Source organism: Chiloscyllium plagiosum, unplaced genomic scaffold, assembly GCF_037043375.1.
Source record: "Chiloscyllium plagiosum isolate Xiang-an unplaced genomic scaffold, Cpla_swu_hap1 HiC_scaffold_26, whole genome shotgun sequence".
Lineage (NCBI taxonomy): Eukaryota > Metazoa > Chordata > Chondrichthyes > Orectolobiformes > Hemiscylliidae > Chiloscyllium > Chiloscyllium plagiosum.
The window spans coordinates 53,804,295-53,948,473 of record NW_028270164.1 but is presented as its reverse complement, the minus strand read 5'-3'; the positions used below and the strand labels follow the sequence as shown (position 1 = coordinate 53,948,473).

At 52.6% G+C, this 144,179-nt stretch overlaps 1 protein-coding gene across 5 annotated transcripts; it reads left to right on the top strand.

Moving 5' to 3' along the window:
- The first annotated feature begins 26,200 nt into the window (after positions 1-26,200).
- LOC148145183 (patatin-like phospholipase domain-containing protein 2) lies at positions 26,201-107,918 on the top strand. 5 transcript variants are annotated; one of them, XM_087973747.1, is made up of 9 exons: positions 26,201-26,482; positions 42,258-42,490; positions 44,093-44,158; positions 50,397-50,603; positions 53,934-53,994; positions 62,232-62,408; positions 72,117-72,213; positions 75,527-75,613; positions 104,945-107,916. In XM_087973747.1, exons 1-8 carry the CDS (start codon positions 26,221-26,223, stop codon positions 75,567-75,569), a joined length of 1,146 nt encoding a protein of 381 aa, XP_087829873.1. In that variant the 5' UTR covers positions 26,201-26,220; the 3' UTR covers positions 75,570-75,613; positions 104,945-107,916. The 5 variants fall into 5 exon arrangements, with proteins under 5 accessions (XP_087829873.1, XP_087829874.1, XP_087829875.1 ...); XM_087973748.1 differs by lacking the exon at positions 104,945-107,916 and adding an exon at positions 82,424-83,289; XM_087973749.1 differs by lacking the exon at positions 44,093-44,158 and having other exon boundaries at positions 104,945-107,918.
- Positions 107,919-144,179: the final 36,261 nt, after the last annotated feature.

Genomic DNA, 144,179 nt, shown 5'->3' with positions numbered 1-144,179 from the left:
GGGTGGAAGTGGATGGTGTTGAGGGTTGGAGCGAAAGGTGTTGGGGGTGGGAGCGGATGGTGTTGGGGGTGGGAGCGGACGGTGTTGGAGTTGGGAGTGGACGGTGTTAGGGGTGGAAGTGGACGGTGTTGGGCATGGGAGCGGACGGTGTTGGGGGTGGGAGTGGATGGTGTTGGGGGTGGGAGTGGACGGTGTTGGGGGTGGGAGTGGACGGTGTTGGAGTTGGGAGTGGACGGTGTTAGGGGTGGAAGTGGACGGTGTTGGGGTGGGAGTGGATGGTGTTGGTGTGGGAGTGGATGGTGTTGGAGGTGGGAGTGGACGGTGTTGGGGGGGGGAGTGGACGGGGTTGGGGTGGGAGTGGACGCTGTTGGAGGTGGGAGTGGACGGTGTTGGGGATGGGAGTGGACGGGGTTGGAGGTGGGAGTGGACGGGGTTGGGGGTGGGAGTGGACGGGGTTGGGGGTGGGAGTGGACGGGGTTGGGGTGGGAGCAGATGGGGTTTTGGGTGGGAGTGGACGGTGTTGGAGGTGGGAGTGGACGGTGTTGGGGGTGGGAGTGGACGGGGTTGGGGGTGAGAGTGGATGGTGTTGGAGGTGGGAATGGACGGTGTTGGAAATGGACAGTGTTGGGGGTGGAAGTGGACGGTGTTGGGGGTGGAAGTGGATGGTGTTGGGGGTGGAAGGGGACGGTGTTGGGGGTGGAAGGGGATGGTGTTGGGGGTGGAAGTGGATGGTGTTGAGGGTTGGAGCGGACGGTGTTGGAGGGGGAAGTGGACGGTGTTGGGCATGGGAGTGGACGGTGTTGGGGGTGGGAGTGGATGGTGTTGGGGGTGGGAGTGGACGGGGTTGGGGATGGGAGCAGATGGGGTTTTGGGTGGCAGTGGACGGTGTTGGGGTGGGAGCGGACGGTGTTGGGGGTGGAAGTGGACAGTGTTGGGGGTGGGGGTGGACGGTGTTGGAGTTGGGAGTGGACAGTGTTGGAGTTGGGAGTGGACAGTGTTGGGGGTGGGAGTGGACAGTGTTGGGGGTGGGAGCGAATGGTGTTGTGGGTGGGAGTGGATGGTGTTGGGTTTGGGAATGGACGGTGTTGGAGGTGGGAGTGGACGGTGTTGGGGGTGGGAGCGGACGGTGTTGGAGTTGGGAGTGGATGGTGTTAGGGGTGGAAGTGGACGGTGTTGGGGGTGGGAGTGGATGGTGTTGGTGTGGGAGTGGATGGTGTTGGAGGTGGGAGTGGACAGTGTTGGGGGTGGGAGTGGACGGTGTTGGGGGGGGGAGTGGACGGGATTGGGGTGGGAGTGGACGCTGTTGGAGGTGGGAGTGGACGGTGTTGGGGGTGGGAGTGGACGGGGTTGGGGGTGGGAGTGGACGGGGTTGGGGGTGGGAGTGGACGGGGTTGGGGGTGGGAGTGGACGGGGTTGGGGGTGGGAGTGGACGGGGTTGGGGGTGGGAGTGGACGGGGTTGGGGTGGGAGCAGATGGGGTTTTGGGTGGAAGTGGACGGTGTTAGAGGTGGGAGTGGACGGTGTTGGGGGTGGGAGTGGACGATGTTGGGGGTGGGAGTGGACGGTGTTGGGGGTGGGAGTGGACGGGGTTGGGGGTAGGAGTGGATGGTGTTGGAGGTGGGAGTGGACGGTGTTGGGGGTGGGAGTGGATGGTGTTGGGGGTGGGAGTGGATGGTGTTGGAGGTGGAGGTGGACGGTGTTGGGGGTGGGAGTGGACGGTGTTGGGGGTGGAAGTGGACGGGGTTGGGATGGGAGTGGACGGTGTTGGAGTTGGGAGTGAACGGTGTTAGGCGTGGAAGTGGACGGTGTTGGGATGGGAGTGGACGGTGTTGGTGTGGGCGTGGATGGTGTTGGGTTTGGGAATGGACGGTGTTGGAGGTGGGAGTGGACCGTGTTGGGAGTGGAAGTGGACGGTGTTGGGATGGGAGTGGACGGTGTTGGTGTGGGCGTGGATGGTGTTGGGTTTGGGAATGGACGGTGTTGGAGGTGGGAGTGGACCGTGTTGGGAGTGGGAGTGGACGGTGTTGGGGGTGGGAGTGGACAGTGTTTGGGGTGGGAGTGGACGGGGTTGGGGTGGGAGCAGATGGGGTTTTGGGTGGAAATGGACGGTGTTGGGGTGGGAGCGGACGGTGTTGGGGGTGGGAGTGGACGGTGTTGGGGGTGGGAGCGGACGGTGTTGGAGTTGGGAGTGGACGGTGTTAGGGGTGGAAGTGGACGGTGTTGTGGGTGGGAGTGGACGGTGTTGGGGTTGGGAGTGGACGGTGTTAGGGGTGGAAGTGGACGGTGTTGGAGTTGGGATTGGACAGTGTTAGGGGTGGAAGTGGACGGTGTTGGGGTTGAGAGCGGACGGTGTTGGGGGTGGGAGCGGATGGTGTTGGGGGTGCAAGTGGACGGTGTTGGGCGTGGAAGTGGACGGTGTTGGGGGTGAGAGCGGACAGTGTTGGGGGTGGGAGCGGACGGCGCTAGGTGGTGGGAGAGGACGGTGTTGGGGTTGGGAGTGGACGGTGTTAGGGGTGGAAGTGGACGGTGTTAGGGGTGGGAGTGGACGGTGTTGGAGTTGGGAGTGGACGGTGTTAGGGGTGGAAGTGGACGGTGTTGGGGGTGGAAGGGGATGGTGTTGGGCGTGGAAGTTATCGGTGTTGGGGGTGTAAGTGGACGTTGTTGGGGGTGGTAGTGGATGGTGTTGGGGTGGGAGCGGACGGTGTTGGGGGTGGGAGTGGACGGTTTTGGGGGTGGAGCGGACGTTGTTGGGGGTGGGAATGGACGGTGTTGGAAATGGACAGTGTTGGGGGTGGAAGTGGACGGTGTTGGGGGTGGAAGTGGATGGTGTTGGGGGTGGAAGGGGACGGTGTTGGGGGTGGAAGGGGACGGTGTTGGGGGTGGAAGTGGATGGTGTTGAGGGTTGGAGCGAAAGGTGTTGGGGGTGGGAGCGGATGGTGTTGGAGGTGGGAGTGGACGGTGTTGGGGGGGGGAGTGGACGGGGTTGGGGTGGGAGTGGACGCTGTTGGAGGTGGGAGTGGACGGTGTTGGGGGTGGGAGTGGACGGTGTTGGGGGTGGGAGTGGACGGGGTTGGGGGTGGGAGTGGACGGGGTTGGGGTGGGGGCAGATGGGGTTTTGGGTGGAAGTGGACGGTGTTGGAGGTGGGAGTTGACGGTGTTGGGGGTGGGAGTGGACGATGTTGGGGGTGGGAGTGGACGGTGTTGGGGGTGGGAGTGGACGGGGTTGGGGGTGAGAGTGGATGGTGTTGGAGGTGGGAATGGACGGTGTTGGAAATGGACAGTGTTGGGGGTGGAAGTGGACGGTGTTGGGGGTGGAAGTGGATGGTGTTGGGGGTGGAAGGGGACGGTGTTGGGGGTGGAAGGGGACAGTGTTGGGGGTGGGGGTGGACGGTGTTGGAGTTGGGAGTGGACAGTGTTGGAGTTGGGAGTGGACAGTGTTGGGGGTGGGAGTGGACAGTGTTGGGGGTGGGAGTGGACAGTGTTGGGGGTGGGAGCGAATGGTGTTGTGGGTGGGAGTGGATGGTGTTGGGTTTGGGAATGGACGGTGTTGGAGGTGGGAGTGGACGGTGTTGGGGGTGGGAGCGGACGGTGTTGGAGTTGGGAGTGGATGGTGTTAGGGGTGGAAGTGGACGGTGTTGGGGGTGGGAGTGGATGGTGTTGGTGTGGGAGTGGATGGTGTTGGAGGTGGGAGTGGACAGTGTTGGGGGTGGGAGTGGACGGTGTTGGGGGGGGGAGTGGACGGGATTGGGGTGGGAGTGGACGCTGTTGGAGGTGGGAGTGGACGGTGTTGGGGGTGGGAGTGGACGGTGTTGGGGGTGGGAGTGGACGGGGTTGGGGGTGGGAGTGGACGGGGTTGGGGGTGGGAGTGGACGGGGTTGGGGGTGGGAGTGGACGGGGTTGGGGGTGGGAGTGGACGGTGTTGGGGGTGGGAGTGGACGGGGTTGGGGGTGGGAGTGGACGGGGTTGGGGTGGGAGCAGATGGGGTTTTGGGTGGAAGTGGACGGTGTTAGAGGTGGGAGTGGACGGTGTTGGGGGTGGGAGTGGACGATGTTGGGGGTGGGAGTGGACGGTGTTGGGGGTGGGAGTGGACGGGGTTGGGGGTGGGAGTGGATGGTGTTGGAGGTGGGAGTGGACGGTGTTGGGGGTGGGAGTGGATGGTGTTGGGGGTGGGAGTGGATGGTGTTGGAGGTGGAGGTGGACGGTGTTGGGGGTGGGAGTGGACGGTGTTGGGGGTGGGAGTGGACGGTGTTGGAGGTGGGAGTGGATGGTGTTGGGGGTCGGAGTGGACGGGGTTGGGGTGGGAGTAGATGGGGTTTTGGGTGGAACCGGACTGTGTTGGGGTGGGAGTGGACGGTGTTGGGGGTGGAAGTGGACGGTGTTGGGGGTGGGAGTGGACGCTGTTGGAGTTGGGATTGGACAGTGTTGGGGGTGGAAGTGTACGGTGTTGGGGGTGAGAGCGGACGGGGTTGGGGGTGGGAGTGGACGGTGTTGGGGGTGGGAGTGGACGGGGTTGGGGTGGAAGTGGACGATGTTGGAGGTGGGAGTGGACGGTGTTGGAGGTGGGAGTGGACGGTGTTGGGGGTGGAAGTGGACGGTGTTGGGGGTGGAAGTGGACGGTGTTGGGATGGGAGTGGACGGTGTTGGAGTTGGGAGTGAACGGTGTTAGGTGTGGAAGTGGACGGTGTTGGGATGGGAGTGGACGGTGTTGGTGTGGGCGTGGATGGTGTTGGGTTTGGGAATGGACGGTGTTGGAGGTGGGAGTGGACCGTGTTGGGAGTGGGAGTGGACGGTGTTGGGGGTGGGAGTGGACAGTGTTGGGGGTGGGAGTGGACGGGGTTGGGGTGGGAGCAGATGGGGTTTTGGGTGGAAGTGGACGGTGTTGGGATGGAAGTGGACGGTGTTGGTGTGGGCGTGGATGGTGTTGGGTTTGGGAATGGACGGTGTTGGAGGTGGGAGTGGACGGTGTTGGGGGTGGGAGCGGACGGTGTTGGGGGTGGGAGTGGACGGTGTTGGGGGTGGGAGCGGACGGTGTTGTAGTTGGGAGTGGACGGTGTTGGGGTTGGGAGTGGACGGTGTTAGGGGTGGAAGTGGACGGTGTTAGGGGTGGGAGTGGACGGTGTTGGGGTTGGGAGTGGACGGTGTTAGGGGTGGAAGTGGACGGTGTTGGAGTTGGGATTGGACAGTGTTAGGGGTGGAAGTGGACGGTGTTGGGGTTGAGAGCGGACGGTGTTGGGGGTGGGAGCGGATGGTGTTGGTGGTGCAAGTGGACGGTGTTGGGCGTGGAAGTGGACGGTGTTGGGGGTGAGAGCGGACAGTGTTGGGGGTGGGAGCGGACGGCGCTAGGTGGTGGGAGAGGACGGTGTTGGGGTTGGGAGTGGACGGTGTTAGGGGTGGAAGTGGACGGTGTTGGGGGTGGAAGTTATCGGTGTTGGGGGTGTAAGTGGACGGTGTTGGGGGTGGTAGTGGATGGTGTTGGGGTGGGAGCGGACGGTGTTGGGGGTGGTAGTGGACGGTGTTGGGGGTGGTAGTGGATGGGGTTGGGGTGGAGTGGACGTTGTTGGGGGTGGGAATGGACGGTGTTGGAAATGGACAGTGTTGGGGGTGGAAGTGGACGGTGTTGGGGGTGGAAGTGGATGGTGTTGGGGGTGGAAGGGGACGGTGTTGGGGGTGGAAGGGGACGGTGTTGGGGGTGGAAGTGGATGGTGTTGAGGGTTGGAGCGAAAGGTGTTGGGGGTGGGAGCGGATGGTGTTGGGGGTGGGAGTGGATGGTGTTGGGGGTGGGAGCGGACGGTGTTGGAGGGGGAAGTGGACGGTGTTGGGCATGGGAGCGGACGGTGTTGGGGGTGGGAGTGGATGGTGTTGGGGGTGGGAGTGGACGGTGTTGGAGTTGGGAGTGGACGGTGTTAGGGGTGGAAGTGGACGGTGTTGGGGGTGGGAGTGTATGGTGTTGGTGTGGGAGTGGATGGTGTTGGGGGTGGGAGTGGACGGTGTTGGGGGGGAGTGGACGGGGTTGGGGTGGGAGTGGACGCTGTTGGAGGTGGGAGTGGACGGTGTTGGGGGTGGGAGTGGACGGTGTTGGGGGTGGGAGTGGACGGGGTTGGGGGTGGGAGTGGACGGGGTTGGGGGTGGGAGTGGACGGGGTTGGGGGTGGGAGTGGACGGGGTTGGGGGTGGGAGCAGATGGGGTTTTGGGTGGAAGTGGACGGTGTTGGAGGTGGGAGTGGACGGTGTTGGGGGTGGGAGTGGACGATGTTGGGGGTGGGAGTGGACGGTGTTGGGGGTGGGAGTGGACGGGGTTGGGGGTGAGAGTGGATGGTGTTGGAGGTGGGAATGGACGGTGTTGGAAATGGACAGTGTTGGGGGTGGAAGTGGACGGTGTTGGGGGTGGAAGTGGATGGTGTTGGGGGTGGAAGGGGACGGTGTTGGGGGTGGAAGGGGACGGTGTTGGGGGTGGAAGTGGATGGTGTTGGGGGTGGGAGTGGACGGGGTTGGGGTGGGAGCAGATGGGGTTTTGGGTGGCAGTGGACGGTGTTGGGGTGGGAGCGGACGGTGTTGGGGGTGGAAGTGGACAGTGTTGGGGGTGGGGGTGGACGGTGTTGGAGTTGGGAGTGGACAGTGTTGGAGTTGGGAGTGGACAGTGTTGGGGGTGGGTGTGGACAGTGTTGGGGGTGGGAGTGGACAGTGTTGGGGGTGGGAGTGGACAGTGTTGGGGGTGGGAGCGAATGGTGTTGTGGGTGGGAGTGGATGGTGTTGGGTTTGGGAATGGACGGTGTTGGAGGTGGGAGTGGACGGTGTTGGGGGTGGGAGCGGACGGTGTTGGAGTTGGGAGTGGATGGTGTTAGGGGTGGAAGTGGACGGTGTTGGGGGTGGGAGTGGATGGTGTTGGTGTGGGAGTGGATGGTGTTGGAGGTGGGAGTGGACGGTGTTGGGGGTGGGAGTGGACGGTGTTGGGGGGGGCAGTGGACGGTGTTGGGGGGGGCAGTGGACGGGATTGGGGTGGGAGTGGACGCTGTTGGAGGTGGGAGTGGACGGTGTTGGGGGTGGGAGTGGACGGTGTTGGGGGTGGGAGTGGACGGGGTTGGGGGTGGGAGTGGACGGTGTTGGGGGTGGGAGTGGACGGGGTTGGGGGTGGGAGTGGACGGGGTTGGGGTGGGAGCAGATGGGGTTTTGGGTGGAAGTGGACGGTGTTAGAGGTGGGAGTGGACGGTGTTGGGGGTGGGAGTGGACGATGTTGGGGGTGGGAGTGGACGATGTTGGGGGTGGGAGTGGACGGGGTTGGGGGTGGGAGTGGATGGTGTTGGAGGTGGGAGTGGACGGTATTGGGGGTGGGAGTGGATGGTGTTGGGGGTGGGAGTGGATGGTGTTGGAGGTGGAGGTGGACGGTGTTGGGGGTGGGAGTGGACGGTGTTGGGGGTGGGAGTGGACGGTGTTGGAGGTGGGAGTGGATGGTGTTGGGGGTCGGAGTGGACGGGGTTGGGGTGGGAGTAGATGGGGTTTTGGGTGGAAGTGGACTGTGTTGGGGTGGGAGCGGACGGTGTTGGGGGTGGAAGTGGACGGTGTTGGGGGTGGGAGTGGACGGTGTTGGAGTTGGGATTGGACAGTGTTGGGGGTGGAAGTGTACGGTGTTGGGGGTGAGAGCGGACGGGGTTGGGGGATGGGAGTGGACGGTGTTGGGGGTGGGAGTGGACGGGGTTGGGGTGGAAGTGGACGGTGTTGGAGGTGGGAGTGGACGGTGTTGGGGGTGAGAATGGACGATGTTGGGGGTGGGAGTGGACGGTGTTGGAGTTGGGATTGGACAGTGTTGGGGGTGGAAGTGGACGGTGTTGTGGTTGAGAGCGGACGGTGTTGGGGGTGGGAGCGGACGGTGTTGGGGGTGGAAGTGGACGGTGTTGGGGGTGGAAGTGGACGGTGTTGGGCGTGAGGCCGGACGGTGTTGGGGGTGGGAGCGGACGGTGTTGGGGGTGGGAGCGGACGGTGTTGGAGTTGGGAATGGACGGTGTTAGGGGTGGAAGTGGACGGTGTTGGGGGTGGAAGGGGACGGTGTTGGGCGTGGAAGTTATCGGTGTTGGGGGTGTAAGTGGACGGTGTTGGGGGTGGGAGTGGACGGTGTTGGGGGTGGTAGTGGATGGGGTTGGGGGTGGGAATGGACGGTGTTGGAAATGGACAGTGTTGGGGGTGGAAGTGGACGGTGTTGGGGGTGGAAGTGGATGGTGTTGGGGGTGGAAGGGGACGTTGTTGGGGGTGGAAGGGGACGGTGTTGGGGGTGGAAGGGGACGGTGTTGAGGGTTGGAGCGAAAGGTGTTGGGGGTGGGAGTGGATGGTGTTGGGGGTGGGAGTGGACGGGGTTGGGGTGGGAGCAGACGGTGTTGGGGGTGGAAGTGGACAGTGTTGGGGGTGGATGTGGACGGTGTTGGGGTGGGAGCAGACGGTGTTGGGGGTGGAAGTGGACAGTGTTGGGGGTGGATGTGGACGGTGTTGGGGTGGGAGTGGACGGTGTTGGAGTTGGGAGTGGACAGTGTTGGGGGTGGGAGTGGACAGTGTTGGGGGTGGGAGTGGACAGTGTTGGGGGTGGGAGTGGACAGTGTTGGGGGTGGGAGCGGATGGTGTTGGGGGTTGGAGCGAATGGTGGTGGGGGTGGGAGCGGACGGTGTTGGAGGTGGGAGTGGACGGTGTTGGGGGTGGGAATGGACGGTGTTGGGGGTGGAAATGGACGGCGCTGGGGGGTGGGAGAGGACGGTGTTGGGGTGGGAGTGGACGGTGTTAGGGGTGGAAGTGGACGGTGTTGGGGGTGGGAGTGGACGGTGTTAGAGTTGGGAGTGGACGGTGTTGGGGGTGGAAGTGGACGGTGTTGGGGGTTGGAAAGGACGGTGTTGGGTTTGGAAGTGGACGGTGTTGGCGGTGGGAGTGTATGGTGTTGGGGGTTGGAGCGAGTGGTTTTGGGGGTGGGAACGGACGGTGTTGGGGTGGGAACGGTCGGTGTTGGGGGTGGGAGTGGACGGTGTTGGGGTGGGAACGGACGGTGTTGGGGGTGGGAGTGGATCGTGTTGGGGGTGGGAATGGACGGTGTTGGGAGTGGACAGTGTTGGGTGTGGAAATGGACAGTGTTGGGGGTGGAAGTGGACGGTGTTGGGGGTGGAAGTGGATGATGTTGGACGTGGAAGTGGACGGTGTTGGGGGTGGGAGTGGATGGTGTTGGAGGTGGGAGTGGACGGTGTTGGGGGTGGAAGTGGACGGTGTTGGGAGTGGAAGTGGATGGTGTTGGACGTGGAAGGGGACGGTGTTGGGGGTGGGAGTGGATGGTGTTGGAGGTGGGAGTGGACGGTGTTGGGTTTGGAAGTGGACGGTGTTGGGGGTGGGAGTGGATGGTGTTGAGGGTTGGAGCGAATGGTGTTGGGGTTGGGAGGGGATGGTGTTGGGGGTGGGAGCGGACAGTGTTGGAGGTGGAAGTCGACGGTGTTGTGCATGGGAGAGGACGGTGTTGGGGGTGGGAGTGGACGGGGTTTTGGGTGGAAGTGGACGGTGTTGGGGTGGGAGCGGACGGTGTTGGGAGTGTAAGTGGACAGTGTTGGGGGTGGGAGCGGATGGTGTTGGGGGTTGGAGCGAATGGTGTTGGGGGTGGAAGTGGATGGTGTTGGGGGTGGAAGTGGACGTTGTTGGCCATGGGAGCGGACGGTGTTGGGGGTGGAAGTGGACGGTGTTGGGGGTGGGAGTGGATGGTGTTGGCCATGCGAGCGGACGGTGTTGGGGGTGGAAGTGGACGGTGTTGGGGGTGGGAGTGGATGGTGTTGGGGTTGGAGCGAATGGTGTTGGAGTTGGAAGTGGACGGTGTTGGAGTTGGGAGTGGACGGTGTAGGGGGTGGGAGTGGACGGTGTTGGGGGTGGGAAACGACGGTGTTGGGTTTGGAAGTGGACGGTGTTGGGGGTGGGAGTGGACGGTGTTGGAGTTGGGAGTGGACGGTGTTGGGGGTGGGAGTAGACGGTGTTGGGGGTGGGAAACGACGGTGTTGGGTTTGGAAGTGGACGGTGTTGGGGGTGGGAGTGGATGGTGTTGGGGTTGGAGCGAATGGTTTTGGGTGTGGGAGTGGACGGTGTTGGGGGTGAGAGCAGACGGTGTTGGGGGTGGAAGTGGATGGTGTTGGGCATGGGAGCGGACGGTGTTGGGGGTGGAAGTGGACGGTGTTGGGGGTGGAAGGGGACGGTGTTGGGTTTGGAATTGGACGGTGTTGGGGGTGGGAGTGGATGGTGTTGGGGGTTGGAGCGAATGGTGTTGTGGATGGGAGGGGACGGTGTTGGGAGTGGGAGGGGACGGTGTTGGGGTGGGAGGGGACGGTGTTGGGGTGGGAGGGGACGGTGTTGGGGTGGGAGCGGACGGTGTTGGAGGTGGGAGTGGACGGTGTTGGGGGTGGGAGTGGACAGTGTTGGGGGTGGGAGTGGACAGGGTTGTGGGTGGGAGTGGACGGTGCTGGTGGGTGGGAGAGGACGGTGTTGGGGTGGGAGTGGACGGTGTTAGGGGTGGAAGTGGACGGTGTTGGGGGTGGGAGTGGACGGTGTTGGAGTTGGGAGTGGACAGTGTTGGGGGTGGAAGTGGACGGTGTTGGGGGTTGGAAAGGACGGTGTTGGGTTTGGAAGTGGACGGTGTTGGCGGTGGGAGTGTATGGTGTTGGGGGTTGGAGCGAATGGTTTTGGGGGTGGGAACGGACGGTGTTGGGGTGGGAACGGACGGTGTTGGGGGTGGGAGTGGACGGTGTTGGGGGTGGGAACGGACGGTGTTGGGGGTGGGAGTGGATCGTGTTGGGGGTGGTAGTGGATGGGGTTGGGGTGGGAGCGGACGTTGTTGTGGGTGGGAATGGACGGTGTTGGGGGTGGAAGTGGATAATGTTGGACGTGGAAGTGGACGGTGTTGGGGGTGGGAGTGGATGGTGTTGGAGGTGGGAGTGGACGGTGTTGGGGGTGGAAGTGGACGGTGTTGGGAGTGGAAGTGGATGGTGTTGGACGTGGAAGGGGACGGTGTTGGGTTTGGAAGTGGACGGTGTTGGGGGTGGGAGCGAATGGTGTTGGGGTTGGGAGGGGATGGTGTTGGGGGTGGGAGTGGACGGGGTTTTGGGTGGAAGTGGACGGTGTTGGGGTGGGAGCGGACGGTGTTGGGAGTGTAAGTGGACAGTGTTGGGGGTGGGAGTGGACAGTGTTGGGGGTGGGAGTGGACAGTGCTGGGGGTGGGAGCGGATGGTGTTGGGGGTTGGAGCGAATGGTGTTGGGGGTGGAAGTGGATGGTGTTGGGGGTGGAAGTGGACGTTGTTGGCCATGGGAGCGGACGGTGTTGGGGGTGGAAGTGGACGGTGTTGGGGGTGGGAGTGGATGGTGTTGGCCATGCGAGCGGACGGTGTTGGGGGTGGAAGTGGACGGTGTTGGGGGTGGGAGTGGATGGTGTTGGGGTTGGAGCGAATGGTGTTGAGGGTGGGAGTGGACGGTGTTGGGGTGGGAGTGGACGGTGTTGGAGGTGGGAGTGGACGGGGTTGGGGTGGGAGCGGACGGTGTTGGAGTTGGAAGTGGACGGTGTTGGAGTTGGGAGTGGACGGTGTAGGGGGTGGGAGTGGACGGTGTTGGGGGTGGGAAACGACGGTGTTGGGTTTGGAAGTGGACGGTGTTGGGGGTGGGAGTGGACGGTGTTGGAGTTGGGAGTGGACGGTGTTGGGGGTGGGAGTGGACGGTGTTGGGGGTGGGAAACGACGGTGTTGGGTTTGGAAGTGGACGGTGTTGGGGGTGGGAGTGGATGGTGTTGGGGTTGGAGCGAATGGTTTTGGGTGTGGGAGTGGACGGTGTTGGGGGTGGAAGTGGATGGTGTTGGGCATGGGAGCGGACGGTGTTGGGTGTGGAAGTGGACGGTGTTGGGGGTGGAAGGGGACGGTGTTGGGTTTGGAATTGGACGGTGTTGGGGGTGGGAGTGGATGGTGTTGGGGGTTGGAGCGAATGGTGTTGTGGATGGGAGGGGACGGTGTTGGGAGTGGGAGTGGACGGTGTTGGGATGGGAGTGGACGGGGTTGGGGTGGGAGTGGACGGGGTTGGGGTGGGAGCAGATGGGGTTTTGGGTGGGAGGTGACAGTGTTGGGGTGGGAGCGGACGGTGTTGGGGATGGAAGTGGACGGTGTTGGGGGTGGAAGTGGACGGTGTTGGGGGTGAGAGCGGACATTGTTGGGGGTGGGGGCGGACGGTGTTGGGGGTGGAAGTGGACGGTGTTGGGGGTGGAAGTGGACGGTGTTGGGGGTGGAAATGGATGGCGCTGGGGGGTGGGAGAGGACGGTGTTGGGGTTGGGAGTGGACGGTGTTGGAGTTGGGAGTGGACGGTGTTGGGTTTGGAAGTGGACGGTGTTGGCGGTGGGAGTGGATGGTGTTGGGGGTTGGAGCGAATGGTTTGGGGTGGGAGTGGACGGTGTTGGGGGTGGGAGCGGACGGTGTTGGGGGTGGGAGCGGACGGTGTTGGGGGTGGGAGCGGACGGTGTTGGGGGTGGGAGCGGACGGTGTTGGGGGTGGAAGTGGACGGTGTTGGGGGTGAGAACGGACGGTGTTGGGGGTCGGAGTGGACGGTGTTGGGGGTGGTAGTGGATGGGGTTGGGGTGGGAGCGGACGGTGTTGGGGGTGGGAGTGGACGGTGTTGGGGGTGGGAGTGGACGGTGTTGGGGGTGGGAGTGGATGGGGTTGGGGGTGGGAGTGGACGGTGTTGGGGGTGGGAGTGGACGGTGTTGGGGGTGGGAGTGGATGGGGTTTTGGGTGGAAGTGGACGGTGTTGGAGGTGGGAATGGACGGTGTTGGGAGTGGACAGTGTTGCGTGTGGAAATGGACAGTGTTGGGGGTGGAAGTGGACGGTGTTGGAGGTGGGAGTGGACGATGTTGGGGGTGGGAGTGGACCGTGTTGGGGGTGGGAGTGGACGGTGTTGGTGGTGGGAGTGGACCGTGTTGTGGGTGGGAGTGGACGGGGTTGGGGGTGGGAGTGGACCGTGTTTGGGGTGGGAGTGGACGGTGTTGGGGGTTGGAGTGGACCGTGTTGGGGGTGGGAGTGGACCGTGTTGGGGGTGGGAGTGGACCGTGTTGGGGGTGTGAGTGGACGGGGTTGGGGGTGGGAGTGGACGGTGTTGGGGGTGGGAGTGGACGGTGTTGGGAGTGGACAGTGTTGGGTGTGGAAATGGACAGTGTTGGGGGTGGAAGTGGACGGTGTTGGGGGTGGAAGTGGATGGTGTTGGACGTGGAAGTGGACGGTGTTGGGGGTGGGAGTGGATGGTGTTGGAGGTGGGAGTGGACGGTGTTGGGGGTGGGAGTGGACGGTGTTGGGAGTGGAAGTGGATGGTGTTGGACGTGGAAGGGGACGGTGTTGGGTTTGGAAGTGGACGGTGTTGGGGGTGGGAGTGGATGGTGTTGAGGGTTGGAGCGAATGGTGTTGGGGTTGGGAGGGGATGGTGTTGGGGGTGGGAGCGGACGGTGTTGGAGGTGGAAGTCGACGGTGTTGTGCATGGGAGCGGACGGTGTTGGGGGTGGGAGTGGACGGGGTTTTGGGTGGAAGTGGACGGTGTTGGGGTGGGAGCGGACGGTGTTGGGAGTGGAAGTGGACAGTGTTGGGGGTGGGAGTGGACAGTGTTGGGGGTGGGAGTGGATGGTGTTAGGGGTGGAAGTGGATGGTGTTGGGGGTGGAAGTGGACGTTGTTGGCCATGGGAGCGGACGGTGTTGGGGGTGGAAGTGGATGGTGTTAGGGGTGGAAGTGGATGGTGTTGGGGGTGGAAGTGGACGTTGTTGGCCATGGGAGCGGACGGTGTTGGGGGTGGAAGTGGACGGTGTTGGGGGTGGGAGTGGATGGTGTTGGCCATGCGAGCGGACGGTGTTGGGGGTGGAAGTGGACGGTGTTGGGGGTGGGAGTGGATGGTGTTGGGGTTGGAGCGAATGGTGTTGAGGGTGGGAGGGGACGGTGTTGGGGTGGGAGTGGACGGTGTTGGGGTGGGAGTGGACGGTGTTGGAGTTGGGAGTGGACGGTGTTGGAGTTGGGAGTGGACGGTGTTGGAGTTCGGAGTGGACGGTGTTGGGGGTGGGAAACGACGGTGTTGGGTTTGGAAGTGGACGGTGTTGGGGGTGGGAGTGGACGGTGTTGGAGTTGGGAGTGGACGGTGTTGGGGGTGGGAGTGGACGGTGTTGGGGGTGGGAAACGACGGTGTTGGGTTTGGAAGTGGACGGTGTTGGGGGTGGGAGTGGATGGTGTTGGGGTTGGAGCGAATGGTTTTGGTTGTGGGAGTGGACGGTGTTGGGGGTGAGAGCAGACGGTGTTGGGGGTGGAAGTGGATGGTGTTGGGATTGGGAGCGGACGGTGTTGGGGGTGGAAGTGGACGGTGTTGGGGGTGGAAGGGGACGGTGTTGGGTTTGGAATTGGACGGTATTGGGGGTGGGAGTGGATGGTGTTGGGGGTTGGAGCGAATGGTGTTGTGGATGGGAGGGGACGGTGTTGGGAGTGGGAGTGGACGGTGTTGGGATGGGAGTGGACGGTGTTGGGATGGGAGGGGACGGTGTTGGGATGGGAGTGGACGGTGTTGGGGTGGGAGCGGACGGTGTTGGAGGTGGGAGTGGACGGTGTTGGAGGTGGGAGTGGACGGTGTTGGGGGTGGGAGTGGACAGGGTTGGGGGTGGGAGTGGACAGGGTTGGGGGTGGGAGTGGACGGGGTTGGGGTGGGAGCAGATGGGGTTTTGGGTGGAAGTGGACGGTGTTGGGGTGGGAGCGGACGGTGTTGGGGGTGGAAGTGGACGGTGTTGGAGTTGGGATTGGACAGTGTTGGGGGTGGAAGTGGACGGTGTTGGGGTGGAAGTGGACGTTGTTGGGGGTGGAAGTGGGCGATGTTGGGGTTGGGAGTGTACGGTGTTGGGGGTGGGAGTGGGTGGTGTTGGGGGTGGGAGTGGACGGCGTTGGGGGTGGAAGTGGACGGTGTTGGGGGTGGAAGTGGACGGTGTTGGGGTTGGGAGCGGATGGTGTTGGGGGTGGGAGTGGACGGTGTTGGGGGTGGGAGTGGGTGGTGTTGGGGGTGGGAGTGGGTGGTGTTGGGGTTGGGAGCGGATGGTGTTTGGGGTGGGAGTGGTCGGTGTTGGGGGTGGAAGTGGACGGTGTTGGGGGTGGAAGTGGACGGTGTTGGGGGTGGGAGTGGACGCTGTTGGGGGTGGGAGTGGGTGGTGTTGGGGGTGGGAGCGGATGGTGTTGGGGGTGGGAGTGAACGGTGTTGGGGGTGGAAGTGGACGGTGTTGGGGTTGGGAGCGGATGGTGTTGGGGTTGGAGCGAATGGTGTTGGGGGTGGGAGGGGACGGTGTTGGGAGTTGGAGGGGACGGTTTTGGGGGTGGAAGTGGACGGTGTTGGGCATGGGAGCGGACGGTGTTGGGGGTGGAAGGGGTCGGTGTTGGGTTTGGAAGTGGACAGTGTTGGGGGTGGGAGTGGGTGGTGTTGGGGGTTGGAGCGAAAGGTGTTGTGGGTGGGAGTGGACAGTGTTGGGGTGGGAGGGGACTTTGTTGGGAGTGGGAGTGGACGGTGTTGGGGTGGGAGTGGACGGTGTTGGGGGTGGGAGTGGACGGTGTTGGTGGTGGGAGTGGACCGTGTTGGGGGTGGGAGTGGACGGGGTTGGGGGTGGGAGTGGACCGTGTTTGGGGTGGGAGTGGACGGTGTTGGGGGTTGGAGTGGACCGTGTTGGGGGTGGGAGTGGACAGTGTTGGGGTGGGAGGGGACTTTGTTGGGAGTGGGAGTGGACGGTGTTGGGGTGGGAGTGGACGGTGTTGGGGGTGGGAGTGGACGGTGTTGGTGGTGGGAGTGGACCGTGTTGGGGGTGGGAGTGGACGGGGTTGGGGGTGGGAGTGGACCGTGTTTGGGGTGGGAGTGGACGGTGTTGGGGGTTGGAGTGGACCGTGTTGGGGGTGGGAGTGGACGGTGTTGGGGGTGGGAGTGGACCGTGTTGGGGGTGGGAGTGGACCGTGTTGGGGGTGGGAGTGGACGGGATTGGGGTGGGAGTGGACGGGGTTGGGGTGGGAGTGGACGGGGTTGGGGTGGGAGCAGATGGGGTTTTGGGTGGGAGGGGACAGTGTTGGGGTGGGAGCGGACGGTGTTGGGGGTGGAAGTGGACGGTGTTGGGGGTGGAAGTGGACGGTGTTGGGGGTGAGAGCGGACGTTGTTGGGGGTGGGGGCGGACGGTGTTGGGGGTGGAAGTGGACGGTGTTGGGGGTGGAAGTGGACGGTGTTGGGGGTGGAAATGGATGGCGCTGGGGGGTGGGAGAGGACGGTGTTGGGGTTGGGAGTGGACGGTGTTGGAGTTGGGAGTGGATGGTGTTGGGGGTGGGAGCGAATGGTTTGGGGTGGGAGTGGACGGTGTTGGGGGTGGGAGCGGACGGTGTTGGGGGTGGGAGCGGACGGTGTTGGGGGTGGGAGCGGACGGTGTTGGGGGTGGAAGTGGACGGTGTTGGGGGTGAGAACGGACGGTGTTGGGGGTCGGAGTGGACGGTGTTGGGGGTGGTAGTGGATGGGGTTGGGGTGGGAGCGGACGGTGTTGGGGGTGGGAGTGGACGGTGTTGGGGGTGGGAGTGGATGGGGTTGGGGGTGGGAGTGGACGGTGTTGGGGGTGGGAGTGGACGGGGTTGGGGTGGGAGCAGATGGGGTTTTGGGTGGAAGTGGACGGTGTTGGAGGTGGGAATGGACGGTGTTGGGAGTGGACAGTGTTGCGTGTGGAAATGGACAGTGTTGGGGGTGGAAGTGGACGGTGTTGGAGGTGGGAGTGGACGGTGTTGGGGGTGGGAGTGGACCGTGTTGGGGGTGGGAGTGGACGGTGTTGGTGGTGGGAGTGGACCGTGTTGTGGGTGGGAGTGGACGGGGTTGGGGGTGGGAGTGGACCGTGTTTGGGGTGGGAGTGGACGGTGTTGGGGGTTGGAGTGGACCGTGTTGGGGGTTGGAGTGGACCGTGTTGGGGGTGGGAGTGGACCGTGTTGGGGGTGGGAGTGGACCGTGTTGGGGGTGGGAGTGGACGGGGTTGGGGGTGGGAGTGGACGGTGTTGGGGGTGGAAGTGGATGGTGTTGGGGGTGGGAATGGACGGTGTTGGTGGTGGGAGTGGACCGTTTTGGGGGTGGGAGTGGACGGGGTTGGGGGTGGGAGTGGACCGTGTTTGGGGTGGGAGTGGACGGTGTTGGGGGTTGGAGTGGACCGTGTTGGGGGTGGGGGTGGACCGTGTTGGGGGTGGGAGTGGACCGTGTTGGGGGTGGGAGTGGACCGTGTTGGGGGTGGGAGTGGACCGTGTTGGGTGTGGGAGTGGACCGTGTTGGGGGTGGGAGTGGACGGGGTTGGGGTGGGAGCAGATGGGGTTTTGGGTGGGAGGGGACAGTGTTGGGGTGGGAGCGGACGGTGTTGGAGTTGGGAGTGGACGGTGTTGGGGGTGGAAGTGGACGGTGTTGGGGGTGGGAAAGGACGGTGTTGGGTTTGGAAGTGGACGGTGTTGGCGGTGGGAGTGGATGGTGTTGGGTGTTGGAGCGAATGGTTTTGGGGTGGGAGTGGACGGTGTTGGGGGTGAGAACGGACGTTGTTGGGGGTGGGAGCGGACGGTGTTGGGGGTGGGATCGGACGGTGTTGGGGGTGGAAGTGGACGGTGTTGGGGGTGTAAGTGGACGGTGTTGGGGGTGGAAATGGATGGCGCTGGGGGGTGGGAGAGGACGGTGTTGGGGTTGGGAGTGGACGGTGTTAGGGTTGGAAGTGGACGGTGTTGGGGCTGGGAGTGGATGGTGTTGGAGTTGGGAGTGGACGGTGTTGGGGGTGGAAGTGGACGGTGTTGGGGGTGGGAAAGGACGGTGCTGGGTTTGGAAGTGGACGATGTTGGCGGTGGGAGTGGATGGTGTTGGGGGTTGGAGCGAATGGTTTTGGGGTGGGAGTGGACGGTGTTGGGGGTGAGAACGGACGGTGTTGGGGGTCGGAGTGGACGGTGTTGGGGGTGGTAGTGAATAGGGTTGGGGGTGGGAGTGGACGGTGTTGGGGGTGGGAGTGGACGGGGTTGGGGGTGGGAGTGGACGGGGTTGGGGTGGGAGCAGATGGGGTTTTGGGTGGAAGTGGACGGTGTTGGGGGTGGGAATGGATGGTGTTGGGAGTGGACAGTGTTGCGTGTGGAAATGGACAGTGTTGGGGGTGGAAGTGGACGGTGTTGGAGGTGGGAGTGGACGGTGTTGGGGGTGGAAGTGGACAGTGTTGGGGGTGGAAGTGGACAGTGTTGGGGGTGGAAGTGGACAGTGTTGGGGGTGGAAGTGGACAGTGTTTGGGGTGGAAGTGGATGGTGTTGGGGGTGCAAGTGGACAGTGTTGGGGGTGGAAGTGGATGGTGTTGGGGGTGGAAGTGGATGGTGTTGGGGGTGGGAGTGGATGGTGTTGAGTGTTGGAGCGAATGGTGTTGGGGGTGGGAGGGGACGGTGTTGGGGGTGGGAGGGGACGGTGTTGGAGGTGGGAGAGGACGGTGTTGGAGGTGGAAGTGGACGGTGTTGGGCATGGGAGCGGACGGTGTTGGGGGTGGGAGTGGATGGTGTTGGGGGTGGGAGTGGACGGTGTTGGGGGTGGGAGTGGACGGGGTTGGGGTGGGAGCAGATGGGGTTTTGGGTGGAAGTGGACGGTGTTGGGGGTGGGAGTGGACGGTGTTGGGGGTGGAAGTGGACAGTATTGGGCACTGGAGCGGACAGTGTTGGGGGTGGAAGTGGATGGTGTTGGGGTTGGCGCGAATGGTGTTGGGGGTGGGAGGGGACAGTGTTGGGAGTGGGAGGGGACGGTGTTGGGGTGGGAGTAGATGGTGTTGGGGTTGGGAATGGGCGGTGTTGGAGGTGGGAGTGGACGGTGTTGGAGGTGGGAGTGGACGGGTTTGGGGTGGGAGCAGATGGGGTTTTGGGTGGAAGTGGACGGTGTTGGGGTGGGAGCGGACGGTGTTGGAGTTGGGAGTGGACGGTGTTGGGGGTGGAAGGGGACGGTGTTGGAGTTGGGAGTGGACGGTGTTGGGGGTGGAAGGGGACGGTATTGGGGGTGGAAGTGGACGGTGTTGGGGGTGGGAGCGGACGGTGTTGGAGTTGGGAGTGGACGGTGTTGGGGGTGGAAGGGGACGGTATTGGGGGTGGAAGTGGACGGTGTTGGGGGTGGGAAAGGACGGTGTTGGGGTGGGAGTGGACGGTGTTGGAGTTGGGAGTGGACGGTGTTGGGGGTGGAAGGGGACGGTATTGGGGGTGGAAGTGGACGGTGTTGGGGGTGGGAAAGGACGGTGTTGGGTTTGGAAGTGGACAGTGTTGGGGTGGGGGTGGATGGTGTTGGGGGTTGGAGCGAATGTTTTTGGGGGTGGGAGTGGATGGTGTTGGGGGTGGAAGGGGACGGTATTGGGGGTGGGAAAGGACGGTGTTGGGTTTGGAAGTGGACGGTGTTGGGGTGGGAGTGGATGGTGTTGGGGGTGGGAGTGGACGGTGTTGGGGGTGGGAAAGGACGGTGTTGGGTTTGGAAGTGGACGGTGTTGGGGTGGGAGTGGATGGTGTTGGGGGTGGAAGGGGACGGTGTTGGGTTTGGAAGTGGACGGTGTTGGGGGTGGAAGGGGATGGTGTTGGGGGTTGGAGCGAATGGTGTTGTGGGTGGGAGTGGACGGTGTTGGAGGTGGGAGTGGACGGTGTTGGGGGTGGGAGTGGACGGTGTTTTGTGGGTGGGAGTGGACGGTGTTGGGGGTGGAAGTGGATGGTGTTGGGGTGGGAGCGGACGGTGTTGGGGGTGGAAGTGCACGGTTTTGGGGGTGGGAGTGGACCGTGTTGGGGGTGGAAGTGGACGGTGTTGGATTTGGGAGTGGACGGTGTTGGGGGTGGCAGGGGACGGTATTGGGGGTGGGAGTGGACGGTGTTGGGGGTGGAAGTGGACGGTGTTGGATTTGGGAGTGGACGGTGTTGGGGGTGGCAGGGGACGGTATTGGGGGTGGGAGTGGACGGTGTTGGGGGTGGGAAAGGATGGTGTTGGGTTTGGAAGTGGACGGTGTTGGGGTGGGAGTGGATGGTGTTGGGGGTGGAAGGGGACGGTGTTGGGTTTGGAAGTGGACGGTGTTGGGGGTGGAAGGGGATGGTGTTGGGGGTTGGAGCGAATGGTGTTGTGGGTGGGAGTGGACGGTGTTGGAGGTGGGAGTGGACGGTGTTGGGGGTGGGAGTGGACGGTGTTTTGTGGGTGGGAGTGGACGGTGTTGGGGGTGGAAGTGGATGGTGTTGGGGGTGGGAGTGGACGGTGTTGGGGGTGGAAGGGGATGGTGTTGGGGGTTGGAGCGAATGGTGTTGTGGGTGGGAGTGGACGGTGTTGGGGTGGGAGTGGACGGTGTTGGGGGTGGAAGTGGATGGTGTTGGGGTGGGAGCGGACGGTGTTGGGGTGGGAGCGGACGGTTTTGGGGGTGGAAGTGCACGGTTTTGGGGGTGGGAGCGGATGATGTTGGGGTGGGAGTGGACGGTGTTGGGGGTGGAAGTGGACGGTGTTGGGGGTGGAAGTGGACGGTGTTGGGGGTGGAAGTAGACGGTGTTGGGGGTGGAAGTGGACGGTGTTGGGGGTGGAAGTGGACGGTGTTGGGGGTGGAAGTGCACGGTTTTGGGGGTGGGAGCGGATGATGTTGGGGGTGGGAGTGGACGGTGTTGGGGGTAGAAGTGGACGGTGTTGGGGGTGGAAGTGCACGGTTTTGGGGGTGGGAGCGGATGATGTTGGGGTTGGGAGCGGATGATGTTGGGGGTGGAAGTGGACGGTGTTGGGTTTGGGAGCGGATGATGTTGAGGGTGGGAGTGGACGGTGTTGGGGGTGGGAGTGGATGGGGTTGGGGGTGTGAGTGGACGGTGTTGGGTTTGGAGCGGATGGGGTTGGGGGTGGGAGTGGGTGGTGTTGGGGTTGGGAGCGGATGGTGTTGGGGGTGGGAGTGGACGGTGTTGGGGGTGGAAGTGGACGGTGTTGGGGTTGGGAGCGGATGGTGTTGGGGGTGGGAGTGGACAGTGTTGGGGGTGGAAGTGGACGGCCCTGGGGGGTGGGAGAGGTGGGTGTTGGGGGTGGGAGTGGACGGTGTTGAGGGTGGAAGGGGACGGTGTTGGGGTTGGGAGAGGACGGTGTTGGAGTTGGGAGTGGATGGCGTTGGTGGTTTGAGCGAATGGTGTTGGGGGTGGGAGGGGACAGTGTTGGGAGTGGGAGGGGACGGTGTTGGGAGTGGAAATGGACGGTGTTGGGGGTGGGAGCGGATGATGTTGGGGGTGGGAGTGGACGGTGTTGGGGGTGGGAGTGGGTGATGTTGGGGTTGGGAGTGGGTGGTGTTGGGGGTGGAAGTGGACGGTGTTGGGGGTGGGAGTGGACGGTGTTGGGGGTGGAAGGGGACGGTGTTGGGGGTGGAAGGGGACGGTGTTGGGGGTGGAAGGGGACGGTGTTGGGGGTGGGAGTGGGTGATGTTTGGGTTGGGAGTGGGTGGTGTTGGGGGTGGAAGTGGACGGTGTTGGGGGTGGGAGTGGACGGTGTTGGGGGTGGAAGGGGACGGTGTTGGGGGTGGGAGTGGACGGTGTTGGGGGTGGAAGGGGACGGTGTTGGGGGTGGAAGGGGACGGTGTTGGGGGTGGAAGGGGACGGTGTTGGGGCAGGGACAGGGGATGGGGCAAGGGCAGGTGACAGGGGGCCGGAGCCACAGGGCAGGGGCAGGGGACAGGGGACAGGGGCAGGGGCAGGGGACAGGGGACAGGGGACAGGGGACAGGGGACAGGGGCGGGGACAGGGGACAGGGGACAGGGGACAGGGGACAGGGGACAGGGGACAGGGGCAGGGGACAGGGGACAGGGGACAGGGGCAGGGGACAGGGGCAGGGGACAGGGGGCAGGGGACAGGGGACAGGGGACAGGGGCGGGGACAGGGGACAGGGGACAGGGGCGGGGACAGGGGACAGGGGACAGGGGACAGGGGACAGGGGACAGGGGCGGGGACAGGGGACAGGGGACAGGGGACAGGGGCAGGGGACAGGGACAGGGGACAGGGGACAGGGGACAGGGGACAGGGGACAGGGGACAGGGGCAGGGGACAGGGGACAGGGGACAGGGGCAGGGGACAGGGGCAGGGGACAGGGGGCAGGGGACAGGGGACAGGGGACAGGGGCGGGGACAGGGGACAGGGGACAGGGGCGGGGACAGGGGACAGGGGACAGGGGACAGGGGACAGGGGACAGGGGCGGGGACAGGGGACAGGGGACAGGGGACAGGGGACAGGGGCAGGGGACAGGGGCAGGGGACAGGGGACAGGGGCAGGGGACAGGGGCAGGGGACAGGGGCAGGGGACAGGGGGCAGGGGACAGGGGACAGGGGACAGGGGGCAGGGGGCAGGGGACAGGGGGCAGGGGACAGGGGACAGGGGCAGGGGACAGGGGCTGGGGACAGGGGGCAGGGGACAGGGGACAGGGGACAGGGGACAGGGGACAGGGGCAGGGGCAGCGGCAGGGGCAGGGGACAGGGGCTGGGGACAGGGGACAGGGGACAGGGGACAGGGGACAGGGGACAGGGGACAGGGGCAGGGGCAGCGGCAGGGGACAGGGGACGGGGCAGGGGACAGGGGACAGGGACAGGGGCGGGGACAGGGGACAGGGGACAGGGGACAGGGGCAGGGGACAGGGGGCAGGGGACAGGGGACAGGGGCAGGGGACAGGGGGCAGGGGACAGGGGCAGGGGCAGGGGACAGGGGACAGGGGCAGGGGCAGCGGCAGGGGACAGGGGGCAGGGGACAGGGGACAGGGGACAGGGGCAGGGGCAGCGGCAGGGGACAGGGGCGGGGACAGGGGACAGGGGGCAGGGGACAGGGGGCAGGGGACAGGGGACAGGGGACAGGGGACAGGGGCAGGGGACAGGGGCAGGGGACAGGGGGCAGGGGACAGGGGACAGGGGACAGGGGACAGGGGCTGGGGACAGGGGACAGGGGACAGGGGACAGGGGACAGGGGCAGGGGCAGCGGCAGGGGACAGGGGACAGGGGGCAGGGGACAGGGGCAGGGGCAGCGGCAGGGGACAGGGGACAGGGGACAGGGGACAGGGGACAGGGGACAGGGGACAGGGGACAGGGGCAGGGGACAGGGGGCAGGGGACAGGGGGCAGGGGACAGGGGACAGGGGACAGGGGACAGGGGCAGGGGACAGGGGGCAGGGGACAGGGGGCAGGGGACAGGGGGCAGGGGACAGGGGACAGGGGACAGGGGCAGGGGACAGGGGCAGGGGACAGGGGACAGGGGACAGGGGCAGGGGACAGGGGGCAGGGGACAGGGGACAGGGGACAGGGGACAGGGGACAGGGGCAGGGGACAGGGGGCAGGGGACAGGGGGCAGGGGACAGGGGACAGGGGACAGGGGACAGGGGCAGGGGGCAGCGGCAGGGGACAGGGGACAGGGGACAGGGGCAGGGGACAGGGGGCAGGGGACAGGGGGCAGGGGACAGGGGACAGGGGACAGGGGACAGGGGCAGGGGACAGGGGGCAGGGGACAGGGGGCAGGGGACAGGGGACAGGGGACAGGGGACAGGGGCAGGGGACAGGGGCAGGGGACAGGGGACAGGGGACAGGGGACAGGGGCAGGGGACAGGGGGCAGGGGACAGGGGACAGGGGCAGGGGCAGCGGCAGGGGACAGGGGGCAGGGGACAGGGGACAGGGGCAGGGGACAGGGGGCAGGGGACAGGGGACAGGGGCAGGGGACAGGGGGCAGGGGACAGGGGACAGGGGCAGGGGCAGCGGCAGGGGACAGGGGACAGGGGGCAGGGGACAGGGGCAGGGGCAGCGGACAGGGGACAGGGGACAGGGGACAGGGGACAGGGGCAGGGGACAGGGGACAGGGGACAGGGGCAGGGGACAGGGGACAGGGGGCAGGGGACAGGGGGCAGGGGACAGGGGACAGGGGACAGGGGCAGGGGACAGGGGGCAGGGGACAGGGGGCAGGGGACAGGGGGCAGGGGACAGGGGACAGGGGACAGGGGACAGGGGCAGGGGACAGGGGCAGGGGACAGGGGACAGGGGGCAGGGGACAGGGGCAGGGGACAGGGGGCAGGGGACAGGGGACAGGGGACAGGGGACAGGGGACAGGGGCAGGGGACAGGGGGCAGGGGACAGGGGGCAGGGGACAGGGGACAGGGGACAGGGGACAGGGGACAGGGGCAGGGGGCAGCGGCAGGGGACAGGGGACAGGGGACAGGGGCAGGGGACAGGGGGCAGGGGACAGGGGGCAGGGGACAGGGGACAGGGGACAGGGGACAGGGGCAGGGGACAGGGGGCAGGGGACAGGGGGCAGGGGACAGGGGACAGGGGACAGGGGCAGGGGACAGGGGCAGGGGACAGGGGGCAGGGGACAGGGGACAGGGGACAGGGGACAGGGGCTGGGGACAGGGGACAGGGGACAGGGGACAGGGGCAGGGGCAGCGGCAGGGGACAGGGGACAGGGGGCAGGGGACAGGGGCAGGGGACAGGGGCAGGGGCAGGGGACAGGGGGCAGGGGACAGGGGCAGGGGACAGGGGACAGGGGCAGGGGACAGGGGACAGGGGCAGCGGCAGCGGCAGGGGACAGGGGCAGCGGCAGGGGACAGGGGACAGGGGACAGGGGGCAGGGGACAGGGGCAGGGGCAGGGGACAGGGGACAGGGGACAGGGGCAGGGGACAGGGGGCAGGGGACAGGGGCAGGGGACAGGGGGCAGGGGACAGGGGACAGGGGCAGGGGCAGGGGACAGGGGGCAGGGGACAGGGGCAGGGGCAGGGGACAGGGGACAGGGGACAGGGGCAGGGGACAGGGGGCAGGGGACAGGGGCAGGGGACAGGGGGCAGGGGACAGGGGCAGGGGCAGGGGACAGGGGGCAGGGGACAGGGGCAGGGGCAGGGGACAGGGGCAGGGGACAGGGGCAGGGGACAGGGGACAGGGGACAGGGGACAGGGGCAGGGGCAGGGGACAGGGGCTGGGGACAGGGGACAGGGGACAGGGGACAGGGGCAGCGGCAGCGGCAGGGGACAGGGGCAGGGGACAGGGGACAGGGACAGGGGACAGGGGACAGGGGCAGGGGACAGGGGACAGGGGACAGGGGACAGGGGCAGCGGCAGCGGCAGGGGACAGGGGCAGGGGGCAGGGGACAGGGGCAGGGGACAGGGGACAGGGGACAGGGGACAGGGGCAGCGGCAGCGGCAGGGGACAGGGGCAGGGGACAGGGGACAGGGACAGGGGACAGGGGCAGCGGCAGGGGACAGGGGCAGGGGGCAGGGGACAGGGGCAGGGGCAGGGGACAGGGGACAGGGGACAGGGGACAGGGGACAGGGGCAGCGGCAGCGGCAGGGGACAGGGGCAGGGGACAGGGGACAGGGACAGGGGACAGGGGACAGGGGACAGGGGCAGGGGACAGGGGCTGGGGACAGGGGACAGGGGACAGGGACAGGGGCAGGGGCAGGGGACAGGGGACAGGGGCAGGGGACAGGGGACAGGGGACAGGGGACAGGGGCAGCGGCAGCGGCAGGGGACAGGGGCAGGGGACAGGGGACAGGGACAGGGGACAGGGGACAGGGGACAGGGGCAGGGGACAGGGGACAGGGGCAGGGGACAGGGGCAGGGGACAGGGGCAGGGGACAGGGGCAGGGGACAGGGGCAGGGACAGGGGCAAGGACAGGGGACAGGGGCTGGGACAGGGGCAAGGGCAGGGGACAGGGGACGGGGCAGGGGACGGGGCAAGGGCAGGGGACAGGGGCTGGGGCAGGGGACAGGGGCTGGGGCAGGGGACAGGGGCAGGGGACAGGGGCAAGGGCAGGGGGCAGGGGCAGGGGACAGGGGCAGGGGCAGGGGACAGGGGCAGGGGACAGGGGCAGGGGACAGGGGACAGGGGACGGGGGACAGGGGACAGGGACAGGGGACAGGGACAGGGGACGGGGGACAGGGGACAGGGGCAGGGGACAGGGGACAGGGGACAGGGGCAGGGGACAGGGACAGGGGCAGGGGACAGGGGACAGGGGCTGAGGAAAGGGACAGTGGCAGGGGGAAGGGGGCATCAGGACTCAGAGGGGAGGTGGGAAGGTTTTCCAGGGACATTTAACCCCACCCCACCAGAGGGAGGGGTCTGAGGAGGGAGGGGTGTCGGGGATGCAGGAACTGGGGATTGGAGGGAGGTCCCGGGGGTGGGGATGTGGGAAGTGGAGCTGCCTCCTGCTCTGGGACATCCTGCCGCAGCCGGGCCGAATGGCGGGGAGCAGCGGGATGTTGGTCCTGCCAGTGGCCGGGCAGGAGCCCCCCAGGGAGCAGCCCCTGACCCCAGCAGCGGGGCTCCGCCTGCACCGGGCACTGTCTTTCGCTGGCAGTGGGTTCCTGGTCACCTACCACCTGGGAGCGGCCGAGTGTCTGCTGGAGAACACCCCGGAGCTGCTGGAGACAGCGCCCAGAGTGTACGGAGCATCTGGCGGCTCACTCATCGCTGCTGCTGTTGTCTGTGCAGTCAACCTCGGTCAGTAACACACTCTCCCTGCTGTCCCACTCGGTCAGTAACACACCCTCCCTGCTGTCCAGCTCGGTCAGTAACACACCCTCCCTGCTGTCCAGCTCGGTCAGTAACACACCCTCCCTGCTGTCCCACTCGGTCAGTAACACACCCTCCCTGCTGTCCCACTCGGTCAGTAACACACCCTCCCTGCTGTCCCACTCGGTCAGTAACACACCCTCCCTGCTGTCCCACTCGGTCAGTAACACACCCTCCCTGCTGTCCCACTCGGTCAGTAACACACCCTCCCTGCTGTCCCGCTCGGTCAGTAACACACCCTCCCTGCTGTCCCACTCGGTCAGTAACACACTCTCCCTGCTGTCCCACTCGGTCAGTAACACACTCTCCCTGCTGTCCCACTCGGTCAGTAACACAGTCTCCCTGCTGTCCAGCTAGGTCAGTAAAACACTCTCCCTGCTGTCCAGCCCGGTCAGTAACACTCTCTCCCTGCTGTCCCACTCGGTCAGTAACACACCCTCCCTGCTGTCCCACTCGGTCAGTAACACACCCTCCCTGCTGTCCCACTCGGTCAGTAACACACCCTCCCTGCTGTCCAGCTCGGTCAGTAACACACCCTCCCTGCTGTCCAGCTCGGTCAGTAACACACTCTCCCTGCTGTCCAGCTCGGTCAGTAACACACCCTCCCTGCTGTCCAGCTCGGTCAGTAACACACCCTCCCTGCTGTCCAGCTCGGTCAGTAACACACCCTCCCTGCTGTCCAGCTCGGTCAGTAACACACCCTCCCTGCTGTCCAGCTCGGTCAGTAACACACTCTCCCTGCTGTCCAGCTCGGTCAGTAACACACCCTCCCTGCTGTCCAGCTCGGTCAGTAACACACCCTCCCTGCTGTCCAGCTCGGTCAGTAACACACCCTCCCTGCTGTCCCACTCGGTCAGTAACACACTCTCCCTGCCGTCCCACTCGGTCAGTAACACACCCTCCCTGCTGTCCAGCTCGGTCAGTAACACACTCTCCCTGCCGTCCAGCTCGGTCAGTAACACACCCTCCCTGCTGTCCCGCTCGGTCAGTAACACACTCTCCCTGCCGTCCCACTCGGTCAGTAACACACTCTCCCTGCCGTCCCACTCGGTCAGTAACACACTCTCCCTGCCGTCCCACTCGGTCAGTAACACACCCTCCCTGCTGTCCCACTCGGTCAGTAACACACTCTCCCTGCCGTCCCACTCGGTCAGTAACACACTCTCCCTGCCGTCCCACTCGGTCAGTAACACTCTCTCCCTGCCGTCCCACTCGGTCAGTAACACACCCTCCCTGCTGTCCCACTCGGTCAGTAACACACTCTCCCTGCTGTCCCACTCGGTCAGTAACACACTCTCCCTGCCGTCCCACTCGGTCAGTAACACACTCCCCCTGCCGTCCCACTCGGTCAGTAACACACTCTCCCTGCCGTCCCACTCGGTCAGTAACACACTCTCCCTGCTGTCCAGCCCGGTCAGTAACACACTCTCCCTGCCGTCCCACTCGGTCAGTAACACACCCTCCCTGCTGTCAACCTCGGTCAGTAACACTCTCACCCTGCCGTCCCACTCGGTCAGTAACACACCCTCCCTGCTGTCCAGCCCGGTCAGTAACACACTCTCCCTGCTGTCCAGCTCGGTCAGTAACACACTCTCCCTGCTGTCCAGCCCGGTCAGTAACACACTCTCCCTGCTGTTAACCTCGGTCAGTAACACTCTCACCCTGCCGTCCCACTCGGTCAGTAACACACCCTCCCTGCTGTCCAGCCCGGTCAGTAACACACTCTCCCTGCTGTCCAGCTCGGTCAGTAACACACTCTCCCTGCTGTCCCGCTCGGTCAGTAACACACCCTCCCTGCTGTCCCACTCGGTCAGTAACACACCCTCCCTGCTGTCCCACTCGGTCAGTAACACACCCTCCCTGCTGTCCCACTCGGTCAGTAACACACCCTCCCTGCTGTCCAGCTCGGTCAGTAACACACTCTCCCTGCTGTCCCACTCGGTCAGTAACACACTCTCCCTGCTGTCCCACTCGGTCAGTAACACACTCTCCGTGCTGTCCCACTCGGTCAGTAACACACTCTCCGTGCTGTCCCACTCGGTCAGTAACACACCCTCCCTGCTGTCCCGCTCGGTCAGTAACACACTCTCCGTGCTGTCCCACTCGGTCAGTAACACACCCTCCCTGCTGTCCCACTCGGTCAGTAACACACTCTCCGTGCTGTCCCACTCGGTCAGTAACACAGTCTCCCTGCTGTCCAGCCCGGTCAGTAATACACCCTCCCTGCTGTCCAGCTCGGTCAGTAACACACCCTCCCTGCTGTCCCACTCGGTCAGTAACACACCCTCCCTGCTGTCCCACTCGGTCAGTAACACACCCTCCCTGCTGTCCAGCTCGGTCAGTAACACACCCTCCCTGCTGTCCAGCTCGGTCAGTAACACACTCTCCCTGCTGTCCAGCTCGGTCAGTAACACACCCTCCCTGCTGTCCAGCTCGGTCAGTAACACACCCTCCCTGCTGTCCAGCTCGGTCAGTAACACACCCTCCCTGCTGTCCAGCTCGGTCAGTAACACACCCTCCCTGCTGTCCAGCTCGGTCAGTAACACACTCTCCCTGCTGTCCAGCTCGGTCAGTAACACACCCTCCCTGCTGTCCAGCTCGGTCAGTAACACACCCTCCCTGCTGTCCAGCTCGGTCAGTAACACACCCTCCCTGCTGTCCCACTCGGTCAGTAACACACTCTCCCTGCCGTCCCACTCGGTCAGTAACACACCCTCCCTGCTGTCCAGCTCGGTCAGTAACACACTCTCCCTGCCGTCCAGCTCGGTCAGTAACACACCCTCCCTGCTGTCCCGCTCGGTCAGTAACACACTCTCCCTGCCGTCCCACTCGGTCAGTAACACACTCTCCCTGCCGTCCCACTCGGTCAGTAACACACTCTCCCTGCCGTCCCACTCGGTCAGTAACACACCCTCCCTGCTGTCCCACTCGGTCAGTAACACACCCTCCCTGCTGTCCCACTCGGTCAGTAACACACCCTCCCTGCTGTCCCACTCGGTCAGTAACACACCCTCCCTGCTGTCCAGCTCGGTCAGTAACACACCCTCCCTGCTGTCCAGCTCGGTCAGTAACACACTCTCCCTGCTGTCCAGCTCGGTCAGTAACACACCCTCCCTGCTGTCCAGCTCGGTCAGTAACACACCCTCCCTGCTGTCCAGCTCGGTCAGTAACACACCCTCCCTGCTGTCCAGCTCGGTCAGTAACACACCCTCCCTGCTGTCCAGCTCGGTCAGTAACACACTCTCCCTGCTGTCCAGCTCGGTCAGTAACACACCCTCCCTGCTGTCCAGCTCGGTCAGTAACACACCCTCCCTGCTGTCCAGCTCGGTCAGTAACACACCCTCCCTGCTGTCCCACTCGGTCAGTAACACACTCTCCCTGCCGTCCCACTCGGTCAGTAACACACCCTCCCTGCTGTCCAGCTCGGTCAGTAACACACTCTCCCTGCCGTCCAGCTCGGTCAGTAACACACCCTCCCTGCTGTCCCGCTCGGTCAGTAACACACTCTCCCTGCCGTCCCACTCGGTCAGTAACACACTCTCCCTGCCGTCCCACTCGGTCAGTAACACACTCTCCCTGCCGTCCCACTCGGTCAGTAACACACCCTCCCTGCTGTCCCACTCGGTCAGTAACACACTCTCCCTGCCGTCCCACTCGGTCAGTAACACACTCTCCCTGCCGTCCCACTCGGTCAGTAACACTCTCTCCCTGCCGTCCCACTCGGTCAGTAACACACCCTCCCTGCTGTCCCACTCGGTCAGTAACACACTCTCCCTGCTGTCCCACTCGGTCAGTAACACACTCTCCCTGCCGTCCCACTCGGTCAGTAACACACTCCCCCTGCCGTCCCACTCGGTCAGTAACACACTCTCCCTGCCGTCCCACTCGGTCAGTAACACACTCTCCCTGCTGTCCAGCCCGGTCAGTAACACACTCTCCCTGCCGTCCCACTCGGTCAGTAACACACCCTCCCTGCTGTCAACCTCGGTCAGTAACACTCTCACCCTGCCGTCCCACTCGGTCAGTAACACACCCTCCCTGCTGTCCAGCCCGGTCAGTAACACACTCTCCCTGCTGTCCAGCTCGGTCAGTAACACACTCTCCCTGCTGTCCAGCCCGGTCAGTAACACACTCTCCCTGCTGTCAACCTCGGTCAGTAACACTCTCACCCTGCCGTCCCACTCGGTCAGTAACACACCCTCCCTGCTGTCCAGCCCGGTCAGTAACACACTCTCCCTGCTGTCCAGCTCGGTCAGTAACACACTCTCCCTGCTGTCCCGCTCGGTCAGTAACACACCCTCCCTGCTGTCCCACTCGGTCAGTAACACACCCTCCCTGCTGTCCCACTCGGTCAGTAACACACCCTCCCTGCTGTCCCACTCGGTCAGTAACACACCCTCCCTGCTGTCCAGCTCGGTCAGTAACACACTCTCCCTGCTGTCCCACTCGGTCAGTAACACACTCTCCCTGCTGTCCCACTCGGTCAGTAACACACCCTCCCTGCTGTCCCACTCGGTCAGTAACACACTCTCCGTGCTGTCCCACTCGGTCAGTAACACACCCTCCCTGCTGTCCCGCTCGGTCAGTAACACACTCTCCGTGCTGTCCCACTCGGTCAGTAACACACCCTCCCTGCTGTCCCACTCGGTCAGTAACACACTCTCCGTGCTGTCCCACTCGGTCAGTAACACAGTCTCCCTGCTGTCCAGCCCGGTCAGTAATACACCCTCCCTGCTGTCCAGCTCGGTCAGTAACACACCCTCCCTGCTGTCCAGCTCGGTCAGTAACACACCCTCCCTGCTGTCCAGCTCGGTCAGTAACACACTCTCCCTGCTGTCCAGCTCGGTCAGTAACACACCCTCCCTGCTGTCCAGCTCGGTCAGTAACACACCCTCCCTGCTGTCCAGCTCGGTCAGTAAAACACCCTCCCTGCTGTCCAGCTCGGTCAGTAACACACCCTCCCTGCTGTCCAGCTTGGTCAGTAACACACTCTCCCTGCTGTCCAGCCCGGTCAGTAATACACCCTCCCTGCTGTCCAGCTCGGTCAGTAACACACTCTCCCTGCCGTCCAGCTCGGTCAGTAACACACTCTCCCTGCCGTCCAGCTCGGTCAGTAACACACCAACCCTGCTGTCCCACACGGTCAGTAACACACCCTCCCTGCTGTCCAGCCCGGTCAGTAACACACTCTCCCTGCTGTCCAGCTCAGTCAGTAACACACTCTCCCTGCTGTCCAGCTCGGTCAGTAATACACCCTCCCTGCTGTCCCACTCGGTCAGTAACACACTCTCCCTGCTGTCCAGCTCGGTCAGTAACACACTCTCCCTGCTGTCCAGCCCGGTCAGTAACACACTCTCCCTGCCGTCCAGCTAGGTCAGTAAAACACTCTCCCTGCTGTCCAGCTCGGTCAGTAACACACTCTCCCTGCCGTCCAGCCCGGTCAGTAAAACACTCTCCCTGCTGTCCAGCTCGGTCAGTAAAACACTCTCCCTGCTGTCCAGCCCGGTCAGTAACACTCTCTCCCTGCTGTCCAGCCCGGTCAGTAAAACACTCTCCCTGCTGTCCAGTCCGGTCAGTAACACACTCTCCCTGCCGTCCAGCCCGGTCAGTAACACACTCTCCCTGCCGTCCAGCTAGGTCAGTAAAACACTCTCCCTGCCGTCCAGCCCGGTCAGTAACACACTCTCCCTGCTGTCCAGCCCGGTCAGTAAAACACACTCCCTGCTGTCCAGCTCGGTCAGTAACACACTCTCCCTGCTGTCCAGCTCGGTCAGTAATACACCCTCCCTGCTGTCCAGCTCGGTCAGTAACACACCCTCCCTGCTGTCCAGCTCGGTCAGTAACACACCCTCCCTGCTGTCCAGCTCGGTCAGTAACACACCCTCCCTGCTGTCCCACTCGGTCAGTAACACACTCTCCCTGCCGTCCCACTCGGTCAGTAACACACTCTCCCTGCCGTCCCACTCGGTCAGTAACACTCTCTCCCTGCCGTCCCACTCGGTCAGTAACACACTCTCCCTGCCGTCCCACTCGGTCAGTAACACACCCTCCCTGCTGTCCCACTCGATCAGTAACACACTCTCCCTGCCGTCCCACTCGGTCAGTAACACACTCTCCCTGCTGTCCAGCTCGGTCAGTAACACACTCTCCCTGCTGTCCAGCCCGGTCAGTAACACACTCTCCCTGCCGTCCAGCTAGGTCAGTAAAACACTCTCCCTGCTGTCCAGCTCGGTCAGTAACACACTCTCCCTGCCGTCCAGCCCGGTCAGTAAAACACTCTCCCTGCTGTCCAGCTCGGTCAGTAAAACACTCTCCCTGCTGTCCAGCCCGGTCAGTAACACTCTCTCCCTGCTGTCCAGCCCGGTCAGTAAAACACTCTCCCTGCTGTCCAGTCCGGTCAGTAACACACTCTCCCTGCCGTCCAGCCCGGTCAGTAACACACTCTCCCTGCCGTCCAGCTAGGTCAGTAAAACACTCTCCCTGCCGTCCCACTCGGTCAGTAACACACTCTCCCTGCCGTCCCACTCGGTCAGTAACACACCCTCCCTGCTGTCCCACTCGATCAGTAACACACTCTCCCTGCCGTCCCACTCGGTCAGTAACACACTCTCCCTGCCGTCCCACTCGGTCAGTAACACTCTCTCCCTGCTGTCAACCTCGGTCAGTAACACTCTCACCCTGCCGTCCCACTCGGTCAGTAACACACTCTCCCTGCTGTCAACCTCGGTCAGTAACACACCCTCCCTGCTGTCCCACTCGGTCAGTAACACACCCTCCCTGCTGTCCCACTCGGTCAGTAACACACCCTCCCTGCTGTCCCACTCGGTCAGTAACACACCCTCCCTGCTGTCCAGCTCGGTCAGTAACACACTCTCCCTGCTGTCCCACTCGGTCAGTAACACACTCTCCCTGCCGTCCCACTCGGTCAGTAACACACCCTCCCTGCTGTCCAGCTCGGTCAGTAACACACTCTCCCTGCTGTCCCACTCGGTCAGTAACACACCCTCCCTGCTGTCCCACTCGGTCAGTAACACACTCTCCGTGCTGTCCCACTCGGTCAGTAACACACCCTCCCTGCTGTCCCGCTCGGTCAGTAACACACTCTCCGTGCTGTCCCACTCGGTCAGTAACACACCCTCCCTGCTGTCCCACTCGGTCAGTAACACACTCTCCGTGCTGTCCCACTCGGTCAGTAACACAGTCTCCCTGCTGTCCAGCCCGGTCAGTAATACACCCTCCCTGCTGTCCAGCTCGGTCAGTAACACACCCTCCCTGCTGTCCAGCTCGGTCAGTAACACACCCTCCCTGCTGTCCAGCTCGGTCAGTAACACACTCTCCCTGCTGTCCAGCTCGGTCAGTAACACACTCTCCCTGCTGTCCAGCCCGGTCAGTAACACACTCTCCCTGCCGTCCAGCTAGGTCAGTAAAACACTCTCCCTGCTGTCCAGCTCGGTCAGTAACACACTCTCCCTGCCGTCCAGCCCGGTCAGTAAAACACTCTCCCTGCTGTCCAGCTCGGTCAGTAAAACACTCACCCTGCTGTCCAGCCCGGTCAGTAACACTCTCTCCCTGCTGTCCAGCCCGGTCAGTAAAACACTCTCCCTGCTGTCCAGTCCGGTCAGTAACACACTCTCCCTGCCGTCCAGCCCGGTCAGTAACACACTCTCCCTGCCGTCCAGCTAGGTCAGTAAAACACTCTCCCTGCCGTCCAGCCCGGTCAGTAACACACTCTCCCTGCTGTCCAGCCCGGTCAGTAAAACACACTCCCTGCTGTCCCGCTCGGTCAGTAACACACTCTCCGTGCTGTCCCACTCGGTCAGTAACACACCCTCCCTGCTGTCCCACTCGGTCAGTAACACACTCTCCGTGCTGTCCCACTCGGTCAGTAACACAGTCTCCCTGCTGTCCAGCCCGGTCAGTAATACACCCTCCCTGCTGTCCAGCTCGGTCAGTAACACACCCTCCCTGCTGTCCAGCTCGGTCAGTAACACACCCTCCCTGCTGTCCAGCTCGGTCAGTAACACACTCTCCCTGCTGTCCAGCCCGGTCAGTAATACACCCTCCCTGCTGTCCAGCTCGGTCAGTAACACACCCTCCCTGCTGTCCAGCTCGGTCAGTAAAACACCCTCCCTGCTGTCCAGCTCGGTCAGTAACACACCCTCCCTGCTGTCCAGCTTGGTCAGTAACACACTCTCCCTGCTGTCCAGCCCGGTCAGTAATACACCCTCCCTGCTGTCCAGCTCGGTCAGTAACACACTCTCCCTGCCGTCCAGCTCGGTCAGTAACACACTCTCCCTGCCGTCCAGCTCGGTCAGTAACACACCAACCCTGCTGTCCCACACGGTCAGTAACACACCCTCCCTGCTGTCCAGCCCGGTCAGTAACACACTCTCCCTGCTGTCCAGCTCAGTCAGTAACACACTCTCCCTGCTGTCCAGCTCGGTCAGTAATACACCCTCCCTGCTGTCCCACTCGGTCAGTAACACACTCTCCCTGCTGTCCAGCTCGGTCAGTAACACACTCTCCCTGCTGTCCAGCCCGGTCAGTAACACACTCTCCCTGCCGTCCAGCTAGGTCAGTAAAACACTCTCCCTGCTGTCCAGCTCGGTCAGTAACACACTCTCCCTGCCGTCCAGCCCGGTCAGTAAAACACTCTCCCTGCTGTCCAGCTCGGTCAGTAAAACACTCTCCCTGCTGTCCAGCCCGGTCAGTAACACTCTCTCCCTGCTGTCCAGCCCGGTCAGTAAAACACTCTCCCTGCTGTCCAGTCCGGTCAGTAACACACTCTCCCTGCCGTCCAGCCCGGTCAGTAACACACTCTCCCTGCCGTCCAGCTAGGTCAGTAAAACACTCTCCCTGCCGTCCAGCCCGGTCAGTAACACACTCTCCCTGCTGTCCAGCCCGGTCAGTAAAACACACTCCCTGCTGTCCAGCTCGGTCAGTAACACACTCTCCCTGCTGTCCTGCTCGGTCAGTAACACACTCTCCCTGCTGTCCAGCTCGGTCAGTAACACACTCTCCCTGCTGTCCAGCCCGGTCAGTAACACACCCTCCCTGCTGTCCCGCTCGGTCAGTAACACACTCTCCGTGCTGTCCCACTCGGTCAGTAACACACCCTCCCTGCTGTCCCACTCGGTCAGTAACACACTCTCCGTGCTGTCCCACTCGGTCAGTAACACACTCTCCCTGCTGTCCAGCCCGGTCAGTAATACACCCTCCCTGCTGTCCAGCTCGGTCAGTAACACACCCTCCCTGCTGTCCAGCTCGGTCAGTAACACACCCTCCCTGCTGTCCAGCTCGGTCAGTAACACACTCTCCCTGCTGTCCAGCCCGGTCAGTAATACACCCTCCCTGCTGTCCAGCTCGGTCAGTAACACACCCTCCCTGCTGTCCAGCTCGGTCAGTAAAACACCCTCCCTGCTGTCCAGCTCGGTCAGTAACACACCCTCCCTGCTGTCCAGCTTGGTCAGTAACACACTCTCCCTGCTGTCCAGCCCGGTCAGTAATACACCCTCCCTGCTGTCCAGCTCGGTCAGTAACACACTCTCCCTGCCGTCCAGCTCGGTCAGTAACACACTCTCCCTGCCGTCCAGCTCGGTCAGTAACACACCAACCCTGCTGTCCCACACGGTCAGTAACACACCCTCCCTGCTGTCCAGCCCGGTCAGTAACACACTCTCCCTGCTGTCCAGCTCAGTCAGTAATACACCCTCCCTGCTGTCCAGCTCGGTCAGTAATACACCCTCCCTGCTGTCCCACTCGGTCAGTAACACACTCTCCCTGCTGTCCAGCTCGGTCAGTAACACACTCTCCCTGCTGTCCAGCCCGGTCAGTAACACACTCTCCCTGCCGTCCAGCTAGGTCAGTAAAACACTCTCCCTGCTGTCCAGCTCGGTCAGTAACACACTCTCCCTGCCGTCCAGCCCGGTCAGTAAAACACTCTCCCTGCTGTCCAGCTCGGTCAGTAAAACACTCTCCCTGCTGTCCAGCTCGGTCAGTAAAACACTCTCCCTGCTGTCCAGCCCGGTCAGTAACACACTCTCCCTGCTGTCCAGCTCGGTCAGTAAAACACTCTCCCTGCTGTCCAGCTCGGTCAGTAACACACTCTCCCTGCTGTCCAGCTCGGTCAGTAACACACTCTCCCTGCTGTTCCACTCGGTCAATAACACACTCTCCCTGCTGTCCAGCTCGGTCAGTAACACACTCTCCCTGCTGTCCAGCTCGGTCAGTAACACACTCTCCCTGCTGTCCAGCTCGGTCAGTAACACACTCTCCCTGCTGTCCAGCTCGGTCAGTAACACACCCTCCCTGCTGTCCCACTCGGTCAGTAATACACCCTCCCTGCTGTCCCACTCGGTCAGTAACACACTCTCCCTGCTGTCCCACTCGGTCAGTAACACACCCTCCCTGCTGTCCCACTCGGTCAGTAATACACCCTCCCTGCTGTCCCACTCGGTCAGTAACACACTCTCCCTGCTGTCCCACTCGGTCAGTAACATACCCTCCCTGCTGTCCCACTCGGTGAGTAACACACTCTCCCTGCTGTCAACCTCGGTCAGTAACACACTCTCCCTGCTGTCCCACTCGGTCAGTAACACACTCTCCCTGCTGTCCCACTCGGTCAGTAACACACTCTCCCTGCTGTTCCACTCGGTCAATAACACACTCTCCCTGCTGTCCAGCTCGGTCAGTAACACACTCTCCCTGCTGTCCAGCTCGGTCAGTAACACACTCTCCCTGCTGTCCAGCTCGGTCAGTAACACACTCTCCCTGCTGTCCAGCTCGGTCAGTAACACACCCTCCCTGCTGTCCCACTCGGTCAGTAATACACCCTCCCTGCTGTCCCACTCGGTCAGTAACACACTCTCCCTGCTGTCCCACTCGGTCAGTAACACACCCTCCCTGCTGTCCCACTCGGTCAGTAATACACCCTCCCTGCTGTCCCACTCGGTCAGTAACACACTCTCCCTGCTGTCCCACTCGGTCAGTAACATACCCTCCCTGCTGTCCCACTCGGTGAGTAACACACTCTCCCTGCTGTCAACCTCGGTCAGTAACACACTCTCCCTGCTGTCCCACTCGGTCAGTAACACACTCTCCCTGCTGTCCCACTCGGTCAGTAACACACTCTCCCTGCTGTCCAGCTCGGTCAGTAACACACTCTCCCTGCCGTCCAGCTCGGTCAGTAACACACTCTCCCTGCTGTCCCGCTCGGTCAGTAACACACTCTCCCTGCTGTCCAGCTCGGTAATCTCTGCAGCAGGAACAACATCTCTGCTCCCTCTACCTGAATGGGCCGACTCACCTAAAGCACTGACCATAGTGGCACAGAGCAGGTCACTGAGAGTCTCGGGCAATGGGCTGGAGCGAACTGAAGGGATCTCCTGAGAGTTGTGGGAAACTTTAGTTTCTACAGCGCCTTGTCTAATCTTAGTCTTTACCGAAGCTGCTCCACAGACAACTCTTGAAGCGCAGTGTTAGAATAGGGAAAATGTGACAGCTAATGTATACACAGAAAAACCTCACAAACTGCAACGCCTGATGAATGGGAGGACCCCAGGAAGCCTGGAGGATCAGAGGGACCTTGGTGTGTATGTACCCTGGTCCAGTAATATATGCGGACAGATGAGATTCTCTTTATTAGCCCAGTTTAAGAGCAGGGAGGTAATGCTGGAACTGTATAAAATTGTGGTTAGGGCACAGCTAGAATATTGACATCCACTTGATGGCAGGGATGTGGGAACACTGGCGAGGGGACAGAGGCAGTTTACCAGGATGTTGTCAGGGCTGGAGAGTTGGCTGTCGTGAAAGATTGGACAGACTGGGGTGGTTTTCTTTCGAGTTGAAAAGTGTGGTGCTGGAAACGCACAGCAAGTCAGGCAGCATCTGAGGAGCAGGAGAGTCGATGAATCGGGCATAAACCTTTAATCAGAAATGTGTCCAAAATGTTGACTCTGCTGCTTCTCGGGTGCTGTCTGACCTGCTGTGCTTTTCCAGTGCCACCCTCTCGACTCTGATCTCCAGCATCTGTAGTCCTCACTCTCTCCTAGTTGTTTTCCTTCGAACGGAGGAGATTGAGAGAAGATATGATTGAAATGTACAAAATTATGAGGGGCACAGGATAGACAGGAAGAAACTTCTCCCCTTCATTTAAGGGACAGTACGGTGGCTCAGGGGTTAGCACTGCTGCCTCACAGCGCCAGAGACCAGGGTTCAATTCCAGCTTTGGGCAACTGTCTGTGTGGAGTTTGCAATTCTCCCTGTGTATGTGTGGGTTTCCTCCCACAGAATGTGCAGGTTAGGTGGATTGGCCATGTTAAATTGCCCATAGGTTCAAGGGGTGGCCAGGCCAGGTGGATTAGCCATAGGAAATGTGGGATTATAGGGTTAGGATCTGGGTGGGACGATCGTCGAAGGATCGGTGCAGACTTTATGGTTGAATAAGTCTTTCCACACTGTAAGGATTTATCAATGATAAATGACTGGAGAGGTATATTGAAGGTGAGGGGCAGGAAGTTTCCAGGGCAAATCAGGAAAAATGTTTTCACCCAGAGGGTGGTGGGAATCAGGAACTGGCTGCCTGTAAGGGTGGGAGAGGCAGAAACTCTCTTAGCACTGAAGAAGTATTTGGATGGTCACTTGTGATGCCAAAGTATATAAGGCTGTGGGCCTAGTGCTGAAAAATAGGATTAGAATACTTAGGTGGTTGATTTTGACAGGTGTGGATATGATGGGCGAAAGGGCCTTCTTTGTATACCTCGATAACTGTCATGTAGCCCTGTTGATTATGATTTTGGCTCCCAGGAGAAGTGTAGCTAGTCACTGTAATCACCCACTGTGTCCCATGGTGCTGAGGTACTGGGTTGGTCATTGAAGCTACACAGTGGAGAATACAACATGTTGACTTGTGTCTAAAGATCAAATCTTGATTCTGTCCATTGAGAGTGTTGGTCAGCTCCAATCATTGAAGTCCGAGGGTGTTTCCTTTATAACTGAGAGGAAACAATCCCAATTCCAACCCTGATTCCTGTTTGCTTCTCCATCATGATCTTCCTGATGGAAAACCCAGCGAAGGTGACAGCTAAGTGGATTACTTTTTGTTTCTCCACAAGCCATGGTCTGAATGCGCTGCCCTGTGCTGTATAAGATGGATGTTAGCAGTGGGGATGATCTATTCCAAACCTTTCTCTGGGTTATCAAAAACAAAAGCAGAAGTTGCTGGAAAAGCTCAGCAGGTTTGGCAGCATCTGCAAAGAGAATTCAGCGTTAATATTTTGGGTCCAATGACCCTTCCTCAGAACCTTTCTCTGTGTTGTTTGAACCTGATTTTTGTCGTGTTTTGGCTTCATTCTGGATCTGAGCCTTTCACTTCTTTGATCTTTTTTTCTCATTATTCCCTTTTGACGTTATTGCTCCCCTCTCGGGCACTTTGTTCATTACTCCCCCACCTTTGGGATTCCTCAGTTTTCCTAATTTCCTGCTGCTGTGCCAGTCTTACTTCCTCAAACCCCACAGTTCCTCTCTGTCTTTCTTGGCACTGTCTGAAAGACTCATTGAGGCTCTCGTCACTGCCTCGTGAGGAGAATCTTCAGAATTGCCCCAGACCGTACAGTTGCCATCCTCACTAGCCCATGTGACCACACTCTTGCCAGTCCCTTCCCATTCCTACTCTCCACACTAACAACGTGGACTCTCAGTTTATCACACCCCTCTCAGCAACTCCCTTAGAATATCCCTTCACAAGCGTTTTGCTTGATGGAAATTTATAATGGGAGATGTCAATAACATCACGGCCTGGTCGGGATGCTGTAGATACAATAGGTGATGCCAGTGACCCACTTCCTGAAGCCTTGCAGCCTGGCAACATGCCTTTTATCACCAAGTTTGATGAGTCCCTCTCTGGGCTTCATTACCTCAGAGCTGAAACTTTATTGCTGGAACAGCACAGCAGGTCAGACAGCATCTAGGGAAAAGGAGATTCGACGTTTCGGGCACATGCCCTTCCTCAGGAATGGGATTACAAGGATGCCTTCCTTGAAGAAGCTCTCTGCCTTTCTCCTCCTTCATTACCTCAGAGCATTGCTGCTGGTTTCACACCTCTCAAATTTCTTGTTCTCTATCACACCCCCAATCATCAAAGCTTCTCAATGACATATTCACTGCTTTCTTCCTTCATCTTTTATGCCAAGCACTTTCTGGTCCTCAGTGATTAAAATGTCCTCCTTAGATCATCGTGTCCTTTCTCTCTTGAATTCATGCTTTTCCCTAAATCTCTCTCTCCATTTAAACTGCCCAGAATATTTGCTCAGGTTGTCTCCTGTTGTTCAAACACTTCAGGCTGTTATTTGTATCCTGCTTCCTGTGTAAACCGAATGTCAAACCGATGGAAATGAAACGCCTATCTGAGCCACTTGCACTGACACATTCAACATCCCACCTGTCCAGTCTTTGAGCCTCTGTTCATCATGTTTCATGTTTGACTATTCACCCTATCCATGCCCCTCATTATTTTATAAACCTCTATAAGGTCACCCCTCAGCCTCTGATGCTTCAGGGAAAACAGTCCCAGCCTATTCAACCTTTCCCTATAGTTCAAAGCCTCCAATCCTGATAACATCCTTGTAAACCCTCTCAACATCTTTTCAAGTTTAACAACGTTTTTCCTACAGCAAGGAAACCAGAACGGAATATCATATTCCAATGTTCTGCCCTGCCAGAATTGAGACTCTGTCCTCCATCAAATCTGCTGTCGTCATCCAAATCCACAAACAAACACTTCTTATCTGCTCTGTCTACAAACTACCACTGTCCCATTTCCATCCTCCCTTAACCTCCAAGAAATACCTGACAACACTGTCACCTCTCAAATCCATCCCCGCTTCTGCAACTTCCTGCTTTGAATTTCTCGAACATATTTCCACATCTGCCACTGTGCTGAAACAAACTCACATGTGATACCCCCTCTGACTGTATTGATGGTGAACAATCCCTCTTCATCAATCTCCTGTCGTGGGGGAGGGGGAGGTGAATTGAATTATTTTCACTATCTTTCTCCCCTGTTGGCTATTTTCTATATTTCTCTTTCTCTGTTCACGTCTTGTCAGTTCACTGAGGATATATTTTCGGCTCATTCTATTTCCGAAAAACTCATTATCTGTGATGCTTTCTTTTTCAACTTGTCAGAATTTCATTTCAGACTCGAAGAGCAAACGTGAGGAAGAAGATTATATTTATGAACGGAAGCATGCTGCCACAATAATTTCTGACTTCATACGTTTCAGTTAATATTTATCCTCCCACTTCTATTGCTCTCGAGTGGACACTTGACCTACGTCAAAATTAAACCTCAATGTTTTCTTTGCACCAGTTAATTTGAACACACAAATGTAGAATTTAGTCTAAGATCCTGGAATGCTCCAGGGATTTGGCAGCACCTATGGACTGAGTCGGATTAATGTCTCAAGTCTGTTGCCTTTCATCTGTGGCCAGATCTGCTGAATATTTCTCGCATTTTCTGCTTTCAGATTTCCAGCATTTCGATTTTGTACTTAACTGTTTTGCTAGATGATTTTCCTATTTCAAATGAAAGATTTGCAAAATCCCCCAAATCCAGCCTTTAGAGTTTATTGTGTTCTGTCACGAATGATTCTTTTCCTTTCATGGACTCCCGTCACTCTTGTATCCATTTCTGACCGTGTTCCAGACCATTTCTACCAGAGCCTCAAGCGAATTGCTAGACTGTCAAGGAGATGGTTCCTTGGACCGATCCACCCTTTAGTGAACCTACTGCAGATTGTACGCAAAAGTTTGGTGGAGAATCTTCCCAAGAATGCCCATGAACTTGCCTGTGGGAGACTTTTCATCTCCCTCACCCGGGTGTCTGATGGACAGAACGTCCTGGTCTCTGACTTCACTTCCAACGAGGAACTTGTCCAGGTAACAATCTACTTTTTCTCAGCTGATGTTCAGGTTGAAAGTGTTAGGGCTTTGGGGAACTTTTCTGACTGTGCAGAATGTTTGCACGTTATACCAAGCACATCCTGCCTTTGCCCCACTTCTCACTGTCCTTTCGATCCCCTCCAGATGCGTACTCTTGTTGAGGGTTTGGTTCCATGGTATGGGGACACCCTCATTTACGTTTGAATGGACGGATACGGTTAACCACAGAAATCGTTACAAGGAAAAGGTCTTCATATACAGTTATAGAACATAGAACATAGAAGAATACAGCGCAGTACAGGCCCTTTGGCCCTCGATGTTGCGCCGATCCAAGCCCACCTAACCTATACTAACCCACTATCCTCCATATACCTATCCAATGCCCGCTTAAATGCCCATAAAGAGGGAGAGTCCACCACTGCTACTGGCAGGGCATTCCATGAACTTACGACTCGCTGAGTGAAGAACCTACCCCTAACTTCAGTCCTATATCTACCCCCCCTTAATTTAAAGCTATGCCCCCTTGTAATACCCGACTCCATACGCGGGAAAAGGTTCACACTGTCAACCCTATCTAACCTCCTAATCATCTTGTACACCTCAATCAAGTCACCCCTAAACCTTCTTTTCTCTAATGAAAACAGCCCCAAGTGTCTCAGTCTTTCCTCATACGATCTTCCTTCCATACCAGGCAACATCCTGGTAAACCTCCTCTGCACCCGTTCCAGTGCCTCCACATCCTTCCTATAGTATGGCGACCAAAACTGCACACAATATTCCAGATGCGGCCGCACCAGAGTCTTATACAACTGCATCATGACCTCAGGACTCCGGAACTCAATTCCTCTACCAATAAAAGCCAGTACGCCATATGCCTTCCTCACCGCACTATTTACCTGGGTGGCAACTTTCAGAGATCTGTGTATATGGACACCAAGATCCCTCTGCTCATCCACACTACCAAGTTGTCTAGGTCTGGTCCAAGACATTGTAATCCATCATGCATTTATTCTCCCCCTGCCCCCATTCTTTCACTCTCCCTCTCGATTCTCCTCGAGTTCCTGCCTTCAGGCACTGTTTAACTGGAAAGGCTTTTTATGTCACCTGCTGACTCACTGGCTCGGTGCCTAGAGCATGCCATTCTTGTCCTTGCAGCTTATCATTCCGTAATGTTTGTTTCTTTATATTCTAACCTCATTTGTGATTGCACAGAAATTCCTTAAACTTTAACATTTTAATTTGAGCTTGTATAAGTGACTTTAATGTTGAGAAACTGTTAGTAAAATGATTAGAATTGTTAGGGTCTATTATCTGTTTTTAGATTGTCCACATCCTGGAACCTATTTGATTGGATATTTTCTATCTTACCCATCCTCAGTTACCCATCTTATCTTATCTTATTCATCTTACCCATCTTATACTTCACAACCACTTGATGAAGGAGCAGCGCTCCGAAAGCTAGTGCTTCAATTAAACCTATTGGACTATAACCTGGTGTTGTGGGATTTTTAACTTTGTACATCCTCAGTTGAATTGTAAAAGATGAAGACTTGATAATGTCATGAAGATAAGTAACAAATGTATCTCTCCTTCACACAGGCATTGCTGTGTAGCTGTTTTGTTCCTATTTACTGTGGCCTGATCCCTCCAGCTTTCCGTGGTGTGGTATGTAGTCACTGACCCATTCTGGAGACTGTGCTGCAGCTTTGTGGCTGGAAAAATATTTTTTGCCTTTTAGTAACAGAAGACAAAAGGACCCATTCTATTGACTCCTTCAAAGAGAAATTCATTTATCCCACCTCCCAATCTTCCCCAGCATCACTGAAAGATTGTTCTTCAAGTATTTATTCAATTCACTTTCAAAGATGCCACTGATTCTGGACTCAATACACTCCAAGCAGTGCATTCCAAACCCTCGACACTATTGAGAATTAAATCCTTGAGTTCCTGCTGGTTCTTTTGTCAACTGCTTTTACCTTGTGATCTCAATTAGTGACTGACAGTTGGATATAGTTCATGTTTGTTCATAGTTCATAGTTATGTTTGTTCTATCCAAAACCCCGTCATGATTTTGAGCTTCTCTAACAAATCTGCACTTGGCCTTCTCTATTCTGAAGAAAACAATTCCAATTTCTCCCATCTGTCCACTCATTTGAAACCCCCTCACCCTACAAGCTGTTCTGGTAAATCCCTCCTATACTTTTCCCAAGTGTAGTGCCCAGATGGACATAGCACTTTACCTGAAGGCATGTTTTGTATCAGTATGGAATGCCTTCCTAATTTTTGACATTTTATCCTGATTTCCAAAGGCCTGTGGTTTATTTAATGGCATTGTCAACCTGTCCTGCCACCTCTGACTTGTGCTCAAAACCCTCCATGTTTCTTTCTCTGTGTACTTTTTAGAGTCACATCATTTAACACATGGACTGTCTTTCTTTGTCCTTTGTAATGAAAATATACCATCCCTCTGCCTTGAATTTAGTCGTCCCTGTGTTTGCTCATTCCACCTGTCTGTCAGCGTCCTGTTAGCTATAACTGGAGTACTATGACCAGCCCTGGGTGCCACATTTTATGTAAGGTGCATTCACCGTGAATGGAGTGCAGGAGAGAGTGACCAGAATGCCACCTGGACTCTAATTGTTAAATTATCGGGAGTGATTAAATAAACTTGGGCTGTACTCGCTGAACTTTGGAAGATTGAATTTTTAAGGAAAAGGTTAAGATCGATAGAGAGAAACCCGTCAGTTGGACAGAGTGTCAAAGTTTATGTCAGGGACTAGACGGTGAAAATGTTAGAACCAGACATGTCAAGTGTGAAATTAGGAAACATGAAGCAAACAGGGTGACAGCATTTGAAACACTCTTCCACACGTTTCAGTTGATGTCAAATCAACTTCAGAACTGAGGTTGTTAACACCCTCAATACCATTCAAAATCCAACAGCTATGGAGTTAGATAGAAAATCAACCATGATCATATTGAATAAGGTGGAACCGGCTTGAAAGACTAAGTGACTTTTTCTTGTCTCTATACCCAGGATAAAGTGAAGCAAGTATCTAGCACATGACTGGCAGTACACTGGTCACATGAGCAACTTCCATTTTAAATGTGGTAATAGGAATTTAAAGTCGAAAAAAAATAACGAAAACAGTGAATTTGACAACAGGAAGTATGGTGCTGTGGACAGGAAATGCATGCAGATAGACACTTTAAATATGGGTAGTCAAAGGCGGGGGAGGCTACAAAGCATTTAAATTATTTAATAAGAAATTAATTATTTTCAAGACTTCGAACTTGTATCATTAGATCATGTAATGCAAAATGTCTGTCTTAATTTTAAACAATGTGTTTAAGGATCTTAAAGAGTGAAATTCCAGGTTCTACCCAGGGTCTTGGCTTGAGACTTTCATTTTTCCTCCTTTTCCGATTTTCTGCCTGTTCTCCTTAAGGACCTTTGACTCTTCCTGGTGTCTCTGTGATCTATTGTAAATATTAAGTCTGTGCAGCTTGGTTGCTCCCAGTTACCATGCCTCAGGGTCTGTTTGTGGTCTGTGTATCTGCAGATTGCTGGATGAGAAACATGTATCGATCGCTATGCTTTACAAAGAGAGGATTTAGCCTGTCAATGTTAATCCTGTTGTTTCCCATTTCTTGCTCTGAGCCACATGATCACATGGCGTCCTTGTGCTCTTAATATGCCATTCTATTCACGGGTGCCTGAAATCAACATTGTAGGTCACATTAACTCGACTCTGTGCTGTTTTTAAAGGTCTCTGTGTTTGTTTATGGTGTTTTGGATTTTCTTGAGTTTTTTTATAAATTGATTGCTCTGCTGTTTTCAGTAAATGGTGCGGAGAATCTGATAGAGGGTAACATTTCCTGCCCCCCTCGCATCAGGTGCTGATGGGAAAAGACCATGTCAGAATGTTATAGGCACCAACAACAACCAAAAAGTTATGATGCCCTGTTGGGTTGGTAATTTACTCAATCCTGTCCTGTCTCCATATTTAAGTGTTAGAATGTGAAACCTTTAATTCCCATCGAATGAAGTTATACCTGTGTGTACATCTTTCTGTTTTCAGCCCCCATTCTATGCTGCCAAATACGTTCTCTTCCCCACTGGGAAAGTAACATTCTTGGATTAAGCTTTTTGATCATCTTTTCCTCATCTGTTCTGCAATGGCCTGATTCCACTGTGACTAAGTGGATTAAACTGGTGTGTTTAATCTGCGAGGGAGCCAGTGGTGCTGATCAAGGGGCCCTCCAGTGGTGAACTATACTGTCTGTGAGACCCGAAATATCGCAACAGGGAGAAAACAACATTCCCAATTGTAAACAATTTGGGGAGGAGTTGCCAGTCACCAAAAAGGTTACCGTTCTGACAGGAATTGTGAAATGCTTTTCTGGATGGACTGCAATGAGGAGCAACTTTGAAACTAGCTTCCTCACACACATGACTGGACAAGAGTACCTTGGAGCTAATGCTGACTTTGTAAACTTTCTTAGAATTAGGTTTTATTGTCCCGTGTACTCAGGTACAGGTATACAGGAGCACAGTGAAAAATGTACAATATCACTATTCACGGCCCCATCTTAGGTACAAGGTGAATGGCGACAATTAAAGAAAAATGAAGAAATAAGTTAAAAGTCCAACATTACAGCTCTTACCAGTATAATGTAGTGAGTAAGAAATAAAGTTAAAATTCCAAATTACAGTCCTGTTTTAGCCATTGGGCCTGCAGTCACTCTATGCTGAGTTTCCCCATAATGGCTCAATCCCTGGGCCTCTGCACTGCTGACCACCATCTAGGCTCGCCAGCTGTCATGCCACAGACCACCAGAGTCCCACTCTGGTGCCACTCCAGGGCCCTAGCCACTTCCGTGATGCCGCTGACTACCAGAGTCTTCCTTGGCGCACTAACCACCTCATGGCTGACGGGCAAAGACCCCGCTCTGGGCCCCCAGCCACTGCTGCCTCCACAACCAAGCTCACTCTCGAACGTAAGTGGAGAGGCAAAAAAACTAAAGAAAACTAAAAAAGAAAGGGAAAAGAGCAAATAAAGAAGAAAGAAGGTGTGCACCCCTTCCAAGATGGCAGTAGAGAATGGCTCCTGAGCTGGTGCTTGTCCACTCGGGTAGCTTTTCTTTCTTCTTCATTCTCCTTCTACCATCATTCCATCAGGATTGAAGTTGGACGCTGGTGTGGAAAGTCTATTAGAATATCCTCAAGTTACTGAGTGAGCAACTTTATCTTTACCTGCCAGATCTCTAACTCATTAAACTACATATTATGCATGGCCAGTTTGCCTGTTGATCACTTAACACAAATTGCATTTAAATAAAGTGTTAAAACAGTAGCAACTGTATTAATATAGCACTTTTAACACTAAAAGATATTTCATATGAGCATTAAAAGCTAGGCGAATGGTGACCATGTGCAGAAATAAGAAGAGAGATTGTCATGTGACCCATCTACTGATGCAGCAGCAGTAAGAACCTTAATAAACTGAACAACTTCAGCCTCCGAGAGAACCTCTCACTCCACATGAGGTTCTTTCTGAGTCATGGTGCAAAGTTGTAACTGATATGTTCCATTATTTCATGGTAGCTATTTCACCAAAATCCCCTTTGTGAGCCAACTCCAAGACACCACTAGTGCAGCAGTCATTGACACATTAATGGTGGTATTCAGGATGTTTGGTATTTTCCCAACACATTGCCTGCAGTACACTGTACCTTTCCAGGTTGTCCAGGAAGTGGGGTGTTCAACAAGTCAGCTCTCCCCTCACTTCCCTCAATCTAATGGTCTTGGAGAAGGTACTGTTTGTCATGCACTGTCTATGATCATTAAACACAAACTTGTTTACCAAGATTTCAGGTAGTCATGTTAAATCTACATGGCACTTCTCAAGGTTTACCCTCACTGGTGGCTACACTCTGTTGCTCCATCACCCAACCACATATACATGTTACCTTGTTGAAAAGAAAGAAGAAAATGATACGACACAGTCAGTGAGCATGTAGACAATTATCTCAACTTGAGCCAGGATAACTCCAACATCTTCATATGGATACGCGAGTTTGTGAAGAGACATCACAATATTGTTTACAGGCCAGGGTGTGAGACATTGGTGTAAGCAATGATTTCATCCTCCAGTGAAACAGATGATACAGCTGCATTGTATGTGACCAACCATCTATCATACACAATGGATCTTGCAGCCTATGGTGGGGTTTTGTGGGTGAAGAATAGATATTTGAGGTATATGGGGTAATTACATACAATGGAAGGAAACAATTGAAGGGGATCTCCTGGTTATAATGGGATGGTTAAGAATGTAATTAGCTGCGTGCAGTTCAATTGAACATCGAGGCTGTATTTGACTGAATGTCACATCAAGGACCTCTAACATAACTGGGATAAATGGGTATTAAGGGACAGATTCTCCACTGATTAGAGTCATACCTGACACATAGGAAGATGATTGTAATTGTTGGAGGTCAGACATCTCAGCTCCAGGATATATCTACAGGAGTCCCTCAGGGTAGTGTCCTCGGCCCAACAATTTTCAGCTGCTTCATCAATGACCTTCCCTCCAGCATAAGGTCAGAAGTAGGGATATTCGCCAATGATTGCACAGTGTCCAGCACCATTCATGACTCCTCAGATACTGAAGCAGGGCCATGCTCAAATGTAACAAGATTTGGGCAGTATCCAGGCTTGGGCTGACAAGTAACATTTGAGTCACACAAGCACCAGGCTATGACCATCACTAATAAGAACCAATCTAAACACTGGCCTTTGACATTCAATGGTGTTACCATCACCTAATCTCCCACTATCAACATCCTGGGGGTTACCATTGACAAAGAACTTAACTGGGCTCACCATATAAATATAGCGGCCATAAGAACAGGTCAGAGGTTAGGAATACTGTGGTGAGTAACTCACCTCCTAACTCCCCAAATCCATCTACAAGGCACAAGTCAGGAGTCTGATGGCATACTCCCCACTTGCCTGGATGAAGGCAATTCCAACAATGCTCAAGAAGCTTAATACCATCCAGGACAAAGCAGCTTGTTTATTAGCACTATAAACATCCACTCCATCCACCATCAATGCTCAATAGTACATATCTATGGTTATCTACAAGAAGAACTGTAGGATTTCACTCATGATCCTCAGAACACACCTTCCAAACCCATGACCACTTCCATCTAGAAGGACAAGGGCAGCAGATACATGGGAATATTATTACCAGCAAGTTCCCCTCCAAGCCACTCACCATCCTGACTTGGAAATACATCGCTGTTCCTCCACTGTCAATGGGTGAAAATCCCCATACTCCCTCCCTGACATCACTGTCGGTGTACCCACAGCACATGGACTGCAGCAGCTCAAGAAAGCTTGAACCTTCATTCTGTTCAGAACCCTAGAGTGCATTTCTTTATTAAGTGAAGCTAAGCAGAGTCACATAATCCTAAAATCTACATTTGTTACAGTTAAGAAAGATAGTACAATATTAGATTGACCAGTGATTATACATTGTGTGATTATAACTACGTAATCTTGAAATGTTAATTTCTCTTCTAATCAGAACTGTTTCCTGAAAAATGTTTCATTTATTGAAACGTGAGAGAATTCTAAGCTCCCGGTGATTGGGGTGAGGGGATCAGGTTAAAGGAATAAAATAGTTAACCTGAGCCCCCAACCCGATTGCAAACTTGCTTGCTTCTGTTTTTACTCTGCGAGATTTCAAAGCATTTGAACAACTTGTACTGGAGAGTCCAGGTTTATTTTTTAATATTTTAACAAGGCCCAGGGAGTGCAATCAATGGTGAGTCTGGGTTGGATCATGCTTTGGGTGACAGTGAATGTTAGTATCTGCGATTCCTTTGGCAGCGATATGTTGACGGAGGGTTTACCAACATGCAGCCTTTAGACGATGCGAGAAACACCATCACCATTTCACCGTTTGCAGGAGAGATGGATATTTGTCCCAGGAACGCTGCTGACTGCTTCCTCATCTGGTTTGGGAAATGTAGCTTCGTGTTATCGCCTGAGAACCTGCAGCGTGTTTCATCCGCTCTCTTCCCACCTCAATCTAAGGTAACCCGACACCCATGAGACCCTCTTCCACACTCTGTTCCCTTCCTTCTCACCTCCTTTCGAAAACAGTCAATGGATGGCCAGCTTACACGAGGCCATTGTCATCTTCCTATCCCTTTCTCTCTGCCTTCTAGCCTCTGGTGAAAGGACTGCTCCCAGCACTGTGACTGAGTTTAATCTTGGGTAATAAGGCTGGGCAAGTGGTTGAAGTAGCAATGGGGAGCAGTTTGAGCCAGCGATCATAACAAACTTAAATCTAACAGAGTTATAGAAAGGGACAAGAATGGGCTTGAAATCAAAGTTGTAAACTAGCGGAAAGCTGGTGTTCATAAGATCAGACATGATTTGGCCAGAGTGGATTGGGAATAGGTACTTTCAAGTAAATCTGTCTCAGAACAATGGGATATATTTAGAATCTAGAGTCATAGAGATGTACAGCATGGAAACAGACCCTTCGGTCCAACCCGTCCATGCTGACCAGATATCCCAATCCAATCTAGTCCCACCTGCCAGCACCTGGCCCATATCCCTCCAAACCCTTCCTATTCATATACCCATCCAAATGCCTCTGAAATGTTTAATTGTACCAGCCTCCACCACTTCCTCTGGCAGCTCATTCCAGACACGTACCACCCTCTGCGTGAAAACGTTGCCCCTTAGGTCTCATTTATATCTTTCCCCTCTCACCCTAAACCTATGCCCTCAAGTTCTGGACTCACCAACTCCAGGGAAAAGACTTTGCCTATTTACCCTATCCATACCCCTCATCATTTTGTAAACCTCTATAAGGTCACCCCTCAATCTCCGACACTCCATGGAAAACAGTCCCAGTCTGTTCAGCCTCTCCCTATAGCTCAAATCCTCCAACCCTGGCAACATCCTTGTAAAGCTTTTCTGAACCCTTTCAAGTTTCACAACATCATTCTGATAGGAAAGAGACCAGAATTGCACGCAATATTCCAACAGTGGCCTAACCAATGTCCCGAAAAGCGGCAACATGACCTTCCAACTCCTGTACTCAATACTCTGACCAATAAAAAAAAGCATATCAAACGCCTTCTTCACTATCCTATTTACCTGCGATTCCACTTTCAAGGAGCTATTTCAGAAGGAAATATGGAGAGTACAGGGCTAACGTATTCCAAAGAAGACAAAAGGTGAATTTCAATGGATATGCAGCATTGGGTTAAGAGAAAAAGGGAGGCTTATGAAGTCTACCGAGGGCTAAATAAAAGAATAACAAAGGCTCAAAAGGAGGATAGAGTGTGCAGGAAGGCACTCAACTTTCTGCATCCAATGGGGGTCCCACATGGGTCAGTGTTAGGGACCTTGCTGTTTGTGGTTTGTGTAAATGATTTAGAATCGAATGTAGAAGGGTTGATCAGTAAGTTCGCAGAAATTCCAAGAGTTGAGGGTTATAAATAATGAGGAGGATAGCCTCAGATTACAGGAGGATATTGATGGGCTGGTTGGGTTGATCAATAGCAAATAGAGTTCAGTCTGGATAAATGTGAGGTGATACACTTGGGTGGGACAACCCATAGCAAGGAGATACATGATGAGCAGTAGGACCCTGGGAAGCACTGAGGATCAGAGGGACCTCGGTGTACAGGTACACCACTCCCAAAAGATATCAGCACAGGTGGGTAAAGTAGTTCAGAAGGCAAATAGGTTCCTTGCCTTTTATAAGCCGAGGTATAGAGTTTAAGAGCAAGGAGGTGATGCTGAATGGCATAAAAAGTTCGTTGGGTCACAGCTAGAGTATTGTGTGGAGTTCTGACCCCACATTATAGGAGGGAAGTGGCAGCCCTGGAGAGGATGCAGAGGAGATTTACCAGGATGTTCCCTGGGCTAGGGATTTCTGTTATGGAGACAGATTGGACAAACTGGGATTGTTTTCTTAGAGCAGAGGAGGTTGAGAGAAGACATTATTGAGATGCATACGCTGATGAGGGACATTGATCGGGAAGACAGGAAGAAATGTTTCCCTTTGATGGAGGGATCAGTGACCAAGGGGCAGAATGTTTACAGGAGTTGTGAGGAAAAATGTTTTCACCCAGCGGGTGATGGGAATCTGGATCTCAGTGCCTGTAAGGATCGACGAGGGAGAAACCCTCAGCATTTAAGGAGTATTTAGATTATACACTTTCATTGCCAAGGTATACCAGGCCATGGGCCAAGTGCTGGAAAATGGGATTAGATTAGTTAGGTGGTGGTTTTTGATTAGAGCGCACACGATGGGCCGAAAAACCTTCCTCCGTGCTGGAGATCTGTCTGACTCCATGACTTTTCTCCTGTCCCTGAATCACAAAGTCTCAGAATTACTACGGTGCAGAAGAAGGCTATTTGGCCCATCATGCCTGCCCTGTCTCTGTGATCTAATCAGTTGTTAATAGCAAGTCTGGCTCCATTGTCTCGGGCCAGTTCCCTCTCATTTCCCCACACCATTATTATCCAAAAGACAATACAATGTCCTCTTCAATAGCCTCAACTGAACCTCCCTTCAACACATTTCCAGGCAGTGCACCCCAGACCCCAACTGTGTGAAAACATTTTCTTTCATGTCATCTATACCTTGTTAGTCCTGTCTGGAGGGTTAGTGGAATTGAGTGGAGATTGGTGATGCAGTGAGCTTGAGCAGTGATTTGTTGGGTAGGTTGTCCATTGGGAGCATCACTGTGGCTTTTCTCTGGAATGGTTATAGTGATGACCTACACCACCTGCTGCAGATTCATGTGAATCGGGGCTGTACGTTGTGACACTCTGATTGTGCCCCTCGCCCAGGCCAGAAAGAGCAGGTTCAGTTCCACTTGCCCTGGAGCTGTGCATTAAGATGGCCAAATGGGCTGATCAGACTTGGAGCCTTCCATGCCTGTCTGTGCCAGTGAAGTGCCACTCCCTCCTGACGTGGGAATGAGTGGTTAGTGGCTCACTGCCCAGTGGGCGGCACGGTGGCACTGTGGTTAGCACTGCTGCCTCACAGCGCCGGAGACTCGGGTTCAATTCCCGCCTCAGGCGACTGACTGTGTGGAGTTTGTACATTCTCCCCGTGTCTGCGTGGGTTTCCTCCGGGTGCTCCGGTTTCCTCCCACAGTCCAAAGATGTGCAGGTTAGGTGAATTGGCCATGCTAAATTGCCCGTAGTGTTAGGTAAGGGGTAAATGTAGGAGTATGGGTGGGTTGCGCTTCGGCGGGTCGGTGTGGACTTGTTGGGCCGAAGGGCCTGTTTCCACACTGTAATGTAATCTAATCTAATCTGAAGCAGGAAGCAGCTCCTGGTGGTTCTTTAGCCTGTGTGTGGAACCTGTAACAGTGACATTTTGTGTTTCAGATTCTGCGGAGGTTTCTCTGGAATGGTTATCGTGATGCCCTGCACTACTTGCTGCAGAATGGTGAGTCTGGATTCATGTGGGTCAGGACTGTAGGTTGTTACAATTCCAGGTGGTGTGCTTACTGAACAAGTCCCATTCCAGAGTGAAACCCAGCTTGTTAGTTCCCAACGTTGCTCCTTTTTAACCATGGAGATCAGTTGTTGAACACACAAGTGGCTGCTGGTATACTTTTAACGTGGAATAAGATGTTTATTAAAGGAGGAAGAATGTGACAGATTACAAAAGACAGTTTGGAAAGAATTAATGACAAACATCATAAAAGGATTCAAGCTCTCACTGTTCTCGATATCCTTCAAGCCTCCTGAACCTCAGTGAAGTATTAATGTTCTGTCTTTGTGAAGACCCCTTGTTCACAATTGGGTTGCTATAGCTGCATTTAGTTTCCTTTCATTGAATATGCAGCAACTAGATAGTTTCTCTTTCACCTGGTGTCACTCACTGAGAGTCCTAAAGTAGATTGCAATCTAGCTCACAGTCAGTTTAATTTCAGAGCAACCATGAGTTCACTAACATCCAGTGTCAGCATCCCTTCACCCTCTGGCACGTGACACACAATCTGACTTTCCCGAACAGTCTCTTTCTCTGTATCTTTGGACTCCTGTTGCTTGGCAATAGCACGTTTTCTTTCCTCTCATACTTTTTATTAAAATAATGCATTGAAATGTTAACAGAAAGAACTGTGGATGCTGTAAATCAGAAACAGAAACAGAAACCTTAGTCCACTCCTCCTTCACTCACAACAACCCCCCACAGCCCCATGGCACCTTCCCCTGCAACCGTAGAAGGGGTAACACCTGTCCATTTATTTCCTCCCTCCTCAGTATCCAAGGGTCCAGACATACAGCAGCACTTTACCTGCACTTTTTACAATCTAATCTATTGTATTCACAATGTGGTCTCCTCTACACTGGGGCAACTAAGTGTAGACTGGGTGACCGCGATATAGTATATCTCCGCTCTGCCTGCAAAACAGATCCTGAGCTTCCAGACGCCTGCCACTCCAACACACCACCCTGTTCCCTGGCCAATATCTCTGTCTCAGGCTTGTTGCAGTGCTCCAGTGAGAGACGAAGAAACTGCAGATGCCAGAATCCAAAGTAGACAAGCAGGAGGCTGGAAGAGCACAGCAGGTTTCTGAAGAAGGGTTCCATCTGAAACATTGACTTCTCCACTTCCTGATGCTGCCTGGCTTGCTGTGTTTGTCCAACCTCCTGCAGTGCCCCAGTGAAGCTCAGCTCAAGCTGGAAGAACAGCACCTCATTTTCTGCTTGGGAAGGCTGCAGGATTCTGGACTCACTGTCGAGTTCAACAACTTTAGGGCTTGAGCTCTCCCATGACGTTACCCCAAACTCCATTCACCAGGCCTTGTTATCACATGGTCTGCTATTACACACACCCATTGTTTTCCATTAGCAGTCTCCATTAACAGCTATTTGCCCTCCTAACCAGATCGTTATTGACTCCTTTGTCTGTCCAACGGTTCTTCTTGCTCTTTGACTCTCCCCTCACTTATCATTTATTCCTTACCCCCCCCTCCCGAACCATTAACTCTGCTTTCCCTCCACAGCTGCTGCCAGACCTGCTAAACTTTTCCAGTAATTTCTGTTATTGCATTGAGATATTAAATCATCCCCATGTCGTATCAACAAACGATTGGAGGCACTGGATATTGCAAAGGCTATGAGCTGTGGTAATGTTCGTTAGCCAAGGAACAGGGTGGTGTGTTGGATCAATCTGAATGATGGGCAACAATGAAGTGAAGAATAGGGTGATCTTGCTTTAATTGTATGGGGCTTTGATAAGACCACATCTGGAGAAGTATGTTGAGGGTTGGATTCCTTGATGAGGGATCGGCTTGTATTGGAGGCAGTTCAGAGAAGATTCAGTCAGCTGATTCTTGGTTGAGTAGATTGGGCCTGTACTCTGGGGTTTAGATTAGATTACATGACAATGTGGAAACAGGCCCTTCGGCCCAACAAGTCCACACTGACCCGCCGAAGAGCAACCCACCCATACCCCTACATTTACCCCTTACCTAACACTACGGGCAACTTAGCATGGCCACTTCACCTGACCTGCACATCTTTGGAGTGTGGGAGGAAACCGGAGCACCTGGAGGAAACCGGCGCAGACACGGGGAGAATGTGCAAACTCCACACAGTCAGTCGCCTGAGGCTGGAATTGAACCCGGGTCTCTGGCGCTGTGAGGCAGCAGTGGTAACCACTGTGCCACCGTGCTGCCCACACAGTTTAGATTCCTGGTTGAGTAGATTGGGCCTATACCCTGGGGTGTAGATTCCTGGTTGAGTAGATTCGGCCTGTACTCTGGGGTTTAGATTCCTGGTTGAGTAGATTGGGCCTATACCCTGGGGTGTAGATTCCTGGTTGAGTAGATTGGGCCTGTACTCTGGGGTTTAGATTCCTGGTTGAGTAGATTGGGCCTATACCCTGGGGTGTAGATTCCTGGTTGAGTAGATTGGGCCTGTACTGTGGGGTGTAGATTCCTGTTTGAATAGATTGGGCCTGTACTCTGGGGTGTAGATTCTTGGTTGAGTAGATTGGGCCTGTATTCTGGGGTGTAGATTTCTGGTTGAGTAGATTGGGCCTGTACTCTGGGGTGTAGATTTCTGGTTGAGTAGATTGGGCCTGTACTCTGGGGTTTAGATTCCTGGTTGAGTAGATTGGGCCTGTATTCTGGGGTGTAGATTTCTGGTTGAGTAGATTGGGCCTGTACTCTGGTGTTTAGATTCCTGGTTGAGTAGATTGGGCCTGTACTCTGGGGTGTAGATTTCTGGTTGAGTAGATTAGGCCTGTACTCTGGAGTTTAGATTCCTGGTTGAGTAGATTGGGCCTGTACTCTGGGGTGTAGATTCCTGGTTGAGTAGATTAGGCCTGTACTCTGGGGTTTAGATTCCTGGTTGAGTAGATTGGGCCTGTACTCTGGAGTTTAGATTCCTGGTTGAGTAGATTAGGCCTGTACTCTGGGGTTTAGATTCCTGGTTGAGTAGATTGGGCCTGTACTCTGGGGTGTAGATTCCTGGTTGAGTAGATTAGGCCTGTACTCTGGGGTTTAGATTCCTGGTTGAGTAGATTAGGCCTGTACTCTGGGGTTTAGATTCCTGGTTGAGTAGATTGGGCCTGTACTCTGGGGTGTAGATTCCTGGTTGAGTAGGTTGGGCCTGTACTCTGGGGTGTAGATTTCTGGTTGAGTAGATTAGGCCTGTACTCTGGAGTTTAGATTCCTGGTTGAGTAGATTGGGCCTGTACTCTGGGGTGTAGATTCCTGGTTGAGTAGATTAGGCCTGTACTCTGGGGTTTAGATTCCTGGTTGAGTAGATTGGGCCTGTACTCTGGAGTTTAGATTCCTGGTTGAGTAGATTAGGCCTGTACTCTGGGGTTTAGATTCCTGGTTGAGTAGATTGGGCCTGTACTCTGGGGTGTAGATTCCTGGTTGAGTAGATTAGGCCTGTACTCTGGGGTTTAGATTCCTGGTTGAGTAGATTGGGCCTGTACTCTGGGGTTTAGATTCCTGGTTGAGTAGATTGGGCCTGTACTCTGGGGTGTAGATTCCTGGTTGAGTAGATTAGGCCTGTACTCTGGGGTTTAGATTCCTGGTTGAGTAGATTGGGCCTGTACTCTGGGGTGTAGATTCCTGGTTGAGTAGGTTGGGCCCGTACTCTGGGGTGTAGATTCCTGGTTGAGTAGGTTGGGCCCGTACTCTGGGGTTTAGATTCCTGGTTGAGTAGATTGGACCTGTACTCTGGGGTTTAGATTCCTGGTTGAGTAGGTTGGGCCTGTACTCTGGGGTTTAGCTTCCTGGTTGAGTAGATTGGACCTGTACTCTGGGGTTTAGATTCCTGGTTGAGTAGATTGGGCCTGTACTCTGGAGTTTAGATTCCTGGTTAAGTAGGCTGGGCTTGTACTCTGGGGTTTAGAAGAATGAGAGGTGATCTCATTGAAATGTAAGATTCTGAGGGTGATTCAAGAGGTTAAGGAGACAGCTTAAAAACCAGAGTATTTGTTTCCATTTGAAGATATGAGTAATGAAGTAAGACAATTGGTGCCTTGAGGCTGCTCTGTCATTAAATAAGATTGTGGCTGATTTGACTGCAATCTCAAAAATCACATCCTGCTTAACCCTGATAACACGTCACCCCTTTACTTAACAAGAATCTCTGCTTTAAAAATATTCACGTATTCTGCCTCCATCTGCCTCCTTTTCAGGAAGAGCAGTACAAAAATTATGATACCTTTGAGAAAATAAATTTGCCTAATCTCTATTTTAAACGGTGACCACTGATCTTTAAGCAATGACCTTTGGTTTGAGATTCTCCCACAAGGGTAAACATCATCTCCCTATCCACTCGGTAAAGCACCCTCAGGATCGTAAATGTTTCAATCAAGTCTGCTCTTGCTCTGCTAAACCGCAGTGAATACAAGCCCAGTTTGTCAAACTGAGTCATAAGGCGACTCCTCATTTCATGTGGAGAAAGTGAGGTCTGCAGATGCTGGAGATCAGAGCTGGAAATGTGTTGCTGGAAAAGCGCAGCAGGTCAGGCAGCATCCAGGGATCAGGGGAATCGACGTTTCGGGCATAAGCCCTTCTTCAGGAATGAGGAAAGTTTGTCCAGCAGGCTAAGATAAAAGGTAGGGAGGAGGGACTTGGGGGAGGGGCGTCGGAAATGTGATAGGTGGAAAGAGGTCAAGGTGAGGGTGATAGGTCAGACTGGGGTGGGGGCGGAGAGGTCGGGAAGAAGTTCATAGCCAACTGCCACCACGATATTAACCGCCACCTGAACTCCCCCACCCCACTCATATGGAAGTTTCTTTTGGGGCCTTGGAGGGAGGTGAGGGGGGAGGTGTGGGCGCAAGTCTTGCACCTCCTGCGGTTGCAGGGGAAGGTGCCGGGAGTGGAGGTTGGGTTGGTGGGGGGTGTGGATCTGACGAGGGAGTCACGGAGGGAGTGGTCTTTACGGAATGCTGATAGGGGAGGGGAGGGAAATATATCCTTGGTGGTGGGGTCCGTTTGGAGGTAGCGGAAATGACGGCGGATGATGCGCTGTACATGGAGATTGGTGGGGTGGTAGGTGAGGACCAGTGGGATTCTGTCCTGGTGGCGGTTGGAGGGGCGGGGCTCAAGGGCGGAGGAGCGGGAAGTGGAAGAGATGCGGTGGAGGGCACCGTCGACCACGTCGGGGGGGAAATTGCGGTCCTTGAAGAAGGAAGCCATCTGGGTTGTACGGTTTTGGAACTGGTCCTCCTGGGAGCAGATGCGGCGGAGTCGAAGGAATTGGGAGAATGGGATGGCGTTTTTACAGGGGGCAGGATGGGAGGAGGTGTAGTCCAGGTAGCTGTGGGAGTCGGTCGGTTTGTAGTAGATGTCCGTGTTGATTCGGTCGCCTGAGATAGAAATAGAAAGGTCGAGGAAGGGGAGGGAGGAATCTGAGACTGTCCAGGTGAATTTGAGGTCGGGATGGAAGGTGTTGGTGAAGTGGATGAACTGTTCAACCTCCTTGTGGGAGCACGAGGCGGCGCCGATACAGTCATCGATGTAGCGGAGGAAAAGGTGGGGGTGGTGCCAGTGTAGCTGTGGAAGATGGACTGTTCCACATATCCTACGAAGAGGCAGGCATGGCTGGGGCCCATGCGGGTGCCCATGGCTACTCCTTTCGTTTGGAGGAAGTGGGAGGATTGGAAAGACAAGTTGTTCAGGGTGAGGACCAGTTCAGTCAGTCGAAGGAGGGTGTCAGTGGAAGGGTGCTGGTCGGTACGGCGGGAAAGGAAGAAGCGGAGGGCTTTGAGTCCTTCGTGATGGGGGATGGAGGTGTACAGGGACTGGATGTCCATGGTGAAAATAAGGTGTGGGGACCGGGGAAGCGAAAATCATGGAGCAGGTGGAGGGCATGGGTGGTGTCACGAACGTAGGTGGGGAGTTCTTGGACTAAGTGGGACAGGACCGTGTCGAGGTATGCAGAGATGAGTTCGGTAGGGCAGGAGCAGGCGGAGACAATGGGTCGGCCGGGGCAGTCAGGTTTGTGGATTTTGGGCAGGAGGTAGAAGCGGGAGGTGCGGGGTTGTGGGACTATGAGGTTGGAGGTGGTGGATGGGAGATCCCCTGAGGTGATGAGGTTCTGGATGGTCTGGGAGATGATGGTTTGGTGGTGGGGGGTGGGGTCATGGTCAAGGGGGCAGTAGGAGGAGGTGTCCGCGAGCTGGCGTTTGGCCTCAGCGGTGTAGAGGTCGGTGCGCCAAACTACTACCGCGCCTCCCTTGTCAGCTGGTTTGATGGTGAGGTTGGGGTTGGAACGGAGGGAGTGGAGGGCTGTGCGTTCCGAGGGTGAGAGGTTGGAGTGGGTGAGAGGGGTGTGGGAGTTCAGGTGGCGGTTAATATCGCGGCGGCAGTTGGCTATGAAGAGGTCGAGGGCAGGTAGGAGGCCAGCACGGGGTGTCCAGGTGGATGGGGTGTGTTGGAGGCGGGAGAAGGGGTCGTCAGAGGGTGGGCGAGAATCTTGGTTAAAGAAGTGGGCGCGGAGGCGAAGGCGGCGGAAGAATTGTTCGATGTCACGCCGCGTGTTGAACTCATTAATCCGGGAGCGTAGGGGAATGAAGGTGAGGCCCCTGCTGAGGACTGATCTTTCATCCTCAGAGAGGGGTAGGTCTGGAGGGATAGTGAAAACACGGCAGGGCTGGGAGCTAGGACCTGGTGTGGGGCCGGAGCTGGGTGTGGGGGTGGGGTGAGGTCTGGGGGCGGGGACGGGGATCAGCGTGGGGGCGGGGTTGGGCGTATCGGCGTGGGGGCGGGGTTTGGCGTTCCATATCCGCCACAGATTCACCTGCACCTCCACACACATCATCTATTGCATCCTCTGCACCCGATGTGGCCTCCTCTATATTGGGGAGACAGGCCGGCTACTTGCGGAGCGTTTCAGAGAACACCTCTGGGACACCCGGACCAACCAACCCAACCACCCTGTAGCTCAACATTTCAACTCCCCCTCCCACTCCACCAAGGATATGCAGGTCTTTGGACTCCTCCATCGTCAGACCACAACAAAACGACGGTTGGAGGAAGAACGCCTCATCTTCCGCCTAGGAACCCTCCAACCACAAGGGATGAACTTGGATTTCACCAGTTTCCTCATTTCCCCTCCCCCCCCCACCCTGTCTCAGTCAAATCCATCAAATTCAGCACCGCCTTCCTAACCTGCAATCTTCTTCCCGACCTCTCCGCCCCCACCCCAGTCTGACCTATCACCCTCACCTTGACCTCCCTCCACCTATCACATTTCCGACGCCCCTCCCCCAGTCCCTCCTCCCTACCTTTTATCTTAGCCTGCTGGACAAACTTTCCTCATTCCTGAAGAAGGGCTTATGCCCGAAACATCGATTCCCCTGTTCCCTGGATGCTGCCTGACCTGCTGCGCTTTTCCAGCAACACATTTCCAGCTCCTCATTTCACGTATCAGTTTGGTAAACTGCTTCCAATGCATTTATATCATTCCTTAAATAAGGTGACCAAAGCTGTACACAGTGCTCCAAATGTGGTCTCAACAGTGTCCTGTCTAACTGATACGTAACCTCCCTACTTTGGAATCAATTTCTTTCACAATAAATGATGAACTTTCCTGATTACCTGCTGTACCTGCAGATGAACCTTATGTGATTCATCTACAAGGATATCCAGATCTCTTTGCATCACTGAGCTCTGCGATCTCTCACCATTTAGGTAATGTGCTTTTTTTGCTCTTTCTGTCAAAATGGATAATTTCACGTTTTCCTACATTATACTGCATTTCACAAATCGTCAGTCCACTCACTCACTTATATACTTTTGTAGTCTCCTTCACAACTTACTTCTTACCCACCTTTGTGTTGTCAGCGATGATACCTTCTGTCCTATCATCGAGATCATTTATATAATTGGAGGTTGACTGACAGGAAGGAGGCTTGATGAAATATTCAGACCTGGGTGTAGATGGGAGCCAGAGTTATTACCAACTTGATGATGTTACCACCATCTATAATGCCATATCTGTTGGCATTCTCCTTCAAATACGCTTCCATAATGAAATGTTGAAAGCATTTAGTTAATGAAGGTTTAGATGGTTTTTCGACGTTTTGTGACTCATCTGGTCATACATTGAACATATGGATCTCAGCAACAGATGGCCAGATAAAGGTTGGGGAGGCTTTCTATTGTTGCCAAGTCTTGGTCGAAATGCTGTCCTTGTTCCTAGACCTGCTGAGTCCAGATGCCTTGATAGTATCCAAGGTTCTATCAAGTCAGTGCTGTAACCCTCACACTCCCTCACAAAGGGGTGGGCAAGACACCAAGCAGCTGGAACAGGAGACATGCTTCAAGGTTGGCTCTCTCCAAGACAGACCATCTCAACACAAGACCCAGATCCTTGGAGGTACCAATTTCATATTTTACTGGTTATCCTCATTCTCTGAAGGCCCCATTGGTATTTTTCTTTCCACGTATTGTTAGTTAGCTGGTGTACAAAGGACAGTTGATTAATGGAACTGAGCAGTTCCTTCAGTGTCAATGGGTGAAAATACAGGAGCTCCCTCCCCAACGACATCCTGGGTGTCCCAGTTCCAAATAAGCTGCAGTGATTCAAGAAGGCAGCTCACCACCACCTTGAGGGTGAGGTGTCGCTGGCTGAGGCATGACCTTATAGAGATTTATAAAATCACGAGGGGCATGGATAGGGTGAACAGCAAAGGCCCTTTTCCCCACGAGGGTGGTGAAGTCCAAAACCGGAGGACATAGATTTAAGGTGAGAGGGGCAACTTTTTCACACAGAGGGTGGTGCGTGTATGGAATGAGCAGCCAAAGGAAGTGGTGGAGGCTGGTACAATTACAACATTTAAAAGGCATCCAGATGGGTATGTGAATAGGAAGGTTGAGAGGGATATGGGCCAAGTGCTGGCAAATGGGACTAGGTCAGCTTGGAATGTCTAGCTGGCATGGACAAGTTTGGCTGAAGGGTCTGTTTCCATGCTTTATGACTCTATGACTAAGGGTTGGGCAATAAATGCTGGCCCAGCCAGCAACACCCACATCCCACATAAACACTTTAAAAACAATTCCAGCCTCCAGTGGCAGAGCAGCATCTCGGGAGTAAGGGTAACAGGAAAAGGGCACTGGAAACTTCCAGAATGAGCTCAAGCATTCACAGCATTCCAGGGGGAAAAGGAAATAAAACAATTGGATTGTTAATGGGGTAAATATCTTGGCCTGTGAGAATGATACGTTAACTTTCCTGTCTGAATGGTACTTGTAAAATGGTAGATGTGTTTTAAGCACTGAATTGGACCCAGATTAACTGCTGAGTTGTGAATTACGTGGAAGGGCAGGAGCAAGCCAAACCCAGTCAGTCTCTTGGACATTTCCTACCTTTCCCTTTGATGGTGTCTAACTGTACGTCAATTCCAAGTACTGCTCATTGCTTCAGATCTTTTGACATGCTTCCCTCGAAAACCCTCTTGATCTCAGTCAGGAAGGAAAGCTCCAGTTGTCTCCACATCCACCTTTTTGAGATTTCCAGAGTACCACTCCCCTTTCACTTCCTGGTTTTCCTCCTGAATATGTCCAGGTCTGCCTTTCATCTCCTATTCTCTTTATTCTGGGTTCCCCTGTCAGCCCTGTCACTGGAACCTCCAGCTGTCTGTCTCCTGGGCTTGGTGTCCAGTGAGGTACGCTGGGATGTTCTGTCTGAAGGTGTACAATGAATGGAAATTATTGCTACACACAGACACAACACTCCTTGCCCTTTCTGTATTTCAGCTCCACACTCTGTGCGAGTGTGTGAAATGTATCCTTCTTTTCAGAGCAAGGCTTGGGTGAAATGAAAGACTGTGTTTATTTCATCACAAGCACCAGCTGGTTCAAAGCATTTTATAGCCCATGAATAATGTTTTGAATTATTCATAGTTGCCAATTAACACGCAGTGAAACAGTGATATTAATGTCCATGAAGAAGGAGGCTATCTGGAATGTCCTAGAGTGGAATTAGTCCTCCTGGGAGCAGATGCAGTGGAGGTGGAGGAATTAGGAGTAAGGAATGTAAAGAATACCCTCTCCTCCACCTTGAGACCCTTCAACCCCTCGGGATCAATGTAGATTTCACCAGTTTCCTCCTCTCCCCTCCCCTCACCTTATCCCAGATCCAACCCTCCAACTCAGTACAGCCCTCGTGAACTGTCCTACCTGTCCATTTTCCTTCCCACCTATCCCCTCCACCCATCGCTCTGAGCTATCACAATCACACCCCACCTTCGTCTACCTATCGCCTTCCGAGCTACCTCCTCCCCAGCTCCCTCCTCCCCATTTATCTCTCAGCCCCCTTGGGCCCCATACCCCCATTCCTGATGAACAACTTATGCCCAAAACGTCGACTCTCCTGCTCCTCGGATGCTGCCTGACCTGCTGTGCTTTTCCAGCACCATGTTACAACTCTAATCTCCAAGCATCTGCAGTCCTCACTTTCTCCTCGTTGATTATAACCCATCTGCTATGCCTCTTCCAAGGAACTTTCCCCATTCCTGAAGAAGGGCTTATGCCCGAAACGTCGATTCTCCTGTTCCCTAGATGCTGCCTGACCTGCTGCGCTTTTCCAGCAACACATTTCCAGCTCTGATCTCCAGCATCTGCAGACCTCACTTTCTCCTCTTCCAAGGAAACCTACATTGAAGAAGTTCTCCTCTCACGGAGTCTCTCTCTCTCACTGAGTCTCTCTTTCATGGAGTCTCTCTCTCTCACGGAGTCTTTCTCTCACTGAGTCTCTCTCTCTCTCTCACTGAGACTCTCTCTCACTGAGACTCTCTCACTGAGACTCTCTTTCACGGAGTCTCTCTCTCTCACTGAGACTCTCTCTCTCGCACTGTGTCTCTCTCTCTCACTGGGTCTCTCTCTCACTGAGTCTCTCTCTCTCACTGAGACTCTCTCTCTCGCACTGTGTGTCTCTCTCTCTCTCTCACTGAGTCTCTCTCTCTCACTGAGACTCTCTCTCTCGCACTGTGTGTCTCTCTCTCTCTCTCACTGAGTCTCTCTCTCTCACTGGGTCTCTCTCTCTCTCACTGCACCAACACCCGCGCTCCCCCATTGGATGATCTCCTCTGCCCTGAATCTCTCAGCCACGTCCTGAAGCAGACTCAGTACCACAGCCACATCTCCTCCATCAGTGCCTGCCTACGAACCAAGTGATCCCACATGGACTCAGAGCCACATTCAGAACATCACCATTTGGACCAAACCAGAAGAACCAGTAACTGCAGCAAATCCAAAGCTGCCAGAAACGGCACTCCCCCCGGATCCTCCACTCCAACCGCGCGGTCACACTCTCCCTGCAGTCAGACCCAGCTCAGCGTCACACTCTCCCTGCAGTCAGCCCCAGCTCAGGGCCACACTCTCCCTGCAGTCAGACCCAGCTCAGGGCCACACTCTCCCTGTAGTCAGCCCCAGCTCAGGGCCACACTCTCCCTGCAGTCAGACCCAGCTCAGGGTCACACTCTCCCTGCAGTCAGCCCTGTCCCAGCTCAGGGTCACACTCTCCCTGCAGTCAGCCCCAGCTCAGGGCCACACTCTCCCTGCAGTTAGACCCAGCTCAGGATCACACTCTGCCTGCAATCAGCCCCAGCTCAGGGTCACACTCTCCCTGCAGTCAGCCCCAGCTCAGGGTCACACTCTCCCTGCAGTCAGCCCCAGCTCAGGGCCACACTCTCCCTGCAGTTAGACCCAGCTCAGGATCACACTCTGCCTGCAATCAGCCCCAGCTCAGGGTCACACTCTCCCTGCAGTCAGCCCCAGCTCAGGATCACACTCTCCCTGCAATCAGCCCCAGCTCAGGGTCACACTCTCCCTGCAGTCAGCCCCCGCTCAGGATCACACTCTCCCTGCAGTCAGCCCCAGCTCAGGGCCACACTCTCCCTGCAGTCAGCCCCAGCTCAGGGCCACACTCTCCCTGCAGTCAGCCCCAGCTCAGGGCCACACTCTCCCTGCAGTCAGCCCCAGCTCAGGGCCACACTCTCCCTGCAGTCAGCCCCAGCTCAGGGCCACACTCTCCCTGCAGTCAGCCCCAGCTCAGGGCCACACTCTCCCTGCAGTCAGCCCCAGCTCAGGGTCACACTCTCCCTGCAGTCAGCCCCAGCTCAGGGCCACACTCTCCCTGCAGTCAGCCCCAGCTCAGGGTCACACTCTCCCTGCAGTCAGCCCCAGTTCAGGGCCACACTCTCCCTGCAGTCAGCCCCAGCTCAGGGTCACACTCTCCCTGCAGTCAGCCCCAGCTCAGAGTCACACACTCCCTGCAGTCAGCCCCAGCTCAGGGCCACACTCTCCCTGCAGTCAGCCCCAGCTCAGGGTCACACTCTCCCTGCAGTCAGCCCCAGCTCAGGGCCACACTCTCCCTGCAGTCAGCCCCAGCTCAGGGTCACACTCTCCCTGCAGTCAGCCCCAGCTCAGGGTCACACACTCCCTGCAGTCAGCACCAGCTCAGGGTCACACTCTCCCTGCAGTCAGCTCCAGCTCAGGGTCACACTCTCCCTGCAGTCAGCCCCAGCTCAGGGTCACACTCTCCCTGCAGTCAGCCCCAGCTCAGGGTCACACTCTCCCTGCAGTCAGCACCAGCTCAGGGTCACACTCTCCCTGCAGTCAGCACCAGCTCAGGGTCACACTCTCCCTGCAGTCAGCACCAGCTCAGGGTCACACTCTCCCTGCAGTCAGCACCAGCTCAGGGCCACACTCTCCCTGCAGTCAGCCCTGTCCCAGCTCAGGGCCACACACTCCCTGCAGTCAGCCCCAGCTCAGGGCCACACTCTCCCTGCAGTCAGCCCCAGCTCAGGGCCACAGTCTCCCTGCAGTCAGCCCCAGCTCAGGGTCACACTCTCCCTGCAGTCAGACCCAGCTCAGGGTCACACTCTCCCTGCAGTCAGCCCTGTCCCAGCTCAGGGTCACACTCTCCCTGCAGTCAGCCCCAGCTCAGGGCCACACTCTCCCTGCAGTCAGCCCCAGCTCAGGGTCACACTCTCCCTGCAGTCAGCCCCAGCTCAGAGTCACACACTCCCTGCAGTCAGCCCCAGCTCAGGATCACACTCTCCCTGCAATCAGCCCCAGCTCAGGGTCACACTCTCCCTGCAGTCAGCCCCCGCTCAGGATCACACTCTCCCTGCAGTCAGCCCCAGCTCAGGGCCACACTCTCCCTGCAGTCAGCCCCAGCTCAGGGCCACACTCTCCCTGCAGTCAGCCCCAGCTCAGGGCCACACTCTCCCTGCAGTCAGCCCCAGCTCAGGGTCACACTCTCCCTGCAGTCAGCCCCAGTTCAGGGCCACACTCTCCCTGCAGTCAGCCCCAGCTCAGGGTCACACTCTCCCTGCAGTCAGCCCCAGCTCAGAGTCACACACTCCCTGCAGTCAGCCCCAGCTCAGGGCCACACTCTCCCTGCAGTCAGCCCCAGCTCAGGGTCACACTCTCCCTGCAGTCAGCCCCAGCTCAGGGCCACACACTCCTTGCAGTCAGCCCCAGCTCAGGGTCACACTCTCCCTGCAGTCAGCCCCAGCTCAGGGTCACACTCTCCCTGCAGTCAGCCCCAGCTCAGGGCCACACTCTCCCTGCAGTCAGCCCCAGCTCAGGGCCACACTCTCCCTGCAGTCAGCCCCAGCTCAGGGTCACACTCTCCCTGCAGTCAGCCCCAGCTCAGGGCCACACTCTCCCTGCAGTCAGCCCCAGCTCAGGGCCACACTCTCCCTGCAGTCAGCCCCAGCTCAGGGTCACACTCTCCCTGCAGTCAGCCCCAGCTCAGGGCCACACTCTCCCTGCAGTCAGCCCTGTCCCGACTCAGGGTCACACTCTCCCTGCAGTCAGCCCCAGCTCAGGGTCACACTCTCCCTGCAGTCAGCCCTGTCCCGACTCAGGGTCACACTCTCCCTGCAGTCAGCCCCAGCTCAGGGCCACACTCTCCCTGCAGTCAGCCCTGTCCCGACTCAGGGTCACACTCTCCCTGCAGTCAGCCCCAGCTCAGGGTCACACTCTCCCTGCAGTCAGCCCCAGCTCAGGGCCACACACTCCCTGCAGTTAGCCCCAGCTCAGGGTCACACTCTCCCTGCAGTCAGCCCCAGCTCACGGCCACACTCTCCCTGCAGTCAGCCCTGTCCCATCTCAGGGTCACACTCTCCCTGCAGTCAGCCCCAGCTCAGGGCCACACTCTCCCTGCAGTCAGCCCTGTCCCAGCTCAGCGTCACACTCTCCCTGCAGTCAGCCCTGTCCCAGCTCAGGGTCACACACTCCCTGCAGTCAGCCCCAGCTCAGGGTCACACACTCCCTGCAGTCAGCCCCAGCTCAGGGTCACACTCTCCCTGCAGTCAGCCCCAGCTCAGGGTCACACTCTCCCTGCAGTCAGCCCCAGCTCAGGGTCACACTCTCCCTGCAGTCAGCCCCAGCTCAGGGTCACACTCTCCCTGCAGTCAGCCCCAGCTCAGGGTCACACTCTCCCTGCAGTCAGCCCCAGCTCAGGGTCACACTCTCCCTTCAGTCAGCCCCAGCTCAGGGCCACACTCTCCCTGCAGTCAGCCCTGTCCCAGCTCAGGGCCACACTCTCCCTGCAGTCAGCCCTGTCCCAGCTCAGGGTCACACTCTCCCTGCAGTCAGCCCCAGCTCAGGGTCACACTCTCCCTGCAGTCAGCCCCAGCTCAGGGTCACACTCTCCCTGCAGTCAGCCCCAGCTCAGGGTCACACTCTCCCTGCAGTCAGCCCCAGCTCAGGGTCACACTCTCCCTGCAGTCAGCCCCAGCTCAGGGTCACACTCTCCCTGCAGTCAGCCCTGTCCCAGCTCAGGATCACACTCTCCCTGCAGTCAGCCCCAGCTCAGGGTCACACTCTCCCTGCAGTCAGCCCTGTCCCAGCTCAGGGTCACACTCTTCCTGCAGTCAGCCCCAGCTCAGGGCCACACTCTCCGAGACCTACAAAGGATTCTTGCTGTTCTTCTTCCTGTGAGGAATCCACACGCTCAACAAATGCTTTTTCTCCACCGTATTGGTCATCAAGGAACGTAAATACACTAACCTTTCGTCTACTTACCTCCACACTCGGGATTCCTCAAGCTTCCTTCTCTCGGCCTCCGGACGCCAACCACCATCCCCGTGGCAGCCGATTATGTCACCTTCGTTCCTGCCGGCTCACAGACCACAGCCACCGCCCAATATGCCGCGCCTACACCATCGCTGCCAGAGCCACTGCCGCTGACACCACTGACAAGACGACCCGGCACCTCTCTCCACCCCTATGGTTGCTGCGGCGTCAGCCACTCCCACTCCCCACCGATGTCACTCACTGGAACACTGCCAACAAACACGCAGCCACCACATGGAACCTCACCTCCACCCTCGCGGGTGCCACCGGCTGCACCGTTTCCGCACCCTCCCACCCCCGCGGTGTGCATCAGCCATGTTACCATGGCCACACCCACTCCAGACAAAGTCTCTGCCCCCAATCCCAACTCCAGCCCCACACCAGGTCCTAGCTCCCAGCCCTGCCTGGTTTTCATCCCCCCTGCCCCCTCCCCCCAACCTCCGCCTTATTGAGGATGAATGATCAATCCCTCCATCTCCTCCATGACCTTTGGTTCCCTGGCCCCCTACGCCTTATCTTCACCATGGATGTCCAGTCCCTATACACATCCATCTGCTGTGGTGATGGCCTCCAAGCCTGCCATTTCTTTCTCTCCCACCAACCAACCAGTCCCCTTCCACTGACACACTCATTCAATTGGCTGAACTGGTCCTCACCCTTAATAATTTCTCCTTCCAATCCTCCCACTTGCTTCAGCCCCAAGGGGTAGCCATGGGCACCTGCATGGCCCCCAGCTATGCCTGCCTCTTCATTGGCTATGTTACACATAACCATTCCCCAGCTTTTCCTCCACTATATCGATGACTGCATCGGTGCCACCTCATGCTCCCATGAGGAGGTTGAGCAGTTCATCAACTTCACCAACACCTTCCACCCCGACCTTAAATTTACCTCGACCATCTCAGACAGCTCCCTCTCCTTCCTGGACCTCTCCATCCCCATCAATGGCGACCAACTCAACACGGACATTAACTACAAACCCACCGACTCCTACAGCTACCTGGACTACACCTCCTCCCACTACCCCCTCCCAAATAAAAATGCTATCTCTTACTCCCAATTCCTCCGCCTCTGCTGCATCTGCCCCCAGGAGGACCAATTCCACTACAGAACATCCCAGATGGCCCCCTCCTTCAGGTATCACAACTTCCCCTCCCATGTGGTCAATAATGCCCTCCAGTGCATCTCCTCCACTTCCCACACTCTGCCCTTAAACCCCACCCCTCCAACCGCAACAAGGACAGAAGCCCCCTAGTCCTCACCTTCCACCCACCAACCTCTGGATAATTCGCATCATCCCCCACCATTTCCACTGCATACAATCAGACCCCACCACCAGGGATATATTCTCCTCCCGACCCCTGTCAGCGTTCCGCAGGCCATTCTCTTCCCAACTCCCTTGTTAGGTTCATGCACCCCACCAGCCCACACCCTACTCCCGGCACTTCCCCTGCCATCGCAGGAATTGCAAAACCTGCGCCCACACCACTCCCCTCACCTCCGTCCAAGGCCCCAAAGGGTCCCTTCCACATCCAGCAGAGATGTTCCTGCACTTGCACACACGTCATCTACTGTGTCTGTTGCTCCTGATGCGGTCTACTCTACATTGGGGAGACGGGACGCCAACTTGCGGAACGTTTCAGAGAACATCTCTGGGACACATGCAGTAAACAATCCCATTGCCCTGTGGCTGGGCACTTCAACTCCCTCTCCTACTCCGCCAAGGACATGCGGGTCCTGGGCATCCTCCATCACCAAACCCTTACCATCCAACGCCTCAAGAACGAACACCTCATCAACCGCCTCAGAAACCTCCAACCACAAGGGATCAATTTCACCAGTTTCCCCATTTCCCCTCCCCCACCTTAACCCAGTTCCAACCTTCCAACTCAGCACTGCCTTCATGACCTGCACTGCCTGTCCATCTTCCTTCCCATCTATCCACTCCACCCTCCTCTGTGACCTATCACCTTCTCCCCGACCTTCATCGACCTATCGCATTCCCAGCTACCTTCCCCCCAGCTCCACCCCTCTCCTATTTATCTCTCAGCGCCCTTGGGAAACCAGCCTGATTCCTGATGAAGGGTTTAGGCCCAAAATGTTGACTCTCCTGCTCCTCGGATGCTCCCTGACCTGCTGTACTTTTCTATGACCACACTTTTTGACCCTGATCTCCAGCAGCTGCAGTCCTCAATTTCATCCAGTTGCACAAACTAAGGGTCAGTTTACAGTGGGGTCTATTTCGCCGGGAATACCCCAGTTACTGTCGGAGTTTACCATGGGGTCTATTTCCCCTGGGAATACCCCAGTTACTGTCGGAGTTTACCGTGGGGTCTATTTCCCCTGGGATTACCCCAGTTACTGTCGGAGTTTACCGTGGGGTCTATTTCCCCTGGGATTACCCCAGTTATTGTGGGAGTTTACAGTGGGGTCTATTTCCCCTGGGATTACCCCAGTTATTGTGGGAGTTTACAGTGGGGTCTATTTCCCCTGGGATTACCCCAGTTATTGTGGGAGTTTACAGTGGGGTCTATTTCCCCTGGGATTACCCCAGTTATTGTGGGAGTTTACCGTGGGGTCTATTTCCCCTGGGATTACCCCAGTTATTGTGGGAGTTTACAGTGGGGTCTATTTCCCCTGGGATTACCCCAGTTATTGTGGGAGTGTACCGTGGGGTGTATTTCCCCAGGGAATACCCCAGTTATTGTGGGTTCTGCCCTCTGTTATCGTAGATAAGAGCTGATGGGATGGAGCTCCTACCATTCCCTGGAGGTGCCCTGTTTAAAAGCCAGGTACAGAACCTGTCTGGGCTGCCCCTGGTGTCTTTGCCTCTCTCTCTCCTTTCTGCTCCCATCCTTTCCCTCCATCTCTCCTTATCCTCCCCACCTCCCTTCTACCGCTGGCGCCCTGCCCCTCCTGAAAACACTGCGTATGGATAAAGGAGAGCTTCCATGGCGGAACGCTGTTTAACCCGCTCCCCCGACTGTCTTGACAGTGCTGCCAGCTGAGAGAGGCCAGAAGAGAGGCATCACTGGCACAATCACCAGTCTGGCCTCATACCCAGTGCACTCTGTGGGAGCTCTGGCTCAGAGGTAAGGCTTGGACACTTGGTGATAGTTCACTCGCTTTTCATTTTAATCTTGATGTTTCCCCTCAATTTCTGTTGTCTTATCTGGGTTTGTTCTGCAGTGATCCTTTCCTGAGGCTGTCTAAAGATGCTGGGGGCTGATCTGTTTCATGCTCCATCTGGTCTCCAGGTTGCCTGTTGATTTTGATCTGTAGTTTGTAAAGTGAAATTAACCCCCTCACCGCCATCTCCCACTCACTCTCCTGGCTGCAGCAGGGTCTCAGTGGTGGTGGTGGGAGTGGGGTGGGGAGCGAAGGGGGACTTTATCTTTGGGCTTGGGGGGAGTCTGGGTCAGCCATGCAGCTGCCAGAGGGCAGTGGGGACTCAGCCCTGGCACCAGGAGGACTGTGCCTGTCCTGGTCGTCCCCTGTGAGATAAGAGGCACTGTTTCACTAGTTCCAGGTTAACCCCTTAATCTACTGTTTTAAGACTCTAATGGTCCCTGCACTTGCCTGCCCTCAGAATTATTAATTTCTAGCAATGTTGAGGAAGTTTACAGTGGTGTCTATTTCCCCTGGGAATACTCCAGTTATCGTGGGAGTTTACAGTGGGGTCTATTTCCCCTGGGATTACCCCAGTTATCGTGGGAGTTTACCGTGGGGTGTATTTCCCCTGGGAATACTCCAGTTATTGTGGGAGTTTACAGTGGGGTCTATTTCCCCTGGGAATACTCCAGTTATTGTGGGAGTTTACAGTGGGGTCTATTTCCCCTGGAAATACCCCAGTTATTGTGGGAGTTTGCAGTGGGGTCTATTTCCCCTGGGATTACCCCAGTTATTGTGGGAGTTTGCAGTGGGGTCTATTTCCCCTGGGAATACCCCAGTTATTGTGGGAGTTTACCGTGGGGTCTATTTCCCCTGGAAATACCCTAGTTATTGTGGGAGTTTACAGTGGGGTGTATTTCCCCTGGGAATACCCCAGTTATTGTGGGAGTTTACAGTGGGGTCTATTTCCCCTGGGAATACCCCAGTTATTGTGGGAGTTTACAGTGGGGTGTATTTCCCCTGGGAATACCCCAGTTATTGTGGGAGTTTACAGTGGGGTCTATTTCCCCTGGGATTACCCCAGTTATCGTGGGAGTTTACAGTGGGGTCTATTTCCCCTGGGAATACCCCAGTTATTGTGGGAGTTTACCGTGGGGTGTATTTCCCCTGGGAATACCCCAGTTATTGTGGGAGTTTACAGTGGGGTCTATTTCCCCTGGGATTACCCCAGTTATTGTGGGAGTTTACCGTGGGGTCTATTTCCCCTGGGAATACCCCAGTTATTGTGGGAGTTTACCGTAGGGTCTATTTCCCCTGGGAATACCCCAGTTATTGTGGGAGTTTACAGCGGGGTCTATTTCCCCTGGGTTTGTCACCGTTATCATCTCTGTAAGGTTGATAAAACCCCTGGATTGGATGGTTCACACTCCAGGAGGGAGATAGTGGAGGAGATTATGGAGCTCCTGGGTAGTGATCTTCCAGCAATCACAGGAATCAGGGAAGGTCCTGGAATGCTGGAAAATGGTTAATACAAACCCCCCATGTAAGAGCAAGTGAGGCAGGAGACAGGAGAGTATAGGCCTGTTCACCCGACCTCCATTATTGGTGAGATTGTAGAGTCTGTTTTTAAGGATGAGATTTCTGAATACATGGAAGTACATGGTAAATAGGGCTGAGTTAGCGCAGCTTCACCACGGGGAGGTCATGCCTGACTCATCTGTTAGAATTCTTTGAGGAGATCATGAGCAAGTTATTCAAAGGAGAGCCCACAGGCGAGATCAATTAGGATTTCCTGAAGGCCTTTTGACAAGGTGTTGCACAGGAGGCTGTGAAATAATATAAGAGCCATTATGGGCAAGCTCCTGGCATGGCTAGAGGATTGGCTGACTGGCAGATGGCAGAGAGTGGGGGAAAAGGGGTTTTCTTCAGGGTGGCAGCTGGTGACTTGTAGAATTTTGCAGAGGTCAATGTTGAGACCACAACTATTCACGTTATGGGGTGGCACAGTGGCTCGGTGTTCAGCACTGCTCACAGCACCAGGGACCCAGGTTCGATTCCAACCTCGGGCGACTGTCTGTGTGGAGTTTGTACATTCTCTCTGTGTCTGTGTGGGTTTCCTCTGGGTGCTCCAGTTTTCTCCCACAGTCCAAAGATGTGCAGGTCAAGTGATTTGGCTGCGTGAAAATGGCCAATAGTGTTAGCTGCATTTGTCAGAGGAAAATGGGTCTGGGTTGGTTACTCTTCGGAGGGTCAGTGTGGACTTGTTGGGCCGAAGGGCCTGTTTCCACACTGTAGGGAATCTAATCTGTTATAATTGAGGATCTGGGTGAAGGAACTGAGGGCTTTGTTGCAGATGACACAAAGATAGGTTGAGGGACAAGTAATGTTGAGGGAGTAGGGAGGTTACAGAAGGACTTGGACAGGCTAGGAGAGTGGGCAAAGCAGTAGCAGATGGAATAGAGTGTGGGGTTTATCACTTTGGTAGGAAGAATAGAGGTGTAACCTATTTTCTAAACGGGGAAAAGTTTCAGAAATCTGAAGCATAAATGCACTCAGGAGTTTTAGTTCAAGTCCCCTTCAGGTTCACTTGGCAGTTAGGAAGGCAACTGCAATGTTAGCATTCATTTCAAGAGGGCGAGAATACAGGAGCAGACAAATGCTGCTGAGACTAGATAAACCTCTGGGGTCAGACTGTGTTTGGAATATTGTGAGCAGTTTTGGGTTGCGTATCTAAGGAAGGATTGCAGGTGTTGGACAGGGTCCAGAGGAGGTTTACAGGAATAATCCTGGAGATGAAGGGCTGATCACATGAGGAGTTGAGGAGTCTGAGTCTGTACTCGATGGAGTTTAGAAGGATGAGGGAGATCTGACTGAAACTTACAGTATACCGAGAGGCCCGGATAGAATGATTGTGGGAAAACGTTTCAACTATTAGGAGAGACAAAGACCTGAGGGCACAGTCTCAGAGTGAAGGGACAACCCTTTCAAACTGAGATGAGGAGGAATTTCCTCAGCCAGAGGGTGGGGAATCTGTGGAACTCATTGCCGCAGAGGGCTGGAAAGGCCAAGTCATTGCGTGTCTCTAAGGCAGAGACAGATAGGGTCTGGATTGGTAAGGGGTCTAGGGTTCTGGGAGAAAGCAGGAGAATGCGGTTGAGAAACATACCAGCCATGATCGAATGGTGGAGCAGACTCAATGGGCCGAATGACCTAATAGCAATTCTGTATCTTATTGTAACTTATCCAGCCTCCAGTAGTTTCTGCTTGACCCCTCTCTTTCTCTCTTTCTTCCAGAGTAAAAGGATGGTTCCCTGATATTCCAAAGGCTTTTCTTTGATGTCTAAGCACGTTGAGGCTCAGTGGATGACTCAGTAACTGCAGGTGGGAGAGCTTGCACTGTGAGCTAATCTTCCCCCCAATCCTCCTCGTTTCCTGATTTGTGATTTCAGGACAATCCCAGCTCCTTTATAGTCAGTCAGCTCCTTCCATAGTGGAGGTTGTAACAGTCGTAGTACAAGTCACTGGGTAACCAGTTCTGCACAGCACACTCCCATGAAGAGAAACGAAGCAACCCAAATGAGAGCTAGAAAGGTGACAATTTCTCAGCGTCATCTCAGCGGTGAATGAGTCGGTAACAGACTCATCCCTGAGGTAAAAGGCTGTAGGTTTAAATCCCACTCTGGAAATCTGAACACTGACATACAGCTGACGGTCCAGGACTGCGTTCTCAGACCGGTCTCCTTTCCCAGGGTAACATTAAAAATCCCCTGAGCTATTTTGAGGAAGAGTTCTTTTCAGGTTGCTGGCCTCAGTCAACACAAAAACAACACTATGAGCAATTAATTCCTTTCTTCGCTGTTTGAACAAATTGGTTTCCATGTTTCCTCCAACAGTGTCAGCTATAATGTACTTTGAGAGGTCATTGAGTCATTACAACATGGGAAGAGGCCATTTGGCCATGCTGCTTATTAAACAGCCATCTACTCAAGTCCCAGTGCCAGCACATAACATTAGTCTTGGATGCTGTGGTGTTTCAAGTGTTCAGTTAATGGTTCAGAAATGGTGCTTGAGGCTTCTTGCGTCTACAATCCTTAGCCATAACCCTTTAGATGGAAAACCTCTTTCCTCAAAACCTTCCAAATCTCGAGCCCTTGATTTTAAAATTGCATCCCCCCACCCACCACCACCCCAACCACCAATGCTACTGACCCCTACACTAAGGGGAAAAGTTTTTCCCCTATCTACCCTGTCTATGTCCCTCAGAATGTTGTATATCTCGGTCAGATCACCTTTAGTCTTCTCTGCTCTAAGGAAAGCATTCCCCGCCTGTCTAGTCCGTACAATTACAGCAATTAAAAGGCATCCAGACGGGTATGTGAACAGGAACCGTTTAGAAGGATATGGACCAAGTGCTCACAAATGGGACTAGATTAATTTGGCATGTCTGGTCAGCACGGAGAAGTTGGACTAAAGGCTGTCCATCCCAATGACTCTAGTCTCTCTTCAGAGCTGGATCACCAGGCAACATCCTGATAAATCACCTCTTCACCATTCCTGATCTGAACTGACAACCGTCTGACGAGAAACGCAAGGCTAGCTGTTCTTCTGGATTCAGTGGGCACTGCAGATACTGGAGATCAGAGCGAGGGGAAAGTGGGGACTGCAGATACTGGAGATCAGAGCGAGGGGAAAGTGGGGACTGCAGATACTGGAGATCAGAGCGAGGGGAAAGTGGGGACTGCAGATACTGGAGATCACAGCGAGGGGAAAGTGGGGATTGTAGATATTGCAGATCAGAGCGAGGGGAAAGTGGGGATTGCAGATACTGGAGATCAGAGTGAGGGGAAAGTGGGGATTGCAGATACTGGAGATCAGAGCGAGGGGAAAGTGGGGATTGCAGATACAGGAGATCAGAGCAAGGGGAAAGTGGGGATTGCAGATATTGGAGATCAGAGCGAGGGAAAAGTGGGGATTGCTGATACTTGGAATCAGAGCGAGGGGAAAGTGGGGATTGTAGATACTGGAGATCAGAGCGAGGTGAAAGTGGGGATTGCAGATACAGGAGATCAGAGTGAGGGGAAAGTGGGGATTGCTGATACTGGAGATCAGAGCGAGGTGAAAGTGGGGATTGTAGATACAGGAGATCAGAGCGAGGGGAAAGTGGGGATTGCAGATACAGGAGATCAGAGTGAGGGGAAAGTGGGGATTGCAGATACAGGAGATCAGAGCGAGGGGAAAGTGGGGATTGCAGATTCTGGAGATCAGAGCGAGGTGAAAGTGGGGATTGTAGATACTGGAGATCAGAGTGAGGGGAAAGTGGGGATTGCAGATATTGCAGATCAGAGCGAGGGAAAAGTGGGGATTGCAGATACTGGAAATCACAGCGAGGGGAAAGTGGGGATTGCAGATACAGGAGATCAGAGTGAGGGGAAAGTGGGGATTGTAGATACAGGAGATCAGAGCGAGGGGAACGTGGGGATTGCAGATACAGGAGATCAGAGCAAGGGGAAAGTGGGGATTGCAGATACTGGAGATCAGAGTGAGGGGAAAGTGGGGATTGTAGATACTGGAGATCAGAGCGAGGGGAAAGTGGGGATTGCAGATATTGCAGATCTGAGCGAGGGGAAAGTGGGGATTATAGATACTGGAAATCACAGCGAGGGGAAAGTGGGGATTGCAGATATAAGAGATCAGAGTGAGGGGAAAGTGGGGATTGCAGATACAGGAGATCAGAGTGAGGGGAAAGTGGGGATTGCAGATACAGGAGATCAGAGCAAGGGGAAAGTGGGGATTGCAGATACTGGAGATCAGAGTGAGGGGAAAGTGGGGATTGCAGATACTGGAGATCAGAGCAAGGGGAAAGTGGGGATTGCAGACACTGGAGATCAGAGCGAGGGGAAAGTGGGGATTGCAGATACAGGAGATCAGAGCAAGGGGAAAGTGGGGATTGCAGATACTGGAGATCAGAGTGAGGGGAAAGTGGGGATTGCAGATACTTGGAATCAGAGCGAGGTTAAACTGGGGATTGCAGATACTGGAGATCAGAGTGAGGGGAAAGTGGGGATTGCTGATACTGGAGATCAGAGCGAGGGGAAAGTGGGGATTGTAGATACTGGAGATCAGAGCGAGGTTAAACTGGGGATTGCAGACACTGGAGATCAGAGTGAGGGGAAAATGGGGATAGCTGATACTGGCGATCAGAGCGAGGGGAAAGTGGGGATTGTAGATACTGGAAATCACAGCGAGGGGAAAGTGGGGATTGCAGATACTGGAAATCACAGCGAGGGGAAAGTGGGGATTGCAGATACAGGAGATCAGAGTGAGGGGAAAGTGGGGATTGTAGATACAGGAGATCAGAGCGAGGGGAAAGTGGGGATTGCAGATACAGGAGAACAGAGTGAGGGGAAAGTGGGGATTGCAGATACAGGAGATCAGAGCAAGGGGAAAGTGGGGATTGCAGATACTGGAGATCAGAGTGAGGGGAAAGTGGGGACTGCAGATACTGGAGATCAGAGCGAGGGGAAAGTGGGGATTGCAGATACAGGAGATCAGAGCAAGGGGAAAGTGGGGATTGCAGATACTTGGAATCAGAGCGAGGGGAAAGTGGGGATTGCAGATACTGGAGATCAGAGTGAGGGGAAAGTGGGGATTGCAGATACTGGAGATCAGAGCGAGGGGAAAGTGGGGATTGCAGATACAGGAGATCAGAGCAAGGGGAAAGTGGGGATTGCAGATATTGGAGATCAGAGCGAGGGAAAAGTGGGGATTGCTGATACTTGGAATCAGAGCGAGGGGAAAGTGGGGATTGCTGATACTGGAGATCAGAGCGAGGTGAAAGTGGGGATTGTAGATACAGGAGATTAGAGCGAGGGGAAAGTGGGGATTGCAGATACAGGAGATCAGAGTGAGGGGAAAGTGGGGATTGTAGATACAGGAGATCAGAGCGAGGGGAAAGTGGGGATTGCAGATACAGGAGATCAGAGCGAGGGGAAAGTGGGGATTGCAGATACAGGAGATCAGAGCAAGGGGAAAGTGGGGATTGCAGATACTGGAGATCAGAGCGAGGGGAAAGTGGGGATTGTAGATACTGGAGATCAGAGCGAGGGGAAAGTGGGGATTGCAGATATTGCAGATCTGAGCGAGGGGAAAGTGGGGATTATAGATACTGGAAATCACAGCGAGGGGAAAGTGGGGATTGCAGATATAAGAGATCAGAGTGAGGGGAAAGTGGGGATTGCAGATACAGGAGATCAGAGCAAGGGGAAAGTGGGGATTGCAGATACTGGAGATCAGAGTGAGGGGAAAGTGGGGATTGCAGATACTGGAGATCAGAGCAAGGGGAAAGTGGGGATTGCAGATACTGGAGATCAGAGCGAGGGGAAAGTGGGGATTGCAGATACAGGAGATCAGAGCAAGGGGAAAGTGGGGATTGCAGATACTGGAGATCAGAGTGAGGGGAAAGTGGGGATTGCAGATACTTGGAATCAGAGCGAGGTTAAACTGGGGATTGCAGACACTGGAGATCAGAGTGAGGGGAAAATGGGGATAGCTGATACTGGCGATCAGAGCGAGGGAAAAGTGGGGATTGCAGGTACTGGAGATCAGAGCGAGGGGAAAGTGGGGATTGCAGATACTGGAGATCAGAGCGAGGGGAAAGTGGGGATTGCAGATCCTGGAGATCAGAGCGAGGGGAAAGTGGGGATTGAAGATCCTGGAGATCAGAGCGTGGGGAAAGTTGGGATTGCAGATACTGGCGATCAGAGCGAGGGGAAAGTGGGGATTGCAGATCCTGGAGATCAGAGCGAGGGGAAAGTGGGGATTGCAGATCCTGGAGATCAGAGCGTGGGGAAAGTGGGGATTGCAGATACTGGTGATCAGAGTGAGGGGAAAGTGGGGATTGGTGATACTGCAGATCAGAGTGAGGGAAAATGGGGATTGCAGATTCTGGCGATCAGAGCGAGAGGAAAGTGGGGACTGCAGATACTGGAGATCGGAGCCTGGGGACAGTGGGGATTGCAGATCCTGGAGATCAGAGTTAGGGGAAAGTGGGGACTGCAGATACTGCAGATCAGAGTGAGGGAAAATGGGTATTGCAGATACTGGAGATCAGAGCGAGGGGAAAGTGGGGATTGCAGATACTGGAGATCAGAGCGAGGGGACACTGGGGACTTCAGATAAAGGAGATCAGAGCGAGGGGAAAGTGGAGATTGCAGATACTGGAGATCAGAGCGAGGGGAAAGTGGGGATTGCAGATACTGGAGATCAGAGCGAGGGGAAAGTGGGGATTGCAGATCCTGGAGATCTGAGCGAGGGGAAAGTGGGGATTGCAGATACAGGAGATCACAGCGAGGGGAAAGTGGGATTGCAGATACAGGAGATCAGAGCGAGGGGAAAGTGGGGATTGCAGATACAGGAGATCAGAGCGAGGGGAAAGTGGGGATTGCAGATACAGGAGATCAGAGCGAGGGGAAAGTGGGGATTGCAGATACAGGAGATCAGAGCGAGGGGAAAGTGGGGATTATAGATACTGGAAATCACAGCGAGGGGAAAGTGGGGATTGCAGATATAGGAGATCAGAGTGAGGGGAAAGTGGGGATTGCAGATACAGGAGATCAGAGCAAGGGGAAAGTGGGGATTGCAGATACTGGAGATCAGAGTGAGGGGAAAGTGGGGATTGCAGATACTGGAGATCAGAGCAAGGGGAAAGTGGGGATTGCAGATACTGGAGATCAGAGCGAGGGGAAAGTGGGGATTGCAGATACAGGAGATCAGAGCAAGGGGAAAGTGGGGATTGCAGATACTGGAGATCAGAGTGAGGGGAAAGTGGGGATTGCAGATACTTGGAATCAGAGCGAGGTTAAACTGGGGATTGCAGATACTGGAGATCAGAGTGAGGGGAAAGTGGGGATTGCTGATACTGGAGATCAGTGCGAGGGGAAAGTGGGGATTGTAGATACTGGAGATCAGAGCGAGGTTAAACTGGGGATTGCAGACACTGGAGATCAGAGTGAGGGGAAAATGGGGATAGCTGATACTGGCGATCAGAGCGAGGGAAAAGTGGGGATTGCAGATCCTGGAGATCAGAGCGAGGGGAAAGTTGGGATTGCAGATACTGGCGATCAGAGCGAGGGGAAAGTGGGGATTGCAGATCCTGGAGATCAGAGCGAGGGGAAAGTGGGGATTGCAGATCCTGGAGATCAGAGCGTGGGGAAAGTGGGGATTGCAGATACTGGTGATCAGAGTGAGGGGAAAGTGGGGATTGGTGATACTGCAGATCAGAGTGAGGGAAAATGGGGATTGCAGATTCTGGTGATCAGAGCGAGAGGAAAGTGGGGATTGTAGATACTGGAGATCGGAGCCTGGGGACAGTGGGGATTGCAGATCCTGGAGATCAGAGTTAGGGGAAAGTGGGGACTGCAGATACTGCAGATCAGAGTGAGGGAAAATGGGTATTGCAGATACTGGAGATCAGAGCGAGGGGAAAGTGGGGATTGCAGATACTGGAGATCAGAGCGAGGGGACACTGGGGACTTCAGATAAAGGAGATCAGAGCGAGGGGAAAGTGGAGATTGCAGATACTGGAGATCAGAGCGAGGGGAAAGTGGGGATTGCAGATCCTGGAGATCTGAGCGAGGGGAAAGTGGGGATTGCAGATACAGGAGATCACAGCGAGGGGAAAGTGGGATTGCAGATACAGGAGATCAGAGCGAGGGGAAAGTGGGGATTGCAGATACAGGAGATCAGAGCGAGGGGATAGTGGGGATTGTAGATGTTGGAGTTCAGAGTGAGGAGAAAGTGAGGATTGCAGATACTGGAGATCAGAGCGAGGAGCAAGTGGGGATTGTAGATTGTAGAGGTCAGAGTTGAGAATTTGGTGCTTGTAAAGCACAGCAGGTTAGGCAGCATCTGAGCAGCAGTTGTTTTAAACTCCAAAGCTGATCAATAATGCACAAACTGAGGAACTGTCAGATATCCTGGGGTAATTTACACAACCAGAACAGAACAGACAGCAAAGATTTACAAGTTGGTAAGAAAAAAGGAGCTTTATACTTGTCTAAACCCTGTTGTTGCTCATGTTGCCACGGAGGTCAAATGTCGAACTGTTAAACTAGCCTGCTGCTGTAAACTATAATCTATAGAAAGTGGATGTTTTTATTCACTGGTGGGATGAAATGTGTTTTATTTATTCAGGGCTGCTGGCTATCAACAAGAGTACAGTATTTGCTGTTGTTTCCTTTTCCATGGACTCGGACAATGCTACTTTATTTCTTAATGGACTTGATGTGCAATTGTGGGTTTGGAGGAGGAGAGGCCACATGATATCAACTGATGTTCTCTGAGACAGCGATATGGGTTCATAAGTGAACCAAATAATTCTTCTAATTTTGTGAGAATCCACTTGTGTTTGAGGTCCCCATTCTCGATTTCTTTACCTCACTGAATTTAATTCCCTGACTGTCGTTGTCAGATTTGACCTTGTGTCTTTACTTGTCCATTCACATAAACACACTGCCATTCCCTGTTTGTCCTGTTGAAACTGATTTTCAAGTTGGGATTGGTGGGAGACTCCAATGGTATAGGTTGGGTGTCTGAACCATCCTCCTGTTGGTGAGCACCAACCAGTCACTGTTCCTACAGCTGCGACTCTCTTACACAATGTCATTGCACTTGGTCCAAATCAGTCACGGTTCAGGGCTCACCATATTGGAAGTGGGCTTTCCTGGATGGTGAGGAATGGGAATAAGGTCAAGAATCTTGTTCCCTCTTGTACCACACCCTCTCATAATTTGGCAATGAACTGGTGCCATGCCTCTCAGCTGGGTTTCACTGCCTGCTGGGGCAGGGATGAGGGAGCAAAACACGTTCTATTTGCTTTTTTTTAGTAAAATTGGGAGCTGATCTCTGCCTCTCAGAGAAAGTTAGACCCGTGTTGGTGGAGTTACTGTAAACTCTCACAGCTGGACGTACAGCCCATTAAGGCCACTTTACTGGTTTTAACTGTTCTCTGCCCTTTTCTCTCGCTTTACCCTTTCCCTGTTACTGTTGTTTATATGTTCTTTCCACTGGTGGCCTTCTGGTATTGATTACCCAGAGGTTAATTGGATTGGTGCCATTCTATCCCTGACCCATGTCTTTTGGACAATGCTAAGGGTTTCCCATTGTGGGGGATTATGCTGCTCAGGAGACCATGAACCACGATGGCTAAACCCAGAGAGGTCAGATTCCAATGTCACCGCTGTCTCCAGCTCTCTGTGAGTGTGGCTGGATCCTCTCTCAGCCGCGGATATGGTTCAGCCCAGTCCCTGTTTGCAGCTTGTTAATGATGTGCTGTCTCCTGGAAAGATCTTGATGCCTCTTTGGACATTCCAGTCATCCAGACCTCACAATCCAGTGATCCGTACTCATGATCCAGTGATCCCAGCCTCACGCCCCAGTGATCCTAGCCTCACGCCCCAGTGATCCTGGCCTTACATTCCAGTGATCCGGCCTCAGGCCCCAGTGATCTGGCCTCACGATCCAGTGATCCGGCCTCACGCCCCAGTGATCCCAGCCTCACACCCCAGTGATCCAGATCTCACGATCCAGTGATCCCGGCCTCACGATCCAGTGATCCCGGCCTCACGATCCAGTGATCCAGATCTCATAATCCAGTGATCCCGGCCTCACGATCCAGTGATCCGGCCTCACGATCCAGTGATCCGCCCTCACGCCCCAGTGATCCGGCCTCACGATCCAGTGATCCAGATCTCACGATCCAGTGATCCAGATCTCACGATCCAGTGATCCGGCCTCACACCCCAGTGATCCCAGCCTCATGATCCAGTGATCCAGACCTCACGATCCAGTGATCCAGACCTCACGATCCAGTGATCCGGCCTCACGATCCAGTGATCCGGCCTCACGATCCAGTGATCCAGATCTCACGATCCAGTGATCCAGATCTCACGATCCAGTGATCCAGATCTCACGATCCAGTGATCCCGGCCTCACGCCCCGGTGATCCGGCCTCACGATCCAGTGATCCGGCCTCACGCCCCGGTGATCCGGCCTCACGCCCCGGTGATCCGGCCTCACGATCCAGTGATCCCGGCCTCACGATCCAGTGATCCCGGCCTCACGCCCCACTGATCCCGGCCTCACGCCCCAGTGATCCCGGCCTCACGATCCAGTGATCCAGATCTCACGATCCAGTGATCCCGGCCTCACGAACCACTGATTCGGCCTCACGATCCCGTGATCCGGTCTCACGCCCCAGTGATCCAGGCCTCACGATCCAGTGATCCGGCCTCACGATCCAGTGATCCGGCCTCACGATCCAGTGAGCCAGATCTCACGATCCAGTGAGCCAGATCTCACGATCCAGTGATCCAGGCCTCACGATCCAGTGATCCGGCCTCACGATCCAGTGATCCCGGTCTCACGATCCAGTGATCCGGCCTCACGATCCAGTGATCCAGATCTCACGATCCAGTGATCCGGCCTCACGATCCAGTGATCCCGGCCTCAGGATCTAGTGATCCCGGCCTCACGATCCAGTGATCCCGGCCTCACGATCCAGTGATCCCGGCCTCACGATCCAGTGATCCGGCCTCACGATCCAGTGATCCCGTCCGCACGATCCAGTGATCCGGCCTCCGATCCAGTGATCCGGCCTCACGATTCAGTGATCCAGATCTCACGATCCAGTGATCCGGCCTGACGATCCAGTGATCCCGGCGCCACGATCCAGTGATCCGGTGTCACGATCCAGTGATCCGGCCTCACGATCCAGTGATCCCAGCCTCACGATCCAGTGATCCAGACCTCACGATCCAGTGATCCGGCCCCACGCCCCAGTGATCCGGCCCCACGCCCCAGTGATCCGGCCCCACGCCCCAGTGATCCGGCCCCACGCCCCAGTGATCCGGCCCCACGCCCCAGTGATCCGGCCCCACGCCCCAGTGATCCGGCCTCACGATCCAGTGATCCAGACCTCACGATCCAGTGATCCAGACCTCACGATCCAGTGATCCGGCCCCACGCCCCAGTGATCCGGCCTCACGATCCAGTGATCCGGCCTCACGATCCAGTGATCCGGCCTCACGGTCCAGTGATCCAGACCTCACGATCCAGTGATCCGGCCCCACACCCTAGTGATCCGGCCTCACGATCCAGTGATCCAGACCTCACGATCCAGTGATCCGGCCCCACGCCCCAGTGATCAGGCCTCACGATCCAGTGATCCTGCCTCACGATCCAGTGATCCGGCCTCACGATCCAGTGATCCCGGCCCCACGCCCCAGTGATCCGGCCCCACGCCCCAATGATCCGGCCCCACGCCCCAGTGATCCGGCCCCACGCCCCAGTGATCCGTACTCACGATCCAGTGATCCGGCCTCACGATCCAGTGGTCCGGCCTCACGATCCAGTGATCCGGCCTCACGATCCAGTGATCCGGCCCTCACGCCTCAGTGATCCGGCCTCACGATCCAGTGATCCCGGCCTCACGATCCAGTGATCCCGGCCTCACGATCCAGTGATCCGGCCTCACGATCCAGTGATCCCGGCCTCACGATCCAGTGATCCCGCCTCACGATCCAGTGATCCAGACCTCACGATCCAGTGATCCGGCCTCACGATCCAGTGATCCAGACCTCACGATCCAGTGATCCGGCCTCACGATCCAGTGATCCAGACTTCACGATCCAGTGATCCGGCCTCACGCCCCAGTGATCCCGGCCTCACGCCCCAGTGATCCCGGCCTCACGCCCCAGTGATCCGGCCTCACGATCCAGTGATCCCGGCCTCACGATCCAGTGATCCGGCCTCACGATCCAGTGATCCAGACCTCACGATCCAGTGATCCGGCCTCACGATCCAGTGATCCAGACCTCACGATCCAGTGATCCGGCCTCACGATCCAGTGATCCAGACCTCACGATCCAGTGATCCGGCCTCACGATCCAGTGATCCGGCCCTCACGCCTCAGTGATCCGGCCTCACGATCCAGTGATCCCGGCCTCACGATCCAGTGATCCCGGCCTCACGATCCAGTGATCCGGCCTCACGATCCAGTGATCCCGGCCTCACGATCCAGTGATCCGGCCTCACGATCCAGTGATCCAGACCTCACGATCCAGTGATCCGGCCTCACGATCCAGTGATCCAGACCTCACGATCCAGTGATCCGGCCTCACGATCCAGTGATCCAGACCTCACGATCCAGTGATCCGGCCTCACGATCCAGTGATCCCGGCCTCACGATCCAGTGATCCGGCCTCACGGTCCAGTGATCCCGTCCGCACGATCCAGTGATCCGGCCTCCGATCCAGTGATCCGGCCTCACGATTCAGTGATCCAGATCTCACGATCCAGTGATCCGGCATGACGATCCAGTGATCCCGGCGTCACGATCCAGTGATCCGGTGTCACGATCCAGTGATCCGGCCTCACGATCCAGTGATCCCAGCCTCACGATCCAGTGATCCAGACCTCACGATCCAGTGATCCGGCCCCACGCCTCAGTGATCCGGCCCCACGCCCCAGTGATCCGGCCCCACGCCCCAGTGATCCGGCCCCACGCCCCAGTGATCCGGCCCCACGCCCCAGTGATCCGGCCCCACGCCCCAGTGATCCGGCCCCACGCCCCAGTGATCCGGACCTCACGATCCAGTGATCCAGACCTCACGATCCAGTGATCCCGGCCTCACGATCCAGTGATCCCGGCCTCACGATCCAGTGATCCCGGCCTCACGATCCAGTGATCCCGTCCGCACGATCCAGTGATCCGGCCTCCGATCCAGTGATCCGGCCTCACGATTCAGTGATCCAGATCTCACGATCCAGTGATCCGGCATGACGATCCAGTGATCCCGGCGTCACGATCCAGTGATCCGGTGTCACGATCCAGTGATCCGGCCTCACGATCCAGTGATCCCAGCCTCACGATCCAGTGATCCAGACCTCACGATCCAGTGATCCGGCCCCACGCCTCAGTGATCCGGCCCCACGCCCCAGTGATCCGGCCCCACGCCCCAGTGATCCGGCCCCACGCCCCAGTGATCCGGCCCCACGCCCCAGTGATCCGGCCCCACGCCCCAGTGATCCGGCCCCACGCCCCAGTGATCCGGACCTCACGATCCAGTGATCCAGACCTCACGATCCAGTGATCCGGACCCACGCCCCAGTGATCCGGCCTCACGATCCAGTGATCCGGCCTCACGATCCAGTGATCCGGCCTCACGGTCCAGTGATCCAGACCTCACGATCCAGTGATCCGGCCCCACGCCCCAGTGATCCGGCCTCACGATCCAGTGATCCAGACCTCACGATCCAGTGATCCGGCCCCACGATCCAGTGATCCGGCCCCACGATCCAGTGATCCGGCCCCACGATCCAGTGATCCGGCCCCACGATCCAGTGATCCAGACCTCACGATCCAGTGATCCAGACCTCACGCCCCAGTGATCCGGCCCCACGCCCCAGTGATCCGGCCTCACGATCCAGTGATCCGGCCTCACGATCCAGTGATCCGGCCTCACGATCCAGTGATCCAGACCTCACGATCCAGTGATCCGGCCCCACGCCCCAGTGATCAGGCCTCACGATCCAGTGATCCTGCCTCACGATCCAGTGATCCGGCCTCACGATCCAGTGATCCGGCCTCACACCCCAATGATCCGGCCTCACGCCCCAATGATCCGGCCCCACGCCCCAGTGATCCCGGCCCCACGCCCCAGTGATCCGGCCCCACGCCCCAGTGATCCGGCCCCACGCCCCAGTGATCCGGCCCCACGCCCCAGTGATCCGGCCCCACGCCCCAGTGATCCGGCCCCACGCCCCAGTGATCCGTACTCACGATCCAGTGATCCGTACTCACGATCCAGTGATCCGGCCTCACGATCCAGTGGTCCGGCCTCACGATCCAGTGGTCCGGCCTCACGATCCAGTGGTCCGGCCTCACGATCCAGTGAGCCAGATCTCACGATCCAGTGATCCAGGCCTCACGATCCAGTGATCCGGCCTCACGATCCAGTGATCCCGGCCTCACGATCCAGTGATCCCGGTCTCACGATCCAGTGATCCGGCCCCACGCCCCAGTGATCCGGCCTCACGATCCAGTGATCCAGACCTCACGATCCAGTGATCCGGCCCCACGATCCAGTGATCCGGCCCCACGATCCAGTGATCCGGCCTCACGATCCAGTGATCCGGCCTCACGATCCAGTGATCCAGACCTCACGATCCAGTGATCCAGACCTCACGCCCCAGTGATCCGGCCCCACGCCCCAGTGATCCGGCCTCACGATCCAGTGATCCGGCCTCACGATCCAGTGATCCAGACCTCACGATCCAGTGATCCGGCCCCACGCCCCAGTGATCAGGCCTCACGATCCAGTGATCCTGCCTCACGATCCAGTGATCCGGCCTCACGATCCAGTGATCCGGCCTCACACCCCAATGATCCGGCCTCACGCCCCAATGATCCGGCCCCACGCCCCAGTGATCCCGGCCCCACGCCCCAGTGATCCGGCCCCACGCCCCAGTGATCCGGCCCCACGCCCCAGTGATCCGGCCCCACGCCCCAGTGATCCGGCCCCACGCCCCAGTGATCCGGCCCCACGCCCCAGTGATCCGGCCCCACGCCCCAGTGATCCGGCCCCACGCCCCAGTGATCCGTACTCACGATCCAGTGATCCGGCCTCACGATCCAGTGATCCGGCCTCACGATCCAGTGGTCCGGCCTCACGATCCAGTGGTCCGGCCTCACGATCCAGTGGTCCGGCCTCACGATCCAGTGAGCCAGATCTCACGATCCAGTGAGCCAGATCTCACGATCCAGTGATCCAGGCCTCACGATCCAGTGATCCGGCCTCACGATCCAGTGATCCCGGCCTCACGATCCAGTGATCCCGGTCTCACGATCCAGTGATCCAGATCTCACGATCCAGTGATCCGGCCTCACGATCCAGTGATCCCGGCCTCACGATCCAGTGATCCCGGCCTCACGATCCAGTGATCCCGGCCTCACGATCCAGTGATCCGGCCTCACGATCCAGTGATCCCGTCCGCACGATCCAGTGATCCGGCCTCCGATCCAGTGATCCGGCCTCACGATTCAGTGATCCAGATCTCACGATCCAGTGATCCGGCCTGACGATCCAGTGATCCCGGCCTCAGGATCTAGTGATCCCGGCCTCACGATCCAGTGATCCCGGCCTCACGATCCAGTGATCCCGGCCTCACGATCCAGTGATCCCGGCCTCACGATCCAGTGATCCGGCCTCACGATCCAGTGATCCAGATCTCACGATCCAGTGATCCGGCCTGACGATCCAGTGATCCCGGCGTCACGATCCAGTGATCCGGTGTCACGATCCAGTGATCCGGCCTCACGATCCAGTGATCCCAGCCTCACGATCCAGTGATCCAGACCTCACGATCCAGTGATCCGGCCCCACGCCTCAGTGATCCGGCCCCACGCCTCAGTGATCCGGCCCCACGCCCCAGTGATCCGGCCCCACGCCCCAGTGATCCGGCCCCACGCCCCAGTGATCCGGCCCCACGCCCCAGTGATCCGGCCCCACGATCCAGTGATCCAGACCTCACGATCCAGTGATCCGGCCCCACGCCCCAGTGATCCGGCCTCACGATCCAGTGATCCGGCCTCACGATCCAGTGATCCGGCCTCACGGTCCAGTGATCCAGACCTCACGATCCAGTGATCCGGCCCCACGCCCCAGTGATCCGGCCTCACGATCCAGTGATCCGGCCCCACGCCCCAGTGATCCGGCCTCACGATCCAGTGATCCAGACCTCACGATCCAGTGATCCGGCCCCACGCCTCAGTGATCCGGCCCCACGCCTCAGTGATCCGGCCCCACGCCCCAGTGATCCGGCCCCACGCCCCAGTGATCCGGCCCCACGCCCCAGTGATCCGGCCCCACGCCCCAGTGATCCGGCCCCACGATCCAGTGATCCAGACCTCACGATCCAGTGATCCGGCCCCACGCCCCAGTGATCCGGCCTCACGATCCAGTGATCCGGCCTCACGATCCAGTGATCCGGCCTCACGGTCCAGTGATCCAGACCTCACGATCCAGTGATCCGGCCCCACGCCCCAGTGATCCGGCCTCACGATCCAGTGATCCGGCCCCACGCCCCAGTGATCCGGCCTCACGATCCAGTGATCCAGACCTCACGATCCAGTGATCCGGCCCCACGCCCCAGTGATCCGGCCTCACGATCCAGTGATCCAGACCTCACGATCCAGTGATCCGGCCCCACGATCCAGTGATCCGGCCTCACGATCCAGTGATCCGGCCTCACGATCCAGTGATCCAGACCTCACGATCCTGTGATCCAGACCTCACGCCCCAGTGATCCGGCCCCACGCCCCAGTGATCCGGCCCCACGCCCCAGTGATCCGGCCCCACGATCCAGTGATCCGGCCTCACGATCCAGTGATCCGGCCTCACGATCCAGTGATCCGGCCTCACGATCCAGTGATCCGGCCCCACGCCCCAGTGATCAGGCCTCACGATCCAGTGATCCTGCCTCACGATCCAGTGATCCGGCCTCACGATCCAGTGATCCGGCCTCACACCCCAATGATCCGGCCTCACGCCCCAATGATCCGGCCTCACGCCCCAGTGATCCCGGCCCCACGCCCCAATGATCCGGCCCCACGCCCCAGTGATCCGGCCCCACGCCCCAGTGATCCGGCCCCACGCCCCAGTGATCCGTACTCACGATCCAGTGATCCGGCCTCACGATCCAGTGATCCGGCCTCACGATCCAGTGATCCAGACCTCACGATCCAGTGATCCGGCCTCACGATCCAGTGATCCTGCCTCACGATCCAGTGATCCGGCCTCACGATCCAGTGATCCGGCCTCACACCCCAATGATCCGGCCTCACGCCCCAATGATCCGGCCCCACGCCCCAGTGATCCCGGCCCCACGCCCCAGTGATCCGGCCCCACGCCCCAGTGATCCGGCCCCACGCCCCAGTGATCCGGCCCCACGCCCCAGTGATCCGGCCCCACGCCCCAGTGATCCGGCCCCACGCCCCAGTGATCCGGCCCCACGCCCCAGTGATCCGGCCCCACGCCCCAGTGATCCGTACTCACGATCCAGTGATCCGGCCTCACGATCCAGTGATCCGGCCTCACGATCCAGTGGTCCGGCCTCACGATCCAGTGGTCCGGCCTCACGATCCAGTGGTCCGGCCTCACGATCCAGTGAGCCAGATCTCACGATCCAGTGAGCCAGATCTCACGATCCAGTGATCCAGGCCTCACGATCCAGTGATCCGGCCTCACGATCCAGTGATCCCGGCCTCACGATCCAGTGATCCCGGTCTCACGATCCAGTGATCCAGATCTCACGATCCAGTGATCCGGCCTCACGATCCAGTGATCCCGGCCTCACGATCCAGTGATCCCGGCCTCACGATCCAGTGATCCCGGCCTCACGATCCAGTGATCCGGCCTCACGATCCAGTGATCCCGTCCGCACGATCCAGTGATCCGGCCTCCGATCCAGTGATCCGGCCTCACGATTCAGTGATCCAGATCTCACGATCCAGTGATCCGGCCTGACGATCCAGTGATCCCGGCCTCAGGATCTAGTGATCCCGGCCTCACGATCCAGTGATCCCGGCCTCACGATCCAGTGATCCCGGCCTCACGATCCAGTGATCCCGGCCTCACGATCCAGTGATCCGGCCTCACGATCCAGTGATCCAGATCTCACGATCCAGTGATCCGGCCTGACGATCCAGTGATCCCGGCGTCACGATCCAGTGATCCGGTGTCACGATCCAGTGATCCGGCCTCACGATCCAGTGATCCCAGCCTCACGATCCAGTGATCCAGACCTCACGATCCAGTGATCCGGCCCCACGCCTCAGTGATCCGGCCCCACGCCTCAGTGATCCGGCCCCACGCCCCAGTGATCCGGCCCCACGCCCCAGTGATCCGGCCCCACGCCCCAGTGATCCGGCCCCACGCCCCAGTGATCCGGCCCCACGATCCAGTGATCCAGACCTCACGATCCAGTGATCCGGCCCCACGCCCCAGTGATCCGGCCTCACGATCCAGTGATCCGGCCTCACGATCCAGTGATCCGGCCTCACGGTCCAGTGATCCAGACCTCACGATCCAGTGATCCGGCCCCACGCCCCAGTGATCCGGCCTCACGATCCAGTGATCCGGCCCCACGCCCCAGTGATCCGGCCTCACGATCCAGTGATCCAGACCTCACGATCCAGTGATCCGGCCCCACGCCTCAGTGATCCGGCCCCACGCCTCAGTGATCCGGCCCCACGCCCCAGTGATCCGGCCCCACGCCCCAGTGATCCGGCCCCACGCCCCAGTGATCCGGCCCCACGCCCCAGTGATCCGGCCCCACGATCCAGTGATCCAGACCTCACGATCCAGTGATCCGGCCCCACGCCCCAGTGATCCGGCCTCACGATCCAGTGATCCGGCCTCACGATCCAGTGATCCGGCCTCACGGTCCAGTGATCCAGACCTCACGATCCAGTGATCCGGCCCCACGCCCCAGTGATCCGGCCTCACGATCCAGTGATCCGGCCCCACGCCCCAGTGATCCGGCCTCACGATCCAGTGATCCAGACCTCACGATCCAGTGATCCGGCCCCACGCCCCAGTGATCCGGCCTCACGATCCAGTGATCCAGACCTCACGATCCAGTGATCCGGCCCCACGATCCAGTGATCCGGCCTCACGATCCAGTGATCCGGCCTCACGATCCAGTGATCCAGACCTCACGATCCTGTGATCCAGACCTCACGCCCCAGTGATCCGGCCCCACGCCCCAGTGATCCGGCCCCACGCCCCAGTGATCCGGCCCCACGATCCAGTGATCCGGCCTCACGATCCAGTGATCCGGCCTCACGATCCAGTGATCCGGCCTCACGATCCAGTGATCCGGCCCCACGCCCCAGTGATCAGGCCTCACGATCCAGTGATCCTGCCTCACGATCCAGTGATCCGGCCTCACGATCCAGTGATCCGGCCTCACACCCCAATGATCCGGCCTCACGCCCCAATGATCCGGCCTCACGCCCCAGTGATCCCGGCCCCACGCCCCAATGATCCGGCCCCACGCCCCAGTGATCCGGCCCCACGCCCCAGTGATCCGGCCCCACGCCCCAGTGATCCGTACTCACGATCCAGTGATCCGGCCTCACGATCCAGTGATCCGGCCTCACGATCCAGTGATCCAGACCTCACGATCCAGTGATCCGGCCTCACGATCCAGTGATCCAGACCTCACGATCCAGTGATCCAGACCTCACGCCCCAGTGATCCCGGCCTCACGCCCCAGTGATCCCGGCCTCACGCCCCAGTGATCCCGGCCTCACGCCCCAGTGATCCCGGCCTCACGCCCCAGTGATCCCGGCCTCACGATCCAGTGGTCCGGCCTCACGATCCAGTGGTCCGGCCTCACGATCCAGTGGTCCGGCCTCACGATCCAGTGGTCCGGCCTCACGATCCAGTGGTCCGGCCTCACGATCCAGTGGTCCGGCCTCACGATCCAGTGATCCGTACTCACGCCCCAGTGATCCAGACCTCACGCCCCAGTGATCCAGACCTCACAATCCTGTGATCCCAGCCTCATGATCCAGTGATCCAGGCACGTGGTACAGCAATCTCAGTCTCTTGAACCAGTGATCCAGCCCTCATGATCTCAGTAGTCCGGGTCTTGTGATCCAGTGATCTGGCCTCACAATCCAGTGATGCCGGTCTCACGATCCAGTGATCCAGACCTCACAATCCAGTGATCCCGGTCTCACGATCCAGTGATCCAGACCTCACGATCCAGTGATCCCGGTCTCACGATCCAGTGGTCCGGCCTCACGACCCATGATCCGTACTCACGATCCAGTGATCCGGCCTCACGCCCCAGTGATCCAGACCTCACGCCCCAGTGATCCAGACCTCACGATCCAGTGATTCAGACCTTACAATCCTGTGATCCCAGCCTCATGATCCAGTGATCCAGACCTCATGATCCAGTGATCCAGGCACGTGGTACAGCAATCTCAGTCTCTTGAACCAGTGATCCAGCCCTCATGATCTCAGTAGTCCGGGTCTTGGGATCCAGTGATCCGGCCTCATGATCCAGTGTTCCCGGTCTCACGATCCAGTGATCCAGACCTCACGATCCAGTGATCCCGGTCTCATGATCGAGTGATCCAGACCTCACGCCTCAGTGATCCCGGCCTCTCAATCCAGTGATCCCGGCCTCACGCCCCAGTGATCTGGCCTCACAATCCAGTGATTCCGGCCTTATGATCCAGTGATCCAGACCTCATGATCCAGTGATCCGGCCTCACGATCCAGTGATCCAGCCTCATGATCCAGTGATCCAGACCTCACGATCCAGTGATCCAGCCTCACGATCCAGTGATCCAGACCTCACACCTCAGTGATCCCGGCCTCACAATCCAGTGATCCAGCCTCACGATCCAGTGATCCAGACCTCACACCTGAGTGATCCCGGTCTCACGATCCAGTGATCCAGGCACGTGGTAGAGCAATCTCAGTCTCTTGAACCAGTGATCCAGCCCTCATGATCTCAGTAGTCCGGGTCTTGTGATCCAGTGATCCAGGAGTCTAAATCCAGTGATCCAGCGTTAGTCATCATTGCGTTTGATTGTCTTGCTGTAACCTGCAGAACTCCACCGTCCAGTTTAATTAACCAGTTATTGATTTACTCTGTAGTGATGACTGATGGGAGGGCAGTAAATGCTCCCCCCTACCCCCATCCTGCCCCTCCGCCATATCCTGGAAAAGCCACACAAGCTCATTTTATGAAGGAAGATAAAAGATTTTCAAAAGCTGCTGCACAGAATTGACCTTTGTGCCTGTTTACATTGCCTTCCCGTGTAATCACTGAGAAGCAATCTCTCTCTCTCTCTCTCTCTCTGTCTCTCATGTGTGTTCATGTAACATGTGAACATGTCATTCCGGGGTTGGGGGGGGGGGGGGGCAGTGGGGGGCAGCTACATCAGTTCAGGATGTTTGCATTGAGCCAAACATACTGAAGAGGGGCGTGAATTTGGACGGCAGTACGTCAGTGGCACTGATGGGGTTTGTGCCTCAGCTTGGCTCCTTAACTCTGCGATTAAAGAACAGGAGGTGGGCATTGTCACCCTGAACTTCGATGCTCCATTCGGTAGCCTCTTCTAACTGAGCACTGGCTCTTCCCATTTGGAATGCTTTTCAGACAACACAGAGGGTGGGGAAAATCTCTGGATAGCCCCCAGATGTGCTTCTACTGTCCCGATAGAGTCAAGTTCCAGGAGGCCTGGTCCAGCATCCACTTTCCATGTTTACTGCTGGACAGAAAAGCCTCATGCTGTTTTATTTCCTGAGCAGCCCCACCCCTGTTAGCGGGTTAACTCTCTCAGTGATACATCTGCATCAAATAACAATGCTATCACCACGAAGGAACAGTGTCATTTACAATCATGCAATGGAACTTAGTGTGATTAAATCAATCCTGCACTCTGTAATTAAAGGGATTTATTTTTATACTAAAGACCCTCAACACCTCTCCACTGCACACACTTTCTCTCTCTCTCTCTCTCTCTCTCTCTCTCATCAATGCTTTCTCTCTCCTTCTCTCTACCACTCTCTCACAAAGACACACACATACACTCTCTCTCTCTTTCTCTCTCTCCCTCTCGCTCACACATAGACACGGAAATGCTCTCTCTCACATGCACATATTCACATACTCTCTCACACACACACTCTCTTTCATACACTCTCTCATACACATACATACACTCTCTCTCTTTTTCTCTCTCTCCCTCTCGCTCACACACAGACATGGAAACGATCTCTCTCACATACACATGTTCACATACTCTCTCACACACACTCTGTCACACACACACTCTCTCATACACACACGTTCACTCTCACACATTCATTCTTTGACACTCTCTCTCTCACACACACTCACTCACTCTCTCTCACACACACACTCTCTCTCACACACTGCCTCACATACAAACTCTCTGTTACACACACACACTCACTCACACACTCTCAATCTTTCACACACTGTCTCTCTCACACACTCTCTCTTTCTCACAAACTGCCTTACATACAAACTCTGCTACACATAGGCAAAAGCGAGGACTGCAGATACTGGAAACCAGAGTTTAGATCAGAGTGGTGCTGGAAAAGCACAGCAGGTCAGGCAGCATCCGAGGAGCAGGAAAATCGACGTTTCAGGCAAAAGCCCTTCGTCAGGACCCTCTGTTACACAGTCTCATCACCCACTCTCTCACACACACACTCACTCACTCACACACACTCTCACTCACACGTTCACTCTCACAAATTCATTCTTTGATGCACTCTCTCACACACACACTCTCTCACACACTGCCTCACATACAAACTCTCTGTTACACACACTCTCTCACTCACACACTCTCACTCCCTCACACATTCACACACACTCTGTCTCACTCTCTCTCACACACACACATTCTCTTACGCACACTATCTCTCACACACTGACTCACATACAAACTCTCTGTTACACAGTCTCACTCACTCCCTCACACATTCACACAGTCTCTCTCACACACACTCACACACATTCACTCTCACTCAGACTTTCACTCTCACTCCCTCACACACACTATCTCTCTCACACACTCACTCACTCTCTCTCACACACACACTCTCTCTCACACACTGCCTCACATACAAACTCTCTGTTACACACACACACTCACTCACACACTCTCACTCTTTCACACACTGTCTCTCTCACACACTCTCTCTTTCTCACAAACTGCCTTACATACAAACTCTGCTACACATAGGCAAAAGCGAGGACTGCAGATGTTGGAAACCAGCGTTTAGATCAGAGTGGTGCTGGAAAAGCACAGCAGGTCAGGCAGCATCCGAGGAGCAGGAAAATCGACGTTTCAGGCAAAAGCCCTTCGTCAGGATCCTCTGTTACACAGTCTCATCACCCACTCTCTCACACACACACTCATTCCCACACACACACACTCTCTCACACACTGCCTGACATACAAACTCTCTGTTACACACACACTCTCTCACACACTCTCACCCCCTCACAGTCTCTCACTCACACTCTCACACTCGCACTTTCTCTCTCACACACCCTCCCTGTCTCACACCCTCCCTCTGACACACACTCTCAACCAAACACACACAATCCCATACTTTCTCTCACGCACTCCAGAAAGCAAAAGACAAAAGGTTCGGGGACAGAAAATCTGAAGTAAGTGCTGGAAATGCTCAGCAGGTCATCCAGCATCCACACAGAGAAATAGTGCCAAATAGGCCTGTGACCAGCGGTGATCCACAGGGATTGATTCTGGGTCCTCCTTTTGTTTGTCATTTAAATAAATGATTTGGATGAGAATATAGAAGGCGTGGTCAGTAAGTTTGCAGATGACATTGAAGTTGGTGACATTATAGACAGTGAAGAAGGTTTTCTCAGGTTACAAAGGGATCTTGATCAAATGGGTTAGTGGGCTGAAAAATGGAAGATGAAGTTCAGTCTGGATAAGTGGGTACAATAATCAAGAGTAGAGCTTATACAGTTAGTGGCATAGCCTTGGGTAGTGATGTAGAACAGAGGGACCTAGGGGTGGAGGTATACTACATAGAATATAGAACATAGAACATTACAGCGCAGTACAGGCCCTTCGGCCCTCGATGTTGCGCCGCCCTGTCATACTAATCTATGTACGTCCATATGCCTGTCCAATGATGACTTAAATGCACTTAAACTTGGCGAATCTACTACTGTTACAGGCAAAGCATTCCATACCCTTACTACTCTCTGAGTAAAGAAACTACCTCTGACATCTGTCTTATACCTATCTCCCCTCACTTTAAAGTTGTGTCCCCTCATGTTTGCAGTCCCCATACTTGGAAAAAGGCTCTCCCTGTCCACCCTATCTAACCCTCTGATTATCTTGTATGTCTCTATTAAGTCACCTCTCAACCTTCTTTCCTCTAACGAAAACAGCTTCAAGTCTCTCAGCCTTTCCTCGTAAGACCTTCCCTCCATACCAGGCAACATCTTAGTAAATCTCCTCTGCACCCTTTCCAAAGCACGGTGGCACAGTGGTTAGCACTGCTGCCTCACAGCGCCAGAGACCCGGGTTCAATTCCCGACTCAGGCGACTGACTGTGTGGAGTTTGCACATTCTCCCCGTGTCTGCGTGGGTTTCCTCCGGGTGCTCCGGTTTCCTCCCACAGTCCAAAAGATGTGCGGGTCAGGTGAATTGGCCATGCTAAATTGCCCATAGTGTTAGGTTAAAGGGGTAAATGTAGGGGTATGGGTGGGTTGCGCTTCGGCGGGTCGGTGTGGACTTGTTGGGCCGAAGGGCCTGTTTCCACACTGTAAGTAATCTAATCTAATCTAATCTAATCTAATCCTTCTTATAATGTGGTGACCAGAACTGTACACAATGCTCCAAGTGTGGCCGTACCAGAGCTTTGTACAGCTGCAGCATAACCTCCTTGTTCCGGAACTCAATCCCTCTATTAATAAAGGCCAAAACTCTGTATGCCTTCTTAACAACCCTGTCAATCTGGGTGGCAACTTTCAGGGATCTGTGTATATGGACACCAAGATCTCTCTGCTCATCTGCACTCCCAAGAATCTTACCATTAGCCCTGTACTTTGCATTCTAATTACTCCGTCCAAAGTGTATATGCTCTTTTCTAGGTGGTTATAAATCCTAGCTCTTATAACCTTTTCCAACACTTTACCAACAACTGAAGTGAGACTCACTGGTCTGTAATTACCAGGGTTGTCTCTACTACCCTTTTTGAACAAGGGAACCACATTTGCTATCCTCCAGTCCTCAGGCACTATTCCTGTAGACAATGATGATTTGAAGATCAATGCCAAAGGCTCGGCAATCCCTCCCCTGGCTTCCCAGAGGATCCTCGGATAGATCCCATCCGGCCCAGGGGACTTGTCTATTTTCACACTCTGCAGTATTTCTAATACCTCTTCACTGTGAACCTCAATCTCTTCTAGTCTAGATGCAAGTATCTCTGTATCTTCCTCGCCAACATTTTCATTTTCTATAGTGAACACTGTTGAAAAATATTTATTTAGTGCTTCCCCTATCTCCTCTGACTCCACACACAACTTCCCACTATTATCCTTGATTGGCCCTAATTTAACTCTCGTCATTCTTTTATTCCTGACATACCTATGGAAAGCCTTAGGATTAACTCTGATCCTATCCGCCAACAACTTCTCATGTCTCCTCCTGGCTCTTCTGAGCTCTCTCTTTAGGTCTTTCCTGACTTCCTTGTAACCCTCAAGCGCCCTAACTGAGTTTTCACATTTTGTCCTAACATAAGCCGCCGTCTTCTTCTTGACCAGGGATTCCATTTCCTTAGTAAATCACGGCTCACGCGTTCCATATCTTCCTCCCTGCCTGACAGGTACATACTTACCTAGGACACACAGGAGCTTTTCCTTGAATAAGTTTCACATTTTTAATGTGCTCATCCCCTGCAGTTTCCTTCCCCATTCTATGCTTCCTAAATCTTTCCTAATTGCATCGTAATTTCCCTTCCCCCAGCTGTAACTCTTGCTCGGTGGAGTATACCTATCCCTTTCCATCACTAAAGTAAACCTGACAGAATTGTGCTCGCTGTCTCCAAAGTGCTCACCTACATCCAAATCTAACACCTGGCCAGGCTCGTTACCCAGTACTAAATCTAAAGTGGCTTCGCCCCTTGTAGGCCTGTCTACATACTGTGTCAGGAAGCCCTCCTGCACACACTGGACAAAAACTGACCCATCTATAGTACTCGTACTGTAGTGATCCCAGTCAATATTTGGATAGTTGAAGTCCCCCATGACAACTACCCTGTCTCTCTCACTCCTATCGAGAATCATCTTTGCTATCCTTTCCTCTACATCTCTGGGACTATTTGGAGGCCTATAGAAAACTCCCAGCATGGTGACTTCTCCTTTCCTGTTTCTAACCTCAGCCCATACTACCTCAGTTAACAAGTCCCCAAGCATCCTTTCTACAACTGTAATACTGTCCTTGACCAAAAATGCCACACCTCCCCCTCTTTTACCACCTTCTCTGTTCTTACTGAAACATCTGAATCCCAGAACCTGCAACAGTCATTCCTGTCCCTGCTCTATCCATGTCTCTGTAATGGCCCCAACATCGAAGTCCCAGGTTCCAACCCACGCTGCCAGTTCACCCACTTTATTTCGGATGCTCCTTGCGTTGAAGTACTCACACTTCAATCCAGGTTCTCGCTTGCCAGTGTCAGATACTTGATTTTGGAACTCCCTACTCTCATCCTCTTCTGTACCTGTCCTACAGTTTTGGTTCCCATCCCCCTGCTTTAAAGTTTGGGGCCTCATATAGCAGACAGAACAGTTAAATAGATGTCTACCACGCTTGCCTTCATTGCTCAGTCCTTTGAGCTTAGGAGTTAGTACATCGTGTTGAGGTTGTACAGGACATTGGTGAGGCCCATTCTGGAGCACTGTGTCCAGTCCTGGTCGCTCTGTTACAGGAAGGACATTATAAAGCTGGACAGGGTTCCGAAGAGATTGACCAGGATGGCAGGTTGGAAGGTACAGAGAAGGTTTGAGTTATAAAGAAAGGCTGGATAGGCTGGGACTTCTTTCAGTGGAGTGTAGGAGGCTGAGAGATGGCCTGATAGAAGTTTATAAAATAGTGAGAAATGCAGATAGAGTTGATGGTAGTTGTCTTTTCCCTCTGTGGGGGATTTCAAGACTAGGGGCACACTTTTAAGGTAAGAGGAGAGAAATTTAACAAAGACATGAGCAATTTCTTTATACAGAGGGTGGTACACGTGTGGCAGATGGAGTTTAATTCAGATAAATGCGAGGTGCTGCATTTTGGGAAAGCAAATCTTAGCAGGACTTATACACTTAATGATGAGGTCCTGTGGAGTGTTGCTGAACAAAGAGACCTTGGAGTGCAGGTTCATACCTCCTTGAAAGTGGAGTCGCAGGTAGATGGGATAGTGAAGGCGGCGTTTGGTATGCTTTCCTTTATTGGTCAGAGTATTGAGTACAGGAGTTGGGAGGTCATGCCGCGGCTGTACAGGACATAGGTTAGACCACTGTTGGAATATTGTGTGCAATTCTGGTCTCCTTCCTATCGGAAAGATGTTGTGAAACTTGAAAGGATTCAGAAAAGATTTACAAGGATGTTGCCAGGGTTGGAGGATCTGAGCTACAGGGAGAGGCTGAACAGGCTGGGGCTGTTTTCCCTGGAACGTCGGAGGCTGGGGGGTGACCTTATAGAGGTTTATAAAAGCATGAGAGGCAAGGATAGGGTAACCATGGGGTGGGGGAGTCCAGAACTAGACGGCATAGGTTTAGGGTGAGAGGGCAAGGATATAAAAGAGACCGAAGGGGCAATGTTTTCATGCAGAAGGTGGTACATGTATGGAATAAGCTGCCAGAGGAAGTGGTAGAGGCTGGTACAATTACAGCATTTAAAAGGCATCTGGATGGGTATATGAATAGGAAGGGTTTGGAGGGATATGGGCTGGGTGCTGGCAGGTGGGACTAGATTGGGTTGGGATATCTGGTCAGCATGTACAAGTTGGACCGAAGGGTCTGTTTCCATGCTGTTCATCTCTATGACTTTGTGACTCTCACACACTCTCTCACATACTCTATCATACTCTCTCTCATTCACACACTCTCAGTCACACTCTCTCTTACACACACTCTCTCACTCACTCACACACTCTCTCTCACACACATCTGTCTCGTACTTTCTCAGTCACACTCTCCCTCTCAGTCTCACACCATGTCTCTCTCACTCACATACTCTCTCTCGCACACACTCTCTCTCATACTTTCTCACACTCACACATAGTCTCAATCACACTTTCTCTGTCACACACACTCTCACTCTCTCTCTGTCACTCACACACTCACTCACACTCTCTCACACACTTTCTCACTCACACTCTTTCTGTCACTCATTCTCTCTCTCTCACATACTACCTCTCGCACTCAAACTCTCTCGCTCACACACACTCTATCTCACACACACACTCACTCTCTCACTTACACTCTGTTAGTCACACTCTCTCACGCATTCTCTCTCATTCATACTTTGTCTCACACACACTCTCTGTGTCTCATACTCTCTCACGCACATACTCTCTGTCTCACACACACTCACTTATATTCTCTGTGTCTAATTATCTGTCTCACGCAATACTCTCTCATACAAACCTACTCTCTCACTCACACACTCTCACACAAACACACACACTCTCTCTCATACTTTCTTTCACGCACTTTCTCACACGTACTCTCACACACTCTCTCGCATGCACACTCACACACACACTCACATTTGCACACTTTCTCTCTCACCCACACTCTCTCTCATACTTTCTCACATACACACTCTCACACTCTCACACACATTCTCTCTCACACACAAACTCTGCCTCAAACACTCTTTCTCAAACACACACACACACTCTCTTTCTCACACATACACACACACACTCTCACACTTTCTCTCTCGCACTTTCTCTCTCACACACGTTGTCTCTCACACTTTCTCTCTCACACACTTTCTCTCTTTCACACAAACTCTGTACACACTCTCTCACACACTCTTACACATTCACTCACACACATTCACACACTCTCTCACATTCTCATTCACACATTCTCACTCACACACACACTCTCTCACACACCCACTCTGTCTCACACACAAACTCTGTCTCACACTCTCTCTCAAACACACTCTCTCACACACTCTTTCCACACTGTCTTTCTCACACACTCTCTCACACACAATCTCTCACGCACTCTCTCATACTCTTTCTCACGCACTCTCTCACACGCAAACTCTGTCTCATATACTCTCTCTCACACACTCTCTTCCTCACTCAAACACTCTCTCTCACACACAAACTCTGTCTCACAATCTCTTTCACTCACACACACGCACTCAGACACATTTTCTCTCACACATGCACTCTCACACTCTGTTTCTCACTGACTCTTTCACACATACGCTCTCACACACACACCCTTTCTTTCTCACACATTCACTCTCTCTCTCACACGCATCCTGTCTCTCTCTCTCTCTCACAACCTCTCTCCCTCCCTCACTCACTCTCTCCCTCACACACACTCTTTCTCTCACATTGCCTCACACACAGTCTCCCCCCATTCACTCTCTCACACTGTCTCTCTCTCACACTCCCTTACAAACACTCCCATTCACACTCTCTGTCACACACTCTTTCACACACACTCTCTGTCACACACATTCTTTCAGACACACTCTCTCCCTTTCACACTCTCTCCATCACACACACATTCACCCACTCACTCTCACATGCACTCTCTCTAGCACACACACACACTCACTCACACACACATTCATTCTCACTCACACTCTATCACACTCTCCCACTCACAGTTTCTATCTCTCCCTCTCTCTCTCAAACTCTCTCACGTACACATACACACAATCTCACACTCTCTTCGTCTCTTTCTCACACATTTTCTCTCTCACACACTCTATCACTCTCTTTCTCACACACTCTCTCATACACACACATTCACTCTCACATTCTCTCTCACACTCTAACTCACAGTCTCTCTCTCACACAAACTCTCACACAGACTCTCACCCACTCACACTCTCTCTCACTCTCACACACACTTTGTCTCTTACACACTTTCTCTCTCACACAATTTCTCTCTCTCACTTTCTGTCTCATGCTTCCTGTCTCACACACACAGACTCTCTCTTTCACACACACTCTTCCTCACACTCTCATAGTCTCACTCTGACACATTCTCTGTCATACAGACTCTCTATCTTACATACACTCTTTCTCTGAGGCACACTCTCTCTCCCACACACTCTCTCTCACGCTTACTCTGTCACACACTTTCTCACACACACACATTCTCTCACATGCACATGCAAACTCTGTCACACAGACTCATTCTCTCACTCACTCTTTCTGTCACCCTCACCCTCTAACACTCTTTCTCACACACTCTTTCTCTCTCGCACATTCTTCCTCAATCACACTCTCCCTCACCCACACTCTCTCACACATTCTCTGTCACACAGACTGTCTCTCTCACACACTCTCTCTCACACTCTCTCTCACACATTCTCTCTCACACACACTCTCTCACACACATGCACTCTTTCACACAGACACACTCTCCCTCACTCGAGCACACACACTCACACATACAGATACACATGCACGCACTCTCTCTCACATGCATACACACACAGACACACTCTCAAATACATACACAAACACACACACTCACTCTCCAATCCTGACCCCCAAATCACATTTATGAGGTCATGCTGGTTAATTTTTTAATAAGAAAGGGAAGTTTAAAAATCCCAGCTTCTCGTTTTGGTTTCAGAAAAACAGAAGAGAAACCTCTCAAACAGACATTAGGAAAAACCTGGTGCAAACGTTGCATTTGCTTTAGTTAAATGATTATTTTCAAATTCCTGTTTTAAACAGGAGGATGGAATCTCCAACTCAGTATGGTTTGAAGTATGGGAGCAGTTGAAATTTAGGAACAGGAGGTGCATGCTCAGTTGATGCTTATCCTGAGAATTCTTGTGATTTTTGTCTCCAGGTTCCATTGGAAGTTCGGCTTTTATTTCTCGAATCCTGTTGCAGTTTGATCTCTGAATCTCACTGCTGGATGCTGAGCAAGTCTATGTATTTGCTTTCACCTGGATCTGAGGAGGCAGACGTGCTGCTGCTATGTCTGTGCTGGTTTCTCCTGTCGCCTGGCGACGGTGGTATTTACTCACTCTCGATTTCCACCCCTTTGATTGAAGCTGGAATCTGATGCTCAGCAATCCTGCAGCTTATCAACTCCGCCCCCCCCCCCACCCCCAATCCCCCCATACCCCCCACCCTCCCCCTCAGTCCTCCCCCTCAGCAGTCATCTGCGTCCCCCGCGTCAGTGCCTTTTAGCACTGTGCTCCCTGGGGACAGTCCCTCCTTGATGATCTAATTAGGATTTGTGATCTGGTGGACTCCAGTGTGGAACTGTTTCACAAGACCCTGTCTGACCATTTTGATGGTGCTGTGGGATTAATTATGGCCATGAGATTACAATTCCCATTCTTCAGTGAATAAAGCCTTTAACAATAAACTTAAATATTGAATATAATTATTAATATATTGTAATATAATTAATATGTAAAAGGCACTGGGCCAGCTTTGGTTCCAATGATTGGTTCAACACTGATAGACCTTTAGTCTTGCAGTCTGTTGGAACTAGGATTGGTCTGCTGTTATTGGCTGACCCTCAATCCTTTGTCCTCATTACCACGGCGACTGGGCAAGGAATGTTAACATTTTCAATCATGGTTTAACAAATTGATCCTTTTATACTCCACGTTGTTTATTTGGATGTTATGTGTATTAAAGTTACTAACACTGAGAGTTCACCACATTGTTTGTTTGTGTATTCATGTTAGTTAAATCTTCACTCCTGTTAAAACCTGCCTCCTGCTAATTGGCCAGCATTGCCTTGTGATTGCTTGGACATTTTGTGATCCAGCTTCCAGTGATTGTCATTGCTGGGCTTGACTGGCAGCTCCCAGTCACTGGGCCCAATCTCAGGAGGGAGCAGTGTCCACTTGGTCAGACTTGATTTAGCCCTGAACACATGTGATATCCTTGTTTCACTTTACCCAGGATGGTCATGTCTAGTGGCTACTGGCCTGATGTGTGTACTCCTCCCTCCGCAGCCAGTACCTTGCATCTTTCTTTTTGCAACAATGATTGGGAACCTCCTCCAGCATTTTAGCCTGTGTTGTCTGAAATGCAGTTTCTTCTGTAAGAAAAATAAGGACCATTGCCTTGCAATCCAACTGTCATTCCATATCCCATCTCCCAAAGAGTGGCTGCCTTAGGCATTGTGCCCAGCCTGTTTCATTGTGCACAAACCCAGTCCAAGTCCACGTTGGCTTTGGTTCCAATTTGGAAGTTTTTGTATCCTGAGTGCCTCCACGATCTAGGGGATTTCGTAAACTGCACTGGATTGTTCTGTGCCATATTTTATATACACCAAGGGCCAGCAGTAATCACTCTCCCACCACCCAGTCTATAGGCCATGCAGACAATCTCAGGAGCGAGGTGTCTGTGGGGAACTATAACAGATTCACTGAATGACTTGCCAAATGAAGAAACTGACAAACAAGATATCACTGTATTTTGAAATTAATAAACAATACATAAATTAAACTTGAATTAAACAGCAAAATTATATTGCAAATAAAGACACATTTCATTTCAAATAGTCGCTATAACTCAAATATCTTTTGCACGTTCTCCTGCCTCACTTCCCACAGGCCAGTTGTGCCACATACACTTCCATTCTCTGGTGTACGCTATAGGACCTCACTTTCCACCCAATCAATGTGGTCCTTCATAATGTTCACTGATGACCAAATTCCAACCAGGGTCCTGGAGCTGGTTATTGCCCTAATGTTAATGTTCTGTCCTGTTTAATTGTATTGTGCACACATTGCTCCATGTGAGCATACCTTCCCTGCTCTATACTTTGCCAGCAGGTGTGCTTCTCTGTCTGGCCAAATGGCTTTTGATTTAACTTCCTAGTGGTACTGCTTCCAGGTTAAGGACCACCAGGTCACTAGGAGCAGTGTTCTTCTTATCCAAAGTGTGTACGATAATCCCTTCATGATTGAGTCAAGTTATACTGGTAGGAAGATTTGCTAGAGCTGCTCGGGAGAAAGTGGGGGGGGGGGGCGGACCCAGGGAGATAGTGAGGAAAGAGATCAATCTAAGACTGGTACAGTTGAGAACAAAGGCGAGTCAAACAGTCAGGGCAGGCAGGGACACAGCAGAGAACAAGATAGGGCTGATGAATTAAACTGCATTAACTGAAATGCAAGGGGCCTAACAGGGAAGGCAGATGGACTCAGGGCCTGGTTAGGAGCATGGGACTGGAATATCATAGCAATTACAGAAACATGGCTCAGGGATGGACAGGATTGGCAGCTTAATGTCCAAAGAAGGACAGAAAGGGAGGCAAGAGAGGAGGGGGAGTGGTGTTTTTCATAAGGGATAGCACTACAGCCGGACGGAGGGAGGATATTCCCGGAAATACATTCAGTGAAGTTATTTGGGTGGAACTGAGAAATAAGAAAGGGATGATCACCTTATTGGGATTATGTTATAGACCCCCTAATAGTCAGAGGGAAAATTGAAAAGCAAATTTGTAAGGAGATCACAGCTATCTGTAAGAATAATAGGGTAGTTATGGTAGGGGATTTTAACTTTCCAAACGTAGACTTGGACTGCCATAGTGTTAAGGGTTTAGATGGAGAGGAATTTGTTAAGTGTGTACAAGAAAATTTTCTGATTCAGTATGTGGATATACCCACCAGAGAAGGTGCAAAACCTGACCTACTCTTGGGAAGTAAGGCAGGGCAGGTGACTGAGAGTGTCAGTGGGGGAGCACTTTGGGGCCAGCGACCATAATTCTATTAGTTTTAAAATAGTGATGGAAAAGGATAGACCAGATCTAAAAGTTGAATGTTGATGATATTAGGCTTCATCTGAAATGCAGTCAGATCCTGCTCCTCACAGAACGAGTTAGGGAACTGGAACTGGAGTTGGATGAACTGAGGATTATTCGAGAGGCTGAGAGGGTGATAGATAGAAGCTACAGGGACATAGCTACGCCAGAGAACAGAGGAAGCGAGGTCTGGCTCTGAGGCTCAGAGGGAAAGGGGGAGAGGAGGAGAGCGCTAGTTATAGGAGCCTCTCTAGTTAGAGGGACGGACGGGCGGTTCTGTGGACATGGGCGAGACTCTCGGATGGTTTGTTGTCTCCCGGGTGCCAGGGTCTGAGACGTCTCGGACCGTGTCTTCAGAATCCTTAAGGGGGAGGGTGTGCAGCCAGAAGTCATGGTGCACGTTGGCACCAACGACATAGGTAGGAAGAGGGGTGGGGAGGTCATTCAGGAGCTCAGGGAGTTAGGCTGGAAGCTAAAAGCTAGGACAGACAGAGACGTCATCTCTGGGTTGTTGTCGGTGCCACGTGACAGTGAGGCAAGGAATAGGGAGAGAGTGCAGTTGAACACGTGGCTGCAAGGATGGTGTAGGATGGAGGGCTTCAGGTATTTGGACAATTGGACTGCATTCTGGGGAAGGTGGGACCTGTACAAGCAGGACGGGTTGCACCTGAACCAGAAGGGCACCAATATCCTGGGGGGTAGGTTTGCTAGCACTCTTCGGGGGGGTTTAAACTAATTTGGCAGGGGGATGGGATCCGGACTTGTAGTCCAGCAAGTAGGTTAGCTGTTTGTCAGGATGTCCAAGAATGTAGGGAGGCTGTGGAGAAGGTAGCACTGACAGGGAATACTTGCGGACACAGAGATGGGTTCAAGTGTGTATACTTCAACGCAAGGAGTATCAGAAATAAGGTGGGTGAACTTAAGGCGTGGATCGGTACTTGGGACTATGATGTTGTGGTCATCACGGAAACTTGGATAGAAGAGGGACAGTAATGGTTGTTGGAGGTTCCTGGTTACAGATGTTTCAGTAAGATTAGGGGGGGTGGTAAAAAAGGAGGGGGGTGGCGTTGCTAATTAGAAATGGTATAACGGCTGCAGAAAGGCAGTTCGAGGGGGATCTGCCTTTGGAGGTAGCATGGGCTGAAGTCAGAAATAGGAAAGGAGCAGTCACCTTGTTGGGTGTTTACTATAGGCCCCCCAATAGCAGCAGAGATGTGGAGAAACAGATTGGAAAACAGATTTTGGAAAGGTGCAGAAGCCACAGGGTAGTAGTCATGGGTGATTTCAACTTCCCAAATATTGATTGGAAGCTCTTTAGATCAAGTAGATTGGATGGGCGGTGTTTGTGCAGTGTGTCCAGGAAGCTTTTCTAACTCAGTATGTAGATTGTCCGACCAGAGGGGAGGCCATATTGGATTTGGTACTCGGTAATGAACCGGGACAAGTGATGGGCTTGTTAGTGGGTGAACATTTTGGTGATGGTGACCACAATTCTGTGACTTTCACCTTGGTTATGGAGAGAGATAGGTGCGTGCAACAGGGTAGGTTTTACAATTGGGGGAAGGGTAATTACGATGCTGTAAGACAGGATCTGAGGAGCATAAGTTGGGAGCATAGGCTGTCAGGGAAGGATGTCGTGGAAATGTGGAACTTTTTCAAGGAACAGATACGATGTGTCCTTGATATGTATGTACCTGTCAGGCAGGAAAGAGATGGTCGTGTGAGGGAACCTTGGTTGACGAGGGAGGTTGAATGTCTTGTAAGGAGGAAGAAGGAGGCTTACATAAGGTTGAGGAAACAAGGTTCAGACAGAGCGTTGGAGGGATACAGGATAGCCAGAAGGGAGCTGAAGAAATGGGATTAGGAGAGCCAAGAGAGGGCATGAAAAATCTTTGGCGGATAGGATCAAGGATAACCCAAAGGCATTTTATGCGTATGTGAGAAACATGAGAATGACGAGAACGAGGGTAGGTCCGATCAAGGGAGACTGTGTATTGAGTCGGAAGAGATAGGAGAGGTCTTGAATGAGTACTTTTCTTCAGTATTTACGAACGAGAGGGACTGTATTGTTGAAGAGGAGAGTGTGAAACGGACTGGTAAGCTAGTGGAGATACTTGTTAGGAAGGAAGATGAGTTGGACATTTTGAACAACTTGAGGATAGACAAGTCCCCTGGGCCTGACGGGATATATCCTAGGATTATGTGGGAAGCAAGAGAGGAAATTGCAGAGCCGTTGGCAATGATCTTTTCGTCTTCACTGTCAATGGGGGTGGTACCAGGGGACTGGAGAGTGGCAAATGTTGTGCTCCTGTTCAAAAAAGGGAATAGGGATAACCCCGGGAATTACAGGCCAGTTAGTCTTACTTCGGTGATAGGCAAAGTAATGGAAAGGGTACTGACGAATAGGATTTATGAGTATCTGGAAAGACACCGCTTGATTAGGGACAGCCAGCACGGATTTGTGAAGGGTAGGTCTTGCCTTACAAGTCTTATTGAATTCTTTGAGGAGGTGACCAAGCATGTGGATGAGGGTAGAGCAGTGGATGTAGTATACATGGATTTTAGTGAGGCATTTGATAAGGTTCCCCATGGTAGGCTTATGCGGAAAGTCGGGAGGCATAGGATAAAGGGAAATTTGGCCAATTGGATAGAAAACTGGCTAACCGGTCGAAGTCAGAGAGTGGTGGTAGATGGTAAATATTCAGTCTGGAGCCCAGTTACAAGTAGAGTTCCGCAGGGATCAGTTCTGGGTCCTCTGCTGTTTGTAATTTTTATTAATGACTTGGATGAGGGAATCGAAGGGTGGGTCAGTAAATTTGCAGATGATACGAAGATTGGTGGCGTTGTGGATAGTGAGGGGGCTGTTGTCAGCTGCAAAGGGACTTAGATATGATGCAGAGCTGGGCTAAGGAGTGGCAGATGGAGTTCAACCCTGTCAAGTGTGAGGTTGTCCATTTTGGAAGGACAAATAAGAATGCGGAATAGAGGGTTAACGGTAGGGTTCTTAGTAAGGTGGAGGAGCAGAGGGACCTTGGGGTCTTTGTTCATAGATCGTTAAAAGTTGCCACTCAAGTGGATAGAGCTTGTAAGAAGGCCTATGGTGTCTTAGCATTCATTAGCAGAGGGATTGAATTCAAGAGTGGTGAAGTGATGTTGCAACTGTACAGGACTTTGGTTAGGCCACATTTGGAGTATTGTGTGCAGTTCTGGTCGCCTCACTTTAGGAAAGATGTGGAAGCTTTGGAGAGGGTGCAGAGGAGATTTACCAGGATGTTGCCTGGAATGGAGAATAGGTCGTACGAGGATAGGTTGAGAGTGCTAGGCCTTTTCTCGTTGGAACGGCGAAGGATGAGGGGTGACTTGATAGAGGTATATAAGATGATCAGAGGAATAGATAGAGTAGACAGTCAGACACTTTTTCCCCGAGTACAACAGAGTGTTACAAAGGGACATAAATTTAAGGTGAAGGGTGAGAGGTATAGGGGAGCTGTCAGGGGTGGGTTCTTTACCCAGAGAGTGGTGGGGGCATGGAATGCGCTGCCTGTGGGAGTGGCAGAGTCAGAATCATTGGCGACCTTTAAGCGGCAATTGGATAGGTACATGGATGGGTGCTTAAGCTAGGACAAATGTTCGGCACAACATTGTGAGCCGAAGGGCCTGTTCTGTGCTGTATTGTTCTATGTTCTATGTTCTATGTTCTATGTTCTAGACAAGAACTTTTGAAAGCTGATTGGAGGCAGATGTTCGCATGTAAAGGGATGGCTGGAAAATGGGAAGCCTTCAGAAATGAGATAATGAGAATCCAGAGACAGTATATTCCTGTCAGGGTGAAAGGGAAGGCTGGTAGGTATAGGGATTGCTGGATGATTAAAGAAATTGAGAGTTTGGTTAAGAAAAAGAAGGAAGCATATGTCAGGTATAGACAGGATAGAGCGAGTGAATCCTTAGAAGAGTATAAAGGCAGTAGGAGTATACTTAAGAGGGAAATCAGGAGGGCAAAAAGGGGACATGAGATCGCTTTGGCAAATAGAATTAAGGAGAATCCAAAGGGTTTTTACAAATACATTAAGGACAAAAGGGTAACTCGGGAGAGAATAGGGCCCCTCAAAGATCAGCAAAGTGGCCTTTGTGTGGAGCTGCAGAAAATGGGGGAGATACTAAATGAGTATTTTGCATCAGTATTTACTGTGGAAAAGGATATGGAAGATATAGACTGTAGGGAAATAGATGGTGACATCTTGCAAAATGTCCATATTACAGAGGAGGAAATGCTGGATGTCTTGAAACACATAAAAGTGGATAAATCCCCAGGACCTGATCAGGTGTACCCCAGAACTCGGTGGGAAGCTAGGGAAGTGGTTGCTGGGCCTCTTGCTGATATTTGTATCATCGATAGTCACAGGTGAGGTGCTGGAAGACTGGAGGTTGGCTAACGTGGTGTCACTGTTTAAGAAGGGTGGTAAGGACAAGCCAGGGAACTATAGACCAGTGAGCCTGACGTCGGTGGTGGGCAAGTTGTTGGAGGGAATCCTGAGGGACAGGATGTACATGTATTTGGAAAGGCAAGGACTGATTAGGGATTGTCGACATGGCTTTGTGCATGGGAAATCATGTCTCACAAACTTGATTGAGTTTTTGGAAGAAGTAACAAAGATTATTGATGATCTATATGGACTTCAGTAAGGCGTTCAACAAGGTTCCCCATGGGAGACTGGTGAGCAAGGTTAGATCTCATGGAATACGGGAAGAACGAGCCATTTGGATACAGAACTGGCTCAAAGGTAGAAGACAGAGGGTGGTGGTGGAGGGTTATTTTTCAGACTGGAGGCCTGTGACCAGTGGAGTGCCACAAGGATCGGTGCTGGGCCCTCTACTTTTTGTCATTTACATAAATGATTTGGATGTGAGCATAAGAGGTGCAGTTAGTAAGTTTGCAGATGACACCAAAATTGGAGGTGTAGTGGACAGCGAAGAGGGTTACCTCAGATTACAACAGGATCTTGATGAGATGGGCCAATGGGCTGAGAAGTGGAAGATGGAGTTTAATTTAAATAAATGTGAGGTGCTGCATTTTGGGAAAGAAAATCTTAGCAGGACTTATACACTTCATGTTAAGGTCCTAGGGAGTGTTGCTGAACAAAGAGATCTTGGAGTGCAGGTTCATAGCTTCTTAAAAGTGGAGTCACAGGTAGATAGGATAGTGAAGAAGGTGTTTGGTATGCTTTCCTTTATTGGTCAGAGTATTGAGTACAGGAGTTGCGAGGTCATGTTGTGGCTGTACAGGACATTGGTTAGGCCACTGTTGGAATATTGCGTGCAATTTCTGGTCTCCTACCTATCGGAAAGATATTGTGAAACTTGAAAGGGTTCAGAAAAGATTTACAAGGATGTTGCCAGGGTTGGAGGATCTGAGCTACAGGGAGAGGCTGAACAGGCTGGGGCTGTTTTCCCTGGAGCGTCGGAGGCTGAGGGGTGACCTTATAGAGGTTTACAAAATCATAAGGGGCATGGACAGGATAAATAGACAAAGTCCTTTCCCTGGGGTGGGGGAGTCCAGAACTAGAGGGCATAGGTTTAGGGTGAGAGGACAAAGATATAAAAGAGACCTACGGGGCAGCTTTTTCATGCAGAGGTTGGTACGTGCATATAATGAGCTGCCAGAGGAAGTGGTGGAGGCTGATACAATTGCACCATTTAAAAGGCATTTGGATGGGAATAGGAAGGGTTTGGAGGGATATGGGCCGGGTGCTGGCAGGTGGGACTAGATTGGGTTGGGATACCTGGTCGGCATGGATGGGTTGGACCGAAGGGTCTGTTTCCGCGCTGTGCATCTCTATGACTCTAATCTTAAAACAATTACAGATGCTACAGACATTTTAAGAAATTATAAATCTTTGCTGTACTTCCCCAAGTTAAAGGTCACTCCCCTTTAGAAAACAGAAATCCTTGTTATCAAGATAACCTTACAATGATTGTACTCTAAATAAATCAAGTTCTTAACGTCATAAATATTGTTTTGTGTTACATAGCGAACAATGATACATCATATTTACTAAACACTGTACTCCAGGCAGTTATTACAATCACTAGAAAATCCATGCCACGGAGTGGTTGTTAGTGAGCGATCGTGGGTGGGTAAGGATGGTGCAATGAAGATGAACGTGCCACAGCTTACCAGGACATCAGCTGGCAGGAGTAGCTGTGAGTCGGAACAGGAGGAAGATCAAGCCCAATACTTTTGCCTGACTGAGGGCCAGAGAGGTGACGTCTGCTGTGAACCTGTTGTGGTAATGGGCGAGTTGTTGTGGAGCAAGGCAATCTGGGAGACTGCAGTTGATGTGTGCCATTGCTAACCTTTCAAAGGACTTCATAACGATGGGTGTCACTCGGCGGTAGTCAGTAAGGCATGCTGTCGGATGTTTCTGTGGCACCAAGATGATAGTGGTCTCCTTGAAGCAGGTGGGAACCTCACACTGGAATAAGGAGAGGTGGAAGATGACAATGAATATTCCTGGAAGCTGGTCCACGCAGGATCTGAGTGCACGGCCGGGGGCTCCATCGGGGTCAGTCACTGTCTGTGGGTTTACAAGCAGGAACATCTGTGGGGCAAGTGATAGCATTTCACTGACCTTTGGTTCAAAATGAGTACACCATACATTAGGACGGCCCAGTGGCTCAGTGGTTAGCACTGCTACCTCACAATGCCAGGGACCTGGGTTCAACTCCAGCCTCGGGCGACTGCCTATGTGGAGTTTGCGCATTGTCTGCTTGGGTTTCCTCCCAGTGCTCTGGTTTTCTCCCACAATCCAATGATGTACAGGTCAGGTGAACTGGCCATGCTAAACTGTCCACAGTGTCCAGGGGTGTGTAGGTTAGGTGCATTAGTCAGAGATAAATGCTGAGTAATAGGGTAGGGGGATGGGTCTTGGTGGGTTATGCTTCAGAGGGTCAGTGTAGACTTGTTGGGCCATATGGCCTGTTTTGGTACTGTCGGGATTCTATGATAAGCTCATTGGGGAGGGATGTGCTGTTTTCAGCGATTCTACTCAACTTCACTTTGTAGCTTGCCATATCGTATAGGCCTTGCCACAGTTGATGGGTGTTTGTGTGGTTAGTCCAAGGACTCTCATCATAAGGTCAGAAATTTGGATGTTCGCAGATGATTGAACAATGTTTCATTCAGATACTGAAGCAGTCCGTGTTCAAATGCAACAGGATCTGGACAATATTCAGACCTAGGCTAACATTAGCATCAGACAAATGCCAGGTTATGAACATCTCCAATAAGAGACAATCTAATTATCACCCCTTGGCATTCAATAATGTTATCCTCACCCAATCCCCCACGACCAACATCCTGGTGATTACGATTGGCCAGAAACTCAACTGAACTCACTTTACAAACACAGTGGCTCCAAGAGCAGGTCAGACATTAGGAATCCTGCTGGGAGTAACTCACCTCCTGACTCCTCAAAGCCTGCCCACCGTCTACAAGGCACAAGTCAGGAGTGTGATGGAATCCTCCCCGCCTGCTTTGGATGGGTGCACCTCCAACAACACTCACAAAGCTCCGCACCATCCAATACAAAGCAGCCCAATTGATTGGTGCTATACACTGGAATCTCCTCCCTATGGTCATTGTGGGTCGACTGTAGCTCATGGATTGCAGCGGTTCAAGAAGGCAGCTCGGTCTCGGCAAGATGGCGGTGATTCTGTCCAACAGCCAAGGCATACTGGTGTTTTCTGCCATCCCCGGCCAACTTATGTGGAGGAATTGTTAGTTTAAAACCCCACCTACTCATGTATCTGTCCAGATGCATCTTAAATGAATCTATCGTGCCTGCCTCTACTACCAATGTGTTCCAGGCACCTACCGCCCTCTGTGTAAAATAATTGCCACGTGTTCCCCCTTAAACTTTTCACCTCTCACCTTGAAAACATGACTTCTCGTTATTGAATCCCTCACCCTGGGAAAAAGCTTATCTCTATCTACCCTGTCTGTACCCTTCATGATTTTGTAGACCTCAATCAGATCCCCTCTCAATCTCCTTTTTCCTAATGAAAACAATCCTAACCTACTCAACCTTTCTTTCATAACTAGCACCTTCCATACCAGGCAACATCCTCGTAAACCTTCTCTGCACCCTCTCCCAAGCGTCCACATCCTTTTGGTAATGTGGCGACCAGAACTGTACACAGTATTCTAAATGTCTTGTACAATTTTAACATGACCTGCCAGCTCTTATACTCAATACCCCGTCCGATGAAGGCAAGCATACCATATGCCTTCTTGACCACTCTATCCACATGTGCAGCCACCTTCAGGGTACAATTTGGGACCTGAACTCCCAGATCTCTCTGCCCATCAACTTTTCCCAAGGCTCTTCCATTTACTGTATAATTCACTCTCGAATTAGACTTCCCAAAATGCATCACCTCACATTTGCTCGGATTGAACTCTATCTGCCACTTCTCCGCCCAACTCTCCAGTCTATCTATTATCTCCTGTATTCTTTGACAGTCCCCTATGCTTTCTGCTTCTCCACCAATCTTCGTGTCATCTGCACAACTTGCTGATCATATCAACAGATCATGTATGTATATTACAAACAACAGTGGCCCCAGCACTGATCCCTGTGGAACACCACTGGTCACCTTTCTCCATTTCGAGAAACTCCCTTCAACTACTACTCTCTGTCTCCTGTTGCTCAACCAGTTCTTTATCCACCTAGCTAGAACACCCTGCACACCATGTGACTTCAATTTCTCCATTAGTTTACCATTGGGAACCTTATCCAATGCCTTACTAAAGTCCATGTATATGACATCTACAGCTTCATCTATCACCTTGGTCACTTCCTCAAAGAACGCTATTAAGTTGGGAAGGTACGACTCCCCCACATAAAACCATGTTGCCTATCACTGATAAGCCCATTCTTTTCCAAATATAAATAGATTTTATCCCTCAGTACCTTTCCCAGCAACATTCCCACCACTGATGTCAGGCTCACTGGTCTGTAGTTACCTGGAATTCCTTGCTACCCTTCTTGTACAGGGGGACAACATGAGTAACCCTCCAGTCCTGCAGCACCTCACCTGTATTTAAGGATGCTACAAAGGTATCTGTCAGGGTCCCAGCTATTTCCTATCTCGTCTTCCTCAGCAACCTGGGATAGATCCCATCCGGTCCTAGGGATTTGTCCACCTTAATAACCTCTATCCTAAGCAACACATCTTCCCTACTTAGCCCGAGATCACTACCTTTGAGGTCCTCCCTTTTGACTTTTCTCCTAGCTCCCTGAATTTTGCTGTGGTTCTGTTCGCCGAGCTGGAAGTTTTTGTTGCAAACGTTTCGTCCCCTGTCTAGGTGACATCCTCAGTGCTTGGGAGCCTCCTGTGAAGCGCTTCTGTGGTGTTTCCTCCGGCATTTATAGTGGCCTGTCCCTGCCGCTTCCGGTTGTCAGTTTCAGCTGTCCGCTGTAGTGGCCGGTATATTGGGTCCAGGTCGATGTGTTTGTTGATGGAGTTTGTGGATGACTCCCTGAATTCTGTTTTCAGGACCTCATCTCGCTTTCTACTTATATCGTTGGTGCCTATATGCACCAAGACGAATGGCTGTTCACCCTCCCCTTTTAGAATGCTCTGCAGCCGATCGGTGACATCCCTGACCTGTGCACCTGGGAGGCAACATACCATCCAGGAGTCCCATTTTCGGCCACAGAACCGCCTATCGACTCCTCTCACAATAGAATCCCCTGTGACTATGGCCCTATGAGTCTTTTTCCCGCCTTTCTGAACAGCAGTGCCCACCACGATGCCATGATCTTAACAACTGCTGCCCTCTCCTGGTGAGCCATCTCCCCCAACAGTATCCAAACGGTATACAGTAGCGCCTCGACTTACGAACTTAATCCGTTCCGGGACCCGGTTCTTGAACCGGAAAGTTCGCGAACTGAATCAAGTTTTCCCATTGTTCGGATAGCGTAAGAATGCTTGGACATAGCAACGAACGCTGTTCACAGCGCGCGCGCCAAAGACAAACTGAATGAGATCACGCGGGGCCCAAGAGCTTTTGCGTTCAACGCTCGCGTAGCAAAGCAGAACAATGAAACCACGTGGTTGCACATAGGCGTTCGTACCTTCGTTCGTACCTTCAATTTTGTACTTACGTTGAAGCAAAATTTTATGTACAATCCTGTCGTAAACCGATTTGTTCGTGAACGGTGTCGTTCGGATGTCGAGGAGCTACTGTACCTGTTTTGGAGGGAGATGCCTGCAGGGGACACCTGCACTGCCTTCCTATTCTTTTTCTGTCTTTTGGTCACCCATTCACCATCACCCACAGCAATTCTAACCTACGGTGTGACCAGTTCACTAAATGTGCTACCCATGACCACCTCAGCATCGCGGATGCCCCACAGTGAGTCCATCCGCAGCTCCAGAGTTGCCATGCGGTCAAACAAGAGCTGCAGCTGGACATGCTGGTTGCAAGTGTAAGAGTCAGGAACGTCAGCCATGACCCTGAGCTCCCACATCAAACAAGGGGTCCCCTGCCATTGTAAGCTTTAGCTTTATATCAACTAACTAAAACCAAACAATGAACTTAAATATATGAAAGAAAGAGGAAAAAAACAAAAACTTTACCTTACAGAGTCTTTTTCTTCTGGGGGGGGGGGGGGTGCAGGAGGGAGGCACTACACGTGTACTATCTCGGGTTTAGCCGCTGACCAAATTTATACAAAGTTCTTACCTTCCTGGCACCCCCTGGTCTCCACACACCTCCGCTCTGTCACCCTCTGCTCCTGGACAGGAGAAAAGAAATCTGTGATCAATTCAGGGATCTGAGCGTGCCCAGTTGCAAATGACCCTCAGCGTCAGGTAGATGCTGGTTTGTGCAAATTGTCACCATTTTTCATGCGTTACCGTAGTGACCAGATTTTAAGTTATCTTCCTGTCAGTGAAATGCTTTAGGATGTCTTGAGGTCATAAAAGGCACTATAGAAATGCAAGACTTTTCATATTGCAAAGAACTCCCCACCCCCCTCTGTCCTTCAAAGTACTGCCAATGGAATCAATCTATCTTGGAGATCCTCCTGTACAGGTCTGTTGTACATTATATCCATTGTGCAAACCTCTGACTGATAAGGTGTGCTGTCCGAGAACTGAGCTGCTTTCTGTGACCTACCTGTCAGTGAGACTGTATGGTTCACTGGTACGATACTGCCCCCAGCTGGTAGTGCTGCAATACAGCAGCCTCCCTTTGTTGCATAGATTTCTTACCAAATCTCACAGCTCAGGGGACTGTGAGGTACATTGAGAGAGAGTTACTCAATCATTTCCATTACTTTGCCCTTTCCCAATAATATTGAAATCCTTTCCCCTTTGAACATTTATTCAAATCAATTTTGAAAGTTGTTTTTCATGTCGGTGCATTTTCAGATTGACATTTGCCCATGAAACAATTAATCTTTCAGTCAATTATCTCAAGTTCTTTGTTTAATGATCCATTAGTCATTGGAAATGATTTCTCTCTATCTGCTCCATCTGTGACCTTCATATTAAGACCAACTCTATTAAATCTTCATGTTGCCTTCTCTGTTCTAAGGAGAACAGGCCCAGTGCTATACTGTCCATAAACTTTAGAGCCTTCATCATTCAGTAAGTCCCCTCCTCCTCCTCCTCTCCCTCTGCACCTTCCCAACAGCTGTAACACTGTATCCTGCACTCTGTCCTGTTAACCCTGATCATTTGTATCGTACAGTTTTGCCTGTAAACCATGAAAAACAACACTTTTCACTGTACCTTGCTACATGTGACAGTAATAAGTCCAATCAGATCAAATCTCTGGCTAGGCCCATCCCTAATTGCCCAGAGGGCAGTTAAGAGTCCATCACATTGCTGTGGGTCTGGAGTCACGTGTAGGCCAGACCAGGTAAGGATGGCACTTTCCTTCTCGAAAGGATATTAGTGAACCAGATGGGTTTTTACAAGAATCGGCAGTGGTTTGATGGTCATCATTGCACTCAGCTTTTAATCCAGACATTTAGAGAATTTAAATTTCACTGTCTGCCATTCAAACCCATTTCTCCCGTTCAATAAAACACTGAAATTGCTGGAGAAACTCAGCAGGTCTAGAAACAATGGTGGAGAGAGAAGCAGAGCCAACGTTTTCAGTCCAGTATGACTCCTGGGAATGTTAAACATTGTTGGTGTTTGGTCTGGGATAGGTGTTGGAGGGGCAGAGAACCAAGCTGAAAGGGGGGGGGGGGGGGGGGGGGTGGAGATCACAGTAGTTAATGCTGTCAGTCTGGTCTGACCCTCCTTCAGAACTCAGTAACTTGGTCACTGCAGAATCCAGAGACCCCAACGTTCTAAAGGAGTCTTACAAATGATGACCATGGCAACAATTATTTAGAGAGGTATGTCCTGTCACATTTTAGGTGGGATCTCTGTCCTACACCTGGGGAAGAAGCTGCTCTTGAATCTGTTCATATGTACATCTTCTGCCTGATGGAAGAAGGTGGGATAGAGTACAATTGGGGTGGGATAGGTCTTTGATTATGTTGGAGGCTTTCCTGAGTCAGCAGGAAGTATAAATGAAAATGCCTAGAATTCCTTGAACAAAAAGAAAATACGTGACAGCGAGGTTACAGCTCCTGGGGTAATGGGGCGTTGGATTGAAAGGAATCATGGGCACATATTTCTCTTACTCTGCTGTAGTCATGGCATACCTGTACACAGATACCTTCACTTTGATAAAGTCCTTGTGTTGGCACACAGCGCTGCGCTTTATAATTGAAACAGGCTATCAGAACTGCAGTGTCCAGAGCTGAAACGAATCGCACAGCTACAGAGCTGTGAACTGTCTCCGAAAAAGTAACAAAAAACAGTCAACAAAAGCACTGCCTCAGATCTGCATTTTTTTTCCTTGAGCTGCTCCTGTTCAGAAGACTGGGGATCTGAGGCAGAACCAGGAGTTCTTCCCTGGACAGCGCCTGGATGATGGGAATTGATGAGCAAACTGGCACCATTACCAATCGCTACATTTGCATCACAGCCGGCAAGAGACTGTGACAAAATATATGCCGCCCTGAACCACTCTGACCAGCGGAAAAAGTACACGGCAGGAATTTGAAAAATTTTACAAGCACACTTTCAGTCCCCAGTAAATGTTACGTATGAACAGGGAACAAACTGATAAAGAGCCCATGTGTAACATCATGAACTCCCCTTACAGAATCCCGTGAACCGGTGTAATTAAAGACAGGATTGTATTGGGAATAAAGGAGTGAAAGCACATCTACTGGGAGAGGATAAACTTCCTCTCAGGGACATTACTGACCTGTGCAGAGGTGCCGAGGTCATCAATCAGTAGCTACAGCAAGTCTGTTCTTTGTTGCATTAAACTGGCAGCTCTTCCAGGCACACAGGGCAGAATCATCGCAGACAAGGTCCAAAGATGTGCAGGTTAGGCAGATTGGCTGTGCCAAATCGCCCCATAGTATCCGGCTATGTGTAGGCGAGGTGGATTAGCCATACAAAATCTTTGGAGAGTCGGTGTACACATGATGGACCGAATGGCCTGCACCTGTGCTGTAGGGATTCTACTATTCTGTGTTAGGGCAGATACTGCAGAAGGCTTTATGCGAAAGAGGAGACACATTGAGCATTGCGAAAACTGCATTCTGGCTGCAAGAAGCTGAATCATTTTGAACACAAGTGCTGGGGGTTAAAAAGCACAACAAGCAGTGGAGAGATGGCAGTGAGGATTCTGACAAGTCATTGTAAACCTTGCCTCAGGCTGGGGTCGGCAGGTTGCTCAGCGATGGAGGGTTTGGGGTGGCACGGTGGCTCAGTGGTTAGCACAGCTCCAGGGGTCCCAGGTTCGATTTCAACCTCGGGCGACTGTCTGTGTGGAGTTTGCACATTCTCCACGTGTCTGCGTGGGTTTCCTCCGGGTGCTCCAGTTTCCTCCCACAGTCCAAAGATGTGCAGGTCAGGTGAATTGGCCGTGCTATATTGCCCATAGTGTTAGGTGCATTAGTCAGAGGGAAATGGGACTGGGTGGGTTACTCTTCGGAGGATCGGTGTGGACTTGTTGGGCCGAAGGGCCTGTTTCCACACTGTAGGGAATCTAATCTAATCTAATCTTGTGACTGTTGGAGTGAAGGCTGCAGAAGGAGAACATTGGGTCAATATAAAGTGTCAGACAGTCACAGCATCAGGAGTGATGGGGGTGGTATTTGGGGGCAAGATTCAGGCTGGGATGCTCTTTGGAGGGCAGTGCAGACTCAATGAGCTGAATGGCCTGCTTCCACTCTGTGGGGGATTCTATGATTCACCGTGAAATACTTCCAAGAGGAGTGCAACAATATGTTGAGAGAGTTTTCCAGGAAACTATAATCTCAAAGTAAAGAGAACGTGAGAATATATTAGCACCTGCTGGGGAGAGTTCCAGCTGCCCTGCAGGAAAGAAACAAGATGGAGGAGCTGGAAGAGAACAGAGTGACCATGGACGTGACACGGTGGCATGGATTAGCAGCATGGCAGCAATGAAACAAGCTGGAAGCTGGCATTAACTCAAAGGATCCAAATAAAACCCTGAACAGATCTCACTCACAATGATGGAAGTGTCCCATGCGATAATGGAAGGATTTTCCCAAACCCTGTAAGGGCAAAACTCTTCACTACACTCAATACAAAACTCTTCACTACACTCAATACAAAACTCTTCACTACACTCAATACAAAACTCTTCACTGCACTCAATACAAAACTCTTCACTACACTCAATACAAAACTCTTCACTACACTCAATACAAAACTCTTCACTGCACTCAATACAAAACTCTTCACTACACTCAATACAAAACTCTTTATATAAAACTCTTCACTACACTAGATACAAAACTCTTTATACAAATCTCTTCATTGCACTGGACACAAAACTAGTGGGTTTTGAGGATGGAGGTGAGGGACGTGGATGAGATGCGTTGGAGAGCATCTTCAACCACGTGGTAAGGGAAATTGAGGTCTTTAAAGAAGGAGGCCATCTGGTGTGTTCTGTGGTGGAAATGGTCCTCCTGGGAGCAGATACAGTGGAGGCGGGGAATATGGGATAGCATTTCTGCAGGAGGTAGGGTGGGAAGAGGTGTAATCCAGGTAGCTTTGGGAGTTGGTTGGTTTGCAAAAAATGTCAGTGTCAAGTCGGTCGTCATTGATGGAGATGGAGAGGTCCAGGGAGGGGAGGGACGTGTCAGAGATGGTCCAGGTGAATTTAAGGCCAGGGTGGAATGTGTTGTTGAAGTTGATGAACTGCTCAACCTCCTTGTGGGTGCAAGCACTGATGCAGTCACCCTCCTGGCACCTTCCCCTGCCACCGCAGGAATTGAAACCAACGCCAAACCTGCCCCCCAACCCCCCCTCCCCGCTGACCTCCATCCAAGGCCCTAAAGGAGCCTTCCACATCCATCAAAGTTCAACTTGCACACCCACCAATGTCATTTATTGTATCCGCTGCTCCCGATGCAGTCTCCTCTACACTGGGGACACTGGACACTTTCTCACAGACCATTTTAGGGAATATCTCCAGGATACTTGCCCCAATCAACCCCACCACCCCATTGCCGAAAATTTCAACTCCCCCTCCCACTCTGCCGAGGACATGCAGGTCCTGGGCCACCTCCACCGCCATTCCCTCACCAACCGATACCTGGAGGAAGAATGCCTCATCTTCCACCTCAGAACACTTCCACCCCAGGGAATCAATGTAGACTTCACCAGTTTCCTCATTTCCCTCCCCCCACTTTACCCCAGTTCCAACCTTCCAGCTCAGCACCATCCTCATGACCTGTCAACCTGCCAATCTTCCTTCCAATCTATCCGCTCCACCCTCCTCTCTGACCTATCACCTTCATTCCCACCTCCATCCACCCATTGTACTCTTGGCTACCTTCTCACCAGCCACATGCCCCTCCCATTTATCTCTCCACCCTGGAGGCTCCCTGCCTCATTCCTCATGAAGGGCTTTTACCCGAAACGTCGATTTTCCTGCTCCTTGGATACTGCCTGACCTGCTGTGCTTTTCCAGACACAAAAATCATAATACAAAACTCTTCACTATACTACATACAAAACTCTTTACTACGCTAGAGATAAAACTCTTGATACAAAACTCTTCACTACACTAGATAAGATTCTTGAGACAAAACTGTTCACTATACTACATACACAAAACTCTGTACAAAACTCTTCACTATACTATCTACATGTCTTTCTACAAACCTCTTAATTATACTATATTTACAAAACCATTTGTACAAAACTCTTCACTGCACTAGATACAAAACTCTAAACACAAAGCTCTTCACGACACTCGATACAAAACTCTTCATACAAAACTTTTCACTGCATGAGATAAAAAACTCTTTTACAAAACTCTACACTACAGAAGCAACAAAACTCTTCATACAAAACTCTTCACAATACTACATACAAAACCCTTTGTACAAAACTCTTACTGCACTAGATACAAAACTCTATACACAAGTCTCTTCACTACACTCGATACAAAACTTTTCATAAAAAAGTCTTTCACTGCACTAGATAAAAACTCTATACAAAACTCTTCACTGCACTAGATACAAGATTCTTTATTCAAAACTCTTCACTCTAATACATACAAAACTCTTTGTACAAAGCTCTTCACTGCACTCAATACAAAACTCTTTATCACAAAACTGTTCATTGCACTAGATACAAAACTCAGTACAAAACTGTTCACTATACTACATGCAAAACTCTTTATACAAAACTCTTCACTATATTATATGCACAAAACACTTTGTCCAAAACTCTACACTGCACTAGATACAAGACTCTTAAGACAAAACTGTTCTCTGCACTTTATACAAAACTCTTCACTATACTATAAACAAAACTCTTTATACAAAACTGTTCATTGCACTAGATACAAAACCCTCTGTACAAAACTCTTCACTGCACCAGTTACAAAACTCTTTATACAAAACTCTTCACTGCACTAGATACAAAACTCTTTATACAAAACTCTTCACTGCACTAGATGCAAAACTCAACACAAAACTCTTCACTCCCCTCTATACATAAGTCTTTAAACAAACTCTTCACTATACCTTATACACTAAACTCTGTACAAAATTATTCACTGCACTAGATACAAAGCTCCTTGTACAAAACTGTTCTTTGCACTAGATACAAAACTCTCTATACAAAACTCTACACTGCACTATTTACAAAACTCTTTATACAAAACTGTTCACTGCACTTTACAAAAAAAACTCTTTATACAAAACTCTTCCCTATACTACATACACAACTCTATACAAAATTCTTCACTGCACTAGATACAAACTTCTTTGTACAAATCTCTTCACTGCACTAGATACAAATCTCTTTATACAAAATTCCTCACCACACTCAATATAAAACTCTTTTTACAAAACTTTTCACAATACTATATACAAATGTCTTTATACAAAATTCTTCACTGCACTAGATACAAAACTCTTCACTATACTATACACAAAACTCTTTTCACAAAATTCTTCATTACACTAGATACAAAACTTATTATGCAAAACTCTTTATACAAAACTCTTTACTGCACTAGATGGAAAACTCTTCACTGCACTAGATACAAAACTCCTTATACAAACACTTTACTGCGCTAGATGAAAAACACTTTATACAAAACTCTTCACTGTAATATATAGAAAAATTCTTTGTGCAAAACTCTTCACTGCACTAGATACAAAACTCTATACACCAAACTCTTCACTGCAGTAGAGACAAAACACTTTACACAAATCTCTTTGCTATACTATACACAAAAGTCTTTATACAAAGCCCTTCACAGCACTAGATACAACCTATTTATACAAAACTCTTCACTATACTATACACAAAACTCTTTATACAAAACTCTTCACTGCACTAGATACAAAACTCTTTATACAAAACACGTCACTACATTCAATACAAAATTCTTTATACAAAACTCATCACTATAATACATACAAAACTCTTTATACAAAACTCTTCACTATACTATACACAAAACTCAATATACAAAACTCTTCACTGAAATAGATACAAACCTCATTATACAAACCTCTTCACTGCACTAGATACAAACCTCATTATACAAACCTCTTCACTGCACTAGATACAAAACTCTTTATACAAATTTCTTTCACTACACTGGATACAAAACTCCTGATACAATAGTATTCATTGCACTCGTTACAAAACTCTTCATACAACACTCTTCACTGCACCAGAGTTTCATTTTAATGGGCCCCCTCAGTGGATTGAGAAGTATCCTGTGAGCTGCTATACTTTCCTCTCAGATTTTCTCTGGTCGTGTTGTCTGATTTCCTCACTGCTTTGGTGTCTGAGCTTTTAAAGTTCCATTTCCTTTTCCTCTGCCTCCTCCTTCCTTTGAACGTTGCTGTTCATTCCCATGATTCTTGTTTTTCTGTCGCTTTTTCTTGTTCTTCCAGTTGATACATTTTCATTTCCAACTGAGTCCTAGCTACTTCTGGCTGAATTGCAGGTTTCCCTCCTTCTGATTCTAAACCTTGGGTAATCACTTCAAGTATCTCATCCTAATGAAATCCTCATGTCTGAGGAAGGCCAGAGATGTGTTTGTCCTGATCAAACATGAGCAATTAAACCGAGAAGTTCATCAGCTCTTGCAGTGATTCTAATAAGTTCCTGATGAATCAAGATAGAAAGCCACTGATGACAAGTGACACCCCCGCACCTCCAGCCAGACCACGATGAAGCTGTACATAGATCTTGTCACATGCATGGGATCTGATCATCTCGTCACTTTTTTGATTACTGCGATTGGCTCCGCTGACTTCAACAAGCACCGAAGAGGTTGTCCAATACCCCAAAGCACAATTCAGCTGTTATAGCATTCCGAACATTGTGATGAGTGACAATGGCCCTCAGAGCTCTCCAGGGAGAAAGTCAGCTACTTCGCAAAGGATTGAGAAAACCAATGGTACACAGCATCTCCACTCTATCTGCAGGCAAATGGGACAGCTGAGGCAGCACTGAACATATCACCACAGGTATCATAAAGAAATCGAGTGAATCCCACACAGACAGGACAAGCCTCCAGTGGAGAAACACAGCAACTGAAGCCATCATCCAGAAAATACAATCAGCAAAACCAGAGTTCCATAACAACTCAGCAACAGAAATAGATCATCAATGGCTACCATGACAACAACAAATAACACAAAAAACATCATCACACAGAAGTACAGCCAGCAACAACACACATGGGTCCCCTTAACAGATCAAAACAAGGTTTGAGTAAGAGGCTAGATAGACTGAGACTTTTTTCACTGGAGCATAGGAGGCTGAAGATCTTATAGAATCTTATAGAGGTTTATAAAATCATAAGGGGCGTAGATAAAGGGAATGGCAGCTGTCTTTTCCCTAGGTTTGGAGATTTCAAGACTAGCGGGCATATTTTTAAGGTGAAAGGGAGCAAGATATAAAAAAGGCATGAAGAGCAAATTTTTACACAGAGAGTAATTCATGTGTGGCTTGAGGAAATGGTGGGTGCAACAACATTTAAAAAACATTTAGATATGTACATGAATAAGAGAGCTTTGGAGGGATATGGACCACGCACTGGCAGGTGGGACTAGTTTAGTTTGGGATTATGGTCCTCATGGACTGGTTGGACCAAACGGTCAGTTTCTGTGCTGTATGACTCAATGACTCTATTGCTGTATGACTCTTTAACTGTCTCTTTTTTATATAAATATTTTTAATTAAAAAGAAAAGAAGTTTTTTGGTTTTTGACAAAATTACAAAACTAATACAAAATAATGCAATCACTTTACAGTATAATGACAATATCAATATTAAAAAATTAACAACTAATCTATTCTCCGAACTACCGAAACACAGAATAAGATATAAGAAGAAAGACTCTATATATTAAAAAAAAGACTACAGTATAGTACATAACTAACGACAAAAAGAAAAAAAGAAAGGGAAAAAGTAAACAAATAAATAAGCACTCAAAGTAAAATTATATCAAGTCGTAACAAAACCCGTATTTATATGGGATTCCTCCTCCCAGGGGCCCCCGCACCGACAGACATAGTCCTCTTGGCTAAACAAAGGCCCGAGACAGAATGGCCGATACATCTGAATCGATGTAACTCAGGAAGGGCTGCCACGTCCTATAGAATAATTCCGATTTTTGGTGCACCATATTCGTAAGGAAGTCGAGAGGGATATGTTCCATAACTATCCTATGCCAGTTTGAAAGTCCTGGGGGCCTTTCCGATACCCAGCTTGCTAAAATGTTTTTCCTCACACGAAAGGAGAGGATAGTAAATAGTTCCTTCCCATATGCAGCTAGAGAAGGCAGATTTTAAAAGGAGAAACACCTGGTCCAACCCAATCTCCGTTCCCAAAATCTTTGCCAAGGCATTAGCTATATTGTCTCAGTATCTACAAATCTTATGGCATGTCCATAAACAATGAGTCAGAGTACTGACTTCTATTTTACATTTAGGAAACACTGGAGACACTCCTGCCTTAAACTTTGCAAGTCGCTCTGGTGCTATATGGGTCCTATGAAGGAACTTCAATTGAATAGCGAGAGTCCTATTACAGATAGAGATCTTCCTGGCATTTTCCCAGATATCCTCTCCCATCTCTAAGGGGATTTCCAAACCTAATTCTTGAGTCCAGATTTTATATAGCCGTTCCATATCCTTCAATACATTATTACCTAGCGAGTGGTAGAGAGTACTGACCGAGGGTACGCCCATCGACCAAAGCACTCTCCTTTCCATATCTGATTTATAAGGATTGGTCATCAATGTGATCTGTTTTTGTATGAAGTCTCGTACTTGCTAGGTAACCCGAACTTCTGACACAACTGTTCAAAGGACATCATAACCTCCCCATCAAATAAATCTCCCAAGCAGGAGATTCCTCTGGACTCCCAAATTTTAAATCCGGCATCTGTCAAGCCTGGCTGAAATCCCAGCATTCCCACTATAGGGGTAAAGGGGGAGGTTTTTTGTAGATTACCCTCACCCTGTTGTGTCATCCTCCAAGCTTTGATTGTGTCTAGGACAATCGAGCTTTTACCATGGTCTGTGACAGTTCTCATCTTATCCAGAGACAATAAATTGATGAAGGGGCATTTCGAATGGGAGGCCTCAGTATCTAGCCAAACTGATTGTGGATCGCAAGAGATCCACCCAGCCACTTATGATAGCAGAGAGCTCAGTTGGTTCTTTCTAAAATCTGGAAAATCTAGACCTCCCCTTACTGTAATTTATCTGATTTAATAAGGGGCCTTCTATGATTCCAAACAAAGGAACCAAACCAACCATAAAGCTTACGCAGCGCCTGTCTCGGCAATATCAAGGGGAGCATTCCCATGGGGTACAGTAGGTGTGGGAGGATATTCATCTTGACCAAAGCTATTCTTCCTAACCAGGATATCGGGAGATCTTCTCAACATTGGAGGTCCTGCCTTATTTTCTCTAATAGATGAATATAATTAGCTTTATATAGCTGACCAACTACCGGGGCAATAAAAATACCTAAACAGAGAAAACCTCCCTGTGACCACCGAAAGGGGAAGCCGGATCCATCTGCAAAGTTAGATACGCTGGTAAGACCTCATACCAGCGTGGCCTCTGATTTCTTGAAATTAATCTAGTACCCTGAAAACACACCAAATAAGTTAACCACTTGAATTAAGCAGGACACAGATATCAATGGGTCATTTCAGAAAAGAAGGACGTCGTCCGCATGAAAGGTAATTTGATGCTTGCCTGACCCTACCTCTGGGGCCGTTATACTGGGGTCCATTCAGATGGCTTCCGTCATCGGTTCAATCACTCGTGTAAATGATAGTGGTGAGAGAGGGGGTCCTTGATGACAATCTCTGCCAACACTAAAACTATCTGATCTTATGTCATTGGTAATCACCACTGTTTTCGGGTCATTACATAAAACTGTGGCCCACTTAGTAAACCCCTCTCCAATACCAAACCGCTCCGCAGCATAAAACACGTACAGCCATTCTACCCGATCAAAGCTTTCTCTGTATCTAGGGAGACAACTAATCCCGGTGTCGCCCCCTGCTGGCAGGCTTGTACCATATTTAACACTCTTCTGATATTACTAATAGATCTGTGATCCTTAATAAACCCTGTCTGATCCTGTTTTATAATAAATGGCAAAACCCTCTCAAGTCTTAATGCCAGCACATTCGAGAGGATTTTAAAGTCCACATTTAATAAGGATATAGGCCTGTACGAAGTACAGTCATCTGGGGTTTTTCCTTTCTTGAGGAGGAGAGAGATAGATGTTTCTCTCAGGGAGGGTGGGAGATAACCCTGACTAAATGAGTAGCTGTACATGTCTATAAGTGGTCCGGCCAACTCATCCATAAACACTTTATAAAACTCAACCTGGAATCCATCTGGCCCAGGTGCTTTGCCAGTCTGGTGCTGCCTCACCAACTCCTGCACCTCCTGAGTTATCAGCGGGGCATTCAAACAAGACATCTGCTCCGAGGTTATGCCCGAAAAATCCAGATTCTTAAAAAAAGACTCCATCCTCCTCACTCTATCCTCACTGCCCTGCGACTGGTACAGCTCAAATTAAAACTTTTTAAAAGCTGCATTGATTTTTTTAGGATCACAAGTCAAAGTACCAGCACCATCTCTAATAGATGTAATGGACTGGGGAGCCTTTTTCTTTCTGGCATGGTATGCCCGGCTTATCCCCGTACTCAAATAGTCTCTGCTTCGTAAATAGTATCTCCCTCTTTGCTGTTTGAGTAAGTGCGGTATTCAAAGTTGCCCTGGGGGCTGTAATCCACTGTAATTTATTTATGGACGGCCGAGCAACATACGCTGACTCAGCTTCCTTCAAGCGAGCCTTGAGCAGATGCTGTCGTTCTCCCCTCTGTCGTTTCCGGATCGCAGAATATGAAATATTTAAGCCTTAGCAGTCTCCCATATCACCGATGGGTTACTGGCCGTACCTGAGTTAAGGTCCCAGAAAGCTTTAAATTCCTGCAAGAAGTATTCGATGAAGTTACTATCTTTCAGTAGGAAAGGGTCCATACGTCAATGTCGGGAGTCTATCTTGTCACCACTAGTCTTGACTCCATATACACTGCTGCGTGGTCAGAAATAGTTATATTCCCTATTTTACAGGACAGTATCAAAGTTAGAAAGGTCGAGGGGACAAAAAACATAATAATTCTGGTGTGGCACTTGTGTGGGTTAGAATAAAAAGTGAAATTTCTACGCTCAGGGTGAAGACACCTCCACACATCTACCAGTCTCAGCTCCCTATTCAGATCAACCAACTTCCTAGATTGCAGGGATATACCCACAGAACTCCTAGGTATCCTGTCCACCTCGGGATCAATAATACAATTAAAATCTCCCCCTATAATTATGTGACGTACCCCAAGAACCATCAACTTGGAGACCTCATCTGTTACGAATTAAAAGGATGTGCCGGGAGACAATATAAATTCACAATCCCGTACTCCTCTCCATATATTAGAGCTTTAAATATTATAAACTATCTGGACTTAACATTTGGAATGGAAGATTTTTCTGGATAAGAATGGCCACTCCCCTACTTTTCGAGTTGAAGGATGAAACGATCACCTGACCAAACCCTCCCTGCTGCAGCTTCAAGTGTTCCTTGTCAGTTAGGTGTGTCTCCTGTCAAACGGCTACATCAACCCTCTCTCTGTTAGGACTTGATCGTTTTTCTCCTTTTTATTGGCGAGTGGCTCCCTTTAACATTCCAGGTGCACCATTTAAACAAATGACTAGCCACGAACGCTCAAGAAAGTCTGAGACCCCCAGGAGGAAGAACCCCACACAACAAGCATTGAGTAAAAACAGTAAACAATTCACATAAGGTTAAAAAAAACAACCTTTACGAAACTATTAAAAATTACTCCTAAAAAAACATAATAACAGAAAATATAGCTAAAAGGATAATTCCTCTTTGTCCACAGGGGGGCACTCCTACTCTCCAGCAATCCCACCATGACTCCTTCCAGCTGGAGCTATGCCCTTGCCCCAGACATCGCAAAATAAAATTAACAAATACCAATGTTTTATAACGAGGAAATTTTAAAATGGGCATCCAGCCCATCCCCTCCGTATTATTACCCTCGACGTTCTTAACAAAGCAGCATCATGAAATAATATGTATAATGATTTGGAGATGTCGGTGTTGGACTGGGGTGTAGAAAGTTAAAAATCACACAACACCAGGTTATAGTCCAACAGGTTTAATTGGAAGCACACTAGCATTCGGAGCGACGCTCCTTCATCCGGTGGTAGTGCAGGGCTCAATCCTAACACAGAATTTATAGCAAAAATTTACAGTGTGATGTAACTGAAATTATACATTGAAAAATTGATTGTCTGTTAAGCCTTTCATCTGTTAGAATACCGTGATATTTTCACTTCTTTCATGTGTAAATCACAAAACCTTTTTTTTAAAAGTTGCATTCTCGGGTTAGCTGTTAACAACGGTGATAGCTAGACAATGTGTTGAAGGTGTTGGCCCCCTGTGTTCTCTATCTATGCCATGATGCTTAGATTGATTCTAATCTAAAAAGTGAGGAAACAGAGTTTTACATATAAATAAATATATATAAAATTACAATCCCAGAAACTATTAAAGGAAAACTCAAAAAACTCAAGAACACCCCCCAACAACCAGATAGACCAGGCAAATTATAAATAAAAGTTAAAAGACAAACCCTCGTTTTCTAGAGTGAATACTGTCGAAAAAAATTCATTTAGTGCTTCCCCTATCTCCTCTGACTCCACACACAACTTCACACTTACTATCCTTGATTGGCCCTAATCTTACTCTCGTCATTCCTTTATTCCTTAAATACCTATAGAAAGCCTTAGGGTTTACCTTGATCCTATCCACCAACTACTTCTCATGTCTCCTCCTGGCTCTTCTGAGCCCTCTCTTTAGGCCTTTCTTGGCTACCTTGTAACCCTCAAGCGCCCTAACTGAGCCTTCACATCTCATCCTAACATAAGCCTTTTTCTTCCGCTTGACCAGAGATTCCACTACCTTCGTAAACCACGGCTCCCGCGCTCTACAGCTTCCTCCCTGCCTGACAGGTACATACTTCCCTCGGACACACAGGAGCTTTTCCTTGAATAAGCTCCACATTTTTAATGTGCCCATCCCCTGCAGTTTCTTTCCCCATCCTATGCTTCCTAAATCTTGCCTAATCATATCAAAATTGCCTTTTCCCCAGCTGTAGCTCTTGCCCAGTGGTATACACCTATCCCTTTCTATCACTAAAGTAAATATAACAGAATTGTGATCACTATCATGAAAATGCTCACCTACTTCCAAGTCTAACACCTGGCCAGGCTCGTTACCCAGTACCAAATCTAATGTGGCTTCACCCCTTGTTGGCCTGTCTACATACTGTGTCAGGAAGCCCTCCTGCACACACTGGGCAAAAACTGACCCATCTATAGTACTCATACTATAGTGTTCCCAGTCAATATTTGGAAAGTTGAAGTCCCCCATGACAACTACCCTGTCTCTCTCACTCCTATCGAGAACCATCTTTGCTATCCTTTCCTCTACATCTTTGGAACTATTCGGAGGCCTATAGAAAACTCCCAGCATGGTGACCTCCTTTCCTATTTCTAACCTCAGCCCATACTACCTCAGTTGATGAGTCCCCAAACATCCTTTCTGCAATTGTAATACTGTCCTTGACCAACAATGCCACACCTCCCCCTCTTTTACCATCTTCTCTGTTCTTGCTGAAACATCTAAACCCCGGAACCTGCAACAACCATTCCTGTCCCTGCTCTATCCATGTCTCCGAAATGGCCACAACATCAAAGTCCCAGGTACCAACCCATGTTGCAAGTTCACCCACCTTATTCCGGATGCTCCTGGTGTTGAAGTAGACATACTTCAAACCAGGTTCTTGCTTGCCGGTGCTATCGTGCGTCCCTGAAACTTGATTTCGGACCTCCCTACTCTCAACCTTTTCTATACTCGAGCTACAATTTTGGTTCCCATCCCCCTGCTGGATTAGTTTAAACCCACCCCAACAGCCTTAGTGAATTCCACCCCCCTCAGGATATTAGTACCCCTCTGGTTCAGATGAAGACCATCCTGCTTGTAGAGGTCCCACCTACCCCAGAAAGAGCCCCAATTATTCAAGAATCCAAAACCCTCCCTCCTGCACCATCCCTGTAGCCACGTGTTCAACTCCTCTCTCTCCCTATTCCTTGCCTCACTAGCACATGGCACGGGCAACAAACAAGAGACAACATCTCTGTTCGTCCTAGCTCTAAGCTTCCATCCTAGCTCCCTGAATTTCTGCCTTAAATCCCCATCTCTTTTCCTACCTATGTCGTTGGTGCCAATGTGGATCGTGACTTGGGGCTGCTCCCCCTCCCCCTGAAGGATCCAAAAACACGATCAGAGACATCACGAACCCTGGCACCTGGGAGGCAACACACCAACCGTGAGTCTCTCTCATCCCCACAGAACCTCCTACCTGCCCCCCTAACTATGGAGTCCCCAATGACTACTGCTCTGCTCCTCTTCCCCTTTCCCTTCTGAGCAGCAGGGACAGACTCTGTGCCAGAGCCCTGTGCCCCACTGCTTTCCCCTGGGGGGCTTTTAGATCAGAGTGTCTCACATCATCGAACTGTCTAAAAGTGATGGTGTCTTTCTCAGCTCCTTGCTATAAGACAGCATCTGGAAACAGGACCAAGAGGCTCAGAAGTCAGAACTGAGGTGATGGTGGACCCTATACAGCAGCAGCCTCCCCCTTTGCTCAGAGCCAAGTGGGATTCAGAGGAGGGGTCAGTCAGCAGGTTATGGTGTGTTCCAACAATTCAATCCGATTGCTGTCTGAGTTTCTTGCTCTCCCATTGTGTAGACTGCAGGAATGTCTCAGAGTGCGCGGGGAGACCTAGAATCAGGGGATGTAGAGTCAGTATGGATAGAGCTGAGAAATTCTAAGGAGTTCTGAGAACTCCTAATGGGAGTTATCTACAGGCCCCCAAGCAGTAGTCTGGATGTAGTGCATAAGTTGAATAAGGAGCTGAAATTGGTCTGTTGCAAAGATATTGCTACAGTTGTTATGGGGGATTTCAACATGCAGGTAGACTGGGAGAATCAGGATGGTACTGGACCCCAAGGAAGGGAGTTTGTGGAGTGCCTCCGAGATGGATTCTTAGAACAGCTGGTGCTCGAGCCGACCAGGGAGAAGGCAATTCTGGATCTGGTATTGTGCAACAAACCGGATTTGATCAGGGATCTCAAAGTAAAGGAGCCATTAGGAGGTAGTGACCACAATACAATAAGCTGTAATCTGCAGTTTGAAAGGGAGAGGGTAGGATCAGAAGTGACAATATTTCAGTTGAATAAGGGGAACTATGGAGCTATGAGGGAGGAGCTGGCCAAAGTTCAATGGTGCAATACCCTAGCAGGGATGGCAGTGGAGGAACAATGGCAGGTATTTCTGGGTATAATGCAGAAGATCCAGGATCATTTCGTGGCTGACGAGGGAAGTTAAGGACCAAATAAAGACAAAAAGGGAAAAAGTATAACATAGCAAAGATAAGTGGGAAAACGGAGGACTGGGAAGCTTTTAAAGAACAACAGAGGATAACTAAGAAGGAAAATCGCAGAGAAAAAATGAGGTACGAAGGTAAACTGGCCAAAAATATAAAGGAGGATAGTAAAGGCTTTTTTAGGTACGTGAAAAGAAAAAAATGGTTAAGACTAAAATTGGGCCCTTGAAGACAGAAACAGGGAATATATTACGGGGAACAAAGAAATGGCAGAAGAGTTGAATTGGTACTTTAGATCTGTGTTCACTGGGGAAGACACGAGCAATGTCCCAGATGTAATAGTGGCTGAAGGACCTGAACATATTAGGCAGGAAATGTTGTTGGATAGACTGTTAGGCTGAAGGCTGATAAGTCCCTGGGACCTGATGGTCTACATCCCAGGGTACTGAAGGAGGTGGCTCCAGAAATCATGGATGCGTTGGCGATCATTTTCCAATGTTCTATAGATTCAGGAGCAGCTCTTGCAGATTAGAGGGTGGCTAATGTTGTCCCACTTTTTAAGAAAGGAGGGAGAGAGAAAACAGAATTATAGACCAGTTAGTCTGACCTCAGTAGTGGGGAAGATGCTGGAGTCAATTATAAAGGATCAAATTACGACACATCTGGATAGCAGTAACAGGATAGATCAGAGTCAGCATGGATTTATGCTTGACTAATCTTCTGGAATTTTTTGAGGATGTAACTCTGAAGATGGACAAGGGAGATCCAGTGGATGTAGTGTACCTGGACTTTCAGAAAGCCTTTGATAAAGTCCCACATAGGAGGTTAGTGAGCAAAACTAGGGCGCATGGTATTGGGGGCAAAATACTGACTTGGATTGAAAATTGGTTGGCTGACAGGAAACAAAGAGTAGTGATAAATGGCTCCCTTTCGGAATGGCAGGCAGTGACCAGTGGGGTACGGCAGGGATCAGTGCTGGGACCGCAGCTTTTTACAATGTACATTAATGATATAGATGATGGTATTAAAAGTAATATTAGCAAACTTGCTGATGATACAAAGCTGGGTGGCAGGGTGAAATGTGAGGAGGATGTTGGGAGATTACAGGGTGACCTGGAAAGGCTAGGTGAGTGGACGGATGCATGGCAGATGCAGTTTAATGTGGATAAATGTATGGTTATTTACATTGGTGGTAAGAACAGAAAGGCAGATTACTACCTAAATGGAGTCAAGTTAGGTAAAGGGGCAGTACAACGAAATCTAGGTGTTCTTGTACATCAGCCAATGAAAGCAAGCATGCAGGTACAGCAGGTAGTGAAGAAAGCTAATAGCATGCTGGCCTTCATAACAAGGTGGATTGAGTATAGAAGCAAAGAGGTGCTTCTGCAGCTGTACAGGGCCCTGGTGAGACCGCACCTGGAATATTGTGCACAGTTTTGGTCTCCAAATTTGAGGAAAGACATTCTGGCTATTGAGGGAGTGCAGCGTAGGTTCACGAGGTCAATTCCCAGAATGGCGGGACTATCTTACGCTGAAAGATTGGAGCGACTGGGCTTGTATACCCTTGAGTTTAGAAGGCTAAGAGGGAATCTGATTGAGAGGTGTAAAATTATTAAAGGATTGGACATTCTGGAGGCAGGAATCATGTTCCCGCTGATGGGTGAGTCCCGAACCAGAGGACACAGCTTATAAATAAGGGGTAGGCCATTTAGAACAGAGTTGAGGAGAAACGTCTTCACCCAGAGAGTGGTGGGTGTGTGGAATGCTCTGCCCCAGAAGACAGTGGAGGCCCAGTCTCTGGATACTTTCAAGAAAGAGTTGGATAGAGCTCTTAAGAATAGTGGACTCAAGGGTTATGGGGATAAAGCAGGAACAGGATACTGATTGAGGATGATCAGCCATGATCATAATGAATGGTGGTGCTGGCTCGAAGGCCAGAATGGCCTACTCCTGCACCTATTGTCTATTGCTGCACTGGGGTATACAGTCATTCACAAGGACTGCAGCTACAGCTTTATGGAGAGATGGGTGACACTCACTCGCCCTGTAACAGGACAGAGTGAGCTCCAGTCCTCAGCACAGACACACAGCTCGTTTTGTATGAGCTTCCCAGACCCAGCCCTCGTGTATCGAGCTGCTTCAGATGACAGGCATGTGTCAGATGTTTGTGATGGGCAGGAGGGATGGCAAACAAAGGAAGAGCATTGACTCTTGGCAAACACTCCACAGCTTGGAGGAGACACCAGGCTGTGTTTACTGTAAGGGAACACTGAGCACTCTAGCATCTCTGCCTTCTCAGCTTCTAGATCACCTTTTCCAGGGCACCTTGTCCCTTTCCCTCTGTTTCTTATTCCCTGCTCTGCCCTCTGCCTCCTGCCCCTCACCATGCCCCACTCCCTCTCCCTGCTCCTTATCACCCACTCTGCCCCCTGTTCCCCCTCCGTGCCTCCTGACCCTTATCCCTGGCTCTGCCTCTGGCCCTCACCCTGAGAGTGTATCTGCCGAGAACATATTTCTATCTTATCAGCCTCACCTGAATCTTTGTCTGCAGACAGGCATTATTGAGATTGCCTTGAATCCCAATAATCTTACCTAAGACTCTCAGTCCATCCTGTCCTGGAATTTCAGTTCCGTGAGGTTATCTGTGAATGTCTCACATGCCCAGGTTACTGTTAACTCCTTCCACTCAATGGTTAGATACCTCTGTTCAGCCTCCATCAAGGTTCTCGGGCAGCACGGTGGCTCAGTGGTTAGCACTGCTACCTCACAGCGCCAGGGAGCCAGGTTTGATTCCAGCCTCAGGCGACTATCTGTGTGGAGTTGGCCCATTCTCCCTGTGTCTGTGTGAGTTTCCTCCCATAGTCCAAAGATGTGTAGATTAGGTGAACTGGCCATACTAAATTGCCCATAGTTTTCAGGGATGTGGTAATGAGATAGGGGAATGAGTCTGGGTGGGTTACTCTTTAGAGGGTCTGTGTGGACTTGTTGGGCTGAATGGCCTGTTTCCACACTTTGGGGATTCAAAAATTCTATTCTATGACTCTCAACATAGAACACTTGTCAGTTTACACTTGTACAGAGACAGCTCCCAGTCTTATGGATGAATAAGCCTGGGTTATAATGTGCTAAAACCTCAGTAGGACATAACTTCTGACATGGATAGAGGATTAGCTGAGCTGCAGAAGGCAGAGCGTGGGAATAAAGGGCTCTTTTTCAGGATGGCAGCCAGTGACTGGTGGGACCATAACGATTCACATTCTACATTAACAATCTGGATGAAGGAACAAATGGCATTGGTGCTATGTTTGCAAATGACACCAAGTTAGGTGGAGGCACAGGTCGCATTGAGGGAGCAGAATGCTGCAGAAAGACTTGCACAGGCTGGGAGAATGGGCAAAGAAATGGCAGATGGAATATAATGTGGAAGAATATGAAGTTTGCAATTTGGTAGGAAGTATTGAGCTGTAAGCTCTTTTCAAAATGGAGAAAGGCTTCAGAAATCTGAAGCACAAAGGGACTTGGGAGTCCATGTTCAGGATTCTCTTCAGGTTAACATGTAGGTTCACTTGGCAGTTAGGAAGGCAAATGCAATGTTAGCTTTCTTTTCGAGAGGGCTAGAATACAAGAGCAGGGACTTACCACTGAGGCCATATAGGCTCTAGTCAGACTGTATTTGTAATATTGTGAGCAGTTTTGGGCCTGGTCTAAGGATGGATGTGCTGGAATTGGAGAGAGTCCACAGGAGGTTCACATGAATGATCCCAAGGATGACGGGCTTGTCTTATGAGGAGCAGTTGAGGACTCTGGATCTATTAGAAGGATGATGGGTATCTGATTGTAACTTACAGAATACTGCACAGGCCCTGGGTGGAGTAGACATGGAGATGTTTCCACGAGTGGGACCTGAGGGCGTAGCCTCAGAATGAAGGGGCAACCCTTTAGAATGGAGATGAGGAGGAATTTCTTCATCCAGAGAGTGGTTAATCTATGGAACACATGCCACAAAGTGCTGTGGAGGCCACGTGATTCAGTGTATTTCAGACAGATAGGTATGTTCTTGATTAGTAAAGGGATCAAGGGTAATAAGGAAAAGGCTGGAGAATGGGGTTAGAAACATATCGGCCATGATTGAATGACGGAGCAGACGTGATGGGTTGAATGGCCTAATTCTGCATCTATATTTTTCAATTTTATCGTATTTTTCATTCTTTCTAAAGCTGCAGTCTATCCCTGACTCTAATACCATTGCTGTCCTATTTACAAAAACTCACTATAAGGTTGGATAAGATGCGGATAAACTATCCCACTTGATTCACTGCACCTGAGAAATGCTATGCACTATTTACCCATTTCAGTTTTCATACTTTTGTACCTAACTTTTCAAATAATATTGCAACTTCTCAGATACTGAAGAAGTCCATGTTCATTTGCAACAAGATCTGGATTATATCCAGGCTTGGGTGAAAAGTAGCAAGTAACCTTCATGCCACACAAGTACCATCTAATGATCATCTCCAATAAAAGGTCATCATCCCTTGACTTTCAATGGTGTTACTATTGTTCAATCCCCCACTACCAGTTGTTTAAGGGTTATTATTGACCAGAAAAAGAACTGGGTGAGCCGTATAAAAGTGCATACAAGAGCAGGTCAGAAGCTTGGAATCATGTGGTAACTCACCTCCTGACTCCCCAATGCCTGTTCTCAATCTACAAGGCCCAAGGCAGGAGGGGGATGGAATACTCTGCACTTGCCTGGATGGGTGCAGCTTCAACAGTACTCAAGAAGTTTGACACCATCCAGAACACAGCAGCCCACTTGACTGGCATCACATCCATCACCTTCGATGTTCACTCCCTCAACCACTGATGCACAGTAGCACAAATGTGTACCACCTACAGCTGACTCACTGCAGAAATCTGCCAAGATGTCTTCAATAGCACCTTCCAAAGCCATGATCACTGCCATCTAGAATTACAAAGGCAGCAGATCCATGGGAATACCGCCACCCATAAGTTCCTCTCCAAGGTACTCACCATCCTGACTTGGAAACATATTCCTTCGGTGCTGCTGGGTCCAACTCCTGGAACTGTACCCCAATCCCCAAAACCTAAACAGCATTGTGGGCATCCACACACCCCAAGGACTGCAGAGGTTCAGAATGCAGCTCACCCACACCTTTACCAGGGCAATAAAGGATGGGAAATAAATGCAGGCTCAAGCCCATGACACCCACAAAGGGGAAAAAAAAATCACACCAGAAATAAACAAGGGACAAGATTTCATACTGAAGCAAACAACCCAATATCAATATTGATTGAATGTTACCAAACAAGCAGCAAATGCCTCAAATGAAAGAAAAGCTACTTCAGATTGGCTAACACATGCCATAAGCACATTGCGTGCATTACGTTTGGTACAGACCCCACTCTGGAAGATGTATCCAATTTGAAGAATACACTACTCCCAGCTCTCCAACAGTCTCACTACTCCCTCACACTTGGTAGAAGTTTTTGATGACCTCTGTTGCACTCAGCCAGGTTTTTCACAATCAGGATTCCACCAGCAAAGCTCACCTTGGGCAACTTCTAGTTCCTTAAATCCTGGAGGTTCTGTCCCCTTTGTATCGAACTGAAAAGTCTCTCTCACAAACATCTACTTGTTTCTTAGCACACAACAGTCCTTCCCTACCCTTCTCCACATTCTAGTTAATGTCTCTATCTCTTTGTAACTGGGCCTCTCAAATCAGCTCTCCCTTTCTGAGTTACCGTGTGTAGGGCTGAGAACTGGCAATGTCTTTCAATAGCGTAAGGTGAAAGTGGGTACTGCAGATGCTGGAGATTAGAGTGGTGCTGGAAAAGCACAGCAGGTCAGGCAGTATCCGAGGAGCAGAAGAATCGACATTTCAGGCAAAAGCCCTTCATCAATAGGGTGATGTTCAGCTTCAACTCCATGGCAACCACATTGTTATGTTTCGATGCTTCTGAAATTCTTAAATGTTACCACAATTAAACAGTTAAAAGGCAATCACTGATATTCCCACGTCCCCACCCCCTCCACCCTCCCAACCGAGGTTCAGCTCAATTGTCCATATTTCAACCAATGAGATCGTGAGAAGAATCCAAACTGATTTTCAGGGAGCAGGCTATTGGTGACCACATCAAACATAGGAGGGTAATTAGGTCATTCAGCCCATCACATCTGCTCTGTCATTCAATCATGGTTGATATGCTTCTCAACCTCATTCTTCTGCCTTCTCCCTGTAACCCTTGATCCTCTTACTAATGAAGAACATCTTTATCTCTGTCTTAAATACATTCAATGACTCGTTCTCCACAGTGCTCCACAACACTGTCACACTGTGGGCAAGCTCTTCCATCACTTTACAATTTAATCCTGCATTGCTCTAGGTCTACTCTCAATCTATTCTCCATTACTCTAGTTCTGCTGCTGGTCGAAGGCTGCACTGTGTGGGGTGTATGATTGGAATTTGGTTAGAATGTTGCCTGTCTCAGGTGATACGACAGTTGTATATGATGTGAAATGACTGCACTCCAAAAGGCCATTCATGTCTATGTCAGTCTGATTGTGCCTTTCACTAACTGTATCACCATAGCTTCATTCCTGTCTCCCTTATTAAATAATCAATGAGGCTCCTGAGCTTGTGAATCTAGCTTCTCTTTTCAATGGGGCACCTGGGATGGCCACAATATTAGCAGAACTCTAATCACCTGGGGTCACAGGAACCTACCGATGGGAAACATGGAATTATCTTCCATGGATCAGGCCAGACCCCCTCGAAACACTTTAAGAAGATAGCACAAACCCTAGATCTTTCTTATTTTAAGGGCAGATGTGAAGTGGATATTCCAGGTGTGATGCAGCTGGTTAAACCACTCGGCTTTAAGCAAAACAGAATTTATTTACAAACTACAGTTGAAACATGAAGAAAAGAAAACAGAATTTAGAATAACATAACTATTTGGAAATCCAACCGACTTGAAATTGCAACTTAATGAAGGAGCTGTTCCAATATCCACAACATCCCAAAAACACACTCCTTGGCAAATGTTAAATTCAAACTCAGGTTCTTATAGACAGGAGGGATTTCAGAGAGAAGAGTCAGGCCAGAAATAGTTGCTGAAGCATGGAAAACCATGCTTCACTGTAGCAGCTTCTCTGCCAGCAGCATCTCCTGACTGCCTGCTGTAACAAACCAAACTAGAAAAAAAACCTGAATTGAGAGAACTGGCCACTCCACTGCTATTGTTAAAGTAGATAATTCGACATCTCTGCCTTTATGACCTCTCGGAAAAAAACCAAGGACAAAATAACCTTGTTAAAGGGGCAGCAGCATCACATTCATATACCTCCAGTGAGAAACCCTAACCCTAACCCTAACCCTAACCCTAACCCTAACCCTAACCCTAACCCTAACCCTATCCCTAACCCTAACCCTAACCCTAACCCTAACCCTAACCCTAACCCTAACCCTAAATTGCCCATAGTTTTCAGGGATGTGGTAATGAGATAGGGGAATGAGTCTGGGTGGGTTACTCTTTAGAGGGTCTGTGTGGACTTGTTGGGCTGAATGGCCTGTTTCCACACTTTGGGGATTCAAAAATTCTATTCTATGACTCTCAACATAGAACACTTGTCAGTTTACACTTGTACAGAGACAGCTCCCAGTCTTATGGATGAATAAGCCTGGATTATAATGTGCTAAAACCTCAGTAGGACATAACTTCTGACATGGATAGAGGATTAGCTGAGTTGCAGAAGGCAGAGCGTGGGAATAAAGGGCTCTTTTTCAGGATGGCAGCCAGTGACTGGTGGGACCATAACGATTCACATTCTACATTAACAATCTGGATGAAGGAACAAATGGCATTGGTGCTATGTTTGCAAATGACACCAAGTTAGGTGGAGGCACAGGTCGCATTGAGGGAGCAGAATGCTGCAGAAAGACTTGCACAGGCTGGGAGAATGGGCAAAGAAATGGCAGATGGAATATAATGTGGAAGAATATGAAGTTTGCAATTTGGTAGGAAGTATTGAGCTGTAAGCTCTTTTCAAAATGGAGAAAGGCTTCAGAAATCTGAAGCACAAAGGGACTTGGGAGTCCATGTTCAGGATTCTCTTCAGGTTAACATGTAGGTTCACTTGGCAGTTAGGAAGGCAAATGCAATGTTAGCTTTCTTTTCGAGAGGGCTAGAATACAAGAGCAGGGACTTACCACTGAGGCCATATAGGCTCTAGTCAGACTGTATTTGTAATATTGTGAGCAGTTTTGGGCCTGGTCTAAGGATGGATGTGCTGGAATTGGAGAGAGTCCACAGGAGGTTCACATGAATGATCCCAAGGATGACGGGCTTGTCTTATGAGGAGCAGTTGAGGACTCTGGATCTATTAGAAGGATGATGGGTATCTGATTGTAACTTACAGAATACTGCACAGGCCCTGGGTGGAGTAGACATGGAGATGTTTCCACGAGTGGGACCTGAGGGCGTAGCCTCAGAATGAAGGGGCAACCCTTTAGAATGGAGATGAGGAGGAATTTCTTCATCCAGAGAGTGGTTAATCTGTGGAACATATTCCCACAAAGTGCTGTGGAGGCCACGTGATTCAGTGTATTTCAGACAGATAGGTATGTTCT

Excerpts from the sequence above, each read along its gene's own strand:
- LOC148145183 (XM_087973747.1), top strand. The coding sequence starts at position 26,221 with ATGGCGGGGAGCAGCGGGATGTTGGTCCTGCCAGTGGCCGGGCAGGAG. Across the intron at positions 26,483-42,257 it reads TGTCTGTGCAGTCAACCTCG|ACCATTTCTACCAGAGCCTC; the intron begins GTCAGTAACACA and ends ACCGTGTTCCAG. Across the intron at positions 62,409-72,116 it reads CAAGACCCAGATCCTTGGAG|TGCTGCCAGCTGAGAGAGGC; the intron begins GTACCAATTTCA and ends CTGTCTTGACAG.